Here is a 144,179-nt window from a genome sequence, read left to right as displayed (position 1 = left end):
GACTTCCTGTCTCTGTGACCTTTCCAAGACAATTGAGTGGCCTTGCAGTGGCCACAGTTCAGTTCCTCAGCACCAGTGTGTGCATCCTGTCAGGCTTCATGGGCTTGCAGACCCAGCTTAACTGCTCCCTAACCTGCTTCTCCTTGCTGGGTATGAGTTTTCCTTGCTCAAGATTTTTGTTCTCCAGAGCCTGAAGCTCCTGGATGTTGGTTTTACAAGTAATGATTGAGGCAAGGAAGGCTGTGAATACCTCAGCTTTTTCTATCAACTTGGTCATCATGGTCCCTCTCCAGTTAGTGGAAAAGGCATATTTTCCCTACTCTTACCTCTGTGTGTTTGTAGAAGGTCTTCATGTTGTGCTTCACCAGATTAAATTCTCGTGGGTTTTAACCTTCCTGACCCCACCCCTACACAACCTGAGAGTATCTCTGCACTCCTCCTCACCTCACTTCCACCTCCTGCATACCTTTTTATGTTTGAGTTCAGTCTTGGGCTCCTTACTCATCCATGCAGGCTTCCTGCAGCCTGGCCTTGCTTTCCTGCTTTGCAGGATGGCTCTTTATAAAATTTTAGGGTAGATCCTTGAATGCACACCAGGTGTTATGGATCCGTCTTCTCACCAGTACTGTATCTTTAGGGCTTTTTCCAAACAGATACCTGAAGAAATTAAAGTTTGCCCTCCAGAAGTCCATGTTGCTGGAACCTACTTTTTACTTTGCTCCCTCCTCTTAGAATCCTGGAATGCAACACCTCATTTTCTCTTCAGCCAGGATTGCCCCCAACTTTCACAACAAATTCACAACAAATTCTTCCTTGTTTATAAGAATCAGGTTCAGCAGAACACCATTCTTTGCTGGTTCCTTAAATACCTGTATCAAGAAGTTATTATCAACATGCTCTAGTTTTCTCCTAGATATCCTGAATTTGAGTCTTCCCTCAACAGAGTCAGCCTGGGGGCGTTCATCACTTGCAGCAGAGCTCCTACTGCTCCCAACACCACGCACTGCTTCTGTCTAGAGGAGGCTTAGGCTCATCTGCAAGAAAAGATTATTTGGCATCACTTCTTCATCAGCAAAGAGGACTGTGCTGCAAGCTTCGAGTCGGGCAGGACCTTCCTCTTAAAGAGAGTCATCATCAGCTTCCAGCCTTCATGATCAAAGTTTCCCCTTTTACTTCACAGGCACAGTTTATTCCTGCTACAGCTGGAGGTTCAGACTCTTGAACCTGCAGTGTGTTGGACATGATGTGGCTCATGTCTTTTTTGTCCTTTCTGACAGATGATATGCTGACCTTCTCTGACACTGCTTTCACGGAGCTAGAGTTGAGCACTCAGATGCTCTTGCTAAGCTGAATGAAGTACTGTTGCTGCAAAGAAACAATGTAGACGTCAAATCCCACACTGGTGGGAAGTGTTTATTTTCTATTGATAAAATGCAGAAGTTAACTTCTTCATAGTGACATTTGGAAGGCTGGTTAACCAAAGTGCTGAGCTGCAGTTGGAACTATTCTTACATATACAGAAATTATATCTTCTCTTGTAGCTGTTACTAGGCTTATGAACTACAGGCTCTTGGATTTCTCAAAGTTAGTGATGTATCTTTCTGTAAAGATAAGTCCATCTATTTTTGGCTATTAATGCTATATGACAGAGATATGACACCAGGCTCAGTCAGGCATTTCTTCTTCAGAAAGACTGCAAAATGTGTCTCTGATTCACCTGTCTGGATTGATCCAGCAGGGGCAGATGGAACCCTGGAGCAATGCCAAAATCACAGAACATAGTACCTGCTCACCTAAAAACATACAAGAAGTCAATCCAAGGAAAGAGATTGCAGAATACATGTGAGGCTACTCAAGTGGACATCATGAAAGACATTAAGGGTGTCCAAGGGATTGTGTACAGTGAGGGCTCTGATGTGCTATTCTCAAACCAAGATGAGACTCATTTAAGCTGAAAATTGAGACCGTGATTGAGACCATGCCCTAAACAGAGATACTTGCCTAATTTCTCTAAGCATTTTGAAATAACTATCATCTCTGTTTAGGACTTTGGTTTTTCTGGTAATTTAGAATGGAAATGAGACCATGGTATTTCAACAAAGGGTTTCTTGCTAGAACTGGTTACTTTCTTCAGGTAAGTACTTTCTTTTGTTCTGCAAATCACTTGCAAGAAAACACAGTTTGTATCCTACTATTTTTCCTTGATGTACTATCATCATTACTTCCGGGGTCTTGATTGAATCCATGGGCCTCTGTTACCTACTTCACCTTCCCCATTCAGCAGTAAATTGAGACTATCATGATAATGTAAGTGCATTTCTGATGTGCACCAGTCAAATTAAAATGTGTGTAGCTTAGGCAGATTCAGACCTGTTTTCACTAGTAAATGAGTTGGTATCTCACTACTGATGGGCAACAAGAAATTTAACAAGGCTTAGGGGGGGGGAATAATTTTCTGTACTGCTGGAATTAGTGCCAGAGTTAAACAACAGGGAACCAAGAAAAAAAAAATCCTTTCTGTAAAACTTACCCTCTGTCTTCTCTTACAAATGACTCCTGTTGCCTCATGCAAGTGAATCTTTCCTGCATTGCTTCCTATTTATTCCCTTGATACAGCTGGAAATATTCTTTCATGTTATTATCTTGTTAGTGAATAAGCGAAGTGTTTCTCCCAAGCTCACACAAATTATAGCAAAGCAGGGCATGAAGCCCACGTTTGCAGATGTATGAAGAAGATATAGTATCCTCAGAGGACTTTTTCCACCCACCTTGGTGAAACAACAACCATTTTTAGGAAAGTAGAACATGAAGGAAGAAAAAGACAGAGTGGATAGGCTGACATTTTGCTTTCCTAAAATCCATGAGAGAATTTTCTCTACAATGTAAATTGGACAGGTTCTTATTGACACTGATGACATACTGAATCTAATAATAATTAAATGTTTTGCTCTAACATCCAGTGGAATCAATGGAAGAGCTTTCAGTAATACTGAATCTCCTATTGGTAGAGAATAGCATTCTAACCTACCAGTTTTGGTTCCTCGTCCTCTCTTGTACAGAAAAGGTGTCTGAGATGGGATTTCACTGGCTGCTCAAGGGTAACTGAAAACTCTTATCCTTCTGTTGCAAATCTCAATCTTGTTCATGCCAGAAATCAGATTTAAACAAATACAGTGATTATAGATGGATCATAGATACAGTATAAGAATCCTTTGCATTTCTACAAAACTAAGTGAAGAGGGACTCCTGACACAGTGAAGAGGAATGCAAAACTTACAAGTTAAAAGCAAGTTTGCTCATGATCAGATTTACATTGAACACCCTGAAAGAAGGGGATTCTGTGTGAGTATAACACATAATTTATGCTACTGCAGCACTCACAGCACTTAGTAGAGCAATAGGCATTTCAACTATGAGTTAAAAATACATTTGTTGCCAGTGTCAAATTATATTAATTAATTCTGTTTTTTCATCTGAGTTCACCCAAAGGTTGACTGATATATTTGGTCTCCTTTAAAGATGATTTCTGAGTTTGTACTTTCCTTTTCAAGAAGTAGAAAAATTTTTGTGAAAAATATATAAATAGATATGTAAGCATAGGAATATATGTCATGAATTACAAGTTTGATAGGTGATGTGGGACCCATAAATGTTTCAAAAATCATGTGGTGCATAGGGTCAACTCATAAAACAAGTAGATTAACTCCTACTTCTGTCACTATGAGTGACTTTGAAAAGCTACTTCTGTGGTTTTTTGCCTCCTTGAACTGTTGTGCCCAAGGAGCCTATGCCAGTCCTTGTTCAACTCTTTGCCCCTGCTATACTGTCGTTCTACCATGCTTAGGAAAAAACCATATTCATAGCTTTTGGTGCAGGGATAAGAGGCAACGTCTGCAATGGACCTCTAAAATATTATCATTCTCAAGCACTCATTGAATCCTTCCTCCTTCCTAAGAAGTGCTGCTGGAAGAAGGTAGGTTAGCAGCATGCTGATGGGTCAGAAAAATGCTGCTTGGAAATTAGCATTCTAACCAACAGGTAAAGGCAAAGGCAATGCACCACCATGTCCTGTTTTTAATTTACATTGCACAAAGTTGCTCATGTCTTTTTTGTATCAAAAGCAGGTCTAATATTTCAGTTCCCAAATGATTGGGATGGAGACAGCTTTGAAAATGCAATGGAGGAAGTATTCAGAGCCTTTGCCAGCTTTGTCTCCAAGGTGGAGAATCTCTTCTCCATATGATGAGCTTTATCTGATCATGTTCAGTACATCAGCACATTTAAGTCTGGAAAATGTGGCTGGGTGGCCCAACATGATGTGAGCGCATCCCCCTTCTAGTTTAGCTGGGTCAGTTAAAAAGGTCTGATTGAAACCAAGATCAGCTCCTTCATTGTTAAGAGCTCTGTTGAGGAAAGGTAGAAACAAGAGCATGCCCCTCTTTTGCCTTGGCAAATACTTTTAGTGAAGTTTTACTGCAGTGTGCTGCCTGCCATCCACACTACAACTGCACAGCAGCAACGTGTGCCAGATCTTATACTTTGTCCATCCTGACCTTGACACAGATCCAACAGCTTGGCTTCCTAGCTCAGGCTCAGACCTGTCTCATCATTAACAGAAGTGCTGGTCAATCACTGGATTGTATTTGATCTTCAGCAATGTCTCTGGCCCTGATCCTGACCTGGACCTGCTGCTCTGCATCCTGGCTTCCTGTAGGTGAGGTACCAGCTCATGTCTGCCTAGTGAGGTCTAGTCTCAGCGCACTTTTCTTTAGAAGAGCAGCCTTTTTGTTGCTTTGTGTAACATGAAGTTGCCAATTAATATTAAGTATAAGGATAAAATTGATAATACATTTTCTTTATTTCTATGCATTAAGTGTGACCTTGACTACACAGCACTTATGCACTTGTCCCACAGGCACCCCACACTCACAGGTCCCCCAGACCCCAGCAGGGACTGTCCACTCACCTGATAGCCCAGCTCAGAGCTGTCTCCCCTGCTCATCTGCGGTTGTCAGCCTGAAGATTGCCAGTGGGTGCACACAAATACACAGACACAGACACACACACAGACACAATGTCTCTCTCTATGTCTCTCTCTCCATCCATGCACAGCAGGTTTTGGGGAAGGTACAAACACCCACCACCCCTCCAGCAGCTGGCACCTGTGTGTGACCCGTGCTCCAGCTCCAGCTGACAGTGCTGAGACCTGCACGGGCACTGCTCACCCCAGAAGTTGGTTTTCAGGGTACAGACAGTTCCTGCCGCAGTGTGGGGGTTAAAGACCCCCCTCGCTCCAGCTGCCGGCCCTGAGAGCCCCCTCAGTCACTCTGAAGCCAAGAGCCCGGCCAGAGGCACCACGGCCGCGGCCTGAGCGCGGCAGCCGCTGCCGGGCCTCACACGCTGCTCCCCCGCAGCCGCACCGAGTCCTTGCAGCCCTCACCGCCCGGCACGGGGAATGAGGGGCCCAGGGGAGGAGGATGAGGGCGGCAGGGCACACTGTGGTGATCAGCTGCAGGGCTCCCCAGACAAGCCGCTGAGCAGCTGCAGCTCACAGGCTGCAGGCCCCTTCTGTCCCCTTGTGTGCCCATCCCAGCTCTTTGTTCCTCCCTGCTCCCTCTTCCCTGCACATCTCCTCCATGGCTGGCGTAGTCTCACTGACTCACTGCAGCATCCCGGAACCTCAACTACATCCTTATACTCTGCAAATTTCCAAGTTTTTCTACAGGCTCTTGATTACTCACCAGGTGGTGTGGTTCACCAGGTTTGTTTGTATAAGGACCTCTCTTTATAATTTGTCGATCTGGTTTCTGTCTCTGTATGTTCTTATTTATTGCTCCTTTGACCAGATACCCTAAAGGAGCAGGGATTCTCCTTCTGCATACCCATAGAGTATTTAATTGAATGTCATGGGAATTACCTCAATAAAGTTTATTGAAATAAACCTACAGAGCATAATGTTAACTACTAGGAGGAAAAAAAAAAAGGAAGGGTAAAAAGTTTGTAAAGTAATTGGAGGTGAGTCATGGGACAAGTCTTTTCTACTGGGTTAAAAAACATACTTGTAATTTTGTATGGCAAAGCCAGATGTCTTCACTTCTCCAAGTAGTTCATTTTAATTAGCTTTAAGTTCACAGCTCCCAAAACCTTGCTTTAATATAGACTTTGAGAAACTAAAATTGAGGTGAGAGGTCAGCTTTATAAAACCCTGAGTAGTTGGTAGTGATCAAAGCTTCATATATTTATTCTCTACTGGCTTCATTTTTATAATAAATGGTTCTTTTAGGTTTTCAAGCTTTTTAAAAGAGAAAAAATTCCCAGGATTTTTTCCTTGTTTTGTAAAAGGTGATATTTTAAATATAAAAAATCCTTTTAAGCCCTAGTTATTTGGTTAAAAAAGCTTTCCAGTGGAAGAACTCATACAGAAGGTTTTAAAACATGTAGTGTTAAAAAATAAGCAGGAATTGCCTTTTGTTTTGCCTATCCTCTAGATCAAAAAAAACCCAAACAACAAAAAAACCCCACCACAAATAAAAAACTCCCAAAATCAAACCAAACTAAACCAAATCAAACAGACCAACAAACAATCAATCAAAACTAAACCAAAATTCAAAAAAACCCAAGCCAAAGAACTGACCAGAATATTCTTTCCTTCACATTGTTTTAGTTGATCCATCTAGGCAGCTGTATGATGATCTTTGAATTTTTTTAATCTGCATTCAGATGGAAGAAAATATCACTTTCCTTGTACAATCCTTGAAGTGTATAATTTTAGTGATTTCAGGCGATTTGTCAGAAGGGAGTTAATGGGAGCAGGACCTGTGCAGAGGAAATAGTGTTTCAAGAAAGGGCAATTAAAATGGAATCAGTTTAAGTTTTGAAAGGATTAGAAACAAAGGGAATTTCACTTCTATCACAACCTTTTGTTTGTCAGAAACATTTTGTAAGCATATAGTCTAATTTCTCTTCAGCCTAGGTAGACCAAACTAGGTAGACCAAAGTGTCTCATGCTTCCCACTGCCATGTAAGGAATAGAAATGTACAGAAACACCTCACTTCTCAGTCTTCTCAGTCCTGTTTTGCTGGGAAGAGAGCCTTTGTGAAAGAAACAATATGTAGACCTAACCATTTCTTTCCTCCCAACACCCATTCAGTAATTTTGTCTCAATGCAAGCACTGGAAAAGTTCTGAAATGAGCCATTGTTTCTGGTTACTCTGCTTTTGTGTCAAAGTAATTGGCAATATTTGACCTGATGGCTGCGTGCAGGAGCAGATCTGTGTTATCCTGGTGTATGGGGGGAACAGGTTTCAGTATGATCATTGAACAGGACTCACCTGAGCACCTCTGCAAAACCAGTCCAGTGTCTTGAACAGAATTCAGCAGGAGAGAGAAGCCAGCAAAGTTTAATGACATCCCTGAGAATTATGTATGTAACTCAGCAAAGTCCTAGCAGGTGGGCCAAAGGATGGGAATGGCCGGCTTAGAATAGCTCAATTGTCCTGGTGACTGTGAAACAGCTTCACTTTAAGTATTCTTAGATGTCTGACTGAGGCTCATAAGCTAAGTGAATCCTCAGCAGTTTTCAGATGAAACAAAATCTGGGAGGAGTGATTGAAAAGCAAGTGGTTGTGCGGCCATTCAGAGGGACCTTGACTTCCATAGCTACTGTCACAAGTGTGGCTTGTGCAGGCCCTGTGTGAGTAACACCAACACATCAAAGTAGCAAACTGGGAGTTTTTATATCAAGGCAGTGGGGCAAAGCTCATATTGCCTTCACTTTTTCTCATCAGCACTGAAAAACTCAGAAGTCAATGGAACTCAACTCAGAAAAAGTGCTAGGACCTTATTCTTCTCTTGTGACTGCAGCTCTTAGTTCAGGGCAGAAGATTTCAAGTTTCTCTTGATCAGCTCTGTCAGGATATGTGTGACCTTGGGTCATGTGGCACATAAGAAATTTCCTTTGGCTACACAAAAAAGATTTCTGAAAAAAGCAGAGAAGACAGACAAGGGGGATCTGTGCAGCAGTACATTATTTTGCATCTATGGAGAGGCACTGGCCCTGAAACTGCAGTGAACTTCCAGCATGAGACTACCTTCATGCATGTAGGTGATACATAGCCCATAGAAATGGCACTGCGCATGGTCAAAGCCGAGAGTTGGTCACAGACTCACAACATCAGGGTTAGATGATTTATCCACATTTGCATGACCAGCCGTAGTGGGTTAGCCCCAGTACAACACAGCCAGTCACTCATTCACTCCCCACTAAGTGGAATGTGGAAGGATGTCAAAAGGGTAAATAAGCGGAAACTTGGGGATTGAGATAAAGACACTGTAACAGATAAAACAAAAGCTGTGCTACCAAGTAAAACAAAACAAGGAGTTCTTTCACTGCTTTTCAAAGCCCAGCAGGCGTTCAGCGTCCCACAGAAGATCAGGGATGTTCTCTGTCACAGTTGTGTCAAAATACCAACACTATAATCCTGGGCACCCCACCTTCCTCCTTCTTTCCCACAGATTTTATTGCTCAGCATGGTATATGGAATATTCCTCTGGTCATTTGGGGTCCGCTGTCCTGGCTGTGTCACCTCAACTTCTTGTGCACTCCCACCCTGCTTGCTGTGGTGTAGTATGACAGAGAAGTTCTGACGCTGTGCAAATATTGCTCAGAAATCACTAAAGCACCACTATGTTATCAACAATTTTTTCATCACAAATCCAAAATATTGCACCATACTAACTGCTATAAGAAAAATTAACTTCATCCCACCCAAAGCCAGTGAGTAGTAGTAGCCTGGAATTTGGCCTAGTTACCCAAAATCCAAGAACAGAGATTTCTTAAAGTAGGAACAGGCCTCCTTCCCTTTGACATCACACTCAACACATGTTCCTTTATTTACTGTAACTGAAAGTTTCAGCAGGTTTCTGCATAAGCTTTAATGTATGCCTTGCAGCAAGGTCTACCTAGTTCAACAGGGACAATTTTCCCTGTGACACATAACTGCACTGCTGTTTCTTCCCTATGGGAAGCCCCTACAAGGGCTTTAAACTCCAGGTGTCTGGACATGGGAACTTCTGCCCATTCCACTCCAACCAGTTTGATGTCAGTGTCAGCAGGAGATACCAGAGCTTGGAGCGGGATCACAGGCCAGAAGGAGAACACCTGAAAATCCACAGAGGAATTCCGGACACTCCAGGCAGTAAGTTGGCTTCATTGGAGACCAGATTTGAATGCCTTTGTGCAAACACACAGAACATGGGGAATGAACAAGAGAGTGAGGGATGTGTGCCTGCTTGCAGAGCCATAATCTTATTGGCATGACTGAGATGTGAAAGGGATGCCTCCGAATGGAGAGTTGGAATGGTTCAGAGAGCTGGGACACAGATTCTTCAGGTAGGACAGGGACACAAGGGCATGAAATGACAGGACTAGAGGTAACAGCTTCAAGCTAAAGCAGAGTAGTTTTAGATTAGAGGTTAGGAAGAAATTCTTTACTGTGAGGGTGGTGAGGCACTAAACAGGTTGCCCCAAGAAGCTGTGGATGCCCCATCCCTGGAGAGGCTCAGAGCCAGGTTAGTTGTGGCTCTGCACTAGGCCTGGCCTAGTGCAAGGTGTTCCTGCCCATGGCAGGAGGGTTGAAACTAGATGATTTGTAAGGTCCCCCCAAACAAAACCATTGTATGATTCTATGATGAAAACATAATACATTTTTTTTTGATGTTGCTCCTCCCTGCCTGCTGCAGTTTTGAACCTGATTAAAATGATTCTGCCAACTCAGATGAAGCAGACCTGGATGTGGGAGACTGGAAGTTTCCTGAGAATTACTACAACAGGTAATGTATTTCCATTTTTGTGATATCAAAGAATTCAGAATTTTTTTTCCAACTTCTCCTGCTGCTACTTCCTTCCCCAGTAAGGGTCAGGATCTGATCCAAAGATTGGATTTAACTTTGGATGTAACAATACAGAAGCCTTTCCACCACAGCCCAAGTGTGCTTCATCACATATGGCCTTAGTTGTAACTTCATCTTCAAAATTCTTTGGCCAAATTATTTCCAAACTATGTTCCAGCCTCCCTTTAAAGCCTTCAAATGGGGACAAGAGAACTCTCTGTTTGGAATTTTTATGGTAATTCCTCTTCTATACATTATCTCTTATCTGGTTGAAGGAACGTACAGTGAAAATATCACTTTAAATTCCTTTGAGGAGGAGGTAGCATGATCATGTGCTGCCATCCTCCACCCATTTCTGACAAACTGACAGCAATCTCTGGCCTGCTTGATTTCGGCTGACAGCTGAGGGATGTTATTCACCTATGTTGCCTCATGAACCATAAAAACTGAACTCACACAATCCATCCAGAGCAAATAATCAATGTGCTATTTTATACTCATGAAGAAGGGTAAAGTAAAAAATCCACAATCATGAAAACACACAAGGGAAGGAAGACACAGTCTGCTCACTGCAGGAGTTCAATTCACCAGGCTTCTGGTAGTGATTTTGTTTGAGCATAATTGTCTTTGTGAATCAGCCAATCACATGATGCAATAAGCAAAACAGTAAATCAGTTCAAGCAGTGATGTACCTTATAATTAAGCAATGCAAGTAATCAACCTAAAATAGGACCCACATGAAATTGTAGTGTCATCAAGCAATAACTCAATCACAGGTCTGTTTCCAATGTGCTAATGACGTGGAAAAAGTTGTTTAATTATTAAGCCCCTCAATTTTGAATTTCCTGGTAGAACTCAGGCAATGTTTAAATGCCCTGTCAGAAAACAGAACTACTTTTCAGTTAGTAGTTTCCCTTACTGTTGAACATGTCGAAGACAGTTTTATCTTTCCTGAAGCCCCAAGAGAATTGACTTTCTAAGAGCGGCTGTGCCTTTGCTCTGAAAGCCTTTATTTTAAAAGGAGGAACACTGTGTTCCTATTCTTTTTATTCCTCTCCAAAAGCTCATCTAGTCTCAGAAGCTGACAAAGAGATCCTACCATGGTATTTTGCAATCGGTTCTAGGGAAAAGAATACCAAACTCTTACCTTTTGCTCTGTGGAATCCCTTTCCACAAACAGAGCTGCTTTAGACTTCTTTGCGATCAAAGTAACTCCTTGTAAAATTAAAAGGAAAGCTTTTGTGAAGCATAATTTCTTTTGTGATTGAAAATATTTTTCTTCTAGCAAATGGAAGCAGAAATGAGTAATAACTTTTGAAGTCATTAGGTTTTATCTATAGCATTTTCTGCTGAACATTTTGATTATCAGGTGGTTTTGACAGAAATGTGTGAGATTTACTTTTTTTAGTTTAACATTTCTTGAACTCTGTGAAAACTAAATCAAAAATAATTTGAAGAAAATTGGAAAAAAGCGCAACCAAACTAAAGTAAGGAAGTCCTTTTACAGAAACTGTCATGAAAGATATTATCATCATGTGGGCTTTATTTCAATTCTCTTTTCTAAGGCTGAGGTTTGACACTATTCTCACAAGTTGCATTTATTTCCTTAGGAGTTAAGTTCTCATTAGTGTTTGCTTGGTAGATGCTGCTTCATTTATTTCAGTTTCTGCCTTCTGTGATACTTTGAGCTGCAGCCTCCATGAAGTCAGAAGATCTCTAGTCTCAGCTGCATCACAGGGACTGTCCTTTTTAGACAGCTAAATATATCACCATGACTTGAATTTTCTTCTGGGATTTGTGAATTGAATAGATGGGGTTCTCCATTCCCTCTGCACTGACATACAATTGAGAAAGCTTGACCTTTAGCTGCTGAATACCCATTTCATTCTAGCCTGACAATAATTCAGTCCCAGAACCATAATGAGGTTTCCCAATCTTGTTTGTCTGCTAATTACATAGTTTTATCCTATGCTGGGAGTCAAAAAGGGAACTGGTCACCAATTAACCATGACATTTCTGCTGTTTTTATGTCCCAAAGTGACCTGACATGTCCCACTAATCTTCTCCTTGGGTCTTCAGGAAGCCTACACCATATTATTCTGTACTTTTCCACTAATATATGCTGTAGGAGACAAATGTAATGAAACTCAGTGCAAGACCTTATGGGAGGGTGAGGTACTATTTTTAAACTGTCTCTAAGTAGGTTAAATCTTGGCACTTACACGTTTACATCAAGTCACCAGCACCAAGAGGAGTGTGCCCAGCTGCTCCGACTAAGATCAGTGATGTACAACACAGAGGACAATGGATGCTTGCTCTTGAGTCTCCACTGTGTCTCTTGGGTTTGTCGTGGTAGGTTCTTGGAGTAACTGATTTTCATATGCTTCAGGAAGCCTCAGCTATTTTACATTGACACTTACTCGAACCTTCATGAACCAGATAAGCCAAATGTCCTAGTTTCCTGATTTTTAGAACATTTTAAGTGTGCAGTGTGTTTTCTTGTAGAGATAGGAGGAAAAGAATCAGCATAGGATATACTATAACTGTGTCGCCATCTTTTCTTGAAAGGTGTCAGTGACAGGTCATACATGAGCTGTGACCTTATAAGAGCAGTAATTTTTGGGGTCAATTGAAAAATTACCTGTTTGCCATTGTTTAGCAGTTTGATTGTTGTTTCCTGTGTCTTTGGTTACCAATACAGTCTGTTCATGTAAAACCTCCTCCGCTGTTTCTTGGGTGCATGTGCACATACACAAGTGTACACTTTTTAAATAGTTCATCTTTCAAACCAATTGTTCTCTGTCTGTTAAAAATCTTCTTAGAACTGCCTCAAAAACAGTGCTTCACTGTTGAAGCCAGTAATTTTTTCGGATCTTCAACCTCATTCACCTCCAAAAATACAGGACACTGCCAGGATCTCAGAGTCAAGGGACTTGCTTTATAAGACACTGGTAGCACAGAAAATAATAACTTTTATTCTTTTGACTAGGAAAAGCTAAGCTTTTGTAAGGATGACACTATCTGAGAAGGAAGTAGTTCTGATCTGCAAATCATTTGCACTACCATGTCACCACTCTTCACCTTAACAAATATTCACCCTATCAGCATCCATTTCTGCAATCCCTGGGAAGTGAGATCAGCTCTTTAGGGACAAGTGCTCTTCCCTGGGTATCCAAACACTTCTGATTGACAGAAGAGCTGTTTAGCCATATCAGATGTACTAGCCAATGGATGAACATGGCTAGTACATGATGAAAATGTCTAGGTAACATTTCCCTTGTGTTGCGAGACAAAATCCAATGTCTGGCTCTGGTATGGCCTTACATGGCCAGTGGAATCCCACTTGCTCCTTGAAGTCTCTGACCAGGAAAATATTCCATCCAGGCATGATCAGTATTTTGGTGTCACCTCTGCATAAACAAATTCCTAAGAGGATCATATGGGACTGACATCTTGTCTAGCGCTAGGACATTGAAAATCACATTTGTTATTTGAAAGTGAAAGGAAGAAACCAGTCCAGAGAAAACCTGGTGGTGTGCTGGGAAACCTGGCTTTGATTGTTCCTGCTTCCAACCTCACTTAGTGAGTTGGGATAGATCTTTCTCTGGATACTCTACTGCTCTTCTCATGACTCAAACTTATTTCATGCCCTCCTTTAGTAATGATCTCAACAGATCTACTTGACCTTGCTGATGAACTTCAGGTATCAGTATTTGTGGTATGATGCTGTATTGTTAATATTGGACCTGCTGGTTTGTATTAGGAGCAAGAGTTCACTCTGCACCCATTTCCAGACATTTGTGTTCAAATTCTACTCCTGCAGAAAGGTGATGACTTTCTTGTTTTGCTTACCTTTTCTCTTCATGGTGTAGGACTGTCTTAATGGGTATATCTTTATAGGGTGTGAAAGAAATACATGTCCAATAAATTTTCAGTAAATGAATAGGGCACTTTAAAATTCATGCACATAACAGGCAGCAGACTTTTAGTACCTCCCAGAGTTCAAGTTCTAGTTTTTATTTAATTTTGTAGCAATAGTGAAGTCTCATATGGCATGAAGCAAAAGGCAAATCTCATATCCACCAGTGTATATTCATTTAAAGTTAGCTTATGAAGTAATTTTATAAGAGGTAGCTCCAAGTGGAAAAAAAAAGTGTGGAGAAGATTAATTCAGCTGAGTCTCTCAGCATTTCAAATTGAAGGAGAAAGAAACCCAAACATGCACCAATTTAATATAATGTTAATTCCTTGAAAACTCTCCTGAGTAGATTCTTTATTTCCTAGTAGAGATTCTTACTACAATTAGTCTCTCATGAAGACTTAATAAAATTTAATTCTCCTCTAACAAGCCAACAATTTCCATGAAATTAATCAAAACTAACAATATGAGACTTTTACTCCTGTGTTACTTGAGGTTGAAACTTGCTGATGGATTAGAAAGTCATGGAATGGATAGACAGTACCAAATGAATGTGCAGGTGGGTTATATTTACCCTATTTCCACATTAAATAGCTTTGATTCTCTTATCCCTTTGGGGTCTACATCTGTTTTTCAGGCAGGTTGCTTAAATATGTGCTTAACCACAGAGCCCTAACCCATTATTTGAGTGTTTTTCACTATTCTACTGTAATACCTGAACAGACAACTCTCTGAAGTGAGAGGATTAGTCCAAAGTATAATTGTGATGGAGACTGAGTGGGAGCAAAAGAAATGATGATTTGTAGAAGAAAGCCCAGCAGGGAATTTTCCACCATTCCCAGGCAGCTTGGAAACCTGAGAAACAACAAAAATGGAATGGAAAAACAAAGTTTTCTGTGTGGTTGCTTAAGCTGACTTTGAACACAAAAATGGCCAAGCCTGAAGCAACATCAACCAGGCCTCCCCAGCTCAGCTTGCCCAAACCTGGCTTCCCTTGCCACAGAGTCTCAGCAAGTGGGCAAATGACTTCATTCTTACTCACTGTTACTGGCACATCAAGAGGGAGCTTGGACAGAGGCATTCATGTTTATGTGCAAGAATAATGACCTGCTTTGTTTGTGTGCATCATCTGGCTGATAAATGCTGTCATTTGAAGACTAAATATTACAAAAGGAGATTAGGTGAGAAATGGCATGCAGGCCATTAGCAAAAAGCAATGGGAAATTAAAAGACACATGAGGACGTATGGAACAATGTTGGTATTTCACAGAGATTCACATGTTAGTGATTAAGCATTCAAGTTACTGAATCCTGAAATGTTTTGACTGTCAACACAGGACATTTTCCTCTCTAGATTTGCATTTCCCAAAGATTCTCTAAACACAGTGAATTTTCTCATTTACTTTGTTACTAATTTTCAGCAAAAACTGATTATACAGGAAGGCCCTGTGTAAGAGTTAAATTGACAGATCATCTTTACAATAACATAATTTCTATTCAGGTGAACTCATCATATGAGATGTTCAGGCTTAGAAGAACTAATTTGGATTCAGCACACATGCACTAATGGAAGTGTCGAAGTCCAGTAATTTCAGTATATTAAGATTAACTCTCTAGTGCTTTAGCTTAAATCAAAATCTGTGTTTTGGCCATATTTGTCTAATACTCATCATATTTAGTTGTAAGAACTTTATTAAGGCCACTTATTTCTACTGGCCAGTAGTCAGTCACCCATTTCGTGACTGTTTAATGTGGTGAAGGCTGATGTGTTCCACTGACATTTTACAGATTAGTTAACTCTTCTCCTTTTTGTTAAGGGTTTCAATTGCATGAACTGTACATGGGAAGGATATGAAGATCAAAAGAAGAAAATCACAAACTATTTTTTTAATCAGTTTTAGCTATAAGAATTTTTAGAGGGTTAGACTAAATCCTGGGGTCTGATTAGTTGTCATAGCCCCTGAAGACAGTGGGATAATAACGCAGGTCTAATAGATGAGGTGTAAAAAATTTGCCAGCGGAAGAAGAATCAATAGAAGATGCAACATTTTTTCTCTATTGCATAGATTTGCACACAAAAGAAGAGTACTTGCAGTCAGAGAGAAGAAATGCAGAGCTACAGTATTGTCAGAAAGCTGTGGCAGTTGCTGAAGAGAGGAAGTCTTAAAAAATACCAGAAAGAAAAAAGATTTTATGGGAACTATATGATCAACTGGCAATACAAGGATGAAGCAGAAAAACGCATGGTAGTGTATGTCCGTGGAGCCCCATGGAGAGAAACTGATGAAAGAACAATGTGATGTATTAGGCTGTGGATGCCTGTTAGATGGGTTTCCTCACTGCATTGTATTGGTTGTGCAATGCAAGGGGATTGAATCTCCAACATTGCAACCTGTGTGCAACCTTATTCCTGCAACACTGTGGCGCTGTTGATTCACTGACACTGAATGGATCAATAGAAGAAATGTCACGCCAGTAAAGGCAGGGAACAAGCTGGCTGGATACTTTATGTGACATTACAAGTTACATTTTACAGTTCCACTGAGGTAAAAAAAAACCAACCCAACAAACACATTCTAAGGTGACATCCATGTCTATTTCTTGTGGATTACATAGATTTATTTTCAGGTACTGGTATTCTGCTAATCTCATTCAGCAAATACACTTACCTCGAAAATTACTTCATTGCATGTTTAGCTTTCTTATCAAAGTGAGGCAGTGGAGATCAAGTTCAAAACTGAAATAGGAAGTTATGAGGATTCCTAAGCTTTCAGACTTCATTTAACTACCATGGTCTCTTCAGAAACATCTGGGTGTAAAAAGAATAATACTGTAACAGCCTAATTTGACAGCATCTACATCACCCCTCAGAGTAATTGCTCTACATGTATCTGAAGTATCTAAAAATATGCACTGTAGTGGTTTGACATTGGCCAAAGCCAGGCACTCAAGAAAAAATCTATTTATTCATTCTCCTCTGATGTAGTTGAGCAGAGGAGAATGAGTAAATAGGTTTTTTGTTTGGTGGGTGCTTGGCTTTGGCCAATGTTAAAACTCAACAATTTTGGTGGAGGATGCAGGCAGTCGGTTCCAGGTGTACTGCACACCCCTCTAGGTGAAGGCAAACTGAGGCCTGCATTCTGCTGCCAGAGGAATGGAGAAAAATGCATTGGCAATGTCTATAGTGGCAATAGTGGCATACCACTTCACTTCCTTGGACCCCAGCTTGTACTGGAGTTCCAGCATGTCCGGCACAGCAGCACTCAGTGGTGGAGTCACTTAATTCAAGCCACAATAGTCCACAGTCAGTCTCCATTCTTTGTCAGATTTGTCAGACTTGCGCACATGCCAGATGGGGCTGTTGAAGGGTGAGTGGGTCTTGCTGACCACCCCCTGGCTCTCCAGTTCACGGATCATTTTTTGGATTGGGATCATGGCATCTGGATTCATCTGATGCTGCCGGCGGTTTACTGTCGAGGTGGCAATTGGCACTTGTTGCTCTTCCACCTTCAGGAGTTCTCCTGCAGAAGGATTCTTGGACAGCTAGGAAAGCTAATGGATCTGTGCATCCCTCCATGTGCTTTATGAATTACACGAAAACAGTTTCTTGTTTCATAGTCCTCACCATGGCTTGCAAAACAATCTCAGCTCTGAGGTTTGGAGCACCTCCTCCTACCCCTCTCTCCTTTTCACTGACCTTAATGTTGCCGCGCTGCTCTCCTCACAAATTTTCACCGTTCCCTTTTCTTGGACCTGGGAGAGAATTGGTGTTTGTAGGTTTGCTTGTTCTCAAGTTCCACCAATTGAAAAGTTCTTACAGGGTTTCACAGCGCTGAAAAGTTGATCCCATCCGGGCTGAGGGGAATTGCTCCTCATGCTCCCCGCTGTCGGCCACATGGACCCCCAGCAGCTGCGCGGGTGGTGCCGGGCACCGCGACACCGCCGTGTTCAGCGCCTCTCTTTGTGTGGGGCTGCCAAAAGGAGAAGCTGCTGCCGCCAGCCCTGCCCCTCCGTTCGCAGCACGGCTGGCTGAAGGCAGCTACGCAGGCAAAGCTCACTGCGAGCCGTGCCGAGGTGGCTGCATGCATGGTCCTGGCCGCGTGGCTGGCCCCGCTGGCATGGCTCTGGCGGCACTGGCACGGCCCCCATCAGTCGCCTCCCCACCTTGTGGAAGAAGGAGAAGGAGAGCGTGCGTGCAGTTTTTTTCCTACTTAAATATGTCATCACAGAGGCATTACCAACTTCTGTAATTGTAAAGAACAGCTAGTAATGTGTCCATATTCAGAGCCTTCAGGGACTGGGTTTGCTAGATATACTAGAAACTTCGAGCAGTTGTTTATTGCTTTGGATTTTTTCTCAAATTTTGCCTCTGTGGCTTCTCCCACCACCCAGTAAATATCAGGCTCTCTTAAACTAACACAAGCACACATTCACTTCATGCTTAATGAAAAGTTTAAAATGTTAATCAATGAAATTTGTTGTTATGGCTCAGAGATTGACATTTTGAGATGACAGCATCCCTTCCAAGATGAGGTCAAAACTTGAAACTACTCTTTTAAAACAGGAAAAGAACTACAGGCCATATCAACTGACACCAAGCTATCATTTCAGCCAAGTATGCTGCTTCCCTCTAATAATTTTCTTTTCCAAGACACAGAGTAATGAAAGAAGGTGAAGCATAGAATTACCTGGAAAAATAGAAATTCTGTTGTAAAGTGTGTTTGACATTTTGAATTGCTTGCACTTTAAACTGCAACAAAGAGGAAAAGTGTGACCTCTTTTTCCCTCTCCATGACAAAAGAATACTGAAAAAACCCAATTTACACTGCTATGATTTTGTTTATTTTTCAGACATGCATGTATTGCTTGAAGCAAGGCAAAGTGATTTGGTCATGGGAAACATGCAACACTTTAGATACCTCCAAGTAGAATGTTTCAACAGCATTAAATATAGAACAGTAATTTTTTTTTTTTTTACCTCTTTGCTTCCAAACTCATGTATAAGCTGACACATCACAAAATGCTCTGGTTTGGATGACTTGTTTACTGGTGGAAAAATTCCTGCCAAAAGTACTTGAAATAATAATCTCATGACAAAACTTGATATGCTTTGGATAGAAGCATCTTTATTTAATCACTGCAGTGATAAAGACGGATTCTTGGCTTTATGGACAACTTCTGTCTGCCAAGGAAGCCTTGTAATGTAGAGCTCTAAATCCTGGAGATAAAAGCTGCAGGATATTTACCTGATCATGCCTCTCCACAGGAATCAGAGTCCTGCTGAGAAGGGACTCTCAATCAGTCTGGTAAGGCAAGAACTTGTCCAGAGAACGGGAAACGAAGAAAGGAATAGAGATACAGTGACCAGGGGACTAGAAAAGGTAGCAAACAAACAAGAAGTTGTCAGCTTAGCAGCTAGAGGCTGTAAATGGCAGCCTAACTTGTGGTTTAGTCATAAAATAAGTTGCGGCATCTCTGTTCATTAAAATAAAAAAGAAAAAAAAATAGATAGTTTGCATTCCTGTGTTTACATGCCATTAAGACAGAACAATCAATGCATGTTTGTTTCCGTTTTTCTGATGGTGGGCAGCTAAAATTTGGTCTTGTGATAGCTGAAGCAAATGCTCAACTAGAAAGTTAATCTTCGAGAAATCTCAAGGGACCAGAGCTTCAGAGCTATCAGAAATGGCTGAAAAACCCTTTTATAGTTTTGGCTTAAGGGAAACACACACTTCTTAAAAAGAATATTATGTGTGGTTTTTTTCTTTAATTTGGTTGGAAAATAAAGACTTTACTCAAAGCCTGCTGTAAGTTGAATGGAACAACAAGAAACAAAGCCACACTTCTGAAAAGGCAAAAAATGCTTGAATTCTGAAATGTTTTGACAGTCAGAATTGACAGTTGAAGAGAAAATGAAACATAGTAGATTTGTGTTCAGTGAACTAAACCAGTGAAGGATTAGCAGCTGATATGTACGAACTACCATTAGAAAGCACCTGACTCCTCTCTCTCAGTAGCTGTGTTGACAAAAAGCTAATCATCCTGCTCCTATGCAGGTCTTGCCAGCGGTCTACTGAACAGTGCGGTGGCTCCAATAGTGAGAGCTCATAAAATATAAGGAGGGAAAAAGGAAAAAGAAATAGTATGATCATTTTGGGCAGCTGCTTAAGTATTTTCTATAACCTTTACACTTTGTTTGTGAGCTTTCTTATTAGTATCATTTTCACATGGCATTGGTTTCAGTTTAGTAGTCAAACACCATATGGAAATGAATAATCAAACATTGCGTTTTAAGATGTTGAAATGAAACATCCTGACTAATTTATTTTTTTCTTCTGAAAACAGACCTTTCCTTCCTTTTGGAGATCCATATATATATTTTTCTATGGAAAATGTCACCAAACCCAATTATTGGCTTATTCCATTTCTTACACAGATTCCCTGCTGGTGGCCAAGGAAGAAATCTGAGTTCCATGCAGAAAACTCCATGGAGGAGACCTTTGCTCAGTTTTCTGTACTCTTCATCTGCACCAAGCAAGGTCATAATGTGGATTCCTACTGTTCTGGTTCTGCAAGGAAGAACAAGCCTATTCCCACAATCAGCAGCAGGCATATGTCAGCTACACAGTGCAAACCAGATTACGAACTGGCTTTGGCACTTGGGGAAATTTTGGAGGTGTCAGGGCAGGTTCAGCTGTTCTCTGTCCGTGGTGCTGGGATAGACCCCATTCACAGACACCAGTCTCTATCCCTCACTCTGGTGGGAAAACACTGCTGTTTCTGAGATTTTTTTACTGTCCAGTAAATGTTATAAAATTGCATTACTCCTAGATTCATACTCATAAATTATTATGAACCTAGGATATTGAAATATGCCATTAGAAAGAAGATGCAGGTGGCATTGCTGATATCATTACCAGGGCTGCAGGATCTGTTGTTTCTCCTGTAGCAGACATCATGTATGGCAGGTAAATCACCTAGCAGATCCCCATGAGTCTATCTTTCCAGCTGGGTTTCTTGGAAAATTGAGTAAAGGCTCTGCCTCCGAGGTAAATGCCTTCTCAAGAAGCCTTTCTGAGACTATGAATAGACACAGATCTATAGACTACACCATCTATTTTGACTGTGTCCTTTCCTGCCTTTGTGCCTGATCCTCATGTGGTGAGGAGTGTACTGGAGAGAACTTTCCTGACTGAATAGTCAGGGTATCACCTGGGCAGGAGGTACCCAAATCAGGCTCACAAGTGATTGGATTTTCACCTAGAAGGTACATCCTGTGGGTTTTACATGGAAGCTGGTGCTTGAGGCAGGGTAGAGATGCTGAAGCTAGGCTTCAGAGTATCTCAGTGGAGTTTGTGGTTTCATGATGATGTGCCTTGGTCTCCTGAAGAGGAGGGAACTGTGAGGTAGTCAGTGTTAAGAGCTATGTTTCACTGTCTCACATATCATGATTTTCTGTGTCAGCTGTGTAATCTGGAAAAGGTGGGTGCAGTTTGGAAACAGAACCACAGGGACATGACCCTTGGAGAGTCAGCTGGCTCTGGAAACAGACCAGCAGTTCTAAACAGGTCAACAAGAAGCTCAAGGATCTCTCAGGGACTTCTGGATGTCCCTATTGTTTTGTCTGGCTTTTGAAATCCCTGTGGATGACATCACTCTTCTCTGCACAGAAGGGAGGACATTCGCTATTGCACAGCTTGTAATGAGCCTATAAACAGGAACATTTCTCAGCAACCCCACTTGGCTATGCTGACCCTTGGCTGCTGCAGGGGTTTCTTGATGTAGCACAGTCCAGGATTCCCCAAATAGGAAGAAGAAAGCTGATTTTAGGCAACTGGGTATTCTAACTATTAGCTTACACTTTTCTGATCCTTCTGTTTAAGGGTATTTGTATCATTCCTTCCCAGACTCTGAGATGCAAGAGCAAGGTGTGTGTATGGAGTCTGGTAGTCTGGGGTGCGGACACTGTCCTTCTCTCTAAGAGCAATCATATGATGAAAAAGGAATGTGGGTTGTGACATGACAGACCCAAAATATAAACACTGCTCAAAGTCATATAGCCACCACAGATCTGGAAACACTGTGTTAATAGCACAGAAACCCAGGCACACAGCTCCAGCAGGCTCCCAGGTTCATTTCTTGAGCACAGTAATAATCTATGCTGACCCACTCCTATGTTATGTCTGAAAAAGCATCAAAAATGCTGCATTATGCCTTTTGAATGGTAATTTCTGGGGGCAGATTAAGGTATAAAATAAGAGGGTTTTCCACCCTGTCTTGGCATTATTTTTTCCTCTCTGAAATTTGCTGGAAAAAGTGCAGCACATGCTAACCCAGGTTAGTTCTTAGACTAACATTAGTGTCAGCTGCAAAAGTGGTTTTCTGGGAGGCTACAGAATAGAACCAAACACTTCAGGGGAAGGGATCTAAAAAGACGATCTAGTCCAATTGTCTGATCACTTCAGGATGATAGAAAATTGAAACATGTTATAAAGGGCATTTTCCAAATGCCTTTGAAACACTGACAGGCACGGGGCACCGAGGCATACCCAGGTGGTAGACACTGCCCTCAGTGTAGAAACATGCACTCCCTCATCGGCAACTGAAAGCTTTGCGGACTGCGGAGCCCCGGTGGTCGGCATCGCTGCCCCGGGAGGGACTGACGGGCCTGCCGTGCCTGCAGGAGCCGCATGCCTTTCTGCGCGGGGCCAGGTGCGGCCCCGGCGTCCTTCCTGACCTTCAGACGACGTCGCCCCGGGGCCGTGCCAGCGTCTCCTCGGGAGGCGCCGCTGCTCCCCATCCCCGGGCTGCCACTACTGCCGGCAGCATTCCGCTCTAGCCGCCTCCTTCCTTTTGAACCCACAGAGGTTACTCTGGGGGCTGCTGTCCCACCTCTCCTGCTAGCGACAAAACAGCGGATCAGCAGCAGAGCTCGTCTCCTCCCCATCCAGCTCCAAGCCGGCTGGCGGCATCCCTAAAGGTGGGCGCCGGTGCTCTGGAGTGGATGTTGCTCTGCTTTGCCACGCAGCGCTCGCACCGTACACAGCTCCTTCCTTCTCACCTTCAGATGCCGTCCCGAATCCGGGCTGGACAACGGATCGCTGCACTCGCGTCCTTCAGCGGCAATCGCAGGGAGAGGACTTTCCTCTCATCCCCCATGCCGCCCCCCCTCCCCCCCCGTCCCTCCCCCCGGCCTCGCCCCCCCCAGCCTGGATAGCGAGAGCACAGATTCTTCTCCGGCCACAGTTAATCCGAGGCGAAGCAAGAAGGAGGAGAAAGTCTTCTCCCTCCCTGTCTTCTTCCTTGCCTCTCTAACTCGTTCTCTAACCTAGGGAATGAGAGGGGATCTCCGGGAAGGACTCAGAACAGAGGATGCAGAACGCTCTCCCACACCCTCCCCCTTTTGCAGGAAGCCGTGGTTGCAGAGATTTCCCCTGGCACACACACTGACTCCCGAGGAGAGGCAAGGAACCCATTGCAAAATGCAACAGCGGGCTAGCAGCCACTCCTCCTTCCCACCACGGCAAAGCCCAAGGACACCTGGTTGCTGGAGACAGCCGGGGATGGGGTGGGGGACACGCAGGCGGACACACGCACCCCTCCGCGGGCATCGGAGAGCGCTGCCGGCCTGCTCGGCGGCGAGCACCGAGGGGCGAGGGCGGCGCAGGGAAGGGGCGGGGGAGCCGGAGGCAGGGGGAGGGAGAGAGTCCAGCTCCCGCAACGAGGGGAGGAGGAAGGAGGGACCGTGTCGGTGGGATGGTCCGGAAATGCTGTGATAAAAAGAGGGGCGCGGGGGAAAAGTAGGGAGAAGCTGTGGACTCGTTCCTTCTACCCCGCTCCGCGCCCACAACTTCCCCGGCAACCCTCGGGCACACGGGCGCCGGCCGGAGCCCGCGGGAGACGAAGGAGCCGCAGCAGCCGGCACCTGCCGCAGCCGCCTGCCCCGGCCCGGCCCGGCTCCGCACAGCGCCGGCCGCCCAGCGAGGTATCGGCGCCGGGGCGGGCGGGCCGTGCCGAGCCGGGAAGGGCAGAGAGGAGAGGCGGGGTGCGGGCACACAGAGACGGGCACAGCTCTTGTCCCTCCAGGTGCTGGCACGGCCGTGACCCGGTGCCGAAGTCGGGCGGGGGGTGGGATGCAGCAGCCGGGGCTATGCCGCACCTGGGGCCGGCCGGTCTCAACCTTGAGCCGTCCCGGCTCACCCTGAGGAGGTGCAGCCCTCCGTGGCATTGCGCTGGGGGTTTTCCAAGGGGTTCCGGCGGGGGACTTTCCATCCCGCCACCCGGACTGCATCCGCATCCTGATCGCCCAGCATCCCCCGCTTGTTCTCCGGGCACTTGCAGGGCGCTTCACCTTCAAATGCCCCCTCGGCGGTCCCGGGCGGACCTGCCACCTCGGAGCAAACCCTCTGAAAACCGAGAGGGCGAGAAGCAGGCGGGGAAACGAGAAAGTTCAAAGGTTTAACTCCTTCGTGCCCGTCCGCAGATAACAAGCCATGAAAGGGGACCGCATCGTCCTCCGCACTTGCTGCCGGGCACTTGCCCGGTCTGGGGGAGCCGCCGTGTATCCCCGACTCCTCCCAGCCGCTGCCCGCTCGCCAACATGCAGCTCTGCCCCTCGGGTGCCCTGTCGAGAAAAGCAGGGTCTGAAAGGATGGAGGGCTGGAAACTTGTCTGCACTCAGACAAAGGGAGTAAGGCTGTGGGGAGAGAGCTGAGGAAGATCAGGCATTAGCTTTTTCTTCTCCTAGAGATACTATTCCTGTTTTAATTGTGCCTCTTTGCAGGCTGCCTTCCAAGGATTCCCAGTCTCTGTGCATGTGAGGTGTGAAGGTGGGCAGGACCCCAAGCAACAAATCATGGATTTTGTTATGAAACAAGCTCTAGGAGGTAAGTGTGATTGGCAAACAAGGGGCCACCTACCCCTCCCCTTTGCACCCTGAAAGAGAGGGGATGGTCTACTGTGGTAGGTCTGCACCTGGAGTAGCTTATTGAGGACTTGGAACAGTATACCTGTCACTGATTCGTGATCCCGGAGTGGAGCGTTTGGAGAGTCTGAGCAGGAGAGGGCAGCAACAAGCAGAGACCAAAGCCCCAAGTCAGAGAGAGACCTCCCACAAAGGGTGTCCTGGCCCTAACTGGCATGACCAAGGGCCAGGGCCTGGATGCATATCCTGCTGTGCAGTGTGCAAGTCTTGATTTGCTTCATGCCATGTCACAGAGGCAGGTATTATAAAGGACGAAGACTGGTTTAGGCAGAGTAAGCCCAAAGAGTGACATTTTGTCTACGTATGTAAGCCTTTTTTCATCTTTGCCCCAAAGACTGGCCAAATCCTGAGCAAAAAATGCCCAGTGCAGAAATTTCCGTCTCTGATATTTTGAGAGTTAATTTTAGTAAGAACACTACCACAATAAGGATGGAAATGATAATAAAGTATTCCTACACACTTTACCTGGATTTAAGGCCAATCTTCTATGGGTTTCTGTATATTAGCTTATGTGTGTGAGGAATTGTTTTAACCTAATGGTGTGAAATAGAAAAATTAGGGATGTGTGTAGGAGAAATTGAAAACACTGAACAAATATTTGGGAATTATGTTCCTTTATTCTGCCACAGTTACTTTCTAGGCTGCTTGATCTGGACATTTGGTCTAAGCAATAGTCTAAGCATCACTGAGATGATGTTGGATGCTGCTGGGAACTGAAATATTGGCCTCAGAGGAAGTTGATAATTCTCTCTTGTATTCTATCTCACGTGTGCATTTTTCATTCTTTTTTTCTTTGAAGTAACTGTAGAACCATGAGGCTGTGTAAATGTTTAATGTGTGGTGATATTGATGTCATATACAACTTCAACGTTTACTGCAGGACTCTATCCCATGACACAGAAATAATGTTTTAATCTCTGAAAGTGGTGGGTGTTTTTCACCAGACGAGCAAGATTTTCACAGTTAAGAACAGAGGAAACAACCAAAGTTTTAGTTGGGGTATTTTGAATAGGGAGATCGAACTGGAGAAGAAAGGGACTGATTTGTTTGCACAAAATAGTGAGGTATGAAGACATCTATGTGAGAAGGTAGCGGTTTGTGTGGTAGCAGTGCTGTGTTTCATTTCACTCTTCGGTGCCTGTTTTGAAGGGAATTAGTGTTAAGATGTGAAGGCTTTGCACTGTTTGCTGTAGTGCAGGGTTGCACAGAATTGAACTAATGTACTTGCAAACTGGAGATACAGCCAGTACAGCTGGAGATCCATGAATCCAGTAAAGGGAAATAACTGCTTACAGACTGCAGTTAAAGGTGGGGGCAGGCGGGCTGCAGCAAAGGAATAACATCTATGATGGCTGCTTTCTTCTGCTGCTTGGTGACTTAACATGAGCTGGAAGCACTGTCTCCTGTGTTTAACAGCATTCACCCTGGGCAGACCTTCATTCTAACAAGATGTTGCATGCCAAGATCAGGATTTGTATGATAATAGGACTTTCTGAGAAGGTAAATTCAAAAAGCATCTTTTAGTGAAGTCTGAGCTCCTGATGTCTGTTAAGATGCTGTCCAGGGCACCAAGCTCTTTGCCAGATGACTTAATGTGTCTGGAACTTACCCACTTACTCAATAAAGGAGAAGTCTCTGCAGAGTGGTAAAATCCAGGAAATGATAATTCATTAAGCAGAGTCCTATTTTTAAACTACAAATAGTTTCAGTAAGATAAAACAAGATCTCCCAGTGCAAATATAATACTGAAAATAAAGGTGGTTTTGGACACTGGTTTCTCCCTGGAGTTAAAGCCCAAGCTGATGCAAATCGTCCAAGTTGGCCAGGCTGGCACAGCAAACTTAGGACTAAAGGTTATAGTTTGATTCCTTAGTTTTGAGGCCAGAACCCTTTCTGTTTGCCAGTTCTGATATCCAAAGGGAGATTTACTTAAGGGTTGGACTCAATGATCCTTCTGGGTCCCCTTCCAGCTCAGAATAATCTGTGAATTGTGTCCACAAGGATGGTCAAACTGAGCAGAGCACCAAACCTCTAGTTGATAGGCTTGCTTTGGGTAGGATGTGGTCTGATCTGCTAGTGACCATTTTTGTTATCCTCACTTTCTGGGAGGTCTTTGGGTGGATTTCATAGCTCTTTGATTTTACTTTAATATGGCTTTTCCCAGAACACCTCTGAATTCATTCTTCTGTTTGATAGGATTTTTTGAATGGTGCAAAAGTTCTTATACCATTCTCATAATCTCTTATGGCATTCTGGGAAGAAAGAAAAAAATACTGCAATTTTGTCATTATGTCCCCTCTATACAGAATCAGACCTGCTGTAGATTCTGCTTGCTGAACACCTACAGCTAAGGTAGCTTAACCCTTCAGCTATCTCAGATGGTGAAAATTCACCATCTGAGGGCCAGTTGGATGTCCTTGACAGAGCATAATGGTTATGTAATTTTCATAAGTAATTTTTTTTCTTCCCAGCGTACAGCCCTAAAATGAAGCTTAGGCCAGACCTTTTGATAGCTAAGAGCCTGGAAGTCTATTTGCAGGTGGTTGCTTTTGACCTTTCTCTAGTGTACAAGATTATGCAGATCTCTGAAGCATTGGAGGAGTTTGGAACCAGGTTTTGTCTTTGGGAGTGGTCAAATAGGGTACTGATAGAAAAACATCATTCTCCTACCTCCTCACTCACCTTGTTGAGGAAGATGAGGTCTCATTCTGCTAATTAGCAGTAGCACGAACCTTAGCAGAATGCTTCTGTGGGGGTTTTGCCATTGCCTTTGAAGCAAACGTTGAAGATATTAGTCTTGTCTCTAATGGCATAGAATGATCAGATTTGCTTTTCCTTGGAGTTTTGCCCATAGGGGAGGAAGGCAATGAGTTGTTTTGAAGGGTAGGTGAGCTAAGTTCGCAGCCAAGGAAAGTCAGTTATGTGGTGACAAGTTGCTTTGTTTGAAGGTTTGATGAGGGTATTTAGGTTTTGTGAAATCAGTTTGACAGTTACTGTATTGCTGAGGTAGAATGTGTCCTTTCCTGGTCTAGTTGTTAAAAGAGGGTGTGCAGAAGTCTGCTGTGTCTGTGCAGTGGAAGGTCATCCTCTGCTGTGCCAGCACTGGGATTTTGCTGCTGTGTTGGCAGCAGAGTTTCTGCCTGAAGGTTGACCAGCTTGAAATGTGTCTTTTTAAATCCATGGCCTCTTCATGGCAAAATTCTTGACTCTTTCATTAGCAAGAGAGTGAGCATTAGCAGTCGGGACTGTGGTCCAGGAAAAACAGTACAAAATAGTAGGTTATTTGGCTGGTTTCCTTCTGTTGCTTTTTTTTTTTTTTTTCCTTTTTGTGCTTCTCAGACCTTTCAACACCCTATATGGAAATCACACTATTTATTTATTGTCTGACAGTGACAGAAGCCATGGAGAAGTAATGTTCTTTATTAGTTGTGTAAAACGAGAAGAAAGTAGCAAGAGGTTAAAGGCTTAAAATTGCTGCTTCTTCTGCCACATAAGTAACAGCAAGGGAATATTTTGTACCTCCGACCCTGCTACATCACAGACATCGACAGAGGTGTGGAGCCAGGGTGATTTGTCACTTTGCTGTTCCTGTGACAGTTCTTTAAATGAAGACAATAAGAATCATTTCATGACTGTATTTTACATTAGAAGTGCTCTTTGCCAAGCCAGGTCACAGCTGGGCTAGTGTTATAATGACCAATGTGTATGATTTCCCAGGAGAGAGCAGGAACTGGAGGATCTGGAATGGGTCCTGAAGAAGTTAAGCTATAATACTTTTCACTGTGTATTGCTTATTTCTTGCTAACTTTGAGTGAAAGCAAATTGTGCACAAACACCTGACTCCCAAGCTGTACTACACTGTATCACTTCCTCTGTCACTGCTGGCTTGGACAAGTAGGGAAACTGGTTTGAAATAAAAGACAATGAACTTCATGAAGATATTCTGGGTGTCATTCTGTTACTGGGTGATTTGAGGGCCAGGGTCTGAGATATTTTCTTATGAAAATGAAAAGAGGAAACCTATGGAAAGTGAGGAGAATTTGCTGGAATGTTGGATCATGATGTGTTTGAAGAGAGTTTTCCTACTGAAGAAAGCAACATTCTGCAGACCAGAATATTGTGAAATTGTGGTATACAGAACACAAAGTAGCTTTAAATATGATGTTGCACAGAGTCCTTTTAATGTGCTACTTTCATTGCTATGAATGGGAGAAATGTCAAGAACTGGATGGTAAAAGGTTGGAATATCTGCCTTAAATATTGAATTTTTTTAATGTCAGCCTGTGGCTAAATTATGCAAATCCTTTCACATGTAACTGTGCATATGAATAATACTGTCTAAATTTCTTCTTCATGCTTCCAGCATCCCTTGAATTCATAGTGGAGTGCAACTGCAATAGGAGGAAGGGTGGTACCTCTGAGTTTCTGGATATTCACTATGATAGATAATACAGGCATGATTTGCTGATTTATTGGCAGCAGTTTAGAGTGGGGATTTCTGCTTCCCATCTGCTTCTTCTGTCAAGAATCAGTGGACACTTTTTTTGGTTCAGAAGGATTCTTAAACTACTATAGGCACAAGACAAATGCAACCAGATTGCCATCTGTAACATGCCAGCAGCGGGGCACTGCCTACTTCAGTCCCTTACCAGAGCCTTGTTTCAGCTGGATATATCACAAAACACAGACCAGAGGGAGTCCCCTTGTTCTTGAAGACAGACAGAGATCCAAGCCCTCATGAAGATAATGGGATTTAAGTCACTGTGTGACTTAAGCTCTGAAAGAGCAGCTCCTGTGCTAAGCTTACATTAGGGAAGACGTGAGGGTGTGTGAATGCCAGATAAGCCTGAATGAAAACCACACTAGTGTTCTACATCTTAGCAGTGATCTTCTGTATATTCTACTGCTGCATTTGCCTGACTTCAGTAGCGTGTGAAGTGAGAATTAAGTCCTTAATTTTTCCTGCAGAAGTTAGCAAGATTGAGTGCAGTCAAAGGCAATACAGGCAATACAGTTCAGGGTGGAACACAGGGGTTTCTGTGTTCTCCTTCTCCAACTCACTCTCTTGTTTCTCACATTTCCACTTCTCTGCTGAGCCCCTGTGCTGCACTGGGACCTCATGCATCAACTGGGCTGTGCTCCACTGCTCATGTTAAAGTGTGAAGTTCCGGAGCAGGACAGAAACTGTAATACAAAACTGCAAGTCCTAATGCTAACAAATAGTGCTGGTATTGACTTCTGAGGTCTCTTGTCTGTAATCCTTGAAACATTTAACGCATGAGGTCTTTCATTTTGCAGTCAGATGCATCCAAATTACAAAGACTGGAGAATCTGACCAGAGACATGACATCTCAAGACCACTGTAGCATGTGGTAGGTGTTGGGAGGCCACTTACTTTCATTCTCAGATAACTTCCACCTGTGTTGTGTATAATTCTGGGCCCCACAAATTAAAAATAGTTTTAAAAGCATTGAATACATCCAGAGGAGGGCAAAAACACTGGTGAAAGGGCTGGAATGAATGTCTTCTGAGCAGTGGCTAAGGACCTGGGTTTTCTCTTTTGGAGAAAAGGAGGCAGAGGGGTCACCTCATTGCTCTCTACAGCTTTTTGAAGAGAGGAAGTGGGGAGGGAGGTGCTGATCCCTTCTTCTTGGGATCCAGTGATAGGAGGCAGGAACCTGGGGTAGGCGGCATACATTTTTCACAAGGAATAGTATTTAAAGTGTTTTTTTTCCCTAATGTAAACTGGTGGCAAAGAGATTTTCTTTGAGAAATTTGATTAAGTTGCAAGATGTTTTCCAAGGAAGCAAATGGTTGCTGTTGAGATGATACCAGAGAAACAACTACAGTGATGGTCAGCTGATTTATTGTATCCATGATCCAAACCAGGAGATGAAAAACTGACCTGGTGCATTTTCCCTGTTCTTTTCTGGAGAAAGCTTCCTTTTATATTTGCTTGCCTCTGTTTGGCCTGTTGCTGTTAGAATCACACAAAGCTTTCCCTTGTGTCTGCTGGGATTTTTCTTATGTTTGTCTTACTTGCAAGCAGGCACTGTGAGCAGTGTGCTTACTGAAGTATCCTTGGAGGAAATGTGCAACCTTCAGCTGGTTGTAGAGGTGGGCCACAAAGAGCTTAACTAAGATTTGTGCTGCAGGCTATCTGCTTGTCAAAAGCCCGCTTGGACTGGAGTGACACGGATAACCAGGAAGTTTTCTCTCCCGGAGAGGGAGAAATAACAAAATTTCACATATGTTAAGTAGTCTGTCTAGAATTTATACATGGCAGAAAAAAGGATTCTTCTCCTTTGTTTTTCTGTCCACTTGAAGGAAGGTCTGCATGCTTTTGCTTCTAATATCTGTTGCTGTATACCTGCATCTTTCTGACTCTTCTCTTTCTTTACCTTCCATAATAGAAGCAAAGTGGTGGTTTCTTGCCAGCTGCAGGGTTTTGGCGCAAATAGGATTTGTCAGTGCTGAAATTTTAGCCTGCGTTGCATAGGAAATACTGTCTGCAGCAGTGGATTTGGATCTGGGCAGGAGCCTAATGGATGATGTATTACAGTTACTGAGATCTTCCTGGTGAAATGGGATGCTCCAAATATAAGCTACTGGCTTGCATTTGTGTTGGTTCTTAAGGAGAGGGAAGTTCAGCATGTAGTTCAGCTGTTAGCTGTGGAGACCTACTCACTTGCTCATGTGCTGGCGAAAGCACAGACATAAGAGAATACTGATGTCTATGAAGGCTGATGTACATGGAAGGGCTTTCTTCTCTGACTAGAAGGGTAAGGTTTGAATTCATAAAGCTGTGAAATGAAATCTATGAAGGCTGCCTGGGTGTAGAAGTCTTGCTGAGTGAAGTCAAGACTGTATGGTCTGTATTTGTCAGCACTGCAGTAAGTACAGGGCTCCAAAATCTCTGAGTAACCTCTGCAGACACTCCACTAAGGGAAGACAGGCATCCTGCCATTACAGGAATGAGAGGCAACAACAAAAAAATCCACCCTGAAAACTTTGGGAAGATGCCACAACAGAAAACAAGATGCTATCACAGGAAATTTCATGTAGCAATTGAATGGAGATGAGAAGTCCTCCAGCAGTGTTTGAAATCTGCCAAATTGTTGAGGAAGCCTGGAAGAGGAGTAGCAATAAACAGGGAAGGCTGGCAGAAAGAAAGGGACAGGTCTGTAGTGTTTTGCCACTGGCTTGTCTCGTATCAGAGGGCTACATGCAAAAGGCATGTTCTTCTGTTTCATGGTCAAGGTCCCTTCTCTGAACTTTGTGATAGTGTTCAGACAACAGAGAGAACAGACATTGATGCTGAGAGTCCGACACAAATACGGGCTCTAGTGTTACCTGGGGTGAGAATTCATAGTTTTTCAGGCCATTGGAGAGAGGATATGGTTCATGAAGTGGTAACTGGCTAGCCCATCAAAGCTGCAGAGTTTCTGTGCCCACTTCCAACAGCCATAAAGACCCTCAGCAGCATCCTGAAGGCTCTTCCAAATTCTGTGTCTCTGCTTCTCTTTCAGTGGTGGGGCAGAAAGTACTTTGCCTTAGCATTGGATGGTCTTCTTTGAGGTGAGGCTGCACCTCTGTGCTGCCTTTGTATATTCATTCCATGTGCTGAAATAAATTGCTTGAACACGGCAACACAGCACCTTAAACATTTGCTAACTTACTGCTTTGAGCACTTTTTCTGCTTGCCATCATACTTTCTCACGTACAGTCTGATTGTGAGAGCTTGGAATAGTCAGTTATGTTTCTCTCAGGTTAGTTTTTGGGTCTGGAGTACGTGTCTCAGGATGTAGAACATTGCTGAGAAGGCTGAAAATTTCAACTGATTGCTGAACAGATGCTCATGTGGTTTGCTAAAGGGTAACAGTTACAATTACAGACATGGCCAAGGCTACTAGTGGTCTGTCACTGGTACAAATCACAGTGCATATCAGAAACAAAATACTTCAAACAAATTGGGTCTCTCTGCTGCAGACAAATTGACAACCGCCCTGTGCAATTTGAGGATTGTTTTTTTGTTCCACTCTCTCCTGTATTTTTAAATAAGCTGTTTTTGAGTTGGGTGGATGCTCTCACTGCAGAAGTGCATTAATACAAACAACAAATTTAATCTGCTGACTTAGTGCATCTTTTTGCAATTTGAATTTGTCATTACCTACAAGAATGAATCTGCTTAGTAGCTGCTTACATTTTTGTATCATTATTTGAGTCTCGTGGCTTATTTGCATTGATACTGACCTTGAAGGAATGTCAAACATACAACAACATAAGCATAAATTTGGGATTCAAATGTATGTGAATTACCTTCTGTGGAAAATAAGGGAAGAAACAAACAAACAAAAAAAATACAAGTGGGGAATGATGGAGCTGTTTTGATAACTTCAGTCTCCTGAGAGAATTAGAGCAATGAAGGGGAAGGCAGACAACAATTAAAGGAAAAAGGATGGGAAAGAAATGTGTGTCAATGCCTGTGATGACAAATAGTTGAACTGCCATGTCTCTGTGTCCCTGGCTCTATCTCATTTTTTTTTGTTTTTGCTGGTGAGCTCAGGCAAATTTGACCAGCAGAAAAGACATTTGAACCTTCTGTAGAAGATAACTGAGTGTGAGATGGTTGTCTCAGTTACTGGCGTTGTCTATGGGAGAACCCTGGGTGTGCTTGGGAAGGTCACTTGATCTCTGTGTTAAATGGTGTCTTTCCCAGTCTCCTTGCATAGAAAGCATTACAGGACACCATTATCCCAGGAAAACAACAGACTCAACTAGACATATGCTCAGCTCTGAGAACTGCCCTTGCCTTCATGGGAAATGAACACTATTCTTCTGTCCTTCTATCACTCCTTCTGCTTCTTAGTGCTAGACAGAGCTGAACTTCTGGACTTAATGGATTTGAAAATTTGTCCTTGACTTGATATTGGCAATGAAACTTTCTTGCTGTTTCTACTTCAGTGCCATGGTGTTACTGAGTATAGTGTGAAACTTTCTGCACACTGCGTGAAGGGGCTGGAATTGGATGGGATTGCCTGGCCTCTGTTCCAGTGCCAGTCCTAGGTGTGTCTGTCTCTTTAATTCTTTGAAAATGCATATATTAATCAAAATCTTAATTTGCAAGGGGACTTTGGAAAGGTTTTACTAAGGCTGTGTAGATTTTTGTTTTTAATAAAAATCTTTTAAACACCTAAGTTTGTTTTTTTTTCTCAGCAATCAAGTAAAGAAGGCATCTTGCAAGCATGAAAGACTACCTGAGACTAAGACATCATGTCCAAACCAATGTATTTTTTAATCTCTGGCAGTTATTTACTTTATGTTGAAGTTAAGTTTATGCATGCTACTCTTCCTTGAGTCTGAGTGAAGTGTTTTGCTCTTTGTGAATTAGATTTCTCTTTGTAGTTTCCTTCAGATTTTTTAAATCCAAAATTAAAAAAAATCCCGAACAGAATACAAGTAAAAAAACTGAAGAGAAGGAGAAAGTACTCAGAGATTTTGCCTATATATGTGTATAGTTCCTCCTCTATACAGTTGTAGCTGGAATAAAAGTGATTGGAATGATATTTAGAAAAAATATTAATTTCATTAGAAACAGATGAGTATTTTTAAATTTTGATTTGTGTTTTTGTTTGTTTCTTTGTTTGAATTTAGTGTATTTAAAAACTTTTCTTGACAAGTGCATCTTTCACTTCTGTATTTTCCTTTAAATATCAGACGTTTCTGTTCCATGTCACCCAGGCTGCAAAAAGACAAGAATAAAAGGTGCATGAAAGGAAATTTATAATTACATGGAGATAGATTAAAATGCTGAGGAAAAAGGTTAAGCAGGGACACCGCTACTCCTCTAAATACATGAGAGAGGTGAACACTGCAGTGAAGGAAGAACTACTTAATGTGAGGGACAATATTGGTAAAAGGATAATGTGAATAAATTGGCCATGAGCATCCTTGAGTCAGTAATTAGTGTCGCTTGACTTGTGGGAGAGAAGAGAGATGCTCTCTCTGGGAAATCCTCCTGCTGCAGCAAGCAGGAAGAAATGGAAGCTGAGTCTTGGGTGCATTTGCAATAATTGTACCTGCTCAGAGAGGTAGGGCCAGTGAGGCAGGAAATAATTATTGATCCTGAGTGCCTCAATAGGGAGTTCATGTCTTTGAGTCTTGACTTGTCAGATTGTTCATAATAACAGAATTTGCCTAAAAAGTGGTTTAGTTTTTACACTAAATTTTGGTTTTTTCCAGTCTGTGATGACATCTAATGGTGTTAGAATGCAAACCCAGCTTAGTGGGAACCAGCATTGTGTTCCTCTAGGTGAATTAGTTACAGAGCTGTGGTAAATTTTCCCTTTTCTGAAAACATTTTAGCCCCTTTGTGTTTGTATAACAGAAGAGGTTTGCCAGCTATATTATGTCCATGCTCATGGATGATTTGAAATCAGCTTTTGGATTCAGATTAAAAGTAATTTTGTTTCAAAGGACTTGGTGCATTTACAAATTAATTTCTAGAAAAGATGACTATACTGGATATCTTTCCAACTGTGGTGTTTCAGCCCAGGTAAGAGTTTTGAGTTTCATATTACAAGCATAGCTTGAAATTCCCTTCATGGTGACTTCTACCTGCGATTTACATGGAAACAGCTATTTTCAATGGATTTGGTAATTGATGGTTTTATACTTCTGTTGAGATGAAAGTAATTTAAGAATTAGGTGTTTCTCTAGGACCCCTTCCTGGTTTTTAACAGTTGTCCTAAACTAAGATGTTACATTTTCCTCAGTATCAATATTTACTACTTTCCTGATTTTTAGACTCAGATATGCCCCATAGTTTGTCACCTGCTCTCTGCTATCTCAATATTCCAGATTCAGGCTCACATTACAGTATGGCTTAGGCCATAATTCACTCTTACCTAGGCAGCAATTTCAGAGGGTGCCTTGGGCTCCTTCCCCATGGCTGATAACTTTTCAACCAAGTCTTCTTCAAATTGCCTGACTGTTTCAAGAGTGCCTACCCAACCAAAACCTTCAGCAAGGGCACACAGGTGAGTGGTAGAAAGCCAGATCACTGCCATTGCAAGATATTGGCTTCTGGAAGAGGACAAATGTGCCATCCCTTTCTTTGGATTGTGCATCTTCTTATATTGCCAGTGAACATTGTGCCAGGCAGAGATCCCACATCTCTCTGAGCACCATGTCAAGGTGTTGAACACCTTTTTTGGTCATGTGGCCCGAGATCCCCTGTTGAGGACACAATGACTTGCCTCATGGCTGAGGTGCTTGATTGGCACTTCTGGTTTTGTGTTTTGAATGTCGTCTGGTAGAACTTTACAGGTGTTACTCCTTCTGCCTGGTACTCAGCACCTCTGCTCCAAAACAGTTGCATGTGCTCCTGCTGTGCAAGCAGATGCAATAACAGTTGCTTAAAGTAGTTGGGTAAAAGGCATTCTCTCAACCACAACCACAAACAAGAATGTTCTGTTTCCACACAGGAAAATGAAGTCAAAGTGCAAAGTTTTGACTTTGCTTCACATAGGGAATCCTCTTCCTGGTTTAAATGTAGAGTATGTCAGTTTCAATCCTGTTTTTACTCCAGTTGACTGTTGTGGCCTGGCTGCCCTGAATTAACAGCACACCTTAATTTTTTCTCACTGTTACAAACTTCCTGTCTTATTATTGGCTCTTATGTAGTTATTTGTCTGTTTTTTATTTAGACATCACTTTAGTGTATGTTTTGCTTTGTACTGTAGAAGATCCTTCTATACTGGGTCATTTTTATGTGCTCAAAAATCAGTTCTAACTAAAAGACAGTAGAACTAATCTAGCCCAACAGGGATGATCTCTGGGTGGCCAGGGAAACTCAGTGCTGTATTCTACACAGCATTGTCCCGAGCACTCACAGGCACCTCTTTGATACAGCATAATGTGATTTAGAAATTTCAGCTGGCTTCCTTGACAGAGATCTGTCAATCTACAGCAGCTGAAGACTTGGCATTTTTATTAATTTCTTGCAGATGCAAATGAAATAATCAAAGGGGTTTTCTTCCTCTTAAAAGCTCACAAAATTCCCCTCAAAATCTCTGGCTTGGAATATTTCTTGTTTTAACACAGTCTGAAAAGGCTAAGTCAGATCCATCACCTTCATGTGCATGGAAGAGATATTTATGGCATGTTATTAGGGATGGTCTGGCTAACCTAGGGATGGTATTAGTTACATAAGATCTCAAACATACCTCAAGTGCAGCATGGATGCTGTGGAGTGAAGCAATTATCTATTTTGCTGTCTTCAGAACAGAGTGACCTAGATTCTTTCTTCCTTTTTTTTCCTCTTTTCCTTTTTTTTTTTTTTCCCTCTGTTTTTCCTCACAGGGTGGCCCACTTAGTTGATTAAACTGCAACTCAGTTATAACGGGTTATGTTACAGTTGGGAATAAAGCAGATGTAAAAAGAGTGGAGCTGATAAAGTAATTTATTTTTTGCCTTACTAGTTAACTGTAAATTATGATTAGGATTAAGTGACAAACATTTGGTTTAGTAGGTTTTGGGTGACAGATATTTCACAGTAGCCTTGACTGGTGGTATGGAATGCAAAAGTGATTATATGAAAAGGTGTACATTTAATGGCAAGAAAAAAAAAGGTTATAGTCTAGTTTATGGAAGATTTGAAATAAGCTTTAAATCCAAAAGAGGTCCACCGTCAGTAAATGCAAGGTCAGCATGGTTAATATTTTGTTTGAAGTGAATACATGAAACACATTGGCACTTTTGCATTATTTATAACTTTCATGCAGTGCAAATTTTCTGATAAATCATTAGAGGCATTAGGAGGGTAAATAAGTCATCCAGGTAGGAGGAGCTCCCATACTGCAATCTTTGGTAATAAAATTACCCTTTAAGTTAATGACAGCCATGTAGCATGTGGTTCCATGCTAAAAACACTATAGTTAATGAAAAATGATATTGGCTTAGTGTTGTGTAAATTTCCTCATCTATTCTCTCCCCTCACTTAGGCCCAGGGAACAAACCAAAAGCAAATCTGTTCAGTGCAGGGTAATCTGGAAAGTAAAATTCCTCTTCCCATGAAGTTTAAAGAGGGAAAGGATCCAATAAGAACCCATAAACTCTGAAGACATGTAGAATTACATTTCTAGGCAAATATCTCTGGGGAGGTATCTGCAGCAGGGATGAAGTTGTGGTTAGAACCCAGCATCAGATTTATGCAGGGACTCCAGGTGCCAGGATCTTGGCTTCTCTTTGGGCTGGATGCTGTGTGTGGCTGGTTGCTGTGTTATGGCACCACTGTTGCCTCCTGCACATTCAAGCATGATGACTTAACCAGGTGAAATAAAGCAATGGGAATTCTGCTGTTACTTCTGTCTCTGTCAGTGGGGAAAGCTGATTCTGTAAATACATTTCTTGATGGCAGAATAGGGGAAGCCAACCCCTACCTCTTCTGAAAATCGCATTACCTAATTTAAGCTGCAGTGTCTTGCTGCTCAGTTTTTGAAAGCCATCTCAGAGCTGGAGAGTTTGTTCTCTGCAGTATGAGGTGGCTGCTCTCCTTATCTGCCTGGATTCCCATTTGGCTTCAGCAAAACAGGAAAGAAGTGTCCATCTATGGCAAAATCTTCTTTTCATATCTTGGACGGTAAGAACTTTCTCAGGGATCAGAGATGGACAAGGGCCTTTGGAAATCCTCCTTCTTGCATTTGCGCTGAACTTCCCCATCAGGAAGGAGTGGGCTAGTAAGGAAGCAGTATGCAGATATTCTGGGAGACAGTGTACAAGGCTGAGGACTGAGTTCATTGGTTATGACAAGGGCCAGATCTGCTCCAAGTACAGCTCACTTAGAGCAAAAGAGAAAGATCACATTGCTCCATCTTCAAATATTTTATAAGAGTGAAGTGCTGTTCATTTTTGTAAGGCATTCTTAGTCTTTTGAGAGGGATTAATCAGAGATAGCATAGAATATAGTAGATAGTCATGTAATTTGAAGACCTTGAAAGTTCTAGAAGGCCTTGTCTTGAAGATGGCTGACATCATGGAAAAGGCCACACTTAAATTCAAATGGTTGGAGTGCCAATTGAAATTTGAAAGTATCTGAGACACACACATGATTTCATATTCTTTTCTGTGCCTCTTCTTACCTGTGTTTTTATAGTGACTTCAATGGTTAATTTTCTTTCCTCTCAATAGCTGACAGGCATAGACATGGACCTTGGCTTGTGTTTCAGTCTCCCTTTTTTTTTCCTTATACCAAGAACTCTGATGTCAGAATGCTATCTCTTTGATTTTCTTTTGTGCTAAGATAGCACTGCAACCACTTAACGGGAGAGCTTAGGAACTGTCTCTTGAGATGTATCCACCAGGATCAGACTATCTTTATCTAAAATGTGGTGCCTAACAGGAGGATCTAATTGGCATCACTTGTCTCAGCTACCTCAGGACTGCTGCAGTGTCCTGAGAAGTCACAGAGGGGATTTGTTTGTTTAGTCATGCCCAGGGTCAAGAATGCTTTACATATTCCATATAAGAAAGATGGACAGGACTTGGACCTGATAATGCTTTCTTTCCTGTTTTCCTCACCGCACAGACTCCAATCTAGCTTCTTTCTGAAGGCACCGGGTGATTCATGTCTGTGTTATCACCCTGCACAGAGCCGTAAATCACCCTTGTCTACCTCCATGGCACTGTTGGGCATCCTTTTCTCATGTACTCCTTGGGAGCAGACACCCTTTAATGGTGCAGCTGGTGGGTGGTAACAGCATGAATCTACTGACATTTTGCTAATGGTATTTGTTACAGCTAGAGCTTCTGTCTGTGCTTCATAGAAATTCTGGGGATTATTCTTACCAGTGATTTGGTAAGATGGATCACAGTGATGGAAGGAGGGAAGTGAAACCATAATTCTTGTTTGAGGGCTCAGCTCTCCACTTACCCACCAATAAACCTGTTACCCTTTTTTGAACTGCTGCAACATTTCATTTTTCCTGCAAGGCATGTGTCTAGATTCTGATGCTTGCCAGTATCTAGAGCCAGGTGTTTGCTGAGCCCAGCAGGGGGGACAAAGACAGAGAAATGATAGCCATGAATTTGCACAGCTCACCAGTCTGGATTACAGGGCTAATATGCACATGGTGCTGCTGAAAGAGCTGTTGCAACTGCCAGTGAAGCATATGTGTAGGGGTTAATGTGCCGTGGTTATATCACTGACGATCTCTGAGTAGTTAAATTCAGTTCAGGGCTCAAGCACAGAGACCTAAGGTTCCCTATGTTCTGTAAAATGCTCCCTGTTCATGTTTGCCAACCTTTTAATTAGAGAATGAAATAGAGAAAGTCATAAGTGGTAACTGTCTTGAAATGCAAAATGCTCAGTAGAGCCTTATTTTAACAAGGTTCCTATTCCCAGTCTCTTTAACTACAAAGCCCTTATAAGGGAGTCAGCTCATGAATCAGTCTTCATTAAGATATGTATTAAAACTGGCAGTAATTGCCCTCTAAAAAATAAGAAATTAGTTGTGTTGGGTTGAACAGGATTTGTTCAGATTTTTTTCTTCTCATTTAAATCCGGTTCCATGTCCTCAAAAACAAAACAAGCAGTGCACCTGGATAGTGAGATGAGAGAGGAGTACTGTCACAGTTTGTCAGCTCCTTGGAGAAGCTGGCCTGACCTTGCAGCCTTGTTGCTTAAGGATAGAGAGCAAAATGCTTGTAATCAGCTACTCAGAAACCTGGCTGACTTTAGCTGACTCTGGTCACAAGCATGGGCCAGTATGGTAAATTAGAGAAATTGTCTATCTACAGATTTTTCTCTTATTTTCTGGCCCATAGGATAATTTTTCACAGGTGATATGGGAAGTCCTGTCTGCTTTCCAGAGTATTCTGGGCCTCTGAAGGATATTGAGGAACAGAAGGTGTGAGCCAAAACCTTTCTTTCCTCTGCCCACCATCACCTCAGCCCACTATCAGAAGCAGAGCTACTTCTTTAGCTCTCATTCCTGACATGTTGTTGACCTCTGGTCTTGGATGGCAATCAATCGTTGGACATTTTTTCAAGGCTGCCAGTGTATTGTCAACAGGCCTCTAGGTTATGAGAAGCTCAGTGTGGTTTATACCAGAGGGCAGAATGTGTGCATGAACCCAGCATTAGTTTCTCCTGAGTTTGTGCCTATAGCAACAAATATGTGAGAGGAAACCAGCTGGACTGGCAGCGGTGCTGCCACTGCTTTTTGCGTCAAGGCCTTTAGTGTTCCAGTTCAGTGTCACAGCACAAGCAGGCTGGACCTAGGTGTCATGGTCTATCTGAGAAAATGGTTCCACTGCTGTGTGATCTATGCTGGTAAGCATAAGCACGGATATGTGGCTGTACTATGCACCACTTAAGCCACACAATATCAAAGGATGCAGACCCCTGGATTCATTTTGGTGAAAGGAGGTATTTGTCATGAAAAGCTATTCATTATCTCAGCTTCAGTTTGATTAACTTATCTGTGTAATATTTCAGCTGAAGATCTTGACCAAGCTCATTACAAAACTCAAATGGATAGGTGAGTTTGATATCAGAAAGTAACGTGTATCGTTTTAACTAGAGACTAGTATTTCATTATTGAACATCTGAAAAATGTGCCTTCCCCAAGCAGATCTCTGGGGAACATTTACAGATTCTTCCTATAAGTAAGCATGTGTTCCTTCTCTGATCCAAAAGGTGATAATTAATTGATTAAAGGTGGTAGTTCTTTGCTAGAGAAGGATGAAATACAGTATTGGCATATATTCTGGCCACTAATTAAAAGAGTAGGGTAAAAGTTGTAAGGTCATTCCAGCAGAACACAATGGTTCAGAAGATTGGGAGGATTTTCTGCCTGATATACTCACACTACGTCAGGATGAGTAGTTCTTCCCTTTAAGCTCCTGTATAGCTATTTCCTGGCGCACTGCATTGATCTTCCTCTCATCATGATCTTGTAATAATTGTAGGGTCAGGGCAAAATCTAATCTCATGGATTCCATGCCTTAGCTGTGACAGTAATTTAGATTTCTGTCCTGATCTTTTCAGCAAAACTGCCAGTGAGTTCCTTGCAGGAAGGGTTCAAGTACTTTTGCACTTGAATATTCCTCTTTTAGTAGGAACTGTTGGTTTTGCACTTTGTCTGTTTCATTCCATTATTTGAGAAGACTTATAATGCTGATTTTACTCTGTGTGGCAGCCCTTTTTTGCTTGCTTTCATCGAGATACAGAACTGTGGAAAGGCCATTGTGCTTGAAAGCTGCTCTGTTTTTTCTCTGATAATGCAAAATATTCTGTCTCCTAATGAACCTTGCATCTGTTGCTTTGTTACATCACCTTGTTTGCACTTTACAACGGGATAAGTGTCCATGTTGTCATTCAAACCAGTAATTAAAATGAAGGATAAACCTTGCAGAATATTCTACCAGCAGCACATTCTTCCAACCTGACAGCAAATTAATTGCGCATCAGCTTCCATACTTGACAAAGCATTATAAGTGTTTTGCAGAAGCCTTTTTGTGGTAGCTTCTACAAACATACTGATGGCTACAGCTATTACTGTTAACAGGGAAATTTTGAGGTTCCCTCAAAGAAGCAATATTTACTGACCTTTTAAGGAACCTCTGAGAGGCAATGGCTTCCCTTAAGGTGATAGGAGAGAACATCAGCAGTGTTTCTGTACCATACGTGCTGAGATTGCTCCTGTCAGGAGCTCCAGTCCTCCAGGATTGTTCCTTTCCTCCTGGCAGAAAGTAGAGAGGTCGCAACTACAGACCCAAATTACACTGGTTTGGAATGTTTGCAAGAAGAAGAAGAAGAAGAAGATCTGTTGCTTTCAAGTCTGCTAAACAGCAGTCTATTGGTTTATTGCAATGGTTTACTCTTTTTATTTCTTTGCTTGCTCCTGTGAAAATTTGGTAGGGCAGTGGAATTCTGAGAGGTACTGTGGAGCTAAGTAAGGTTTAGAGTGTTGTGAGGATGTATCCTGACAACAGAGTATGGTGTCTGACAGGTCTCATGTTATTACCTGCCTCAGAGCTCTCGATATCCTTGAATTGAGACATGCCCTTAATCTTCTAGAATTTAGATAGGAATGCTGACAAAGCATTTATGAGTTTTGTGATTGGTGTTACACTCTCACCAATCACCAAGTTGTTATTAGTGTTATGTCTTCTAAAGTATTGGATTCTTTATAAGTGCAAAGAACAGGTTATTGATTATTAGCAGTGTGCTATTACCTCTCTTCATGTACTCTTCAGTTTGCTTTGTGGTTTGATGGATATTGGTGTTTTTTGGAAAAAATGGAAACCTTTTATGATTATGAGAGTCCTCTCAAAGGAGTACTCTGTTCATATCAGAGCAGGGAGCATCTAACCCTTAAATCAGTATGCAAGAGGCAGTTTGCATAGTGGTGTGTATTTCAGGGACATTGGTTTGTATTCTGATTGAAAGGGAGACATAATTAGCATGAGCCATTTTTATGTGTTGTGGCTCCCTTATCAGAATCAACAGGAGGCTGGTCTTAAAAAAGAAGCAATATAGTGAAGATGAGAGATAAGGATATGGGGGAAAATAGCTGAGATTGCCGTGTTCACAAGAAGAGAAGTAGGATTTAGAGGAGCTGAAAAAAAGAGGACAGTGGCATGTGCTGGGAGTAGGTCCCTTGAGCAATTGCCTGAAGCTGCTGTGAATAAAATCCTCTGTCCTTCTTTCTGACTATTCACGACAGTTGTACTTCTCTTGAACAGGAGTAAATGGCATAAACTTACAACTGACACATGAATTTTGGACAAACCTACCTGTCAAAAAACGCTTCAAGCTTTCTGCCTGAGGATGCAGACAATGCTTCTTAATTCTGTCTTCCATTCTGTAAGGAGAAAAATCGAAACTCATGGTGGTCTTCAGGTGTGCTAATTTAAGACCATGTTTGAGATTTCTTCTAACAGCACTGACATTTAATCATCTTTTTGTGCCACCTGTTAGGAGGAGATGTGATTTCCTAGTGATTGTGGCCAGTGTAGTGGCCCCTTGTGTGTAGGTTGCCTGCATGGTGGTGGGGAGAGTTGTTTTTGCACTGGGAAGCAGCGTACTCAAAACAAGATAACCCGGACTGTTCTTTCTGAATTTTACAACTGGAAATTCCTTGGTGGTGTTTGCAAAAGGAAGAAACACAATGGAAGTGACTCGAGGATTAATCAGATTGTCCCATTTGCAATTGAGGCATGATGCTCAACAAAAAAGTTTTCCTCAAGAGCATTCAAATGTTTCTCTATTCTGGTTTTCTCTCTTTTTCATGTTGCTTGAAACTGGGACTTTGCTTTAGTATCTAAGCAAAAACCATGTTTAAAAAAATAGTGCGTAAAAAATAATGCTTAAAAATATATTCTCCATCTCCCTTCATCTCTCGATCTCTCTTTAAGTCACTATCTGTTCACCTTGCCATAAACTTAAAAGGGGTGAAAAAAATCATCAGCTTTTAAATAGTTGCATTGATTCTTGCCTTAACAGTACAAGGCTTCATCCAGTGAAGCCTTAAAACATGACTTTGTCCACTGCTGAAAAATTGGGATGCTTAGCAGATGTAGATGTAGATCAATGGGATTGCTCTGATCCCAGCTAATGATTTGTGTCTTTAATCTTGAAAAGCTATACTTAATGGTTAGTAAAGTAAAAAGCACGAGCTGAAATTAAGCATATGTGTTACTCCTTTACTAGATTGGGGCTCTTGTTTTCTGTACATTGTGAGGAAACTAAAACTTGTAGAGCCTTCATACTTTCTCCTTCTTTGTTGTTTTGGCCTAGACTGCGATCTCTGCATGACAGAAAACTGAAAATGTGTGCAGAGCTATTGACAGCTGGCCAGAACCTCAGTGAGTGCTGTGACATTTTGAGACTTCTAAGGAGATCCAGGCTACAGTCATCAGTTGTCTTATAACTCTCTTTATAAGACAGTCCTTAGGTCTTGTTTCATACAGCCACTGGCATTTATTCTTGGCAGCAGAAAACTTTGTTCACCCCTCATTTTAGACATTTGGTGTTTGGCCCATTTGAAGAGTGTGAAGTCACACATTTTTCCAGCTATGCTTCTAGGTCATGTCCCATCTTTCTTTGCAACAGTTCTCTGTCTCCAGTATTGCTTAAGATGCAGCTGTGATTCTGGGTTCTTTTGCATAGCAGATTTTATATTGTGATAAGCAGCTGCTAGTTGGAATTGAGGCTTAGGGGCTCATTAGCTCACAGAGACAGTTATATTTTCATTTGCATTTTGGGGGAGCTTATGATACCCTGTAATTACAATGTCTGAAGGCTGTCCATCCTCCTGGGACTCAGTAGCCACTATTTTTCTTCTCATTTGATAAGTAGCAGCAAAATGAACCATTTGTTTAGAAAGCAGATAGATTTCTTACACTGTTGTCAGCCATAGAGGTGGTACCCTCCTTATCCCTCCTGCATGCACTGGAATACCTTTTGGTATTAACAATGGATCCTGCTTCTTTAGAACTGCCAGACAGTAAGGTATTTTCCAGAGGGTGGAAAGATATTTATTGTTTTTCACAGAAGAGTGAATTAAAGCTCAAAGGTAAATACCAATCACTGAGATGTGAAGTGGGTGAATTTGCTATCCTGACTAAAGTAACTCTCTTTATTAATAAAATTGTAACAGGTGATATATGACTGTGAGAATATTCAAAGTACTATTGATTCAAAGCAATACACTAACAAGCTCTAATTCCCCCCTTGAGATAATAATTCAGCAGGCACGGAATATTTTTCTTACCCAATAGGTGGTCCTGGGGAGGCAGAAGACAGGTCCAGCGTATTGAGAGATCCCAGAAGTTATGATGAAGTCTTCCCCTCAACATTTCTTGTTGCTCCAACAATTTCTCTATGTTTAACTAATTTTTATACTACTACTTTATGTTTAGGTGGAGCTTGAGTGACTTTAGATACACATTGTACTCAGTGAGCAGAGGCTGTACCTTGGGGGTGGGTACATGAGATAACCTTGGGATGGGGCACTCATTCTAGTATCTATTTTCCTACCCTCTTTTGTGCTTCTTGCTCTTTCACCGTGTCTTGATGTCCTGAGGAAGATAGTTTCAATCTGATTGGGGTCAGGGGGGCTTGAATCAGCAGTATTGGAAATCCTTCATCAAGTTCTTAGAATCACGGAATGTTTTGGATTTGAAAGGAACTTCAAAGATCATCTATTTTCAATGTCTCTGTCCTCTACTAGATCAGGTTGCTGACCCTTCCAACATGACTTTGAACACTTCTAATGATGGAACACCCACAACTTCTCTTAATAATAACCTGCTGTTACTACAAGATTAACCAAAGGGAAGTGCATGCATATGATCACTTTTGCTTTTATACTCGTCCTGTTTATACTGTGTGAGAGGTCTTACCTGTACAGCACTGACCAATCTGATCCCAGGAGTGTGGCTAACCTCCTGGAAAAGGGTCTCTGCACAGGAGAAGTCACGGAAAAGGGTCTCTGCACAGCTGATCCACATAATTGTATTTTTTTTTTTAATTTGAGGGAGGATTGAAGTTTTGAAAGAGCTAATATTTTGTTTGTGGTTTGTTGATGGTTATTTGGTGTTTGTGTTGGAAATTGTGATTGGGGTTGTGTTAGGATTGGTTGTATGGTTGGTTTTTGGTTTTTTTTGTATTCAATTTTAGTTGTAGGGTTATTTTGTATAGGTTGTAGGGTTGTTTTCTGTTTTAGTTGTATGATTTTGTGTGATGGTTGTGTTCGGGAGAGGGGATTTGGTGATAAGATGTCAATAGTTGTGGTTTGGTGTTGTTTTGTTTAGGGATTTTTTGTAGTGTTTTTTTTTAGAGTTTGGGGTCAATCAGGCATCCTCAGTGAGGCAGATGTCATATAGAGAAGCTCCCACAGAGAAACTTGTCTTGAGCAGCTGTTTATGCATGCAGGTGAATACAGGGCATACCTCCCAGATATGAATTTGAGAGAAGGCCCAACTCTCATGTGGAAACTTAAGAGTACTGAAATAAAAAATACATGTGTCAGCAGGCAGCATCCACAATCTAGTTGGAAAGGATTAAAAGTAATTAAGTGGAGGGTATTACAAAAGATACCAATATTTTTACTGGTAACAAATGATCCAGAAGGCTATCCTGGGAAGGATATATACTTGATCAAACACTGATTATTACAGCCTGAAGCAGTCCCAAGTTTTATGCAACAAGGACACACGCCTGAAAACAGGGTTTTTTTCTGAGCATGAGCCACAGTTTTGACTTTCACTGTGCATATAGGTTACCTGTTTCTAATTACCAGGGCATATTCTCCATTGATATGACTTCACAGAGATACAGGCCAGTTCACAAAATGTAAGAACTCATCTTTTACAGATACCTCTCAAAAGCAGAATCTTCTGTGTCCCCGTCACATGTGCTTACTTATTGGTGCTGCCAGCTAACTAATCTATGTGGGAGAAGCATGCTGCAGTATACACATATCTGAAAATAATGAAAGATTGCAAATGGTTGGAATCTGCACTCTAATCTAGGCTAGAAATGTAAAGACAGAATAAATTACACAGGAATAGAATTTCTGCCTTGCAGTGAGTGGGAGCAATTTTTGGTATTTGGCATAGCAGGCCTATAGGAAAGCATTTGTTATAAATAGATGCAGGATGAACAGAGGGGATCCTGATAGGAAGTGAAAAAGTGCTGAGCAAGAAAGATACCACCTTGTGGCACTCAGTGCTGCTGCTCAGTAAGCTGTGGGATTGGGCTGTCTCATTGAAAACAACACAGTTCCAGTCATGTAGGCTGAAATTCTTCACTTCAAATCCAGTTAGAATAAGCACTGGGCAGACAGACCTTAATACAGAAAATTCTGTTTCTGTGCCCTGGCTCCTGTTAGTTCCTAGGAGCTGCTTTGCACCTATGATCCCTGAAATTCCCTCAAAATTTAATTTCTATTGCACACCCTCATGCTTAAGTTTAATCTTTCCTTTTGGATAGTGGGCACAGCAGAACTATGTGCAGTCTGTTTCACCATAGTCAGTTCAAAGGCATCTTAGAAGGCAGGACTCTGTCAGATCAAATCTAAGGACTGCCTAGCCCAGTGTTGCCTCCAACAGTGGATGTGTTGGGAAGGCAGCGAATGTGTGAGTGTAATGGGAACCTACCTCAGAATGCTGTTCAGCCTGCAGTAGCTGTGGATTTCAAATCCTTGCATGTTATCTCTGTACATACCTGATAGTCATAGTGGTTCTTTATTTGAGTGCAAATGTTTATGTAAAAAAAATTATTAGGTATCATGTTTGAAGAAGAACAAAAATTTGATATTCATCAGTTTTCTAAAACTGGATGTCCACCCCCAAACCTGCAGTTTGTGTTGAATCTTATTTATCATTCAAAACAATGTTCTGCCATTTTATAAGCTGTCCAAAGTAAGAGGAGAGCTTAAAAGGCTGTGAAAGTCATTGAGTGCAACAAGCTGTGCCTTCCACTTCTGGAGGTCCCAATCAGATACTTTGAATGGGAAGCCTGGCTGATGTGTGATTTAGGGTGAATAAAGAATTTTGACATATATTCTCTCTTGTGATAATGATGGGTGAGAGCTATTAGCATAAAATTGCGATAAATCATGCTCATTGTAAAGATAAGGGTCTTGATTGCAGTCAGCACTGAAATCTCTAGCTCATTTCCTGTAAATCGCTCACTTCAAAGGTAGAATTAAAAGATCTTGTGCTAGGCAGGCTTTACTGGGGAATTTGCCACTCATTGGCTGTCCATTTGTGTAATTAGGATACATAATATTTAGAAAATCTTACCAAAAAGCTGTTGCCTACTGTCATTTGGATGCTAGCTTTGACTGTCCTTTTCTGCAGAGAGGTAGGCAGATTTCTGCCTACGTCCTGTACCACTGAGGTTAATGTGTAGGTTTTTTAAAGTTCTGAAAAGGCTGAGCAGGGAAACACAGACCTTTATGATCCTAAGTGTGGTGTGGGCAGCTGACACTGTTTGTTTCACCAGAGTCTCACATCATCTGCTCACTGTAGGGCCTTTTTACTGTTCTGGGATCCAATACTCCAGAAAGGTGCGTAGGAGGGCAGGTCTACACTGTATCAAACCGATGGTCTGCTGCATTTCAGCATCCTGTCTCCAGTACCGGCCAAAGGAATGCTTTTTAAGAAAATAGAAGTACAAGGCAAATATTTTCCCATAATATTTTCCCGTCCCTTTCATTCTCTACTTTTAGTCAGTGGCTTTCTGAATATAGGTAGGTTTTCTGTTTTTAGTGATCCTCACTGGAATTATCTGCTGTGAGCTTGCCCAGCCTGTCCTTGAACCTTTGGAACCTTCCATTGTCTGCAGCACTACATGCAGGTGTTCCACCAGCCTGCTGGATGTTGCCTGAAGATCCATTAGTGCATGAGGACTTTGCGTTTTGCTTCTCATCCCTTCACTTGATCTTTCAACTAATTTGCTGGAATTTAAATTGGAATGGGGAAATGCAGTGAGATCTGTTATGACCCCACCCCTAAAGGAATTCTTCTGAGGTGCATGATTCCCAGGGCACATTTCAAATGTTCAAGTAATTGTTATTGAAGGTGGTTGCATAATCAAAATGGGAAATCTCATTCTCAGTGGCGAAATCCACATTGTCTCCTTGTGCTGTAGGAGGACTTGTGAAAGACAAAGGGTACACTGCTGTGCTGTTGAAGCAGACACACAAAGACTCTTGAAAAGCACTTGTAGGAAATGGGACTCTTGAAAGCACTAGCTCTGATCCAGGGTAGTAATTGAATCTGATCCATCAAGAGCGCTGCCTCTGTACAGTTTTCTTGCTATACAATGCTTGCTTAGCCTTCATAAATTAATGGAATTTATTTGTTTACTTACCATAAACCTTTCTGTTTCTGCAAAGCTGTCTCTAAATATTCACTAGATCAGTTAAGGAGCCATAGAAAATGCTCTCTCACCTGAATAAATAGTTATTTTTCTGATGTAAGAAAGAAGAAGCAGGATGAGTTCTGAAAGCTCCATCACTTGTCAGTCATCTGCCTATGATCTGCTGGCAATGTGAAGAATGAACAACAGCAACCCAGATATTAAAGAAGATGGAATGATACTGCTAAATTTGCAGGAAAATAACAATGTATTTGGAATAATTATATTATGGCTCACCTGTTTGTTCTTTCCCAAATTCACTCAGGTATGATTTTGATTTTATACAAGTTGATGTGTGTGGCTTTAGATAAGAAGCCAGGTCACTGCCCCACATATTTGATTAGAAATAAGGTTCTTAAAAAAAAAAAGCAACAATGAAAACAGATTAGCTTTCTCTGTCTTTTTTGCTTTCAGATGAAAGAGACAGCTCTCTCTTGATAATTTCAAAGTATTATTGCTATTATTATTATTATTATTGTTGTGTTTATTTAGTTTTTAAGCTAATCTGAAAAAATAGCATTAATTTAAAATTGGGTAAAAATGCTCTAATGCTGAAAACAGATTGGTAAATGAAATGGTAGAGGCTGAAGTGGGAAATTCTTTATAGAAGAGCAGAAACTGGACAGTTGCACCTTTCCTCTTCACTGGTTTTGTGAGAGCCACCTGTTTGAAATAAATTTGAATTAACAAATCTAAAGGTAGATGCTTAGAAATATGTGAAGCTCAGGTCTTAGCAAAATGGGATGATGTAAAAAAACTGCCCACTTTTTCCAGCATAATTTTTTCCATAGCTCCCTCTGTCATTTGCTAAAACCAGACACATGACTATGTACAAATACTATGTTGGTGGCCATGAGACCTAAGAACTTTCAAGAGACTTTTTAGTTGATTAAATCATGACTTAGGCCATTAAACACTTTCATGGTCTGGGAATTCAGACTTTCTCTATTATTGAACTCAGTATAATAATTTTAGCACAGGATATCTGTAAAATTGTCAGAAAAAATGGTCGGCCTTGGAATAGGTCAAGTCTTGGCACTTTTTTGCCCAAGATGGCAGTAGAAATTCTTCTGAAATTAAATAGAAAATTCTGTGTACAACTATAATGCACAAGTGCTTTTCTTGCTGTGTTTAATTTTTCTTTTGTTTTGTTGTTGGGGTTTTTTTTGGGCAGGGAAGTTGTTTGTTTCTTTCTTTTATTTTTTCTTTTCCCAGGAACCTTGTATGTTGTGCAGGTCATAGAACTGGCTTGCTTCTCTTGCCTTCCTCTAGCAAAAGTAATTTTGCCTTGCAACAATTTTGCCTATACTTGCAGCCAAGGTATATTAGAAAGGGTTTACCAGGATGGTAGTTAACGTGCTAGTGAAAACACAAATATTTCCTTGTCTGCCAGGAAGAAGTTGTACAGCATAACTTAGTTCAAGATGTTAGCATGCTTCTGTGGTGTAAAATTTGATGATTTTTGACTATCAAACAGCCATAGTCTGTAGTCCACAATTGTCTTTGTCAAACTGTTGGAGGGTCTCAGGTAAAATGTGTTGGCTGTGCCTTTCCATTTTTCATTCTCCTCCAAAGAAAATCCCATTAGTGACACATTTTTCTTCAGGCCACAAAATCCAGTAAAAAATGAATTTCTGTGGGGAAAAAATACACATGTAGCTGCTGATTCTTTTGAAGCAGAGAAGTTCCTTAATATTTTGCCTGTGAATATGAGTTTTAGCAGATGAAATTATTGGCAGCATTCTTTTACCTATTGCCCTTGTCTGAGTGGTTTTGGAGGAGAACGGTGAGTTTCTTTTTCTTAATATGGTGCTAAGCATATTTGATAGGATGGCTTGATTGGAGAAAAAGAGTCAGTTTACAGTTCAATCCCCAGAGTGCAAGGGAAAGAAAACACCATTTAAATTTGATGTTCAGCAGGAGTGAGTGGAATCGGGAAGAGGATAAGAGATTTGAGGAAACATAAGTATCCAGCTTTTAATGGCTTCCCTGTGTACCAGTTATTGTCATCTACAGCTTTTCATGTGTCATCCTGAAGAAAATTTTGCACATGCAGAAAATTAAAATCCATTTTTGATATTTAGACACTCAGCCTGCTCATAAATCACTGTGGTGAGAGAAAAATATAATACAGGAAATATTGCTGTTGTTGTGCTTTTTACTTTTTTCATGGTAACTGATCTAAGTCCTAAAGTACACCTGAAACTGGGAAAACAAGTAAAAGAATGGAGGCCTTGGAAGCTTTTGTTGTTGTTCCAGGCACACAGAAAACTGTTATTTCTTATTCAACCAACAGCCCAGAATTTCCTTAGCACTCAGAAAAAGCTTATGGATCTTTGTTTGTCCTTCAGTTGCTCTTGCCTTTTCAGCTGTGAGCACAGCTGTCATCTGGACCATGTGCTGTTTGTTTTGTGCAGTGAGGTGTCACAGCAGTGACAGCAGAGTCCCTTGCTGCACCTAGTGGGCATGGAGATGATGGTTGCATTTTAGAGCTCTGTTTTTGCTCCATACCATCACAATATCTTGTATTGAGGCAAATTCCTGAATGAGCTGTCCATAACACATAAGGACTGATCCATTAACACATAAGGATGACAAAAATTTGTCATGACTGCTAGAGAAAGTGAACTAATGAAATCTTCAAGTATCTTGTTTCCATCCCAGAAAAGCAGGCTGGTCTGCCTTTGACTAAATCCTTACCTAACAGGGGTTTGGATTTCCAATTCTTTTATCACAGAAGCACAGAATATCAGGAACTGAAAGAGACCTCTTGAGATCTTCAACTTCCCTGCTTAAGCAGGGTCAATTAAACTACCCATTACTGTACAGAAACAGGCTTGAAACATCTCCATATTTACTACTGAAGAAATAGATGACTGTTCTCCATGCACGTGATGGCAAAGTTTATACTGGTGTAGGGAGGGGGAGGGGAAAAGTGGACAGAATTCATATAACTGGTAGAGAAAAATCTGTATTCCTTCTTGGGGATGAGGTAGACTTTCTTCCTCTGAAGAAATAACAGTTAAAAAAAGAATACATCAGATAAAATGATGCAGAAACAGCTTTCTAGTCGTGGTAGGAGAATGGAGTATTTGGTTTTTTGGGATTTTTCCAGCCCTATTTCCCATGGTTGTTTTTTCCTGATAAAATTCTTCTGAGTTATTGCTTTAATGAGGAGCAAAGATTTCTCATTTTATGTTGTGATAAATTATTACAGTATTAATTAGAACTTGCATAGCCAATTTCATTTTTTCAGAGGTTTTAAAAAATGTTAATTACTTCATTAGTAATAATTAACTTGTTCTTTGGGAACTGCCAAATTTCATTCTTTCTAGTTGTTTGTTTGTCATTGATTTTTTTCCCTTCAGATACATTTATTTTTCTCACTGTGCAGTTTGGATGATGCATTTTCACCTGGTCTGTTCAAGTTGCACTAAATTTCGTCACCCTGGCCCATTTGTTTCTGATAAGATGTGTGATGGTGCAAAAAGGAGCATGAATCTATGATAAGATCACTGTTAAAATGAGGAATGACTTCCAAATATCTCATTAAGAGCCCTATGAGTGGGAGTTCTTTCACTCTGTAGAGCTAGCCTGAGTTCTGCCATACAATGCATTTGGTATTGCATCTTTTTGCTGTCTTTAAAAATGTTTAAGAAGTGTTTTAGGGCTTTGGAGGATGGGTAGAGGTGTTGTTTGGTTTTTTTCTCTGGTAGACAGCTGTTCTTCTGGAATGGTTGCAGTGTTCTGTGGTTTGATTTGGTGTGTCATCTTTTGACTTTTGAGTGTGCACTATACATGTGCATTTCCAGGGTTAACCAGTGAAGTTTGGTAAGTCATCATGATGTGAAGTCAAGGATCCAGCTTGGTTCCTACCACAGTTGTTTCTGTGGCAGTGAGTGAAGCCAACACCAGGTGCATGGCTAGCTGATTGTGGGTCTGCTGCTGGGTAGATTTCGCTTTGTCTTAGTTCTTGACAGGAAGGTAATAGCTAGCAGAATTCCTTGATGGTCTTAGGAAGTACTTGCTGGTGGAAGTAAAACTGTTCAAAACAAGGTCTCTGTGTGTCACAGTGATACTGCTCAGTGGTGTCAGGGTAAGTTTAGAAGATACTTGTTATGTAAAAGGCAGAAGATAAGGAAGGATTGGTGAACTGAGATGAGCACTCACAAGGTCGGAGGTGATGACCTTTACTAGCCCAAGAGGCTTTGATCCGAAAACGAGTGGGCATTTCTTCAACCACCAATGCTGACCATACAGATAGGCAGTATTAGGAAAGGACAAAGAAAATGAGGAGTGGTAACAAAGAGGATATGAAAAGTAGCTGGGATACTGTTATAAGGCTGCTCCATGTTATCTGTGCACAACTGGAAAGCAGGGCTGAAATTGTCAGTGGGAGAGCAGAAAGAAGAATGGTGTGGCATAGTTTATACCACAGGGTGGTGTCGTATTAATAAGCTTCCAAGGAAGCAAACTAACAGTCAGGGAAGATTCAAACCTAAGCAAATAGATCAAAACACCAAACCAAAAGATGCAGAAGGTAGTACGGATAATATTTTTTTTCTGAAGAGATAGAAATGTCCTATCCAGCCCTGCCAAGAGAGGTCTTTCAGAGAAAGACAATGTCCAACTATTCCAGATATTTTGACTGAATGTAAACTAAGTTTTGGCAACTTCTCAGGATTCCCCTGGAAAATAATGCTTTTGTAGTAAGTAATCACTTAAAGATGTAGAAAAAAAAGCCTGTAGATTAATAAACCATCTGTTTTATGAATATTGTGCTAAGAAACTGATTGAAATATTATTATTTTTGCAGGGACTTCCTGTATTTTGGAAACTAGGATCCTTGCTGCAGGGATGTTCTTTGAACATCTAGATATACAGAAATCTTATTATTAGATTGCAAAGTTTTCCTTACTAGTTTTACTGCTCTCTTTCTCATTTAAAGTGGAAAAAGGGAAAATCTGCTAGTTTGAATTAAGTCAGGTTTTTCGGTAGTGGGAGAGACTGAAATCAAAGTAGGAGGATAATGAGAAAAGTACTTCAAGGGCTCACAGTCTAACCAGGGAATTAACTGATCTTTCTCAAATCTTCAAGCTTGGTCATTAGGTTTACAGAATCACAGCCTTTATGCCACAGAGAAATTTAAGGAGTATGCCAGACTATAATTTCTTTTTTCCAAACTTGGAAGAGAAACAAGGTTTTATCCAAAACTCAGGTTCCCAGCCTGCGTGATCAGGGAAGTAAAGAACAATTTTTACCACTTACAAAACTTGCAGAGTTCATCCTCTCTGTGATTGGTTTATTTTGTCACAAAACCTAAGAGACAACTGACTGGCAAAATAAGCTCCCAAGACAGGACTGGATTTGTCATTGTGCCTAATGCTGTGCTCCTCTCTTCCTGGTCTCTTTGAGAGACGTGGAATTCAGCTCTGGAGGATAACTTCTTCTGCTGCTACAAAACAGGTAGTCCTCCCAAGTCCTCTGAAGACCTGGTCTGAACCTGTCTGTTGGTGGGAAATGGAAGATCTGAGTAATGGGTACTTGTTTGCTGGTGAAGATCAACACAAGCCATTAGAAGGATGGCCACTTGAGCATACTGTTGTGCTCCAGTGTAGGAGGTGCTGGGGAAGAGAAATGCCTCACCGGAGAGGGTCGTGTGACCTCGGTTACATGGAGGCAGATAAAGTGTCACAGATGTTTCCCAGACAATAAGCTAGAGAGAGGACTGGCAGCCACTTGCATGTTAAAACAGGGTTGAAGTCTCTTCTTGTCTGCAGTAATGAACAAATGAGCTTCCACAAAACTACTAGCCTGTTTTCCACTTGTGTATGTGTTTTTCTTTATATATATATAGAGCAGCTATTTCCTTCACAAGCCCCTATCAGTCTCCTGTGCTGGGAAGGCCTGCAGACAGTGCTGATAGCAACCTCCAGGGACAGCGCTGGCTCACCTCTTGGTTTCTGCAATGAGCCATAAGAGCGTAAAGTCAAATAGAGTATGTGTCACACCTGGGTCACTTTATCCTGTTTTGAGCAGTTTTTTGGGGGGTAGAAGTGTACCTGCATTCACTTATGCTCACACTGGTATGGGCACTGCTCTGCTCACCCCCTTGCCCAGTCTAGCTGCGGTCTAGAGTCCAGATGACCTCTGCCAATGCTGAGGGCTGAAATAAGTAATACCTTCCCACCATTTTCTATGCTTTTTGAAAATACAGGGAATCTTCTTCTGATTTTGAAAGGAAGTGTGCTGAGTGAGGACAGAGCCATTATGGATCTGCTTGTTTGGTAGCTGAGGGAGCACCTATGATCTTTGTCAAAACTCTAGTGCAATGCTCAGCTCTTACCATCTTTTCGGTCAGCACATTTCAAAGGCAGGCATTTTCTGAAAAGCTTTTTTTTTCTCTGGATCAAACTTCCCATGTACTTTTGATAAAAAAACAGCTTTATTCCCATTCTGGTCCTGTATCTATCTAGGATTTCAAAGCTAGGATGTAAATGCCAAGTGTTTAGAAGACTAAGTGGTGCAAGAACGGGCAAGGCCATTGTGCTGACTGACGCTCAAGCCTTGTAGAGGCTTGGGTGATCCACTCAGCTTACTTGGTGTACAAGTGTATGAGACATTGACACAGGCCCACCTGGGAGACTGGATGCTGAAACTTGGACCTCAGACATTCTCACCTTTGTTTTAACCTTTGTGTTTGCTCCCTGCTTGTTGTGGGCAGAATGGGATTTTCAGACAAAGTTGGTTAGAGAAGCCCTCCCAGTGAGTCACAAGGTGCAGAAAGGACTGCCTTGCTTTATAAACTCCTTCTCAGGGAGGAGTCTGTGTGTGGCTGGATCCACTCTTAGCTCCAGACTTTGTCAATGGTTTATGACTAAAGGATTCTGTATGTGTAACTGAATCTTTATACAACTTTTTCTTGCATGTTTGAGGATGGCAAACCAGATATATAAATAGAAGTGATGTATTATGATACTGATTAAAAGATGAGATATTAATCAGAATTACTTACTACACAGCATAGGTAGCTATAACGACTACTACTACTGTAGTATAGTGCACTATTTTTGAAACAATATTGATGCAATATTATATTAAAGCAGTTATATTGAAGCAACTATATTAAAGTTAGCAAAATTTTCTGTGCACTCTCCTAGAAGGGGTATGTTAAAAAACTCTGCTGTTAGAAGGTGGGACTGAGATAATTGACTGTCAGTCAGATGTCTCCAGGCCAACTGTGTCATCTCAGCATCTTTACCTAAAGTCATCAATAGTATCACTTCTTTGTTCCTTTATCAGGTCCTTTGCCCTCTCTGCCTCATCTTCATCTCACTGTCAGGATGTTTAGCTTTGGGATTGATGAGTCAATCACTGGCTTCAGCATTATTCCACACCAAGAGCAGCATGACGCCCCCTTCCCCATTCACCTGTGGTGCGGGCTGCTGCGTTATTATTTATGTAGCAAAGTCTGTATAGCATTCTGTCATGACCTTGGAAAGTACAAAATAAAGGAGAAATGAGACTAGCAGAAGGAAAATGTGTGGACATTAATGACTTGAGATAAAAAGCTCTTCTGCTTAGTCAGAACTCTCTTTACTCTGTGAACCCTGATTGCTGGTGACGAAATTCAAGAGGCCTGGGTGCTGTTTTGGCCACATCCTTGTCAGCACACTTTCTGTACTGCGAGACCTGAGATGAACCTTTGCATGGGTTATACCTGGCTGCAAAGCAGTCTTTGCAGAAGACTGAATGCCAAAAGGATGGGATGTGTGGTTGGCTTGATAACTCTTGCCACATCCATTGCAAGGTTTCTGGATGGCTCCTCATACAGAGCCCAAATCCTTAAATTAAGTTTGACTGTGTCTGTGTTGGAAATGGTTTGCTTACCTCTACAGTAGCTGGGCCAGCTTTGCAGCGGAAAGAAGACACACATGAGGGGTGGAGGGCAGGAAAACTGGCCTGCTGCTGCCTCTTTAGGACTTTTAAAGCTTGGTCCTTTCTTAGACTCCCACCTAAGCAGTGGAAGAAATAGCATCAATATGATGGAAGACCTGAAGTGAGTTGTAAGAGTTTCCCTCTTCATGATCACTGTGAAGCAATGTGTGATCTTGTTCAGACATTTTTCCTTGGAAACCAAAGAAGAAAATGTAGTGGTTTTACTCAGCAAAGTTCCAGAGAATGGGACTTTGGTAATGCACAGAATCACTCTTTTGTGGACCGTGACATGATGAGAGCTTTTGGAAAACCACAGGGGACTCAGAATGTATTTTTATAAAGTAAACCTTCAGCAAATTTCAGACAGAGACATATATAAGAGTTGTCTGGGTTTTTTAGGGCTAGTTTTCCAGTTTCTGTTATGATATTTGGTTTTTGAACTCTTGCCTAATAGATCTATGCTATAACAGAAAAAGAACCCTGGAAAACAGTGCCAACCCATGCTGCTATTTACTAAGGATTTCTTCTTTTTATTTAAAGAGAATGTAGTCAAATAAATAAATTTTCTTTATCCTTCCAGGGTACACTGAATCTTAAAATGGGAAGAAAATCTGATCATTCTGCTAATATTTAAACATAAAATTGAAGTCAGGTGGACTTTAGGTTATTGGACTAGAAGTACTTAATGCAAAGATGAAAGAAAAAGGCTGCAAAGAAGCCAGGATCCTAGAGAACTTGTGGGAGGTTCTCTTGTGGGGCTGAGCCATTTTGTCAGTTCCCAAACAAGTCTTACTTCTGAGGCATTAAGTATTTATTGAGCCATGTGATGCAGTTCATTGCGTGCTGCTATTTATCGTGTTTCAGAGATGGCAGAATGTCTATGTCATCATCAAACCATGTCTGACAGAAATAGGAGGGAGAGCTGAAAATAAAGTCTCTTTCCTAGCTCTTCTCTTTGAAGTCCTTAATTTATCTACAAAGCATAAAGGGGAAAAAAGGGACAGAGGCAGGGCTGAGGAGTACATTGGGTGATATCAGTTTCTTGTGTATGACAGACAGGTATCTAGGATAAAAACAAGTAATGTCACTGAATTATAGGGGGGAAATAAGGGTGGGACATGACAGTAGCAACACAGTCCTGCAACAGCAAGGTGAAGACCTTTGGAAATAAACCAAGGTAAAGAGTCGCCCAGTCTGTTGTAATTTCAAAACAGAACTTCACATTGCTTTTCCAAAGGGAGTCAAAGATGTGTAAGTGCCAATGAGCATGATAGAAAGTGGGCAGATAGAAACATCTCAAGGCATTTTTGAAGATCTTGATATGATTTCTATATTTTGGTCAGGGATATTAGGGGTGTGGATGTTGAAGAGTACCAGACATCTGGAAGAGGAAGAGGCTTTGCCCTCCAGTTATTTTGGGTGAGCAAACACCCCCTGCAAGCTTTTATGATTCTTGCATTTTCACATAGACAATCACTTTAAAGGGAGAGGTTGTGGTATTCCTGTGCTTGGAGATTTGCAAAACATGACTGTGCAAGGCTCTAGACAGCCTGATTTAACTTTGTAGCTAGTCTTGCTTAGGGAAGGCTTTGGTTAAAGGTCCCCAGAGATCCCTTCCAGCTTGAAATATTCAGTGGTTAAGCCATTGTTAGAGTTGTAGGAGGGTATTTGGGACTTCATACTATGTGTTGAGCTCTAGATGCCATACTTGGAAGGCCTTGGCTTTCCTGAAGAATATCTTCCTCAATTAATTAAAAAAAAAAAAAAAAAAAAAAGAATGAATGAATCACTGGGACTGCAGAGATTGTGAAATTGCCAAAATGCAGTAGGGGAACACCCAAAGATGTTTTGTCTCACATCACCACTGAACAGAAATATGTAACACAGAGAAAAGAGACAGGGTGCAGGGCAGTTCGCTGTACAAACTGTACCTTTGTCCTTAGTGGAAAGCTGATCTTAGCAGGTAAGACTGGCAGAGAAAAAGAATATAGATTTGGATTTATGTTTTCAGAAACATCCATTTCTCAAAAGACAGCAGAAAGTCAAGGGACTGCAGAGGTTTATCAGTATCAAACCAAAAAATCTTGATGGTCTGATCTATCCGAGGTTGATGCTTGAACGTAGAAACTGGGGGTATCAATCATTAACTGAGCTTTTCAAAAGCCCCAGTGTCATTAAAAAGTTCTGGACATGATGAGATTTTCTGCTAATGTCTTCTGTACTGACTGTGAAATCTCAGACTTTGTCCTTGACATGTATGAAATAAAACAAGTGAGCTGGGACATAGGCAAGAAATAGTGCAATTAAAATCAATTTAATTGCAATTTTGGGAGCTCATCAAGACCTCTTTGCTGCCTGTGTGACTCTGACTATGCATGCAGCATAATCTCCTCTAGAGCTCCTAAATGCTCAGCATGATGGTCTGTACCCACAGCCAAAAGATGCTACACTAATGCCTGAAGTGCTTCTGACCTTATTCTTTCAGCTAGTGATCCAGACCTGAGTTTACCAGCCCATCCTGTTCACTGTGGGGATAAGAATTGAAGGACAGATCAGAAATGAGCAGATGGTGTGCATGGGAGAGCTTTTCCCTCCAAACCCTTGTCACCAAAATCCTGCTTTGGTGCCTGATGTATTTCAGTAGCCAGCTTCCCTATACTTCTACCATTGGAAGAAAAAGGAGGAGAGGAAGAGAAGGAAGATAAAGAGAAGGCTTGATAGATCAAGCCTTGTTCAAAAGGCAAGGTCTGGCACTGCCTCTATTTACATTTGTAGCTGTTTAGGAATGGTATACCCAAATTTATTCCCCCCCTCCCTGAGACTCCAAAACCAGTGCTGCTCACTCAGTTCCCCTCCCCTTCTGGGTGTCTGGCAAGAGGATTTAGAGGCACAAAAGGCAAAGATCATTGGCTGAGACAAGGACAATTTACTGGGAAAAGCAATGAAATAAGAAACTGAACAGAAACATCAGCAACAATACTAGAAATAAAAGCTTACAAAGAGAGGGTGATTTATGTGCAAAATACTCAACAAACCCAGAACAATGAAACAATGGTGGAGAGACCCTATGCCCACCACGCTTGATTTCCTGACCAGAAAGAGATCTCCTTCTTGGAAGAGAGAGAATCCCTTTTCTCTGAACCTGCCAATTATTAAAGACAAACAGCATTTGTTTCTTGGCCTGCACAGCTCCATGTTCCACCCTCTCACAGGTACTGTGAAAAATTAACCCTGTATTTGGCTGAAACCAGGGCAACATTTTATGTCAGCTCTGCAGGCTTTATTTTGACCCGTCCCTGTGATTCTTCTTCATCCAGTGTTAAATCTTGTTCTTCTGTTGGTCACTGTAATGAGATGGCCCTTATCAACTGCTCTAAGGTCACCCAAAAAGCTTCCTGTTGATTTATTTTCAAGGATCTCCCAATAGAACCAGGGTCTGGAAAGGTCCTCATCTTTCCTCTCTTGTGGGCAGGCTTTTAATTTTTGATTCAAATCAGATGAATTTGTGATGAAACATTTCTGTAGAGCAGACTTGATAGAGCCTCATGTTTCCTGGAGATCATAGGCTTACATTCCTAAGACTGGAGACTTACAAGTTCTTTTCCTGCTAGCATCTGCTGTAGTTTAGAATTGTTGCACTTTCTCTTCTGTAAATTTAGACCTGGGTTTGGCAGCTCCACTGATATTTCCAGTACTTCTTAGCATTCAAGTGACTCTGTCTGTAAGCAAACTCTGCAAATTATTAACGAGCAATGCAATCAAACCCGTCTTCTCTTAAGCTATAGTTGAATGTTCCTTTTTCAGGAACAGTTCATCTGGGAATATTTGTGTGTCTGAATGTGCCTGTTCCAAAATCAGTTGGAGTCCAGGGTACCTTAATTCCCTTTCAATGATTTTCCACTTGACACTTTCTATTTCTTTTAATGTGAAGGATGATTTAGGTGAAATATGCCACATGGCAAGTTGCATTATGTGGGACTGTTGACCATACTAGCATACAGTTCTTACCAGTAACTAATGGAAGTTCGTGGCTGCTATCAGAATTAGCTCCTGAAAACACGGTAATAGATTTTGCCACTGTGGGGCTTTTTTTGTGTGCATGTTTTGTTTTCTTTTAATAAAAGCCTTTATTCTTATCAATGGAAATGAGATAATATGTGTGTGTTTTAGAGTGATGCCTAGGCAGACAACTCTCTACATAGTGGTAGAGCTGTAAAAACAGTAATTTAAATCAATTTTTTCTCGGAAAAGCAAAAATACTCTTAGAGTCAGATTCATGTTTCTTGCCTGATCACCATTCACCCATATTTTTTAAATAGTATGTGTGTGCTTTAAGTATTGAGCAAAAACTTCCAATGAAGCAGTATTTTTCTGGCAATAAATTAGTGTGAATGATGTGGATATGTTAGCAAAATGGCACAAGCTAGCACAGAAAGGAAAACGCAATCAGACACAGAGGGAGGCATGAAAAATTACCAAGTGGGCAAATAGTTACACCTAGTTTCTTCAATGACATCTGAGTATTCTGCACAAGAAGGAATACATTCAGTAAATACTTTTAGTAGAACAAATGGTACAGTCACAGTGCTTAAAAGTGGTGAAATATTTCCTTGCTGAGATAAGGAGAGCTTTTGCAAGATCTCAAAATTGCTGCCCAGGGAAATCTGAAAAAGTAAGATTTTGTTTTCATGGTACATTGTTTAAATACTGCAAGAAGAAAACTGTTAATGTTTGAAGGGGAAGAGGATGATCCAGCTTCATCTGTATGTTGGAAAGATCGAGAAAATCACACAAGGAAGGTAAGTGCGTACTACAATGTGTGTGATTTAATCCATGCCAGTCAACATATGTTTTCTTAAAATTGCATCATGTCATACTAAACCAAATCCATTTGGAAAAGGATGCAAGACAGAGTTGCAGTATTGTTGCAACCCAGTTGCCTTAGGTTCTGGAACACAGGAAGGTTGGCACTGCATGGTATTATCCTTATATAAGGATATAAAATATTATTGAATACATTAGGACATGTTCTGAAAGACTAAAGCTGAATCCTTGCTCTGTCTCAGAATGTCATTTTAAATGGAAGGTATGAGTTTTGTGTGCTGTTAGGGAAGGGCTGGGGAGCCTATGCTGAGTAGACAAAAGTAGATGTAAATCACCATGCTGCTGTTTGTTCAGCTGGTCTCATGACCCTCCCAAGTGGCACAAAAAATCTGCATTGTTTGGATGGCACACTGATGCCAAGTGCTAAGTGATGACTTAATGGTTTTCAGAGGGTTAAGGCTGCTTATATACAGATTTGCCAAAACTGCCTATATTATCTGCAATATTCTTTCCATGTGTAGGGTGCCCAGTTGCTTTTTAGCTAGTGCTTTCAATAAGTGAATTAGCCAGGAAAGGTTTTGCAGACACATAATTTGGAAAAGGTGCATAGCAAAGTCTGTAATAGAAGGTTTGGACTCTGTGTTCCATATTGACATGTTCATCTTGCTGTTGAACAGATTACCCAGCCTGTTCCCTGAAGGGAACCTGGACTCTCCCTCCCAATGGCTCCTTGGAGATTTGGAGGAAGCATCAAAATGATCATTCTCTAGTGATGGGATAGGATTCACTATGTACTCTCTAATGACAACTTAATCAGGCCTAGCATTCTTCCCAAGGATAGCCCTCCTGTATTCAAGGGCCTGCCTGTGCTGTTTGGTGAAAACAACTGAATTCTGTATTCAAATTTAAGCTGTAAAAACACAAGCCTCATTTAAAATGAAACCGTACTTCCAGCATAGTCAGAACAGGAGAGCAGATAAGCATTCCCCATCCTCTCTTTATATTCTTATTCACCTCTGTGCAACATTAGAATGAAAATGTGTTCTTGACCAGCATGACAGTAAATATTAGCAGTTTTCTATGCTTTGGGCTAGCAGTAATATGGGAGAGTCCATGCAAATGTGTGAGAAGAGATCTTCTTTCCTTGCTTATCCTTTATTCTACAGGACAATCCACATTAGACTCAGACCAGAGTTTTTCAAGGTATCTGAAGAAGTACTCAAGAAAGGCTAGAAATGCTGATGGAAGCAAGGCTAGAAATACTGATGGAAGCAAGGGGCTCTGTCAAAGAACCTGAGCTTTACATATGGTGTGCTGCAGCCCAGCTGGTAGTAGATCAGGCTGCACCGTTGCAGTTTGTTGACTGATGCCTTGAATGCAGCCTGAAACTCAGAAACAAGATTGTATTTAGAGTTATTATGATAGTTAATTTAGTTATAAATGTCGAGAAGTTCATTGCATGGATTCTTGATCTTAATATGTAAACTGTTGTACCGATATATTGTTTTTTAGCAATAAATTTTTAGCACCATCAGATTAATATTCAGAGTAGATTTCTTTGATGGCTGCATACAAATCTAACATTACCTACACTGCAAATAAAGCTCTTGCCAATTCTCTCTTAGACCTTGTTTATGTTTTGTATTACAGACAAGAAAAATGACAGAGGGAGAAAAAGCAAGCTGACATTGCAGGGAGATCAGCAGAAAGCCTGATGCAGCTTGCCAGCTAAATGTAATATTTCAGAACTGATGATTAGTTAAAAAAACCCCAAAAACAAACTCGGGCAAGTCAGGGAAAATCCCTTCATTTCACAGTTTGGGCGAGAAGGAAGGTTGTGATTTTTCCTGAATTTGTGAAGAACAGCTACATTTCAAGATGTGTCACTAAATGACAAATAGAGTCAGTATGTCAAGCCCAGAAGATGTTCAAGGCTGGTGTGTTTTGCCAGCAGCAAATGTCTTTTCCAACCTAAATGGTACTGTTATTGTAAGAAAAAATATGAACTGGGGAGGGTCCAAAGAAGGATAGCAAAGAGGATCGAAGGACAGAGGAACCCTTTATGTAAGGAGCAGCTGAGGGGGCTGGGTTTGTTCATCCTTGGCAAAAGGAGGTTTAGGGAAGACCTTAACACCATGTTCCAGTATTTAAAGTGGGACTACAAGGAAGATGAAGACTCCCTTTCTACAGTGAATCACATGGAAAAGATGAAGAAGGGTACAGGGTACTCCTAGTGAGATCCTGGTGAATTGACCATGGGAGGAACATTTTTCACAATAGGAAAAATGAGCAATTGCAGTAGTTTCCCCAGGACAGTGGTGAATGCTCCAGAGTTAGTGACTTTTAATAGTTATCTGGATGGGCTTCTGGTCCATCTTTTTTTCCTGTGCTTTTTTCAAGAAAATTTTGGACCAAATAATATTTGGACCAAATAATATTTTAACCTGATGTTCTGTGTTCTCTGAAAAGCAAAAGGCAGAAGAGTACAGGGCATGTATGCTGTGGTAAGCTGGAAACTAATTAAAAGAAACTCTTTATCTAAGTTGTATATATGTTCTAGTTTGAATGTTATCTTGTCTTCTGATGACTGATTTGTGGTCAGCGGAACCTGTGAAAGGATAATTGTTCCCAAGGCAGGAAGCACTGAGGTTTCTGAAGGATTAGAAGAAAAGTTCAATACTGACATCTTTAGTCTATCCCAAAAATTGTGTCAGAAGTTACCACTTTTGTTTCCTCTCGGAATCCTTTTCAGCTGATAAGACATTGTAAGCACTAGGCTTCCTGTTATTAGGAGATCTGTAGTTTTATTAGTGCTCAGAGATGTAATATGTTCCGCTGTGTACTGAAGTCAGTGAGTGTCTCTTCACTGTTTTTGTTGCAACTTTTGCTTCAGCATGAGTCAGACTTTCTCTAGCTGGAATACTCACTCTGGTCTGAATAGGTTAGCAAGTTCACTGCTTCTTCAAAAGATTGTCCCAGTCCTTCACAAGAATCTTGGTCCTTCTGATGTTTCTCCAGTTGTGTTTAAACTGACCCTCTGTGAGAGACTGTCTCTACAAAGCCTAGCATTGTATGGAGAGATTTAAATATTTTGTTTGTGATATTTCCATTTTGGAGCATACTAAATGTTTTATCCTTGGTTAGCCTGGAGGGGATAAGAACAAAGCTAGTTGTGAAAAATCTTGGCTTGATAGTCCTTAATGATCTAGGTGGAGCTAGAAAAGATATACTGCCAGGAATGGTCTGTGGTGCTACTGAGACTGGATGCTCTATTATGGAGCAGTCTTATGGGATAATTTGACATCCTTTTGTGGCTGTTTGTGGGGTCTGGGCCAGCAGGAATTCGTTATAACTAGCAACAGTAACTGCTTTCGAGAGTAGTCACTTAATACTAAGCTGGAGTCTCTTATTGTAGTCTGAACTATACATTGGGTAACTCAGAGTCTATTATTAGGAAACTGTATTTTGTGTAGTCCTAGTACTCTTGTACTAGGCATTGAGGTCTCAAAGAAAAATTACTAGATGAATATGAAAATATACCAGTATAATTACCTAATTATATATTTACATAATTATGCTGATAATATGACTGCACTCAAAGACAGTCAGGCTTTGTATCAAAGTGCCTTATACTCTTTTAACCTGTTTTTTTTCCTGGCCTGGAATTAATTAACAGTGGATTGGAAGCACCTTTATATTAGTGTGTATTTCATAGCAAAATTTCTTGTACAGCTGAATATATTGAAGGGTCAGAAAAGTATCATTCATCTGCTTCGCTGACATTGGGGGCCTCACAAACCAATCAAATTGGCCAGTTTGATTTCATAGTTATCCTGGATCACAGCCATATGTTTGGAATTGAAGACTTTAGGAAGATAATTTCTGGTAGGAAAAAGAAGGGACGGGAATTAATGCCTGAACATAATGAATCCTAGCTATATAGATGTGTTCTGTACACAGCAAAGAGGATTGCTTTTTGAAAAGAGCTATATTGCTGTGGGATTCTTGAGGCTTTTGAAAAATATTCTGGTTTTATGTTCAGCCTCACATGCTGTGAAGCAAATAGTGCAAGGTGTACTTCCATGGATGTTGATGTCCTCAGTACAGCAATTTCTTCTGTCACAGGTTGCCATCCATAGAGTCATAGAATATTTAGGTTTGGAAGGGACCCTAAAAATCCTTGAGTTCCAACCCGCTGCGCTGTGCAGGGACACCATTCACTAAGTCAGGTTGTTTAGGACCCCATTCAACCTGAACTGGAATGCAGCCAGAGGTGGGGCATGCACATCTTCTCACTGGTAACCTGTGCCAGTGCCTCATTACCCTCACAGTAAAGAGTTTCCTCCTAACATCTAATCTAAAGCTGTTCTATGTCAGTTTAAAATTTTCAGTTTATTGCCCCTTGTCTGCCCATATAAAATGTCCCTCTCCCTACTTTTTTATGAGCCCCCTAAAGGTACTGAAAAGCTGTAATGTGGTTTCCTTCACATCAGCCTCTTCTCCAGGCTGAACAACCTCAGCTTTCTTGGTTTGTCTTCATAGGAGATGTGCTCCATCCCTCTGATCATCTTTGTGACCTTTCTCTGGACCCACTCCAATGGGTTCATGTCTTGTGTTGAAGAACTCAGACAGTGCTCCAGGTGGGTCTTCATGAGGGCTAAGCAGAGGGGGAAAATCACCTCCCTTGACCAGCTGGCCACACTACCTTTGATGCATCCCAGGATGCAGTTGGCTTTTTGAGCTACACGGGTGTCTTGTGTCCAGCTTCTCATGCATGAGAACCCTCAAGTCCTTCTCCCCAGGGCTGCACTCAGTGAGTGGGTTAATCTCCCAGTCTGTGTTTATGTCTGGGATTGCTGATCCAGGTGCAGCACCTGGACTTGTTGAATTTCAGGAAGTTCCTAGGTTCAGTTCTCAAGTTTGACTGGATCCATTTGGATGGCATCCCATCCTTTGTTGTGTCAGCTGCACTGCTCAGCTTTGTGTCGTCTCCAAACCTGCTGGGGATGCCCTCAATCCCACTGTCTGTGCCATTGGTGAGGACACTGCAGAGCACCAGTCCCAGCCCTGACGGACGTCACTTGTCACGGCTTCCACCTGGACAGAGAGCACAACGCTCTGGTGGCATCCATCCTGCCAATTCCTTATCCACTGAAGAGTCCATCTGTTAAATCCATGTCTCTCTCACCTGCATATAAGGATGTGATATGGGACTGTACTGATGTTCTTACAGAAGTCTAGGTAGGTGACATTTGTCAGTCTTTGCCATCGCTCTGTCATAGAAGGCCACCAGATTGGTCAGGCACAATTGCCTACAGTAAGCTAAGTCGACTGTCTCAGGTCACTTTTGTGTCTTTTATGTGTCTTGGTAAATGTGCAAGGAGGTGTATGTGCTGCTCTATGGTCTTCCTTGGCACAAAGGTGATGCTCATCCATCTGTAGTTCTCTGAATTTTCCTGTCTCCTCTTTTAAAAAATGGGAGATGTATTCCTTTTCCCAGTAATTGGGGACTTACCCTGACCAACATGGCTTGTTAGATTTGAGGTATAATGGCTTGGCAACAACATCAGCCGATTTCCTCATGTATGCCACCAAGTTCTATGGACTTGTGGCTATGTAGCTTCATGACGTGATCCTGAACCTACTCTTTTCTTATACTGGGAGGGATTTCCCCCCCGCAGAGGATCAGGGATTTGAGAGAAGTGCAAAGCCTGACTACCTGTGAAGAAAAGGGGAAGAACTAATCGATTACCTCAGCCTTCTCCATATCAGTTGTCACCAGTTCACCCTTCTTGTATATCAGTGGCAGTACACTCTCCTTGGCCTTTCTTTTTTCTGACCTGTATACTTACCCCTTACCAAATCCTGTTCCAGTGTTGCCTTGGCTTTCCTGAGCCTATTTCTACTTATTTAAACAGTATTCATTTACTCTCCTTATGTCATCTGTATCTGGTTCCACCATCTTACTCCTCAGTTTAAGGAGAAAACTGAGCTCATCTATGCTCCACCCTGTTTCCACCCTGCCATGCTCAATTTCCTATACACAGGAGTAAAGAGCTCTTGTGCTCTAAGAAAAGTGTTTTTAACGAATTGCCAGCTCTAATCAGCCCCTCTGTCTTTAAGAAGTTTCCCAGGCTATCTCATCCACTAACCCTTTAAACATCTGGAAACTCACTCTTCCAAATTTTAGGGTCTGGAGTTTCTCTTTGCTGCCTCATATTCCTTGAGCTGCTGAACTCAACCAGGCAGTGCCTGCTGCTTCCAGCTGTACCCTCTTCAGTGAGCCCGCTGCACTGGCGAGTGCCTGGCCCAGGAACGTCGCGCCTCGGGCTGGCTTGCCTGATACCTGCACCCGAAGTTGTTCTCTACATACTCCAGGAGTCTCCTGGGTTTCTTGAAGCCAGCTGAGCTGCTTTCCCAGCAGAAGTCCAGGTGGTTGAAATTTTCCATCAGGATGAGAGCTTGCAAGCATGATGCTTCCTGTATCTGAAGCAAGAAGGCATTGTTGGTACCTCCCCCTGATCAGGTGGCCTGTAGTGGATCCCAGTCTTCAGGAGAGCCCTGGAATGATTTACACAGGAACATTTGGGAGTACAATGCAAGGATGGAGTAAGGGGAATGAATTGGGAATTCATAATTTTTTGTGACAGAGGGAAAAATATCAACTAGTGTGTACAATTTGATTAATAACTGCAGAAATTACTAGCCTGGCAGGAGAGTCTTTACCTGCTTCTAGAAAAAAGCAAAGAAGATTTTGGGCACCAGACTCCTTCATGGCAAGTTTTTCTGCAACCATATGTCTCAGCTACACTGTGGAGCAGCATTTAGCACAACAGTATGATCACAGGCAAACATCAAACACATGCACAAAGTTAGAACCTGGAATGTAAGGAAATGCCAAAATAAAGTACAGAATAGAAAAATCCTGAAGATATATATTTCCCTTCTTCCTTCTTCAGGGAACAATCCACTAACTGTAAATGCCTCTTTGAGGAGAGTTTGTATTAGATAAATAGCTCCCCAAAATTTGCAATTCCATCCAGAAGTACTTGTGTCAGTGTTTGACAAAGCATGACCAGTGGGGTGCCCTGTAATTCTGTCACTGAGCAGATGGGGAGATGAAGGATTGTTGCATGTTGTATTCCATACAGACAGCACACTGTACATCACAGAGGAACCCTCCCAGCTGAAGTTTGACTACTGCTGATGGAAAAATACTGATGAAGTAGAATGCAGCCTGTTGAAATGGTAGGCTTATATAATGGGATTTATTTTTAAAGAATTGAACTATTTTCAAACTTCTGGACTTTGCAGGATTAAAGAACATACATCTGTGTTCTTGCAAAAGAATGAAGTTGTATGAAAAAGAAGCAACTTACCTTTTTTCTGTTAAATCATAAAATCTTTTTATGGATAAATAAAATGTTTTATGATAGGCCTGGAATTATCTCCTTGTCCTGCTACAAATTATGATGGTGCTCTTAACTTCATGGTAATTTCTGTTGTGACCTTCAGTTTTACATTGAAGTATGTTAGTCGACATATTGAATTCCAAAAACCTTGGATTTCAATATGTAGACTTAACACTGTACTTCAAAATTCAGAAGTATTCTTGGATATCTTGTTTATCTAGTTATTTCAAAATTCCTTGTTTGGTAGAAGCACATTCCACATGTAACAGAGAAAGTGTTAACTTTCAAGGCAAAACAAAATTATGACAAAAATGGCTCTATTTGGTTTTGGGGATGCTATCTTCCAGATGCTTTTTCTGAGTGACTAGTTTGCTTGTGCACTTAAATTACTAGCAGAAATAAATATCCAGATGCTTAATTTGAATGTCTGTAACCAAAGAGCTGATTACCTTGAACAGTATGCTTATCTTCTTAAACTCATAAGCCAGTAGGCAACATGCTCCACATGCTAAAGGATAAAATATACTCTTCAGTCTAGCTCGATTTTTCACCTTCACTAAGAATTACTTGACTGTTACATGGTTTAGACCTCATTTATCTACTTAGTCATCCACAAATGCAGTTCTTATATGTGAGGTAGAAATAAGAATGCTAGAAGATTATCTTTAGTTGCCCTGAAGAGGTCCATTTTAGCTATGTAATGTCAGGCTGTCATTATATCTTCCTTGCATTTTACGTCCTTCGTGCTGGATACAGCTTCTTCCTGAACAAGAAGGAGAAAATAATCCCATTAGAAGTGAGTGTATTTGAGGGACAGAAAGGACTGGTTCAGTTTTTAGCAAGAGACTTCTGTTGCGGCACTCGGTTCATCTGTGAAAGTGATGTCAGCATGATCTTTCCCTTGACGAGAGTCCATTCCTGTGGCCTGAAGGAATGTTTCACCATCTGGGGGAGAAATGGTAGCAAGCATTTTACTTACTGAAGGATCTTTCTGGTAGAACAGATTTGGTATGTCCAAGTGTTCTGATGGTAACAACCCTTCTGAAACTTCCAAACTCCAAAAAAAAATCCATGTCAAATAGAAACATTGTAAAATACTCACACAAATACCCACTGACTGTTTTCACTTTGGGAAATAAATGGCAACAAAAAAAGTCATGTCTTGCTAGGATATTGGGAAATTCCCTTCCTCCCTTGCCTCTTCTTTCCTTCTTTCCTTCCCTCCTTCCTTCCCGCCTTCCTTGCCTCCTTCCTCACAAAGGCTTTAATTCCCACCCATTCTTCCACTCCCAGCCCAGTCCTGAAACCTAATAACCCATGGATATAATTCTCAATTTTACATTAATTCTATTATAGGCTTGACATCATGCATGTCTGGAACAGCAGTCCAGGAGGATCAAAGCTCTGGTCATTTGAACTCCACATGTTATTTCTCCTGTGGGTACTCACAGTGAAGGCTATATGAATAGAGGAAGCTTAGAATGCCGTTTCCCAAGATATTTTTCCAGTTTCCAGCCATTCTGGTTCAGGAACTTCTTTGTCAGAAAGCCATTTCTTTATATTTAGCAGCCCTCTTTTTCTCATCCAGAGCTTCTCTGTTCTCCTCTCCATGCCATGACAGTGCCTTGGATTTGCAGCATCTTGTGGCAAGGAGCTTCACAGGCCAGTTACTTGCTTGAAGAACAACCACATTCTTCTGTTTCTTCAGAGTTTTTCTCAGACTGTTTGAAACTCTTTGAAACTTGCTTTCTCCTTAGGTTCTGTGTAGGTCTTTTATTTAAAAAGACAGTGAGAAGCCATTCCTTCTCCTAGTCACTCCCAATTCTGAGGAGCTCCAGCAAGATGGAGCTGTTTCCCTGACTGGAAAGTTCCATTAATAGTTTTTTGTTAGCCAGGCTGTCCCATTCCCATCATTCTTGATGACCTACTTTCATGGCATCTCAATTACCCCAACAAACTGCACAGACATTTCATATAGTGCAAAAGGAGTCTAAATCCCATATAAACATGAATGTGTACCTATTCATGACAGGTGCTATCTGCTTACACACCGCACAAAATCCACTATTCTTCTCTTAGGTTACTCCTTCAGACTACTATTGCTGTAGGTGAATTCATAAACTTTATTCCACTGCTAGAAGATCTTTCCAAAGATCTTTGACTAGGATGCATTTTTTGATTCTATTTAAAATATGTTCACTACCTATAGCTGAGGATATATAAACTTTAAATATTTTTTTTATTCATTTTTTCCCCTAAGCATAGAGTGAATGGCAAGCTCTTGGCTTTTCACAGGAAAAAATGGCTTTTCAGTATTGCAGCCCATCTGTCTGCAAAAATGAGGTTGAATTCAATTGCAGTTGTAATCACAGACGGATTGAAAATAACAGTCCCTCCTCCTGATCCTTCTGGGAGAGCATTTACTAAATATCTCAATGCTGAAACTGTCCTTTTGATATCCCTCCTTATGGTTGCAGTTCTTGGTTGTAAGTGAGGATCCTCGAAATATTTAATTGGCTATTGGAGTGACCAGTACTTGTTTCTGTATGCAAAGCTTGTAATTGTGCTTTTCCCTCCTTTCCTCTGCATGTGCCTGTGTGTATGACTACAGCATTACATGTCAGCTAGTACAGCAGGCTACATGTTGGATTATGTTTCAAACAGCAAACAAGCTATAGCTGTGAAAGGATTTTGATTGTGCTGTCATGTCAGCTTTGCTCCAGTGACCTTTGATTCCAGAGCAAGTACTAAGGGTACAAAAAAAATTAAACCTGAACAAGTCTCTTCGTAGCAAATGATGCTTTCTGTTTGTCATCGCTGAGTTTCACTGAGGAAGCATGGGTTTACTGCATTGCTGACAGTGGAGTTCATACCAGTCTCTTCCAGTTGAAGCATGAAAGCCTGGGTTCTCTGTTTGGTAATGAAAGCTTTATATTTGGTCCTTGTGGTCCCTTGGGTCTCAAGGCTAGTGGAAATGGAATGAGGGAGGTTCATGACATGGTAATTCCACATCCTGCCATACTAAGTAGGTATTAAAAATCCAGGGCTTTTTTCCTCTTGCCCTGGGCTGGGGAAGGACATCACTAGTATTGTACAGTGAACACTCTGGTTCTGGATCTGATGACTCTGTAGATAATCACAAATGTGTTGAAATGCTCCCTGCTGTCTCTTGGAAGTCTTGGGAACGCAGTGGGCTCCAAGGTGGCTGGGAATGCCTGGATTGAGCAGCACTGCTAGTGAGAGCTTGGAAAGGAATGTGTTAGAGTACCTGCCTTGAATATGTCTCATCTGGGTTAATTCAACTACATTAGCTACTACTGTGAGCATGCATCTAGAGCAGGTACAGGAGAAGCTCTGCAGCTGCCAGAAATACTGTCCTGACATTTGACCACAGTTTTCTCTCCTCCTACCAACTGCTAATACTGCAGTGCTCAGATTCACAGCAAGGAGAGGTCAGTGCAAGCAATGCACCTGTGTGTGGATAATTCCTGAGTCTAGAGGACAGGTGACAGAAACATCAAACAGGACCAAATTCAGAGCTGCAGAATTTTCTATTCAAGGTAAGCTATTGCCAGAGTCTCATGTTATCTTCCAGTTAGTCCATTCTTAAGTCTGAATGATGCTATTTCTGGTTCCATTTTGGCAGTAATGACATATTAAGTCATATTTACATTCAATATAATCCACAGAGGATATACTGTGAAAAAAAAGAAAAAAAGGAAAAAGATAATTTGATACTCGTCTTTCTCTAGGTTAGAGACCCTGGTGTGATGTCTCTGTAACAAAATTAAGCTACCTGACAAACCACCCAAACTGCACATTTGTAAAACAATTGGTTTGGTAGTAATTCAGATGTGAATCTATGAATACAAAGGACCAATGTGCCTGAATATCTATTTGCCACAAGACAAAAACTGCTTTTTAACATGTTATGGGAAACAATCATTTTATACACCAAAAGAATATGGTTGTCCTTTCTTCATGGCTCTGAGAGATTCTGCTGCCCCTACCTTAAAATGCTTAGAGAGAGCAGGATATAGTCCCTCTTGATTGTGTGGGATTTGATGTTTGGGTATTTAGAACTATATATGTTACTTCCTGCCCTGCCTATACCACAGTGTAGTATCAAGTTTTGGGCTGCCCCCTCAGAGGCTCTTTCAAACTCTGACTTTTCTATTGCTCAGATAAGGCAACAGGTGTGGCTGTGGCTTGTAAAGAGAGCCTTGTGGAAGGCTGTTTTTTACACTTCTGCTGTACCTTCCATTCAGGAAAGAAGAGGGATAGAGTGTGTCTCGAGAACAGGCTTAGTAGACTTAAAAACCAATTGACAAGATTGCCCAAAGGAAAAAGAAGAGCTTGCTTGAGCTATAGCTGTTTGAGCAGCCCTGACCATCATCTGGAATATTTCCTCTGGAGCAAGGGAGAAGGTGATACTCATACAAGTAATGAATGCAGGGTGAATGCAGCTGTGTTGCTTACATAGTAAGCTTTCTCCATGTAAATCAGGATGAATTCAAAGAGTCAGAGGAACAGTCAGAACAACTCTTCCCTTGTCCTTTTCACTAGATAGGCATACATAAAAATATTTTTTTGCTTTAGTACTGTATTGTTACCTTTTCATTTATGTAATATTTCTCTGAGTTGAGGTTAATACAGAGTTGCGAACTCTTGAAATCTTGTTTCTGTCATCTTTTGTCCTTAAATGAGGATGCGAAATCTCAAATTAGGCAACAGTTTAAAGTCTTTCATAGAAAAGTTTTCAAAAACCATTTTATTGTGGTTCAAAACTGTTTCATGCCCTTCAATTTTCTTTTCACTCTCCTGAAGTAAAAAGTACAGAAATTACATCAATTATTTTTCTTGCTCAATTATCTCCTGTTCCCTTGAGCTTTTCTGAGTGATTCTATAGACTGAGGTAACTCCATACTATGCTGAAAAATGTGTGGATCAATAGCAGGCATGGCCTATATATTAAAAAGGGTGAAAGAAGGAGCTGCTGATGGAAGACTGAAAATAGAACAAGCACATCTTCTTCAGTCAAGGCTACAAGGTGACTTACAGGAGCTCTTTGCTTCTGGAGTGTTCATCAGCCCTGTGGGGCTTTTCTCTCCTGAAGGAAATTACTGTGAAATTCTGCAAGAAAATTTACCTAACTTCCTTTAGGAACATTTGTATTGACATCTGCATATTCAAAATGGATTGTGCAGTTCCCACAGATGGAAACTGAACAAAACACGAGGACATGAAAGAGGCACCAAGAGAAAAGCTGAAGTACAGGCTTCAGTAGATATGAAGTTAGATAGCTGGAGTGGCCTTAGGCTTGTCAATAAATGATGAAGCCTACTGGGGGAACTGTCTCACAAATCTGTTTCTGCCCAAGTAAAAAGAGCAGCCTTTGTTTTGAGAGTGGGACCCATAGGGGTCTTCAGGACCCAGAAGCACAAATGGAGTAGGAGAGAAGGCTTACCTATAAGGTAGGAACCAGTTCAACAGAAAGATACATGCCTCAGTTTGGAAATAGATGTTTCTCTTTCAGATATTTTAAGGAAATGGACTTTCTTAGTCTGAGAGATGGTTTTTCTGGTTGTTAGATTAGATTCACTGCTCACAGTCTATTGAGGCCATTTTTCTGTTGAGGTGTTCAAAGGCCTGCGTTGCAAACTGTGTATTGAGACCCTTGAAAAACATTTGCAGTCAGTGAAAAGAGTGTGAAGTCACCTTCACAGAGGGGAAGATAATGATGTGGAGTTCAGAGTTGTGTTAATCAACACTAAAGGCTAAACCAGAGTGTGGTGGGCATGAAAAGAGACAATAGCCACAGGGCAAATATGGGAGCTGTATTTCCCGAGTCCAGAGAGATAGGGGTTTACATTCTGACATTCTTTAGCTCCATGCTTATGAAGGCAACTTATTTATGGAAGTTTATGCAGAGCAAAGGTTTCATACTGAATCTGCATCTTGCCAGGACAAAGATTTTCAGGTTTGTAGGTGAGAAACAGCCACCACATAGTGACTAAACAATGACAGTTTTGAAAAGAACCTCACACATCTTACCTAATTATCATACTTGAAGTATGAACAACAGTTCAGTAGACCTTTCCTTTAAGTTATTTTTCTTGTTTTATTTTTATCCTCTATTTAAAAAAACACGTTTTCAACTTTGTCTGTTAGAATATAAAACAATGTAATACATTAATTACTGCTTTGCCATTGATTTTTCTTATTAGTATGTTTCAAATAAATCCCTAAATCTTAGACTGAAAGTGACTTCAGTTATTTTCTTCTCATGTCAGTTTTGGCATTTTATATCTCTTGAAAGCTTTGAACTTAAAAGGGACCAAGTACTCTAGCAGTACTTCTTCTCCTATTTTTGGGTACTTCTATTCATTTTTGCAGATTTCTAAAAATAATCCACTAAATGGTATTAAAAAAACATCCTCAATGATGTTAGGTGATGTCAAATCTGTTAATAAGCCTGTGGTGGTTACAATGCAAGTGATTTGATAAGTCACATCTCTGAAAGGATTTTTTTTTTAATTAAGGGAAAGTATGATGTTTTGGATAGTTTTTGTTCCTGAAGTCCTGGAGGCACACTTAGACATTTAGTCTTTAATTTTTTCTTCTGGATAGATTGGTCTGTTCCATCAGTGCTGCATCGTAGATGGAACTCCCACATAGAACTGAAATAACCCAAGCTGCAGGGAGAGGAGAGAGAGCTACTCTGGCTAGCAGATACAATGCTTGTGTGTGTGTGAGTGTGTATGTTGTGTTTCTGTCTGTGGGTGTATGAAGAAACCACTGAGAGCAACCTAAATTTAAAGAGTTCTTCCTGGTCACAATGTGTCTGCAATCACTGGTGTTGCTTCACTATGGAAGTTCCACAGCTTCTCATGAAAAGCCTGTCTCCTCCACTCACAGCCTGCCTACTGGCCCTCAGGCTTGAGAAAACATGACAGATCACTGACAGAAATTATGTTAACATTTTTTCAAAGAAAACTTTATTCTATTCAGTAAGATGGGACTTACAAGCTCCTGACCTGAGTAAAGGTGCATAACAAAGAATGTTTTTCTCTGGTATAGTGTCATCCCACTGAAATCAGTGTAGCTACCAAGAAGCACCACAGCACCAGTGTATTGCTACACTGCTGTTACCAAGAAGTATATTAAGAAAATAAGTGAAGGTGAAGTAATTATTTCTAAGGAGTTTCCTATCTTTCCTGTTATGTAAGTATTTTTACCAGCTAAGCTCATTAGAGCTATTTAAACTTCACTTGCTGCTATGTAGAAATTCCCAATGACATCTCACCATAAGAACTCAACTGCATGGTAAAAGCTCATAAAGATTCTTGGAAATTTGACTTCCTGGGTGAAGATATTGTGTTTCAGTGATGGTTTAGCTTATGGCTCATCCCAGTGCCCTTATGCAGTGTCATTTCTTTTGGTCAATATTTCAAGGAGACAAGCTGTCTTAGAAAATCTTCAGGAGCCCAGGAGAACGGTTTGCAATCTCCCAGCCAAGTCCCTGAGGAAGCAAATGAGGCAGCCATAATATCTTGCTAAGGTGTCTGGTCTTCCAGTTTATTTAATATTGTTTAGCTTGTTTGTTTGATTTTGTGGGTTTTGTTTTTTAATTAAAAAAAAAGGTTTTTTGCTCTTAGTACTACTTTAAAAATTCATCTGGCTCTGGTGCTAACATATTATTTTAAGGCATCTGGTAAGAAATCATGGAATAGTTTTTTGGAAGGTACCTTTAAAAGGTCATCTAGTTCACATCCTCCTCTACCCCTGCCCCAGGTATAACATGACTAATCTGGAACTTGGAAGTCCATATAGGAGCAGCATTTGCCCCTCCATGGCAACAGAGATAGGTGATTTGCTTCCTACCAGAAAGAGGTGTCATGTTCGTCTGAATTCCTAGGTCTCAGAGCTGTTTTCAGATAGGTTTGTGCTGGCTGCCAATTGAGAAACATTCTATGTAATGTACTAAACGTGTCACCAAATCTACTGTTATGGCATTGCTTCAATCTCTCTTAGCCTTTCTTTAAAGCAACAGGAAGTTTCCAGTCAGCAGGATTACTTTACAGACTGATGTTTCTGAATAGACTCATCATCCTTGTCAGTCAGAAACTGCGGAGAAGACCATCATTTTCCAAGGCAACAGAGAAGGTCTGGAATCTGTCACCAGGATGAATTTAGGAAATCTGTTAGAGCAGCAGAGATTTACACAGTTAGCATTTTTTTTTATTCAGCTGTTCTTTCTGTGCCAAAGTGAATAATTTCTCTGAAGCAGGGAAGCAGGACCAAAACAATCATAAATCACAAGCAAATACATACTGTGGTAAGCAGATCTGCTTTCAAGTTCTTTTTTTTTTTTTTTTTCCTGCTGGAATTTCAAGCTGCATGTGACTAATGCCAGAATGCTGCAGTGCAGGTGGGCTCCTGTGAACAAGATGCCTACATTCATTTCTCCATCAGTAGATATCAGGCAAGCAAGTCCAGAGGAGAATTCTCCTACTGAGGTGGGTGCTTCCACTTGGCTTGAAGAATCTCATCCCAAGATCCGTGACTAGCTGGAGTAGACCTCCATGAAGCAGAAGGGGAACCTGTTCAGAGATTATTTACTGCTACATCCTAGCTGGGTCATAGCAGTCAGGAGGACTAGCCAAGCATTTGCCAGGGATTATTGATCAAAACTGGAGCAGAAGGCACTGCATTTATGTTATACAGGGAGCTGTTCCTGCTTTATGGTGGTAGGGTTGCATGGAATGCTCTGAAAAAGCAATTGCACCCTTTCAGGTGTAGATCTGGCTCAAAATTGCCTGCATCCAGCAGCTTTACAATGCAAACAATGAAGATGAACACAATTCCTGAGAAGGAGAAATGGGAGAACCTCCCAAAGTTGCACGCAGCAGCTCTGGAGCAGAGGCAGTAACAGAAACTTATGTTATCTTAATTGCTGTAAATCTTCTTAATCTTAAGATGTTTCTTAGTCCCTTACCAAATAATAAAAGACACCACTCTGTCTTTTAGGGAAAAGATTTGTGTTGTAGTCCAAAAGAACAGTGCATGGATTGCTATTTTTGTGTAGGGCATCTGGAAATGTACTTATACAATGTGCCTGAAAGCAAGGCAGAGTGTGTTTTAGCTAGGGTTGCACACACTTTGCAGCAGAAGACTGTGGGCCTCCAGGTATCTTGGTGTAGTAATGATCCCTCCAAAAGCAGAGTCACATTTGCACTCTTCAGCTGGCTGCTCAGTCTGCTGCTCCAGAATCCCTCCCCATTATGTCTGCATCATTTTCATTTCTCTTCCTGTGCAAGCAGCCTGTACGCAGTGGGGGCACAGTGGTTGAATATTCTTTTAGTGCTGGATGCTGAAGACTGATGATTGCTTTTGTTTCCAGCTTTTTGCTTTTCTCTCTTGCCGCCTTGTAGCAGGATTTGACTGGCAGGAGGTGGTAAAAGGAGTCTCAGGAACCTGCCTGCTGTGTGCGTTGGTCTCAGGAACAGAGATGCCTCCTCCAGGCCCTCTTTGCACAGCTGCAGGATTTTGAAGACTCACAACCTAGTGCTCTTCTGCAGTGGGCACAGGCAACAGTGTGGAATGGGGGAGAGTGCTCCATCACAGTGCCTGTTTAGTGAAGTATCTGTGTGAAGTATGTGTGAGAGAAAGCCTGAGTTCTGTCTGTGGAGGGATCTGAGACAGCAGCGTGGTGAGCTGCATTTTTCTGATGATGTGTCCCTAGCCCAAGGCATTTTTCTGGGTCAGGCTGACCCAGACGCATTGACACTGCTAACACTGACCTTTGCGTGTGCGTCATCAGGTGTTTCCTTGTATGACAAGTTTGTAGTTACGGGTGTGCTACTTAAACACATATCCACACCAAAGTAACACCTTGTATAACAAAACTGGAATATAAATGATGTATTAAAATTCTATTCTTTGATCCAGTTGTCTGTTTTCATCTTCAACAGGACTTGCTTATGTGAACTCATGACATTTCCAATCTGTTTCCAATCAATGCAATTATTGCTTTTATGAGTGACTGAAGCATAGCTTATCCTAACAGCCTGTGTGTCTTCAAAGGCAGTGGCAGAAGTGCTTCACCATGGTTTCAGTTGCAGAATGATGCAGTCAGATGAAAATAAAACCCATGCAGAATGTGAAATGGGTTTACAAATGAAACTAAGTTTCTTTCTTCTGCAAAGCCTCACCCTACCCAAGGTTATCAGAAGTAGCTGATAACCTTCCCGCAGCTTCTGTCTTTGCACATTTGTGTTGTATGTTTGTGTCAATCACCTCATAATGTACCACCATCTTGTAGTTATCAGCATGAAATGGCGTCATCTTACCATATTTATGGATATTTGGCATACACTCGTGTATCAGAAAATAATTGTTCATGCTGGCTGGTAGGCTTCATGAAAGGTCACAGAGCAGAAGGAGAATGAAAGAGTCCATCACAGAATACCAGAAGAATGTATTTCAGCTAGGAAGTGTGTGGTTTTTTGTTGTTTTTTCTTTTTTTTCCTGTTTGTTTTGTTTGTTTTGTTTTTCTTTTTTACATCAGAGGAGTTTCGCAAGCTAATGAATGAACTGAAGTGAATATCTTATTCCTCAGAGATATAAACTATACTGAATCAAAAGTGCATGGCACAGTATGAGATAAGAAGAATGCTTACTCTGATGCATACAAATCAGATAGAAATGACAGGCCATCAAGAGTGTTTGACATCTTTCAGAAACTGATTATAAAATGCAGTACCTGCTTCAGCCTGGAAAAACACCTATAGGATCATTTTCAATTACAGATATGTATTAGCCCAGTGCTGGCTTCTTGTTTGTCATGAAATGGAAATTGTGATTGGTAAATAAAAACCTCAACAACAAATGACAAGCAAAGTGCTAGATCCTGCTGTTCAGTCACAACAGCCCCATGCAGTCCTACAGGTTGGGGCAGAGTGTCTGGAAAGCTGCCCAGCAGGGAAGGACCTGGGGCTGCTCATTGATGGCAGCTGGACATGAGCCAGCAGTGTGCCCTGGGGGCCAAGAAGGCCAAGGGCTCCTGGCCTGTGTCAGGAACAGTGTGGCCAGCAGGGGAGGGAGGTCATTCTGCCCCTGTACTTGGCACCGGTGAGGGCACACCCTGAGTGCTGTGTCCAGCCCTGGGCCCCTCACTACAGGAATGACATTGAGGTCCAGGGAATGGCAAGAGAGGTGGTGAAGGGTCTGGAGCTCAAGTCCTGTGAGAAGAAGCTGAGGAAGATGAGAGTGTTCAGCCTGGAGAAAAGGAGACTGACTTATCACTTAAAACCTGAAAGGAGGTTTTAGCCACCTGGGTGTTGGTCTCTTCTCCCATGTAGCAAGGGACAGGACAAGAGGAAATGGCCTCAAGTTGTTCCAGTGGAGGTTTTGCTTGGATATGTGGAAAAATTTTCCCAGCAGAAGGGTTCGCAAACTTTGGAACAGACTGTAACAATAGTAGAGTCAGCATCTCTGGAGGCATTTAAAATACATGGATTTAAAATACATGGAATACATTTTGCCACGTGGATGTGGCATTTACAGACATGGTTGGTGGTGGAATTCACAGTCTTAGGTTAGAAGTTGGAGTTGATGATCTTAAAGATCTTTTCCAACCTACATGATCCTATGATTCCATGAAAAATAAGAGAGCTCCAAAGGTCCAGGATATTGGACTAGAGGTCTAATATCAGATGAAATGAATGTCACCTGACAATTATGTCTCCATATAAGTTTAATGGGGAACTTTATTGTTTTATTGTTTTAGTTAAAGTTGTGTTAAAAGAACATGATGCCATTGCAAAGAAACAAATAATATACTAAGTGAAGAATTCACTTACAAATATGAATTGCTATTTGTAAGCTAGAAGGAGACAATAGGAAAGGAATTTATCCATTTGTTGCACAAATGTGCAGGTACCAGGAGATTGATGTTGATCTGTGTGCAAGTACTGTACTGTCCTATGTAGCTAGAGAGGAGCTGTCACTGTGCAGAGATGGAGATTGCAGAAATAAAAATGTAGTGACTAAGATTTTAGCTAAAAAATTATTTTAATGAAGCTGACAGGGTCTTGCTTTAAAAACGTACTTTCCATTATCTACCAAAGAAGACTGTTCAGCAGCTTGTAAGATAAGAAAAACCGTTTTCTGTTGAAGTGGCTATCTACCTCATTCACTTTTTGTCTTCAATACTCATCTACCGAGTGAATTATATGTTATAACCTATATATAATAATATAGGCCTCAGAGAATGTGGAAAAAAAATTCTAGAAAATTCAAAGTGTCTCCATTTGGCTTTGTGCCAAGCTGGCAAAAGGCCCTTCAACATCAGCTTTTAAAGTCTGCCTCGATGTCTGCAAGGGAAATGACACATTACCATAGTGATGATGTTTCAAAATAGTTGGTGTTCTAAATACCTCCAAATATCCTTAAATATCTCATGTACCTTTAGAGTTTTTTCAGTTTACCAGTTTGTTTCCCTGTAAGAAAAACTGTTTTGTTTTGCAATACATTTTGTCTAGGGAGTAGAGGGAGAAAGACTGAAGTGAAATACCAGAGGCACAGAAAGTTGAGTCTGGGGAAGGGGAATGGGAATGGCTGAAGTAAAAGTCCCTAGTAGGCATCTATTTTTCAGTAGTGTTAATTATAAACAAAGTGAACTGAAGCCTTGAGTGCTCCTTTTCCACTCCTTCCTCTTACCCATTTGTGTTTCTGCCACTACCTAACTTGCACAGGACATGTGACCCATGGCTCATCACTTGACATGTCTAAATGAACCTCTTGTAATCCTCCTAGTGTCTTTCCCATGATATCAAAGGAAAGGTAATGCTGAAGAAAATAGGCTTCTCACTGACTTAGAAATAAGCATCAACTCATAGCTTGTCCCAGGAAGCACAAATGCACACAAATGCATCCTATCTCAGTTGTTAAGATTTGTGATGAGTGGATCAGGAAAAGTAAGGAGAGAGAGATATCTCTGTCTACTCTGAACTTTGAATTTCATAGAGAATTTCTTAATTTAATAAAATGTTAATGGTCCTTATCAGAGATCCCCACATTACCAAAAAGACCAGAAAATAGCATTCTCCAAGATACTATGATTTCTCAAATGAGCTCCTCAACTGAACTTGGCTTTAGTTCTTTGTTTACATAAGGAATCACTAATCCATTTTGTTAGGTGTATTAGTTTTAGTTAATTGAGAAATTATGATGGTTTCTTTAGAGCTATTCAGTAAATATTTAAACATGGGGTTTTTTGGTTCATGAAAGTACCACTTTTGAATGTTACACAATACTTCCTGGAGGGCTGTTTCACTTTTATTGAAACTGTAGCATGAGGAAGTCAGATGTTTTGGTTGTTTTTTCCAGACATAAGCTTTATATCATAGCCTTGATGATCTTCCCTGATATCAATAAAATGTGCTTAGTTCTGATTCTGAAGTGATTCTGCAAAACTGAGTGACCCATTCCTGCTCCAGAACAGTGCTCTGTGATTAACTCCTTATGTTTGGATGATGTCATAAAGAGACGTGCTGTGATTTAGAGACTCTGAGGAATCTGTTGTCCTGTCTGTTCAATCTAAATATGGCTCAGCCACAAATAGTACTTCCAAAATAAAAAAAAAAAAAAACCAACCCTGTAAAATTCTCTCAGGGCATGCCTATTTCAGGTAAATCTCTTGCTGTTTCCTGTGAAACCTGTGTTTAAGAGGTAGAACTTTTGCACCATTCTCTGATCTAAGCATACACACATGTGTAGACTTTGAAGCACAGGTTTGGGTACTACTGGTCTACAATATGAAGTGAGATTTTTGCAGAGGAAAAGCTTTTGATTTCACGTAATTATCTGAAACAATGCTGTGTGCAAATTTCCATCATTCTTTAATTAATTAAGGAGGCCTAAGATGTTCCTATTTCTCTGGAAGTCATCCTTAGTAATCCTAATCATGTTGTTTTCCCAACACACAACTTTGCCTGCCATATTTAGGACAGTTATTTTTTTAATCAAGTGGCAAATTCAACTTCACTATTGCAAGTTGATTTGTGGGTTTACATTTTCTTCATGAAAGCTGGATTGATATCAGTCAGCTGTTGACATGGGTTAGCTCATGGTTGGTGGTGCTTCTGTAACAAGTCTGGCAGTTAAGAATTTACTTTTCTTCAGATACAGGATATGTTTGGGCATGTACTCTTCACATGTTTGGGCATGTACGCCTTCACCATTTAGGGCATGTGTCTTCTCTTTATCCATGTAACCAGGTGTCCTGGTTTAGGACAAATTAGGGGAAATCTCCAAAAGGGAGCCCCCCAAAAAACAAACCTCCAACCACCCCTCCCCCAATACCAGGTTCGGGAAGGAATTTCTCAGAGGAGCAAAGTGGAAAACAAAACCTATTTATTGACAAGTAACAAAAGAACACTCCCCAACACAAGAAAAGAAAAGACACCAGGCAGTGTTGTGGAGGGCGCTGAGCTTCTCTCGCAGACTCCGGGGGTGGTCCTGGACGTCTTAGATCAGGTCCGGAGCCGGTCCAGTATCTTCAGGGGAGGGTAAGAAAGAGGGAACAAAAGAAAAGATAAAAACAGCGCAGAAAGCAAAAGCAGCAAAAAACTATCAGCTAGGGGCTGAGGCAGGAGCAAGCAAGCAGCGGCTAGCCAAGCCAAGCCGCCAGAAGCCAAAAGCAAAAAAGCCTGGTCACACACTCACTCCTCCCTCCCCGCCCCGCCGTGGCACGATGGCCGGGGCGGAGGGTGGGGGAAGAGAGAAAAGGCACAGCTGCCAGACACAACACACGATATTGGGATAAAGGCTGTCACCCCACGACACCAGGCTTGATCCTGCTGCTGCCCTCCAGATGTAATTCAAAACACTTACTTACGAGGTCTCACAGAGCCACACACTGAAGCTGTTGCTCCATCTGCAAGGGTTGTCTAGTCCAACCTTTTTCTTGTACAGGGTTACCTACAGCAGGTTGCTTAAGGCTGTGGCTCATGAATTTTTAAATATCTCCACAGATGGAGACTCCACAGTGACTTTCTGCAACTAAATTTGTTTTTTTAATGTTTAAATTGTATTTTCTGTACTTAAGTTTGTACACATTATCTTTTCTCCTGTCACTGGGTACCTGTCTGTCTCCTTCATATTAATTCTGTTGTTTACACATACCCTTGCAACCCCTTGAACCTTCTCTTCTCCAGGCTAAGCAGTCCCTGCTCTCTCAGGCTCTTCTTGTATCAAAGGTCCTTGAGCATCCTAAATGTCTTCATGGCTGTCTCATTTCTTTGCTTTCTCATTCCAGTGGCTCCATCTCTCTTTTGTATCTTGAAGCCCAGAACTGCGCGTATAACTCCAAATTTGGTCACAACAAGGCTGAGTAGATGGGAAGAATCCTTCCACCTCTTGTCAACAGTGCTCCTAATGCAGCCCAGAGGACCGTTAACCTTCTCTGCTGCAAGGACACATTGTGAGCTTGTGTTGTCCACCATAACCCCAAAGCTTTCACTGTAAAACTGCTTTCCAGACAGATGGTTTGCTTTTCTGCTGTTTTGCTGGGGAATGTCTCCCACAGGCACCTGAACAACCATATTAATATTTTTCAGATGCATAATGATGATTTAACGCAGCAAAACTCACACAAATGCGTACATCATGTTTTAACCCGAACCAGCAACCAAGTGCCATGCAACTGCTCACTCACCTCTCCACCAGCTAGAAACTTGTAGGTTTGAGATAAAGGCAACAGGGAAAGCAAATGCCATGCATGCAAGCAATGCAAAACAAGGAATTAATTCACTGGTTCCTATGAGCAGGCAGGTGTTTTGCATCTCCAGGACAGCAAGGCCCCCTCATGCCTCACAGTGACTTGGGAAGACAAATAACATCACTCAAATGTTCCCTCCTCCCTCCTTCTTGCACCCAACTTTAAATACTGTTCTGGAATATCCCTTTGATCAGTTTGGGTGACCTGTCCCCTCACAGTTTTTCATTCACCCCCAGCTTCCTCACCAGTATGGCAGTACAAAAAGCAGAAGAGGCCTTGTCTCTGTGTAAGCCCTGCTGGACGATAACAAAAATGTGTCTATCATCACTGTATCCAGCAGAAATCCAAAATGCAACCTGTAAGTAGTTCTCTATGAAGAAAATTAACTCCATCTTGGCCAAAACCAGCACATCATATCTGAGTGCACCTGTAGTATTTGGTTTACCACCTGTTTGTTTAGCTACTTGGCCTATATGGACTAAGGGAATTACTATTACTTTGAAAGAACTGCCATGCTGCTTCTTTTCACACGCTTCTGGGATTTTTTCCATATAGAAGTTTTTTGTTCTTTGAGGGCAGGTCCCTGTTTGTAGCCAGAAAGTTGACAGTTGGCAAACGTTGTCCTGCAGCTTTAGCCGTTTCTGTTTCCTTTCTGTAGTCTTATCAAAAGATGTTAGAAATAGTGTTGATTGAAACACCATACTGATTGATGAATAGTGTGGCAGTGTCTCTTTGACACAACTTCTCTTTGTGTCAAGGTATATGTCATGAGTGGGGTGGGAAAGACAAAAAGAAAAAATAAAGACAAAACCTCCCAGGTTTATCATAGGAACAGATTCAGTAAGTGTGTCCATCCTCTGTTTCCTTGGAAGCTTCAAAAGCGGACAGAACAATTGCTCCTTCCTTTTGCTTGTGCCCATAACTGGTGCATCTCAGTTGCACGTAGATGAATTGTCTGGAATCTTTGCTGCTGAACTGCTAAAAACATAAGCTGTTATCCAGGGAATGTTAACAACAAAGTCTACAGTTTAGGATGAAGAACAAAAGAGATGGAAAAAAAGCTTTTCTAAAAGTAACACAAGAGTCCTTAGTTAAAATGAAGTGTAAAATTTTGGTTCTCATAATACATTGCCTTCTAATTAGTTAACAGTGTAGCATTTTGAACACTTAGAAGGTGACTTTGAAATCAGAGATGAATTAAAAGCATCTATGAGGATCCTAATCCATTCTTGTTCTTCTAAGTGTCTTGTACGCTGAATGGCTGCAGAGCAAAATGCCTTATGTATTTAAAAGCTTGGTCTTGCCTAAGAAATAAAAAATAGTTATGCAATTTTACTTCTTATGTGATGAGCTGAGCTGACATTACAGCTTAATGATAGTCTAGAAGTAGTGCTTAGAATGGAAAAAAAAGAATCTCTTTTGCTGAATTCTGTTTCCTAAGTAACTGGAGTTTTATGCTGTCTGAGTAGCTCTAAGTGGAGGGAAGCTAAAAAGGGATAAACTCGATAGATTATTGAACCCAAATCAGTTTGAAGATCAGTGGAGAAATCATTTGAAGGGAACCCAGAAGTTAAAGGTGTCAGTGAGATTTGTGATCATTGGTGTTTGCACAAAAAGGCTGCTTAGAGAGATTCCTGTAGTAGGCATATGTGACACAACTAGGCCATATTTCCTTTTTGCTTGCTGTGAAGTTTTAGCTTACTTGCAATTTCAGTTAGCCTTCCTTGCACTACAGAAAAGAAATTGCCAGATGGTCTGGGTAAATTTTCCATCAATATGCAAGAGTTTCTGTATTACTCTGATCCTGCAATGAAGGATGCAAAATGGTGGTAGAGGAAGGCTGACAGTAGACAGGGACCATGAATATTCCAGGTGGGGTTTGTCTGGGGTCCCTAGGTGCCTTTTTGTTTTAATCCACAGATTTCCTAGCAATGGAAGCATCAAGAGGTGTGTGGTTAGGCAGCTGAATACAGACATTCATGTTTACTGTTGTTATTTCCCACCTGGCAAAACCCCCCAACCCTGTGTATTACAACCAGATCTTGTAGGGCTTAAAATTACCAGTTTCCCCATGCTTCTCTGAAGGAGATGTAAAGGGGACATTTCTCTGTGACATTTTGGGGGATTGGAGGATTATTTTTGATTCAGGGTTGCTTTCAGCTTAGGGTTCTGGGAAAACATTTAACTTGGAAACAAAGTGTGGAGAAAAAAGGCATCTGCTTACCTCTTTACAACTTCCTTAGTGGTTATTAGAAGCAATAGTTGGTATGGCAAGTGCCATCACTACGGCAATTCAGGAGGAATCATTGTGACAGGCTGCAGACGTTTTTTCCCTTCAGGATCAAGGTTTCACAATCACTGTCCCAAGAACTGATGTGGAAAGCAAGAGCAATCACAGTCCTTCAGCAGTGTTGACAAACCAAGAGTAATTTATAAGGGTAATGTATAAAGGATTGTGAGAACCTCTTTCCTTCACTAAGCCTTTCATGAAACCACCAATTACTTGGCAGGTCTTCGATAGTGTCTCCTTCCAGCCCAAGCCTTTGTGAAGGCCAGAAATCTTTGCTTTATGGAAGACAAGAGATGCTGAATGTGTGTAATTGTGACTATGTGTAAGAACAAGGCTATCTCAGATTAAATCAGTTAAATCTCAGCCAGCAATGAGCCAATATAGAGGTGTTGTGACTCAGCATCTAAGGACCTGCAGCGTTTTTCTAGGAAGAAGGAATCTCTTTTAGTAAAAGATGCAGAGTGTTTTCCTGCTGCAGGGAAGGTCCAACACTTCTTCCAAAGGATATGTGTCTTCTCTTCATCCATGAAACCAGGCTTGATCCTGCTGCTGCCCTCCAGTGCCCTGATGATGCTGCATCACATGCTCTTCCCCTTTCCTCAGCCGCTGTTTTTCTTCCTAGCTGGATTATTGACAGCCATTGCTAATAAAAATGTCACTGAAATACAGGATAAATGGATTTATGCAGCACTTTGGGGATAAAAGGGCATGCAGGAAACCTCCACCTCATTTGCATAGTTGTGCAAGGGCTTTGCACAACACCAAAAACTGCCTCAGGAGCACACAGGGAATGAAAATTTGGGAACAATGTGTATTCAGCAATGGAACAAGACAAAACCATGATCTCACTAAGCCTTAGAGGTGGTGGTGTCCAAGAACACTTAAGAGACACGCAGAGATGATGCTTCTTTCTGATCCATGGTAGGAGCCTAGAATTCATCAACTCAAACTGTTTGCTAATGCCATGTGGTCCTACCTGTCATGGTATTGTAATTTCTGACAGCAGTTAAGAGTGTGATTACTCATCCCTGCAATCAAGATTTCAAACTCCTTTCCCAGCCCTGGTGTCATTTTGTTCTGCATTACTTGCCTATTACATTAAAGACCCTTCAAAATCAATCTTCAGTCACTTGGCTGAGCTGATGAAGTGAAAATATAGTGTGGATGGCAGCTTGTCCTTTTCAGGACTGCAAACAAACTGTGCTGACATCATGCAGATCTACAAATTTGGTCTCTTCCTTTTGCTGCTGTGCTTCTCCTGCCAGTTCCAGGTAACTTATCTGATCAGGTTAAGTGCTTTGCCCACCTCCTGCTTGGGAAGAGTGTGCTGCCTCCCCAGGGAAAGGAGAAACCTTTCACTGATGCAGATGCAGAGGGAATGACAGATGGCCCTGAGCCTGGGGAAGGGGAGAGCTGTCATCCTGGGGGTCTCACCACATTCTTACAGGGCTGATTTTCTCTTTTGCTTTCTCTAGGGGCTACCAAAGACATGGGAAAGATGCTGGGTGGGGATGAGGAGAAAGACCCAGATGCTGCTAAGAAAGAAGAGGAACGACAGGAAGCCCTTCGGCAACAAGAGGAAGAAAGGAAAGCCAAATATGCCAAGATGGAGGCTGAAAGAGAAGTTATGAGACAAGGAATTCGAGACAAGGTAGGTAACTGGCTTTCAACACACACTGGTCAGCTTGTAATGCCCAGTAAAGAACACCTGTTTTCAGCTGATTTGTGACTAGTTCCCTTCCCTAGGCACCCGGATAGAACCAGGTATTTACTCTGCCACACAGAACTTTGTCATTTTGTGCACTCTTTCTCAAGTCCTGTTCCTGTTTAAACACACCTGCCACAGAGCAAAGCCCTGCAAACCTGAGATAGAGAGAGAAGGTGAGGGAAGGAACCCATCTATTTTTTTTATCATCTATTAAGCACTCACATTAACTTAATTATTAGAGGCTTCCTTGTCCCTTTGAGGATGCTTTCCAAGCTTGCTTTTGTGGTTTGTGAGAAAAGTCATAATTCAGTGAGTTTCTGAGAGTGATTTTCTGTTGCAGTTATCGTATGTATTGATTCCAAAGCTTTATTGTGTTGACCAGGTGATATGGGACAAATCTATTCTATTGTTAGTATTTAGGTTTCTACCACTCACATGGGATTCATCTGAAAGAAAATTTTTATACATTAACTATTAGCGATTGATGAGTGTTTGTGTTTTGATGCCTCACCCTCAAAGCCAGGTCAAAACTGTCTCTTTAGAATAAGTTATGTTTGTAAGAAGGTCTGCTGGTGTTCAGGTATCTTGGAAAGAAATGTGGGCAATGGTTGGACAAGGGGTTTCTAATGATGAAGGCCTGTCAGGTGACTCACAGGATGTGCCAAAGAAAATAGCTGTAGATAAAACAAGGAAGTCTTGTTTACTATAAGAGGTGTTCCCTTTTGCAGTTCCTACCTCTGTGCTCTAAGAACATGTCTTGGAACAGACATCAACAAAACTATATCTGCATTAGACCAAACTTCTGACCCAGTTCTTATAATTCATGATGGAAGCATGAATGAGGGTAAATTTCTCTGGAGACACAGTGCAGCTTACAAAGAGTTACTGCAAATTGTTCTGCAAATAAAGAAATTTGGGATTATGCTTCTAAGAAAAGAAAAGACTTAGAGGGAATTGTCTACCTTTGACACTGCCAAAAAAAGCTATCTATATGATAATTTTAAAAAGGCTACTGACAGGATGACAGAAATGCAGAACCTCTACCTGGTCAAAATTGTTTTTTAATAATGGAATCATAGAATTGTCAAATGGTTTTGGTTGGAAGGACCTTAAAGATCATCTAGTTCTAACCCCTCTACCATGGGTAAAGACATTTTTATCTAATCAGGCTGCTCAGAGCCCATCCCACTTGGCCTTTAACACTTCCAGGGATGGGATAGCCACAGCTTGTCTGGGCAACCTGTTCCAGAGCTTCACCACATCTGAAAAAATAATTTCTTCCTAATATCTAGTCTAAACCAATCGTCTTCTAGTTTAAAAACATTTCCCTCGTCCTGTCACTACGTTCCTCTCCCTCCTTTTTATAAGCCCCCTCAAGGTGTGGAAGTTTGCAATGGAGTCTCCCTGGAGCCTTCTCTTTTCCAGGCTGAACATCCCCAGCAATAATGTATTTAATGAATATATATCTAGAGAATCTAGTATATTAATATAAGCATACCAGTGTGTGCATAATATATTAAAGGTGTGTTTACAGTCAAACTGTTTTTAAGCACTGGCAAAGGTCATGAGGGGGGAAAAAAAGAGTAGGAAATTTCTCAGTTGCAGGCAAATGAGCTAATGCCCAGTTTTCACTAGTGACTGTCTCTTCTGGACCACTGAATTGCTCCCAGATGTAGATAGGGTCTGCCCTTTTCTTGCTGTTGGGAAAACTGCTGTAAAACCATTAAAAAAGTCTGAGATGTCCCGTGTTGTAATTTCAAGGTGATCTCATTCATGAGTAGGATGCACACAGCCTGAGCTACAGCCAGAGGGGATTTCCCTATGATACTGGCAACTACCTGGACTTTGCTGAGCTGGCTGAGCACTGGGGGACAAAATCTCTTAAAAATGCACGGAATCCTTGAAAATTTGTCAAGGAGTTGGGTCTGAAGAAAAGAGAACAAGAATACTTGAAGGAACATTATTTGACCTCAGTCAAGGCTCTGGACTGGTGTGGTGGAGTACCTTTGAGATTAGCATCAGGAAGTCCTGATGCTAATCATCTGGATTGTGAGCTCAGTTTCCTGCAGTTTTCTTTTTCCTAGGAATAATCCTAAGTAGCATGCATTTGAAAGATGAAGGTGTTTTCTGCAGAATCAGAAAAGATGGATAAAGCTGTAGTAAGGAGCTGTATCTCTTGCTCTTTTCTTCTCACCTTGTCCTGACAAAGAGATGGTTTTGATTATATACAAGACTGTCTTCTAGTAGTGATGATTGGTGGTTGGAAATATGAAGCAAATGTTGAAAAAATTAAAAAGGAGATGGATTACTTCCTTCATTACTTGATTATTTAGCAGTTGCCTTCATTTCTTCTATAACTCCACTAAAAACAGAAATGCAGAAAAGAAGAAAACTGAAACACATGTTCTGTCTGGTATGTATACAAGCACAAGTTGCTTTTGGCAGGTATGAACAAAATCAAAGACATTTTAAGTTAAAATACTCCACTATAATATTTGCTCATTTCTGATGTGAGAGAGTGGAAAATGAGCAATTAGTTTGAGTGACTGAATAGGAACTGATTATTTATGCAGTGTAAAAGTTTGAAAGTGTGTGTCATAGGTTATGAACCCACAGTTACAATTATTCCTTAGTGCAGCTGCAGGATGTTCGGGGAGCAATCCAGGGAATCACAGCTTCACCAGTGAGCTCATATGGCTCTGGGTGAGGCTGACAGAAAGGATGGACTCATCATGTTTGTTGCTTTTGACTTTTTGCCTTGGCTTTCCAGCAAGTGTTATGAATGCACTCTCTTGTTTAGGGCTTCAGGAAATATGGGAGCTATGGCAGGGCTTAAAAGGAATGGTGACAAATACCGCAGATACATTCCAGCCTGTGTTAACTTTCAAATCCAATCAATTAAATTGAGAAATTGAGACATGTATGCCCTCAACCCAGCATGGCAGCTGGGTGTGGAAATTACTTATGCAGAGGTAGTACAAATTACACAGAAATGAGTTGTTTGGGTTTCCTTCCCTGCCCCCCCCCCCCCCCCCCTTAAAAATATGATGCATTTTCATTTGGAAGTGAAATTTTAGGAATAAAATTTGGACATGACATTTTGAAATAACTGGACCACCTCAGCTACTACCCAATATCTACCCAATGCTGCTAGTCTGAGCTGCTACCCAATATCAAAGTCCAGCATCTGGTAGTGATAACTGGGGTATACTCCAGCTTCCTCCTACCTCAGGAGGGGTGCATGCAGCTAGCATTCTGATCTGATCTGGTTTTGGTCTTGACACTAATCCCTCACAGATCTTCTGGGCCCTATCCCAGCTGCCTCTGTGGAGAGTTACCATGCCTGACCAGCTCAGGCATGACTACTGAGAGGCCTCCAGTGCCCCTTTGTCTGGCAGGTGAGGCTATGGATAGACAATATCCCTGCTACCTTGCTAATAGCAAGTACTAGCAGCTTGCCATGCTGCAGCAGCTTTCTTTCCAGTGCTCTTGGGTGGAATACTGCCTTCTATAAATGAATTGTTTGTGTATGTGCACACCTCAGCAGTGAAAGTGAATTACTTTCTTTTTGTCATTATTAGTTATTTACATAATTAATTGTTTCTACCACTGTGGTAGAGTCCAGTCCTGAGGAGCCCCTAGTCCATGCTCGGTAGTTAACACTCTACTTGTCTTAGTGAGACAATGTCCACAGTTTGGCTTCCTGAAAATCTCAGACATGTTTTAGACAGTCAGCATTGCAAATCCTGTTGAAAGGTAGCAGAAGCTCAGAGATATCTTTACAATAGTGGAGTTAAACCAAAAGGGATGGAAGCGTGGTCCAAACGGCTTGACTGCAGGACAGATATTAAGATATTAGGTTTAGGTCCATACTGGAGTTAGAGCATGAGCTGCTTCAGTAGTTTTTTACGTACTAGGTCTCTGAGTGGGAGAGAGAAGTGTCTCTGGCCCAGCTTGTCTTTAACCAGCCTTATATGCCGGTTAGCCATGTATATGCTATACAGCCATGGTTTATAGCACATTAATAAGGATTCCTGTGCTTACATTATTAAGGATTCATGTCCTACAGAGCACATAGTTTATGTCCAATAAGCAGAAGTTTAATTATATTAATAAGGATTTCTGCCCTTTCAATGGAGTGTGAAATCTGCATGAAAAGTATGGAAAAGTGTCAAATAGAATTGTAATGTGGAAGATTTAAAGTTGTCTCTACAATTGTAATTGTCCTTGTTGAACGCTGTGTAAAGGTGTGACAAAGTGCATGATTGTTTTTTTATACTTCTAGGAACCTCAACTTTCCCACCACATAAGACAAAGGTAATTGTTTTCTTAATAAACAGATGTTCAGTTTTTCTTCTCTGATGTGTCTTACAACGTATGTTCTCAAGATCATTTACTATGCAATATCAAAATTCTGATGGCAGTATAACGAATTTCCTCATCTGAGGGTTAAATTCTCTATTGCTGTTATTACTATGCTCTTTGTGACTCTCCTCTGGACTCTCTTCAGCAGGTCCATGTCCTTCTCATGTTGGAGGTCCCAGAGCTGGACACAGCACTCTGTGTCCTAAGAAAACCATGAAAACTATTCTGTTCTTTGTGGATTTAACTCATGTAATTTCCTGGTCTTTCATGGCTCAAGGTAGATGATATTGGAATTTACTTTTTTTTTAGGAATGTAGGAACTTTTTCCTCTCTTTTTTTTTTTTAATCTGATTGCTGAACTTACTTTTAGCACTAAATCACTCAGACAACAGGGCAATCAGGATTTGCAGCTGCAGTCCTAGATTTTTATGTCAGATAATCAAGATGCAATATAATATAATTATTTAATTTTAATATTTCATTAGCATATTTCCTTATGTAACTGGTGCATAGCTCCTAAAATCCCATTTTAGGGGAGGAAAAATAGCAGAATGTGAATTGGGTCTGTTCTTCAGCAACAACAGAGCTCTGAAACTAAACTCCCAGTTCAGGAGCACAAACTTGAATTTGATAGAATTTTGTTGATATAAAATAGCTTCACACTGTTAGCTAAACTCTTAGATGTTATTTGGTGTTTCATTCTTGTATAATTTCAGATGCAGATATTGCCAAGGGCTTTAAAAATCCCTGTACAAAGGAGTGAAATTTCACTGCCAGAAAATTTAATTTTGATAGTGCATTTTTGCCTTGTGAGCAAGAAGTATAATAGTCTATCTGTCATTGGAGACGTTTGGCAGCTAAAAAAAGTGTAGAAGTTATGTTATTTGCATGCCATAAAATTAAAGATCTCGAAGAAAATATTTTCCTCAGCAATGAATCACTTTCTTTAATTCCAAAGATAAAAATCTTACTATGAACATGAAGATTCTGTCTGATCTCTTCCCTTTTAAATCATTGATATTAAACCAATGATGTAAATTTTTATCCAGCCCTTCTGATCTAATGAAGATGAGTCTACTGTTCAGTATTGGGGCCTTAAAATAGAATTTCAGAGATCTGTATGTATTGTGAAGAGGGAGAGGTATCATTAACCAGACTCCTGTGCTTCTGCAGTGGATGAGTAAAAATTATCCTGCTTAGTTTAGTTCAGTGCAGATTCTCTTTGTGGTAGAGACGTAAGTGTTTACAACTGGGTCACAGGTCCTCTGGCTATGATGAAGCAAAAGACTTGGCTGTGACACTCGCGGTGGGATACTTTGCAAGGCAGGATTATGCTGTGCCTTCCATGAAGTGAAGTGGCTGAGTGGGATGACTGGGAACAGTCACAACAGCACTAACGGTGAAAACTGATAACAATTGCACTCTTTGCAGCATTAAGTCACAGGCTGTCCTGGAAGAAGAACATTGCAAGGACAGCATCCTTTGGTGTTCTGCCCACATTTGATACGCTGGGTATTGAGGACAGGCTGTAGGAAGCCCAGGCAGATTTGGAAGAAAGAAACACTTTTGCATTGTGATTCAAGAGCATTATAACCCTGCAGATCATTTTCATATTGGTGTTCAGAGGCTTCCAAGGGGATACAGTGATTTGACCTGGACAAGACTTCTGCCCTTCTGCTAGGACTTTTAACCCCAACCAGTTGTATGCAAGGATGTCCTGACTGGCCTACATTGCCTCTGAGTCAGATTCTGGAGTTTCTGTTATCAGTTTTTTACATGGACTTAAGTACAGATTTTTACTATCAAACTTGTTTCCAAACTGCCTCCCTTTGCAATTTTACTAAATCACCCACTTCTTTAGAACGTATTACCTTTGGAAATACCAGACAAAATGTAATTTTCTGGTTTGTATCTCCAAAAATATGCCCTTGTCTGTAAGGCAGTGACTGTTTTTTGTGAAAGGATGAACCAACTCGCCTACTCCAGTAAGAGGAAATACAATAACAAATTGAAAAAAAATTGATAAAGTTATCTGGGTATGCCTAAGTTTAGCAGTCTCTCTTGCAAATTGAGAGGGAAGTGGTGCCTTCCCAGATACACTTTTCAACACAGAACAGGGATTGATGTTCCTGCCAAGGACCTCCAAGTCCATTATTGGACAAAGCTATCTTCAAGGGCATTTTAGAGAATCTGTTCTTACCTGACGTGAGAAGTTGCATCTTTATATTTCCTTAGAATCCCAGGATATGCACCATGTCTTAGTCTTGGTGAATCCAACCAGGTAGATCTATAGAATTCCATAGGTGGTCTGAATGAAAATCTGTGTTCCAGGCCTTATCTCCTGGCATTTAACTAACAGAACTTTCCTTATGGGAAAACCTGCATGCATTCCTTCCTGTGCTGTAGCTGTAGGCCATTTTACTTTTTAAAATTCATAGTGGGAAGGCAACTTTAGCAAACCATTGGAGCTCAGAAGAAAATTGGCATAATTTTCATCTGCTTCCATAATAGTCAGGGGTTCAATTATCCAGCAGAACCAGGTGCTGACTACCTCACTAGTACATTTGGGGCTCATTAGTCTGCTTCTTTGTGCAGCTCTGCCTTGCTCTAACTTGATTTCTGTGTTTTGCGCTAGTCCAAATCTGCACCAGTAGATGTCACTTTGGATACTTGCTAACAAAATCCCACTGGGTGATGCTTCTGAAGTTACTGAAATGTCTCTTGAAATGCAGCCTGTTGTAGTGTTGGTCACTGGCTAGGGTGTCCTTTACAGTGATGCAGCTGAAATCCTCACTTAAACAGCCTTTGTCTTGTTGGCTGAAAGAACCTGTGCACATTGCTGACATGGCACTGAGAAGTTCAGTCACTCAGGACTGGGTGCAAAACAAACCCAAACATATGACATACAGTTAGAAGGGCTGGGATTCAACTAGGAGGGGTATCTGAATGGTGTCTCAAACCTTCCTGGGTGTGACTCGTTGAAACTCCAAGCATTTGGCTCATGTACTTGGAAAGACACAGAATATATGCCTCAACAAATGGTCATTTGCAAGCTCTTTTCCAGTACTAGTACAACTCTACATTCACCTCTGGAATACCATTCAGCTCGGTTTCTGGCTTTTTGATGCATCTTTGTGATTGTAAATGTGGCTGAATCTTACTCATATCAGCCAGTAAGACCCAGCAGCACAGAGGAAGGGGTTATTCCCAAGAGATCTCCAAAATCTAATTTTTAAGTGATTATTAGTTAGTTAAATTATTTCTATTCTATATATGCAAATTATATAATGTATAATATAATACATACCATATAAAGTATCATTTGTTAATTTAATTAATAATGTGATTAATATTAATTTTTTGCATGTGTGATTTACAGGTGGAGAAATTGGGCAGTCTGCCCAAAATCATGCAGTAGTTGAGTAGGAAATCACATTTCTGTGTTGAAGGACTGAGGATATAGTCTAACCCATATGCAGATAGGGTTTCTTCTCCTCCTGAAAACATGGACATTTCCACAGGGAGTAGAAGAACTTAAAAATGAAATCCCAGAGTCTGTGTGACACATGTTCCCATCGCCACTGGTCTCCAGAATTGGTTGCCATGCCCACTCCTGTCCACTTGGAATTCCTTTAGCCAGTAGAGCTACATGGAATCTTTTCTTGGTTAAAACCCAAGCAGCTTATTTGCTGCTCTGCTGCTTTGGGGAATAAAACTCTGTTTCCTTGGTGGAAAAAAAACCTCAGTCAGGGTGGTATAAAATTTGACTAAGTGGCTGCAGGAGCTCTGAGTTTTTTCAAACACAGCCACTTTAAATCTTTCATTCCTCTTAACTTTAAAGGTAGACAGCTCTGCCCTTTGGACCCTTCTGGATCATACTGCCATACTACCTGTGTCAGCCTCAAAAAATGCAGACAAGTACAAGAGAGTAATTTGATCAGTACCATTGCCTCTATTAAGTACAGCTGCACCATTGTTTTTCACGTAACTTTTCTTTTCCTAGCTTACAAATCAGGTGTAAGGGGAAGGGCTTGTACATTTTATTGATTTTCTTTTATGACAAACAAATACATGGACTGTGAAGGTCACCAAACAAGATTAAAAGGTCTGTTCCATTTTTGCTGCAGCCAAAGAGCTCCCATTAGTGCTTCAAATCAGGCAATAGCCACATTATGTCTCTTCTTTTGGCATTTTGTTATCTGAGTCCTGAATGATCAGATAACTCACCAAGAATTAATGAGACCAGTGGAGTTATGCCTGCTTGAGACTGCAGCCTGGCACCTTCATGGCTCAGCTAATGGATGCATAATTCTTTTCTGATGAAAGTCATCAGAGCCAGGCTGAGCTTTTGAAATGCTGGTGCTTCCTTAGAGCAAGATGTGACTTTGTCCTGGCATCAGCATGAAGTTCTGCATCTGTTCTGGCAGTGCTCTCAGTTACATCAGCTTGGGATTTAAGACTGTCAGAGGGAATTAGTCCGCCCATGCCTGAAAGAAGAAGGGCTAATCCAAGGCAAGGTCTGAGTTCATGCATGGGACAGGGTGATAAAGTTTTAACCATGCTTTCCTTGTCATAGTTGTGTAGCCTTGCCTGCTCTGTGTCTTCATTTCCCCGTAGACTCTTATTGATTATGGTTAAGCTGGGAAAGAAAAGGAGAGTTTGCATGCGCTGTTCACAGTGATTGGCAATTCATGTGGCCTTCCTGAGGGTCTCAGGAGTTCTCTCCCTCACTGGCCAGTTTTTAGGCAGTCATAAAGAGGGCCAACCTAATCTTACCAGACTCCAGTGCAAAGTGCCCTCCCTGGGTTTCCAGGCCAGGATAATTGTCTCGCTGATGCAGAAGAAAGGCTGTGACTTCCTCGGAGAGTTTGGAGAAGACAGGCTGGCTGCTGCTGGGAGGGAAATAGGGAATTTTTTGGGAAATGTTTGCTTTTTCATAATTTCTGTTGTCTGCGGTTTTCTAGGGTTCTGTCCATTCCCCTTTGGTACAGCCTTGAATCTTTCTATGTCTGCTTCTGCTCAGAAGCACAGACTCAGTTATTCATTTGAAGGCTTCATGGAGGCATGTGTATTTTGCTTGGTTAGGATGGAGGGAGGAAGAATGCAGCCTTTCAACTCCAGGCCACCACGTTCAATTTTCCCATAATTTCCTGAAACTGTTGACATGTCTTCACAAGAATATCAGTCTAAACCAAGTACTGTGGAGTATGTACACTGCTTTTATGCTGTGGGTCCCAAGCCAGACCTCCCAGCAGCCCCTTAGGGTCATAACAGGACTGAGCTTACTTTTGAAACTGACACCACATACTTTTGTAGGATTTCACTATTAATTTTATAGCTGTTGGATTATTTCTGTCATGCTCAGTTATAGGGATGTAATTTCTGTCTTCTTGTTTAACAGGCTGACTGTAATTTAGAGGAAGGATTCTTCAGCCAGAGATAGAAATAGTCCAAGGCCTGATGTGAGAAAAGCAGCTGAAAAATTGCTCCTTGGATAATGCAGAAAGCACAGCGGGGTTTCTAGGTGTTTTTTAATCAGGACTTGCATGCCTGATTGAAAGTTTATTCCAGCTGCTGCCAGGTTGTTTTGGGGATAGAGACATCCCAGTGTACCTTTCTTGAAAATCCCTCAACTGTTCTCCTATATTCGGAGCTTTCAGATGAATCCCTGGATGTTGACTAGTGGGTGGTGCTGAAAGCATTTCTTTCTTTTATTTAATGAGTCACTAAGATGTTTTGGGCAGAACCTACCAATTGAAATTATAAACCTGGCCTGCAAAGGTGGAAGTGGAAAAACAATGTTGCAGAGAAACAGAGGATCAGCTTCATCATGTCCATGTGCTTGATACAGCTGTATACCTGGCCAGAAAATTCTTGCTTCCTACATTCTGGTGTTGTAATCACGGTTTTCCATACACTGTAATTTGCAGGGATGATTAGATTTGTTTAGAAGGGAAGGATCTAGTAAGCTGCCTTCAATGAAGTAAGGGCAGCACCACCAATTTCTGCAGACAATCTCTGTTTGAGTGACAAGGGAGACATTTCTGTCCCTGTCCACTTTGAGTTATTTTCCAATAACATGAGGGTTTAGATCAAGTTGGGAATTCAAATTTGTGGCTTAAATTTAGCTGATTTTTAATCCAGAAGTAAGGCTACAAGTTCTAGAAGACTAGATCTTGTAAGACAGTCTCTATCCATATCTCATTGCTAATGCTACAGCTCTTCTCTGCAGTGCTTGTTCTTCTGATCAGCTCTGATATAAGAGATGAATGGAAAGTTATAAAGAACAAACAGAGAGAGATATTTTTGAGGCATGCTTGCATCTCAGCAAAGCCTTGTACATGACACAGAGCCTTCTGGAAATATGAATCAACAGTTAGTTCCCTGAATTCTCACAGGATCAGTCTGATGCTGTTTAACAAAAGCATTTTAGTTAACTCCTGAAAATTTGATGGTGCTTTGTAAAATAGCTTTCAATAAAAAAGTCAATAAGCTGTATGTGGTTCTGAAAGAGTCTCAGTCTAGATGTGTGTTTTTGCTTGTCATCTGCCTTTCTCCCTTGCCCTGTGAAAGAAGACGGATTCCAGAGGAGGAATTGAGAACCACAGATTGAGCTGCAAAGGGGCATTATGTTAAGGTCTTGCCTGAGGAGTGTGATTTGGACAGTGGGAATGCTGTACATCTCTCTACAGATGTTTGTAAAGTGATCATACTATCCCAAAACACTAGTTTCAAATACAGGTTTAGTGTAAGAATATATGTTATGTTTTTTACAGGTTGTTGCAAAGGTAAGCAATGTGCTGTTGTCAAATTTCTGTGCATGGTGAAAGTATTCTTTCCACTTCTAAGATGTTTGCTAGGGAAGTGTGATGTGCAAACAGAAACAAATGGAAAAGCACTGATCCATCTTTGGATGAATGTCCCCTCTTTGTCATTCAGGCTGAATGTCTGGCAAGTGGTTTAAGGCAGCTTTGTGGTGTAGATTTGGAGGTGGAGAGAGGTAGGGTCTTCCCTTTGAAGCTAGGGTGAGAATGTCAAATAAGAAGCTGGCAAGCTATGCCTGTTTCTGCAGGGCATCTGAGGGAAGGAATAGGAATCTGACTGGTTCAGGACTACTCTGAAGGCTCTTTCCCCTGACAAGTGTGTGCAGTCCCTTGTTTAAGCTTCAGTTTTCTCAGAGATGTAGCACTCGACCTTGTTTGACAGGCTCAGTGAGTGTCAAGGAGAAAGGCCTGTCACACTACTCATAATCTGCCTCTCATTCTGACATGTCACACTGGAGCCTGTGTAAAAGGCATTTTGTATCCTCTGGGCCCTTCCAGAAACTGGAGTCACAGGTCTGATCAGCAATAGTTTTTACAAGAATTTGTGAGTGAATTTCGTTGGCAGAAGCCATCACAGTGATAGGGAAAAAGAAATCACAGATTATGAGAGAACTCAGGAGACCAACATTTGTATTGATTTTTCTCTTCTGCCTTCTGGCTGTTCACTTGTGTGGTTCAAATAAAACGGTCAGTTCATGTTTCCAGCTCTGCTTCTGATCTCTTCTTGGCTCACTAATGCAAAATCAGATTTCAAAACAAACAAGATTGTGTTCCTTTCCTTCTCCTGGCTGGTTCTGGGTTTCCAACAGGCAGCTTCTCTCTGCAAAATACAGCTACTTCTCAAGGGTAATCCTGGGACTTTGAAATACTGACAGCACTTACAGGGGCATCAGGAAAGGGACAGAAGCCAGGCCTCAGATTCTGCCACACTGAGTCACTGGGAACTGGCCTGTCTAAACTCTTTGTCCCTTTTGTTCAGTTTAATGATCCATGCATGCATGTTAGAGGTTCCACATAACTGGTAACGAGAGCAAATACCTGACAGTAACACAGATTTTGAACTCACTAATATAAATTAAATCTGCTTAAGACAATTATGAAACCATACCTTTGATAAAACTTCTTCATAAAAGGTTTTGAGCTCAGTGATATTATGTTTTTGAAGAAGTCTTACCACTTTGACAGTTTTGAGACAATTTGTTTTCCAGTCCTGGTGCTTTGGGCACTTCTTGTGTTTTTTCCTATATTATTGAGGCAGACAAAACCAGTATTTGAAGTCCTGGTAGGAGATGATAGTGTGAAGCTCCTCCTTGTCTAATTCTACAATGTGTATCTTGGCAAGTGTCTTAACCACAGATCAGTGTAAATAAGAGCATAACTGGCATAACCACAATAGCTCTATGAAAAGCTGTTTGATTTGTCATCTGCTTTTAGTAAGGATGTCCAGAAAAGAAAAAAGAAAAAAGTTTAGTGAAGTTATTTGTTTGGCTGACACGGACTGTTTACCTCTAGTTGTGGAAAGTAGTTCAGAAATGAATTTAAATCTTTGGTAAATGTAAAATGTAAAAATTACTCAATTCCACCCAAACCTGATGTAATATGGAGTTGAGAAATCAGCTATTGATTTACAGAGGATGGAGGTAGTTGAGATGCAAAGAAACCACTGCAGGTGTTTGTCTGTCCTGTTAGCACTAAAAAGCAGGAAATCCATTCCTGCTTTTTAGTGCTAACAGGACAGACAAAAGGTTACCTCATCCGTACACCCTTCTAGTTTCAGCAACAAATGTAATTCTACTGGTTTTAGAGGAATTTCTTGACATTTGCTCAGTGATGACTCAGAAGCAATGTGGTAAGCTCTGCATTGCCGTGCACATATAACTTAGTACACAGTTCTGACAAAGAAATCCAAAATAACAAGTTCAAAGCTTAACTCTAGGTAACTACAGCTTTGGAGGAGTTTGGTAAAAGCCCCATAGGACAAAACTGCGGCTCTTTCTAGTACATTATCCTTCAACAGCATTGCACAGTGCTTGTTTGCCAAGTCTTCTGTAATCAGAGCATCATGATTGTGCAGTAGGGAAGTTGCTTAAAAGATACTAAAAATATCACAGCTCCTCTAATTAAAATCAAATCTGAAAGCTCTGAAGTGTTGGCTAAGTGGAATAAAAGTTATTAAAGCACCTGGGTCTCACTAGGAGACGCCAGGTCTCCCTGGCTTTACTGTTCTCAAGGACACAGTGAACATCACAATATGAATGAAAAATCAAACTGCACAACATGATGCCTGTGAAATAGACTAATTTTTAAGTTGGTGCATAACAAAAGGCTATGTTGGACTGTTTTATCATGGTTTTGATAACAGAACACGAAACTGTTATCACAAGTCTAATTAAAAGGGTAATCTATGCACTTTCTAGCAATTATGCTATTTAATGCGGCTCAGCTCCTTTAAAAACCTCCAGTCTTGCACGCAATATGATCCTAGTCACAGTGGCTAAAACTTTCTGATTTACAAAAGGAGAAATTTTAAGGAAAGAACCTCATTTGTAGTTATGGGTAATGCTTGTGAAATTTCAGGAACTGCAGCAGCTTTGTAATCTGGGAATTGCAGTAAATTCTACCCCAGTAAGCAGCCTCAGGCTTTCCAAAATAGAAGTTATGATGACTGTGACAGGGTGAAAGTTGAAGTAACATTTTTGTCACGTTCACCTCCAGCATGGCTTGGAGAAGAGAATTCCTGGAAGTGTTAAACAAACGTGTGGATGTGGCAGCTGAGGATGTGGTTTAGACGTGAGCACAGTGGCGCCAGGTAAATGATTGGATTGTTGATCTGGAAGGTCTTCTTCTTAATGACTCCATGATTCTGTCATCTCAGACTAGCTTCTGTTTCCATCTCTTGTCTGAGATAAGCTGTGAGATGGTTGAGGTGGTCTCCCCAGTCCTTCAGGGGAAGGGCAGCATGTGCTTTATGTATGCCCACAAGGTTCCCACTGTCTTGTGGGCATTCCTAGAGAGCTGGAAAGAGTGTCAGGAAAGCAGATGCAGAGACAGGGTGTGCTGTGGTCTGGCCACATGACAGGGCTTTTGCTAGTCATCAGTGATGTCTTCCATCCTACTTGAGCCACTGGTTTATGGTGCTGCACGTCCTTCTCTGGCTCGTTTATTCAGCTGGTTGCCTTGAGCTGGGAGGCAGAACATTTTAGGAAGATAATACCTCAGCTAAGAGAATATTACCATGATAGAGAAGAGTTATTAATCATTCCACCATAGAGTGTTATCCTAATAATGACAGCAGAACTTAAATCTGTCATGCTTCCTATCCCTTGTGCTACACCATTCATGTAAGAAGACACCCCACTGTGGAGACCATCACAGAGCATAGCAAGAACAGGTACAAGCTTCTTTTGAGTCTATGACTCTTATCACCTTTGGATTCCACACCACCCCCGGCGCAGGAAAAAAAAATAAAGAATGCCAGTTAATTCAGAGTCACAGTAGGTTGCTGATTTGAAGCTTAAACAGGATAATAAATGCATGGATATTTTTCCACTTAGAAAAAACAGCCCAAAATGTTATCTACAATTCAAAGAAACTGACAGTTTTATTTATAATTTTATTTAGAAACTAGAGAAATATCCTACATTATTTAACTTGTTCAAAAGCAAATTTATAGATCAATACATGAATATTTTTATTGTTATGCTAATCCAAATATTTTTTGTGTTTTCCACTTAAAAGATTTTTTTTCCTGTCTGTTGAATAAGAACTGCCTATGTTCTGATTCTTTGTTCTGAACCAGCATATTCTTTGGGAAAAAGGGCAGGATTGTTTTGCTATGTACAATGCATGCTCTGTGAAGGAGGAAGCTTTGCAATGCTTTCTGTGTGGAGAGTTAAACATGTTTTGTTGGTGTATGTGCTCATGGGATAGCTTTTTTTGGTTTATCTGACACAAGGTATCAGTCTTTCTGCTCCATGATTGTTTTTCACACAGTCTGTAGGTGATTTCACATTTTTGAAATGTGAAATTTCACATTTTTGAAACAATAAATGTCAACTGATAATAAAATGTCATAACTTGATATTATATGTAATATCCTCTTACGTGATTGGAGATGTTGTCTACGTATTAAGATGAGTTGCCAGTATTTTTCCTGTCCTTCGGCTCTTTAAGTCCTGATGAATTTTGCTTTACTTGTGTCAGTAACTCATGCAAGAAACTTCAATGTGTGTGCAAATGGTAGTAGATCTCTGCCACTTGTTACAGAAGCCAATTGGCCAGTTCCAGGGAAATTCTGTCTTAATGCCTCATCTTGACAGAAAGTAGGAATCCATCTCAATACTTGAGGGTGGATTAGTCTCATATTCAAGTGATTATGGCCTGAATGTGTTTGCAAGGCTAAGTTTAAATATTCTGGTGGGTGGCTTTAGAAAGTTCAAAACAATAATGGGCTAAATGAGCTAGAACATCATATTTAACTAGGAGAACATAATTAATAATTTGAAACTGTTGAAGAAATCTTTTCATGTGCATGCCCACATTATACAAAAATCCTGGCAGTCTTGGAGGGGAAAAAAAATCAGTATTAAAAATAGAAAATACACTGGAATGAAGAAAGTGTGAAAGAATAGTACCATCAAGATTGTTATTAAAATGTACCAGAATTTGTAATGGAAGAACAAGAGAAGAAGCAGAACTCTAGAACTGGCAGAATTAAAGACAATAGGATGTTTATTTCAGAAAAACTCTAGTCCCCCCAAAAGAATAGTTCCAATAATATTAATTAACTCTTAAATAAATTTTGCACAACTGTTAATAATGCTGGAAGTTTTTTTCCAGGTACAGAAGATGCAAACAACGTGTGTGAGATGAAATTTTTAAACGTTATTCACAGTCAAAGATGATGCAAGCTAACAGCACTGAAGTGAAAAGAGGAAACTTGGATGACTAAGATTGTAGGTACTAGATATGAGGCTGGCAGGGTAGGTACATCAGGAGCAGAAATAAAAATACATAGAGCCAGTAAGACCACATTTGATGATATGAGGTTGGAAAAATTGATTCTTGTGTGAGGTTAGAAGTTTGGTTTGCCCTATAATAGGACATTCATAGACTTGGTGTTTTATCTCTTCCAAATTGTTAGCCTGAAATACTTACTAGAGAAATAAAGATTTTCCCAACAGAATCCTTGTCAAATAGGTAGCTTTTAAGTCTTATGGATAATTAGTCCTTGGCTCTAGACCTAATGAATGCTTTTATTAAGGAGAGAGGCAGTTTTGTATAGAAAGAAGAGAAAATCTGTTTTCTCTTCTGCAGGACAGATTAAGTGCAGGACAGATTAAGAGCTATTATGTCCCATGAAAAATTCATCTGAATCATCATGTGACATAACAATGGCTGTGGGTCTCATTTCAGCAATCAAGCCTGTGGTTCAGTGGTGGAAATAAAGGCAGATCCAATTCTTTCAAAAGTTGCAGATTTACTGAGAGCCATTATTGATTCTCTTTAAAATTATGTATTATTTTTAAAAGAAAGAAAAAGGAGAAAAAGGCATTGAATGATAAAACTGCTTCCTACAGTTGGAAATTGCTTTGCATTCTTTCAGAAAAATAAAGGAAAGAATGAAACACTTAATTAGGTTTTGGATGATGCTAGGATAGGAGACCAGCTCTGCTTACTGATGACATCGCTTCACTTAGCTACCCCCAAGCCATTGATGCTTTCAGCCACAACTGAATCACCTTTCTGAAATATGAATGGGTTTCAGGTTGCTTTTCTCCCTTCCTGGTAGGAATACTTGCAGCTTCATTGGCTCAAATTCTCTGCCTGTCCCAGAGGAACAGAGAGGTGCAGGATGAATTTCAGGCAAATTTGAGCTGACTGCTGAAAGCGTATCTCCACTCCGGTCAAAGGAGCATTAGAGACCTAAAGCAAAACCACTGTTCAGCAAAAAGAATGTATGCAGTGGGTAGCTCTGAAAGTTCCATCAAACCCCTTGTCAGAGCAGAAAATGTTGCTGAAAACACTGATGTTGAAGATCCTTGAAGAAAATAAATCAGTTTGAAAGAGATTTGATCTAGCAAGAGAAGAACCAAATGCTTGTGGCCTGATGATGCATCCCCGTCTCAGGAAACAGTTGTTTTATGTAACACTGGAGTAGCTCTTCAAAAAAGGACGTGTTGACAGTGAGTGAAAGGATCAGTGTAAGTGGAATGTCTTGATTTTACTAAAACAGATCAATTCAGGCTCTGAGGAAGGAAAAAATCAAACATGGAGAGCTGTTTTTCAAAACTGCAAAAGTTTGAGGATTTTTTTAAAGCCTAAAGTAAAGCAAAAATACCATTGACTTCAGTGGTGTTAGGGAATGTTGAAAAATGCTTATAAGGAGCTCAGAATAGCTGAGAAAAGACAAAAAACATGGAGGCAAAATGAGTTAAGTGATATCATCAGGATGACCTAGCAGTTTAGTGGCAAAGGTGGAAAAACTGCATGTTCCTTGCACACCTATGCCTACTTAACTGTATGGCTTTACAGCATGAGTCTGTAATCCCACTGATTTCCAATAGTGTAAGAAGAGAAGGAGTCTGATTGAGACACTATTGATGTGGTGTGGAGAAAGGCAAAGCACTCATGTACATCAGATCTTGGCAGACGAGGCAAAACAGACTGCCTAGTGCAAGTGCTCTGAAGAAATCAGCAGAGTAATATTTGTAAAAATTATTCAGCTGAGCAGAGATGAGAAGAAGAAATAGGAGAGTCCCAAGACTGATCCCTGCATGGAGAAATCACTGAGAGACTTTAATTAATGTTAATTGGAATTAATTGATCTTTTTTGAACACTAAGTTAGCTTGAAACCACAGTTGAAAATGCAATCTTATATTAAGAAATATATTAGGAAATGAAAGTTTGTATGAAGATCAGAGGACCCAAAGTAATAAATAAAATATGGTCCCAGTGTCTTTAATATTTATAAAATGTAAATTGGTAAAGGATATGGATAGGGTTACCTCAGGAAAGAGTAAGCATAGCAATTAGAAATTAGTACATCTGGAAAATTAGAAAGCAGTTTCTGACCTGTGTCTGTGTCTTCAGACCAGTCTTACGATAACACTTAATTATAAAGAACAGTGTGGTAAATCTATAGGATAGATTTTATGATTATTTGATATGTATTTAGTGAAATGTTGAAAGCTTTTTTTTCTTATATTATTTAATTATACACTCCTGAAACATAGAAAAGAGGTGATGTGTTTCTGAGCTTTTTTTAATCAATTGTAAATTACCAGTATTTGTGACAAACTATTTCAGTTCTGCCTAGAAAAGAGACAGAGAAGACAAATGAGGAATTGGAAAGAACTGATTTCACTAAATATTTAAGTTTAATTTGACTTTTTAAAAAGCTTTAAAAACTAAAAACACACAGAATGGGAGGATTGTGCACCAAAGCGTTTCTCTAAGCATATATGTCCCAACTCTGCACTAAAGCTTTGAGCAGGAGAAACCAGTTATAAGGCATGTTCTCCAGGACTCAGTCTTTGCTAGAACTCAGATTTCCATGTGGCTGTAGAGTTAGCCCTATGCATATATCTTTGAATAAATATAATGAACTATTAACGTTTGGTTGAAGAATAACCTTTTTATTGACCGAGTACTCATTCAGATCAAAGAGTCCTCACACCCACCCTCAACACTCAGTCTCTTTCCTGCTCTCTGAAATTTAATCTTAATGCAGTAGTTCAGTCTCTAGCTGTTGTTTAAAGAGCATCTGATGGATGATGCTGCAAAATTAAAGCTCAGAAGAATGTATGACAATTGCACCCATCTCAGCCAATTCTCAGAGATGCCCAGTAAGAGTGGGATTTGGCAAGTCACCCTAGCAGCTCATCAGGGGAGGAGGGATGTAAGGCTTTGCAGATCTTATGAAATCCTTGTCACAGTTTCAGGTGTGTTGCAGTGGTAGTGTGTGCAGGCTGCAGTTGCAGCCTGCACACAGTTTCCAAGCATTTCAATAATTTCTGCAGTCTTTAAATAGAATTGAAAATGAGAAATATAACAACAAGATTAAAAAAAAAATTCCATCCATTCATGGAGAAGAGATAAATGACAACCCAAATGCAAGCTTGGTTTCATGATGAGCCTAAACTGCTGATGGTTGAAAGTAGTTGCTGCCAGAGCAGAATCATTTAATATTACCCTAAATCTTGCAATCCTCCTCCGAGCAGCAACTTCTTTTTGTAACATAGTCTTTATGATTTCCCTGTGCCACTGTATTCCTGCTACACATTTTCAGCTGTGGTGGGTTTTTTCTCCTTTCTTTTCCTTCTAAGTCCAGAGAGTGATTTATCCCTACTGCATATAAAGAAACAAGTAAGTCTGGGCTGTTAACACTGGTGACTGTGTCTCCTCTCCCCTCCCCTTTTGGTGGGCACAGAAATCACTCTTATCACAAATCCATATTTTCTACTTCAATTTTCCTCTTTATTCATCCTGAACCTATGGAATGTATCTGAGTACTGTAATGTAGAAAGGAAGGAACCTGAATGGGGTCCTTTTTTCAAACCACAGCACAGCTGCTCTGCTTGAAGCCCAGAAGAAGACCTTGCTATGATTTTTATCTTCTGCTGTGAAGGAAACGGTTGCTAGGGGAGTGCCAGGACTGGAAAGAACTTGGGATGCTGAAACAAGGCTATAAAATTTTAATGTAATGGCTGGAAGACAAAGTCACTGTAGTCTTCTAGATAGTACTTACCAGAAAAATACTGAGGAGGTAATATTTTTACACAGCATTATGCTCTATCTTTCTGCACTTGACTCTGAAAACTATGGACCTTCACACACTCTGCCCAAGATTCCTTTCCCTTTCAGTCTTATCCCGCCTCTGCTGCAAGAAACATACATGGTCTTCAGTTTCACAGATTGTCCCAACACACAGCTACTGGCATAATTTCTTCAGATTGTCGTAAAGGGGCATCTGATGAAACCTTATTCTTGGAGCAATATCTTAATTCTCAGCAGAAACAGAAAATTTTCTCCAAAAGCCTGACTAGCCAATGAGATTTAGATTTAAATACCCTGCAGCCATGCAAAGCTTAAGACCCACTCGCTCCTTTGAAGGAGACAATCTTCGAGGGCCTCAGATTGTTGGAGAGCAGTGGTGGCAGGCCAGAACCCAAAGAGAAGAGCTGCTGGAAGATGGCTCTTACTGTAGCTCAGGATGTGCAGAAAAAACCATTCCAGGCTCATTCCTTGACCTTTTCCTGGAAGTAATTATCCAGCTTAGCCACGTCACTGAAAAAGGTCCACAGATTACAGGGGGAAACAGGGTTAGTGAGGTGGGGCATCAAGCTTTGACATTGCTAGAGCTCATCTGTTCCTACTGTACATCCCCCTGCTGAAATTATAATTTTGGGCAGGTAGTGAATATTATCATCCTGACTGGAAACCCATTAACTCTGTGGAAGGTCTTTGGTATTAGTCATCACGGATAGTGACGCTTATCTTTGGTCTGCTCAAAATGATAGGCACTACATTTAAAAAGAGCTAAGTGTCTGGTAAGCAACAAAAACGGCCTTGTAGGGAAACGAGAATTGCAGGAAGCTGCTATTACCAGCTTTCATTAGCTGAACCCAAATTTATGGTTGTTTCCATTTCTTCGAATGGAAACAACCATAAATTTGGTCGAAGGAAGGGATTATGCCTAAGATGAGGTGGGGTGGGGGGAAAGAAAGAGAGAGAAAGAGGGAGGGAGAAAATGGAAGAAGAATCTCAATTCTTCTAGTTTTAGTGAATCGGTCAGACTGAGAATGAGTAATTACGTACCTGTTTTTCAAAAAATTGAAGGACTTCACAATGGGCACTTGCAGAGATCAGAGTTGTGAGATTAATTCAGGTGATGAGAAATTTGAGAATATTTGGGATCATTATAGGGATAACCAGGTTCACCAATGAGTTTGCCTTACCAACCTTTAGCAATCAAGCTGTTCATTGTCTCCACCTGAGCTGGCAGTCATTTCTTCCTTGGTACTCGGTAGGGAGAAGTGCATACCTGAGGGCATGATGTTCCAGATGCACACCTTGGAATGGAGTGTACTGCTGCCCACAGTGTATGCCTCTCCCCACTGACCAGAAGGGCTTTGAACAGATGATTAACTTGTAGCTGTCAAACATTTGAGCAAGTGCTCACTCATTGTCTTCTATTGCCAAGTGCCTTGCAAAGCCCTTGTGTAGAGGAGTGCCCAGAATGGGAGAACAGCATGCTAAAGAGGCAGTTTAGGTAATCTTCAACCAGTTTGCTGTCTGTTTCTCTCTCTGGAGCTGGAGGTGGCTGTGTCTGGCAAAGGGCAGCCTCTGAATTCTTGTCACAGAGGCCACTCCTGTAAGACCCCTGCTGTCAGCACCTGGACATATGAACCCAGTGCTGTGTAGCTTCCCAGCTTTTGTCTCTTTTGCTGTAGAAATGGCCTGCATTTCTAAGGTGAGGTTCAGAGGTTAATTGTTCTAGTGTCTGGAGTTTTGCTTTGTATTTTAAATATTCTTTTCAGATTGTATCAAAGCAGGAAGAGCCACAGGGCAAAGTGGAAAAATATTGTTAATGTCTCCTAATTAAATTCATTGAAGCAAATCATCTTTCTTCTTCCTATGCTCTCCATTGTCTGCAGTGTTTCTGTCCCTCCTCCAGCATAAGCTGGCTCCTTCTTCTCCTGGGAGCCACATACTTGCTCTGATAAAGGCTGACAAAGTTAGTGCCCCAGAAAAGTTATTTTCCAAACACAAGGCCAAACAACCAAACAAATAATATTTTCGCACAGCATTACTGAATGATAGCACAGAGTCCTCAGGCTTGCAGTGGCTGCACTGGGAAGCAGGTGAGAGATGGAATATTGAGGGGCAGTCTAGAGAGCAAGGAGGTGCTTTTAGAGCCAGCTATGATCATGCTGTGTCTTTGAGTTCTGCCTGTTTTCAGACAGTCGGAGGCTGTGTCTGTCTGAGACAGGTTTTTTTCCTCCTGGGGCTAGTTTCTGTCTGTGGTGAGAAGGAAGTCAAACAAGAGCAGGAACTGGGGCTGAGGAACCTGCCACACCGAGAAAGTGACAGGCAAGCTGTTACCAGTAAGGATGCTGAGAATGCATGAATATATAAATAAAAAGGAGATTTTCTATCAACAAAGAGATGCACACCATGTTTCCCACTCTTCCTGAAAATACTCCAGAATTAGAAGTTTGTGCCCAACTTAAAAATCTGCGCACTATTTTTTTTGCCAATGTGCAAACTTCCTACCCTCCCACATTCTACAAATCTCTCTGACAAAAATCCTGCAGATTTCCACCCATGAAGCACATAAGGTCAAGAACAATAAGTACCTGAACCAGTCACACCAACATCTGCTAAGCAAGATCTGAAAGGTAATCACAGGGTATATACTTGCTTGACCTGTTGTCATGATGCCAGGACCTGTCCATCAGTGGGCATGAAACAACACCTCTTTCCACTCCTGCAGCCCAGACAGCTCAGACACAGGGAAGTATTTCTAATTTTTCTTTGTTCTGCCCAGGCTCTAGTGTGGGTTGAGCTTATTGGCGGCTTCATTCTTCTGCATACATAGAGCCCTTTTTTTCAGGTGCATCTCAAAGTCATAGTGTTCCTTCTCTCAGTATCAGAGTTCCTAGATTTGTCAATGAGTTGGTGCTAACTTCTGCGTGTACTTTCATGGCAGTAATTTTTAAAGAACTCTACTGTTAGTCAAAGGCATGCTTCCACTAACACAGGACTTCTCTTATGGCAGCAAAGACTGAGATTTGAAATGGCTTTTCTCCAGTTTTTCAACAAAACCTGTTACGTGAAAAGATTCCAGGTTTTAGCAGGAATTTGGATAACTGGGGCCGTTACCAAAAAGGCTGAGGCTTTGGCCAAAAACCCCAAGCAGCTGATGCAAAAAAGCTCAGGTGATCCCAAAAAAAGCTAGTCAAGTGTATTCTTTCTTGACCTTTTTAATTACTCCCTTTTTTTTGCATTTGAAGAATACTTGTTCATGAATGGCCTGAAACACTATAATTTTCTTAAGTAATAGGATTCCTAGTGGCTCATGATGTTGCTAGGCATGTACAGATATTTAATGATGGGAAGGTGATAAATCATGTTTGGGATACAAGGCAGCCTAATCAGCTGAGCATGTTGGGGATGTGCATGGTCACATTTATGTGCAGGCTCAGTTACCAGTGTGCTCCCTTCCAGCACTCCTTGCCTCCTGAGGTCACCCAAGGTGTGATTTAGGGTCTCTCTGCCCTCTTACTCTGCTTCCTACACCCCACACCCAGGTACTGGAAGTTTCATTAATGACATTAAAGTGCTCAGGCAATATGAAAATAAAATAGACAGCCAACTTCCCTGTGCATAGCTTGCAGAGAATAAGATGAGCACGGCTGGGTATCAGTTACCCCATAAGTAAGTTCTTTGAACTGCTGCATTTTGACATGGGCATGAAAAAAATCGAACATGCTGCATGAATTCCGTCCACTTCTGTGACAGAAAATCCCCACCCAGTTAGATCAAGAAAGAGAAAGAAAATGGGCTTGTTACTGTTTCTTGACTCACTGTCTGGAAGATGAATGCTTCCATGTATTGAGAGGTTAACACTTCAGCAGCTGTGCCATACTCTTCTGTCTGAATTGCTGTGAGGTCCTGCATATATGGAGAGGGCAAAAAAAAAAACTGGAGACCCCAGCCAAGACCTTGAGAAATTTTGAAATTTCTTGAAATTATTAAAGGGCCTTTGAATAGGCTCATTTTGGTACTTTAGTGAATGGATGCCTGTAGGAGATGAAATGCCTTTGTCTTGTTGCCGTAGGACAAAGGTATGCCTGGGAGAAATGCACAGTAGAGTCAGCAAGCTCCTCAGCATAAGGTTTGTCTCCCCCTTCTGCTGTACAGCTCTTGATGTGGTCTGTGAGCTCCATGGGCTCTGCCCCTGCTCACAAATCCCTGACAATACAAAACATTTGTCCTCTGACCATGTCCAGCCAAGAGAGAGGATGAGCAAAGCTCAACAGCTGATTCCACACAGAGGAAATAAACATGCATCTCATCTAGAATGGATTTTGAGTTATCAGCCCAGCTAGTTGCTTGCTGTTGCAATGGTCTGAGATTTTTTTTTTATGCCATGGTTATTTACAGTTGAAGATAATTCTTGAGGTTTGTCATAGCAACCCAACTATAGCAACACTCTACAGACTGAGTGGGTCTCCCACTTCAACACCATTATTGCTGTTTGGCTGGGTTTTTAAGATGAACCAGGTATTTTCCCTTGCCAGATTTCACTACAAACATGCCTTCTCTAGTCTCTTGGGAAGCAAGAAAACTACCTCGAATTATGTAAGGAAGAGGCTGCCGTGCCTGTTCAAAAAGGGCTAGAGAAAAAGAAGTGACTTACCCTTCATTTTTTCATGTCCTTCTGAAAAGTTTCAGCATATGAATTAACACTCATAATTTCCTATTTGTTCTTTTGGATGTCAGAAGTTTTCTTCCTATTTTTAAAGCATTTTGATGTCAGAGTTCTCACTTCTGTTGCCAGTTAATGGGATTGAGAAATACTCTTTGTACTTCAGAGGCAAGAGTGTGTCAAAGGTTTGAAACTAATTGATTAACTACCTTTGATTTTACTGAGTCTTGGCTCAGAGTTTGTGACAATGCCTTGGTCTCCACAAAGGTACTGGCAGAGTGGCTGTGCTAATTAGATCCAGTGGCAGGATTTATTCCACACAGAAAAATCCCCAAGGAATTGATGACAACAATTAAATAGTCTCAAAGCAAGGACTAAAGATAATCACCTAACTAATATTTCCTGATCTCTTACTATTGCTGAATTACATTACCTTGTGCTGTCAACAAAGTCAGCATTTACAACTTTGGTGTAGATTACTTAAAAAAAAGTTCTCCTTGAAAAGTTTGAGGCAGTTTATTGTCCTGTCAAATTTATCCTATCAACCCAGGGAAGTTACTGAGGACAGTATAACATATGAAAATGGCAGAGAAACAACTTCTAATATTTCAGTGTGGGATCATTGTAAGCAATAACTATGTTTCAGAGCTCACAGTGTAGTCCCTTTAGAAGGGTAAATCTTACTTAAATTGTCTGTTCACCAAGAAGAAATTAATTGTCGCCCATGTGGTCACACAGAAAGCAGAGAAAAATTGCAGATGCATACCTAAATGTTGGTCTAAGGGCCTCTTTTCCTCCCAGGTTAGTTCCCAGAATACTTAGCAGTAGTGATATGAGTGCTACTTTTATACCTGGGCCTGTTAGTTTGCTTTCTTCTCTTTTTTTTTTTTTTTTTTTTTTTTTTTTGGTGTAATAATCTATGATCTGTTGAATATTTTTAGATAGAAAATTATCCTTTTAATTTCCCTCAAAACTACTGTCTAATAGAAGACTACAGTCAAATGCAACTCCCTCACTGTAGTGCTAAACTACACTAGGGAGCACAAATTTACCTGGAGCACATTTTCAGTCATGTACGAGGGTACCACTTCCAGAATCCTTTCTAGGTTCCTCCTTGCCCTGCTGTACTACAGAACACCAAGGATTACCTGAGGTTTCATTATGTTTCATTTCACTGATGTGTGCACAGAGAAATTTTCTAGCCCTATGCTAGAAACAAAACTGATAGTAAGAAAATATTTTCTTAAAAATCTTGCTTTCATGGCTTCCCAAGTATTTGCAGACATGAGACACAGAGAGCTCACACAGTTGACCTGCTGAAAGCTGAACTTAAAACGAATCAGCCACTTAGGGCTCAACCTCTGAATTTTCAGCTGGCTTCAAGCTCCCATCTGTGAAAGTGCTTGTGATCAATAAGGCAATGAAATGCTGAACCCCACCAAGAACAAATGTAGCAAGGTGGGATAACAATTAATTTTTAAGCCTTGTGTGCTAACAATGAATTCCCTATTGCCTGGGAGAGTACAAACTATATTTCTTTTGGCAGTTATCTGGAACTTCATCATGCTTTGCACTCCAAAAAAAAGTATTACTCCTTATCCTGTGGTGAACCGCTCCTTATCCTCTGGAGCACTTGTATTATTAGGTTCTTTTAAAAAATGTACTGACTGGACTAGAGCTTTCAAAATAAGATTTAGTAATGCAAAAATAAAAACAAACCCAGAAAACCTAAACCAAACAAGAAACAAAACAAAAAAGAGCTGTCACACGTGGTAAACGCAGGCTATAGAAAAGAAATAGTTGTGTCTAATCTAAATTGCTTCAGTATCCTGGGGAAATAATTATACCAGCCTTGTACTAAAATAAAGGCTTTCATTTGGCAAAGGAAATACATGCAGGAGGCATGAAGAAGGATGAGCAGCTTATGCTCTATGTTCTGATCTTACATAGCACACACATAAAGAAAGATTTATCCTATGGATTTATTTATGCTATCAGATATGTAGCTATAACGTAAATTCTTCTAAACTCATACAAGCAACTGCATTTATCCATTGCCAGGTCCTGCCATTGTCTTCTGGGAAGATTTTCTTGTGGAAAGATAAATGTAGACTTTGAAACACAAGAAATCAAAACCTGCTTTGGCTAGGAGCACACCTGCTCTGCATCTCTGGAAAATGCCTCTGTTCTCGTGGGAACCTTCTGCAGCTTGACCCCATCTTGGTGATCATGGAGCCAATCTAAACTTTCCTATGAGTAACCCATGAGCAATTAAACTGCAGTTGTTACTGTGGAATATGTAAATTTTCTTTCTTCTTATCCTGCTTAACTGCTTTGAAGAATAAAATTGACCCAGATTTTCTTAACTGAAGCTGCAAGTTGGATTCTGGGGGAGAAATTTTTCCACTGGACCCAACAGGTTTAGGATTTTGGTATGTACTGTATCTTGGGCCCTGTGGTCATGAGTAAGTGCACTGATTTCAGTCCACCCTCCAGGTACCTAAAATCAGTATTTTGGAGCCTCTGATCCTATGCTCTTCTTCATGAGTCAGATACTCCCTGCTTACTCTGGAGATTTCTTCTCTGATTACAAAATGGGAGAACTTTGCTAGTCATCAGTAATTTAATTATGTCCATTCCTGAGGCTTTCAAGACCTCATTCCCTCTCACTGAGGCTGACCATATTGCAGAAAGGCATTGTTTTAATATGGATGCTGTACACACAAACAGAACAAAATAAACATATTTACAAACACAGAGAAAATGAAAATGCTTTCTGCTGAGTATTCAGAAAAATTTATGGTATATGATACCTATGTCTGTTGTTTCTCAGAGTCTTGGTTTCCAAAGAGTAGTAAATTTGTTCACAAATTGTAGTTCACACTGCCTGTGTGTAGTAATGGGAAAAAAAGGCATTTGTGTGGGAAAACTTAGCTCAGTCCTGTGACTTGAGCAGTGAGCAGAATGGCCAGTTTGCTTTGGCAGAGTCAGCACGCATAGTAGATTAAGCCAAAATGTGTTTCCCATCTGCCTCTATGCAGACACAGCATGGGGGCAAAACAGGAGGAGCTAGACACACGTGTGTGCCTGCAGGGCCAGGGCCTTATTGCCACCACAGGGGTGAGGTGGATGGCTCCTGTGGGTGTCAGGAGAGCAGACCCTAGGCTCTTCAGAGATCTGCTTGGCTGAATACCATGGGATAAAGTTTGAAGTGAACAGGAGTCCAAAATGCTGTTCAATATACATAGATCTCCACCTCCAAACTCAGGGGCAATGAATCCCAACAAAGAAGCCCAGCAAGATGATGGAGCACATCCTCCAAGCAGGAGAGACAAGGATTTGATGGTTGGACCACTTGCTTGTTAAGGAATTGGTTGGATTGACACGAAGAGCTGTGGTGTAACATCCCATCCTTACAAGGGAGGGAACACGCAAAATTCAAAAACCTTTGTGGTCAAAAGTAACAACAAAAGTCAGAGGGTCCACAAAAACTCACAACATTTTATTAGTAAATTACACACTTGGCATGGAAATTGGTATTAGCTAGTCCCCCGACCTACCATATAAGCACATGGAGTGGATTTTGGGCAAAGGGTTAAGATGAAAAGAAAGAGAGAAGGGAAGAGATGAATTAGAGAGGAAGTAAGAGAGGGAAGGAAGTGGCAGAAGGAAGGCAAGGAGGGCAGGGCAAGGGGCAGGGCAAGGGGGAGGGGAGGGGAGGGGAGGGGAGGGGAGGGGAGGGGAGGGGAGGGGAGGGGAGGGGAGGGGAGGGGAGGGGAGGGGAGGGAAGGGAAGGGAAGGGAAGGGAAGGGAAGGGAAGGGAAGGGAAGGGAAGGGAAGGGAAGGGAAGGGAAGGGAAGGGAAGGGAAGGGAAGGGAAGGGAAGGGAAGGGAAGGGAAGGGAAGGGAAGGGAAGGGAAGGGAAGGAAAGGAAAGGAAAGGAAAGGAAAGGAAAGGAAAGGAAAGGAAAGGAAAGGAAAGGAAAGGAAAGGAAAGGAAAGGAAAGGAAAGGAAAGGAAAGGAAAGGAAAGGAAAGGAAAGGAAAGGAAAGGAAAGGAAAGGAAAGGAAAGGAAAGGAAAGGAAAGGAAAGGAAAGGAAAGGAAAGGAAAGGAAAGGAAAGGAAAGGGGTAATGAAGGACAAGTTCTGTTGTCAGGGGTCGTGGCTGTTCTTGTTTCCCCCTTTACAGTCCATGCCCACTTCTTTACCTCATTTGTGTTGTGCTGTGTTGGGCTTATCTACAGGAGCCAGAACAAGTATTTTTGTCCCGGAAAAGTTCAGCACTTACCTCTACATGGCCCCCATCTCCAGCCATGTCTTGTTCTTTCCCACGGCATGTTACTACCAACAATTCTTGGCTGTAATTACCAGCATGGTTGGCTCCACAGCTATTGGACTATCAGTGTTTGAGTTATATACATTTAGCATCGTCTTCTAGGATTGTACATGTGGTTAAAGGCTCAGTGTCCAAGTGGACAGAGATGAGTGGTGTCCTCAGGGTTCGGAGTTCAACTGGCACTATTTAACATCTTTGTCAGTGACACAGCCAGTGGGCTCGAGGGCACCCTCAGCAGGTTTGCCACAGACACCATGCTGCGTGGGGCAGCCACGTGCTGCAGAGAAGGGATGCCATCCAGAAGTGCCCTCATAGGCAGGAGAGGTGGGGCTGTGCAAACCCCATGAAGGTCAGACAGGCCAAGTGCAAGGTCCTGTACCTGGATCAGAGCAGTCCCAAGCACAGATACAGACTGGGGAGAGAACAGAATGAGAGCAGCCCTGAGGAGAAGGACTTGAGGTGGGTGAGAACTTTGGCTTTGAGAACTGGATGAGACATGGCTTGACAATGTGCACTTGCAGTCCAGAAAATCACTGTGCATTAAAAGCAGCTTGCATTAAAAGCAGTTTGGCCAGCAGATCTGGTGAAGTGATTCTATCCTTCTGTGTGCTTTCATGAGACCTGTCTGGATCTGGGTTCCTCAGCATAAGAAGGATAGGGACCTGTTGGAGCAAGTCCAGAGGAGGGTCACAAAGATGATTAGAGGCCTGGTGCACCTCTCCTCTCTCCCATGGCTGGATGGGACTCTAAGCAAACTATTCTAGTGGGAGGTGTCCCTGCATGTAGGGAATTTGGGATGATTTGGAGATATTTGTAAGGTCCCTTCCAGCCCAAGACATTCTATAATCCTATGATCCCTTTCTTTTCACTAGGTTTGTCTGGGCTGGTCTCTATGGAAACCAGAGAAACAATTCCCCTTGACATGAGTTTGCAGAAAATTCAGAGATGGCTTCTGCAATCAGGAACCTGATGTAGTTCTGGTTTTCACTTAAACAGCAATAGTGGACAGATATGATGTTGTTTTCAATCAAAGTAAACAAACAAGGCTTGTTGAGTACAGATCTGATCTCCAGAGAGCAGTGCTTTATCTTGCTCTCCATCTCTTGTGGGGCAGCAGAAAAGCAAATTTCACATCTATTGTTTAGAGTAGCATTACTCTTGGATGCTTAGGGCACTGGATATTCCCATAGGACTGTTCTGTAGTTCCACAGCTAATTGAAGCAGAAGCCAGGGGCATGGTTCTCAGGCAGCAATATTGCCATGGGGGAGAAGGAAAGACTGCTAGATTCACCCAGTGTCGGCAGAAGAAGATGCTGATGGGAGGCCAATGAAGATCAGATGAACCCTTTGAAATCTGTATTGGCATCTGATTTATGTTTATGGTCCAAGAGAAAACCTGCAGGCCTCTGTGTTTGCTGTGAGAGCCCCCTGAGAGAAACAGGGGGATGAGACTGAAGAACATACTGAAAGACCTAAAACAAGACAAGTCATGCAAGAAGAATTGCTGTGATTTTGACAGAGCTGAAAGCCTGAGCTAGCACAGAGTAGCAAGGCATTTGTAGCCACAGGGGAAGTAGAACCTTGGATGAGGTAAAGGATTCAAAGGACATGAGTGAGGTTTACAAATAATCACTGCTGGAAAACTGCCTGGAAAAGTCTGACAGCCCCCAAGGAGATGGTTTTGGAGCATCTTTTCCAGGTGAGAGGAGGCTCTGGCTTTGCATCTCAAGTGTCCTCTACCTGAAGTTTAATTGTCTTCCTTTCTTTCTCTCTGCCACCTCTCTCCTGAGCTGTGCACCAGTTTGGCTCACACACAATTGAACAATGTAGTTTGGGACTGTGGTTGCCAGACTTTGCCTTGTTCTTTTCCATTATTAATCAGCTGTCTTCTGCTAACACATTGACAGGGTCAGCAGAGCTGTGCAGCAGCATTTAGAGACACGAAAGTGCCCACACCTACACTCATTCCACACAGAGCCCCCACGCACCCTGCTGGTGTGTCATGGACTGAGACACCCTGCGTTCTCTCTCATACCTTTTATTCCTTGCCACAGCTTGAAATTGGCATGACTGCCCACGTGGCAGGGTGTGATTCTTTGTTCATTACTCCTCAGAAAGCAAAGAGATTATCTAGGGTCAGCGTGTCTGAGTTGCCTGAAACAGTCAGTGTAATTCTAACACTGCATGGCAGACCTTGCACTTAAATGGGTTACTTGAGAGACCAAGAGAGTGTCCTCCTTTAATATGTGTTAAAAGGCTCCCCCACAAGTTTTCTGGGGACTAATCCTCACTATCAAGCTCAGGATGAATGAACTGATTAGAAAGACAAGTAGACCAACAAAAACAAACAAGCAAAAAGAGCCAAATTTAGCTCAAAATGAAATCAGCAGATTTGAGGTGAAAGAAAAGCCAGGGCACATTTTTGGGCAGATCTACATCAAAGTAGGCTCTGTGCTTTAAACAGTGGCAAGAACAGTGTGCTTGGGACTCTGGGTTTCAGCACCCTCACCTCCTCTATTTGACAGCCTGTTCACTCAGAGAGAGACCAAAGGAAGACTTCTAAGTTTGTGGAAATCAAATAAAAAGGGAGTCTTTTTCTGTACCCTAGGCTCTCACAGTTGTGGAACTCAAGGTCAGTGCTGAACTCTACCCATTGCTCTTGGTTTGTTTCAGTCCTACATTTATTCCTGGTAGAAAATTCCATGCATTAGTGTTGGAAATATCTAAATTGGGCTGGTGTTCTCTTTGCTAATGGAAGAGAAAAATAAGAACTTTGCACAATTGATAAATAAGGTCCGAAAAGACAGGTGAAAGATAAGTCTTTTTGCAGGAGCTGCATATTTTTCAGATTTTTTTAAAGTCATTTCATGACAAATCACATTTGACATGAGGAGAAATACTTTATTTGCAAAGGGTAGTTAAGTTCCAGAATAGGTGAGAGGTTTTCAGTAGTTGGAGTCTAAGAAAAAGAGTTATTCAGGTCAGGTTAACTCTTGAGATAAAATGATGTGCATGTTGCCCTTCCAGTGTCTTTTCTAACCATATGCTTTGAAGTCTGGCTGATTTTTTTTTTTCTTTTTTTGTATTGAGGTTCAGAATATGAATGAAACTTAACAGACAGAGCTGTTAGTATAGACTGACTTTTATATCCCATAACATTTATAGGACGCAAGATAAGGAATAAGCATTTAAATCTCTCAGTAGCTTTCCAAACCTTAGCTAGTAAATAAAATAGTAATTCCAAAGATGGCTGTATCTGCCACAGCTGTTTGGACATAGTTTCAGCAGCGCTGCTCTACCTGCAGCTGTGCAAAACAACTGCAAAGTTCAATTCCCTGAAGAGAGATGTAACCACTACAATTCAAATGCCAACCTTTTCCCGGAAGACAAAGCTCAGTGTTATGTGATACCTAGTATTATTTCACACAATATTATTTCCTATGCAGTAATATTTGGACTGAGGTCCAGTTTCAAGCTCTCAGAGCACTTGGAGGGAAGAGTTGTTTCCTGACTTCTCTTGTCTCACCATATAGTCTTCAAGTAGTCTTTGTATCCCCCATAAACCTTGTTTTTTAGTTCTTTAGCTTTTTCAGATAAATTACTTGTTTCTAAGTAGGCAGTTCCAAATCTCATCCAAGGAAAATCACTCCCTTGCACGTTGATTGCTGCTGTCTTCCTGCAGAGTCAGTTCCACTCCTGACCCAAAGATGTGCTATTACCTCTGCAAGTCTCTTAACTAGGATATTACAGTTTATTCATTCCATGGCCTAGATATTTGCTAGATAAACATGTTCATTTTCAGTAGAAATTGTTGGCTCATCTTAAGAAATTGTAACTGTATTTATGATAGGTGCAGATTTTTGCCTGCAGATCTCATTGGCTCAAAAGCCCTCCACTCCCTTACAATCTTACTGTCATTAGATCAAATTTCCAGAATGTTCCCAGTTCATGCACCTACTTTGCCTTGTGAAAAACTGGAGGAATAAGAAAGAAAAGAGACAGGGAGGAGGCTGATGTTGTATGTTCGTATGTTAGTCTGTCTTTTCCTGACATCCCATCAGTGAGGGCCTGGGTATTTTTTCCCTTCTCTTCCCAGCTGATGACTGAGGACTCCAGGCTGACAGTATTTCTCTAACATAACCCAGTGACAACTATCCAATCCCCATGTGGCCACAGAGCAATAACTTTACGAGTGGCAGGAGGGTAGACTTACTAAAAACGTTTCAGTATCTTCCTGGGTTAGGTCCATAGTTCTGCTTATAGTAGAAGACATGAATATGTGACTAAGGCCAAGCAGGTAATGATACAGCTTTTGGTATTAATTTTTGTGGGGTTGAACCCTGAATAAAAATGAAACTATTCTCATCCCTCAATTTTTTTTGTAAGTTATGAAATATTTCCTATCCTCAGGGAAACCAGAGCACCAGAAAGATTATTTTTAGTCATGTTTTTAAAAATAATTTGTTGACTTCACACAAATGATTTCATGGAAGAAATAATTTTCTTCCAAATGAAGACACTTCTTTAAATTTTTTCTTATATTAAGACTTTAATTTCTGTAATTTTATTTCCTCTGAAACAATTTCAAACCTAAAGTGTGTCATTTACCTATGAATCTTCACAGCTTACATTTTTGTTAATGCAAAGCATTACATAATATTATGAAATTTAAATGATAATACTAGATTCTCATAACTGGTTGGTTTTGTTCCACTCACTCCTTCCTGTGAGCTGAATATTTGTTCCTGAGCTAGAGGATCAGTGCATCTTGAGCTGATACTTGTTTTGAGATGGAGGATTTGACAGCATGCAGGGTACCTGTGTGTTACTGTGATTTATGGTGTCTCCACTAGTGTTCCCCTCTAGCTGGGTAGGAAGGCAGAATCTGCATATAAATTACACTGGGAATCACCTAGAAACATCTACCTGTGGCCTGAGAGGGAGAATGGGGCAGTCTGGCTGCAATCTAGCACTGGATGTCATTCCATCTGCGTGGTAGCTCGTCCTGTGTTAAATCTCCTTTGTGGAGCACAGCCCTGTAACTACAAGTTAGTCATCTCACATGAGAATGGATTTATCATTTGTCTTTAATATCTTTCCAGTGAAATCAGGTGTGACCAGCACCCAGTAGGTATAAAAATTGTAAGACAAATGTCCTTAATGAACATTTTGGCATGGGAGAATTGATTTAGAGAGCTAGAGTGTGTCAAAGCCACTGCTTTCAACTTTGCAGGCTGTCATCTTAAATACAAATTATGATGGAGAAAGGAATAAAAAATAATGCCTTTGCTCAGAAATATTTAGGATGAAAAGTCACACCCAATAGCCCTCGGAAATCAGAAAGTCATGAATGCAGAAGTGCACTTTCGGTTTGACTGGTTAACAATTTGTACTAATTTTAGAAGTAGAAAAAAATGAAAAGAAAAAATAATGAAAATAGCATCTAATTAATGTCTATTCAACAGTAAGGTTTTATTGGTACTTGAAAATACTGAGTGCGTGGTACCAAGTTAATTCTTTGATGTTTTTGAAATCATATATAATTTTCTTTTCAACGTTGTTTTCAAGTTTATTCATGCAACATGGATTGTAAGCAGTTGAGCAGGTGTGTGTGAGGTGACTGGTGGTGGCTCAGGAGCTGATCGTGAGCAGCCATTAAGGTAGCTTTTCAAAAGGTAAAAGTGATAAGCAGAAGAACACTGCTGCCAGACAGGGAGCTGTGAGCTTGGGGACTGCAAGCATCCTTGAAATGTACAGCTGGCTTCTTTGAAGCTCAGCTGGGCACTGAGAAATGGGACACTCCCTGCGTTTGCGTCACGATCACGGTGCCAAGAAAGTTTAGCCTCCAGTTCTTATCAGAAAAAGTGGAAGCAGTCTGGGAAATTTGAATTGATCTGAATAAAAAAAGCAGGTCTCTGAACAACCTGACCTAGCTGAAAATGTTCCTACTCACTGCTTGGCCTGAAATTCGCCACTGGATGGCCTTGAAATTCGCCTCCGAGCCCAACCCATTCTATGATTCGATAGTAAGAGGATAGCTTGCAGGTAGACATTTTGCTCTAGATTTGCATGTGGCAGTTTGAGTTGATTTTTTTTTCCTTGTCTATAACCTTAATCTCTGAAGCAGTGTGAAAAACACTTACGGAAAGAGCAGCATATGTATATGTTTAGTCCTGTATTAAATGTAGCCTCTTGAATCTAATACCATAAAATAGGATTCTGGTTACTTATCTAATGTCTTAGTGGTGTGCTGTTAATTCTTAGTGGAAGTAGCAAATTTCAAGTACCCATTCTACTCACAGGGTTCAGAGTGTTTCTCTTCAAATAGTCGGCTGATTTTCCCATGATCGTTTATTTTCACAGAGGTCTTTCTGTCCCACTTATAAAAAGAGAACATGAATGAATGTTATAGGATATGTCCCACATGAGAATATCTAAATATTGTTTTCTTCACTGCTGTCTTGTCTGTCCTGACCTGTTTGCTTTCTTTTGTGGGTAACTAATTTTTCCCTGAAGTTTTGCCACATCTATAAACCATAAAATGCTGCAGATGGACTTTCGAAGTCGTTGCAGATGATGGACCTAAGCATCAGACTTGTGAACAGAAAAGAGGAGGATCAACATCAGTAGAAGGCCTCCCTAACACTTCACTAACCCAGAGCTTATATTCTCTTTACCCATTAGCTGCATAGTCCCAGTTTTTCCCCTGTGCTTGCTTCTGAGGGATCTCAGCATCTTTTCTTGTGAACGCTGTTCATCCACTGGGCTATACTTAGTGGAGGGTTGTTAGTATGGATATTTTTAGTATCTGTGCAAAAGAGCAAAATGAGAATATGTGATGTTCTTACTGCAGAATATGAGGCACCACATGCAATGGCTGGCTTCCTGTTCAGCAGATGTGTTATTTCTCGTATTATGATTCAGACAATGTGTTATCTTTCCTCTGCAGTATGGGATAAAGAAGAAGGAAGAAAAGGAAGCAGAGGCCCAGGCTGCTCTGGAAGCTAATGCTGAAGGGAGTCTGACACGCCCGAAGAAGGCGATCCCTCCTGGCTGTGGGGATGAGGAGGAGGAAGAAGAAGAGAGCATCCTAGACACAGTCATCAAATACTTACCAGGGCCCCTGCAGGACATGTTCAAGAAGTAATAGCTGCAGACTGTTAGATGGGCATAAACAGTACTGCAAAGGATTTCTCTTTTGCCCAATGGGGATTTAAATCTTGCCATTCATCCCGCAGTCCTCCCCTCCTCTGCCCTCCCTCTACTGCTCACTAGAAGTCCCTTCGCTTCCCATACCCTTCCAGCTGCCTCTTTCCTCTGCCCCAAGACTCATCCATTCCTTAATTTTGTACATAGTCACATCCAGTAGATGCCTCTGAATGGATGTAAAGATTAAAAAGCTGCAGACTACACAACTTTTATTATAAGCCATAGTACTGTGTATGTTAAATACAGCACTGCACATCAAGCATAGAAAAGGAACAATCTCATTTCCATCAAATGCAAGAATGAGTGTTCACTAAGTATGAACAGTGGCCTCTTTAATTTTTTTAAATGATCTTATTTTTATTATTAATAATAATTAGTCATTATTATAATGTTCCTATTGATTGGGTCACATTAGCTTTTTTTTTTTTTTTTTTGAGCACATCTGCTCTCAGAAGGGATATCTCAGTTCTCCCATGGAAGCAGAGTTTTTATGTTTTAATTCCATCTGTGACATAAATAAAAGATCCTTTGGAAAGTAAATCATGCATGACTTACACAGCTGACATCACTCAGAATTGTGGAAAAAGTGAATCATCTGCCCTCAGATGCTGTAGAAGTTAAATGCCTCAGAATCTAAGCAAGAGTCATGTTACTTTGGGAATTAGCCATACATTTACCTTGAATGAGCAAATTGGTCAGGCACTTGCCGTACAGAGAGCTGAAACCAGAGAAGAGGGCACCGTGCTCTGGTAGAGGACCTCCCCAACCCCTCTGAAGCCAATGACAAGTGTATTTGCTGCTCTGTTTAACCAATCTTCCTCTTTCTGCCATATTCAACCATCCTGTTTCCAGCAGTGCTTGCAGGTTGGACATTTGGGTCCCAGCACATTGTCGTGGCTGTGTCCTGCCCACCCTTTCCTGCAGTGTGTGGGAGTGTGTGGTGGTCTGAATGTGAGTCATGGCAGACCCATAAATATCCATTACGTTTATTGTGCTAAATTATTGCATTGCCTTTGGGAGGTCACTTATTTTCTGCCCCACTGAGATTCTTCACCTGTAAAATGTAGGTTTCAGTCTCTACCTACTATAAAAGCGTATAGTGAGGATGCTTCTTAGGGCTCTGCAGGAGCTAATTAATGTTACAGAAGTATGTGGTATCCCTTGATGCTAGCAGGGTGGGAGAAGATTTTTTTTTCTCACCATTATCTTTGTGGCCTTGTGCAGACACAGGTACAGAGGTCTCCTCCATGAAACACTGTAGATGTCACATAATTGCATAAGAAAATCTAAATTCTGTGGGAGATGTTGACTTAATAATATCTACATAGATTCAATACATAGATAGACCTATTTTGAACACAGGTCCACAGGTATCTGGCTTATCATCTGAAGAGCTAATCCTGAAATTTTGCATCTAGCTAGGTCTCTGTAGTTGATGCTGGAGACTCACCATCTCAGTCTCACAATCTTGTCAGGAGAATCAGGGTTTGGCTAGCAGAACTAACATTGCTTGTCCCTGTCCTGGGAACGACAAAAATTTCCTAAGTACATGGATGAGATTTGAAAGCAAATACACTCTTTCTGCTGGCAACAAAAAGGAGAATAATATCAGACACTTCATTATGTACCTAAATTAAACATTTTACTTCAATGGAAATTCTTTCCACTCATTCAGTGCAACTGAGTTTAGGCAAACATCTCAATATTATCCTGAATAAGATCTTTTAGAAGACATGTATCACCTTTCCAGGTAAGCAGAAGAAATCTGTACCATGGTTAAGGAATTGAGCATGAGAGCTCTGTACCTTACAGAGCTCTGTACCTTACAGTAGCATCCTATTTGCAATAGGAAAAGAGTATTTTGAAAGAGAATAATATAATATGCCCTCCTCATACAATTTTTATTCAGGTGTTACAGTCCTTGCTTCTTCTCAAATAATTTCAAACATAACTTTCTATGGAATCCAAGGCAGAGGCTGAAGAGGTTTGACTGATATACAAGTCAGAACAAGTTGATAAAGATGCAGCTTGTTTCTGGCTGGATCTATGAAAAAGACTTGTTTGTTCAAGTACAAGCTGCCAAGGGCTATCCAGAAGGCAAGTTTTACTCATTTGGATAATGTCAGCAGGACTTTTTTCCGCCTAAATTTAATTTAAAGCAAGATGACTGCTTCCCTCCTGAGACTTTCAGTAAACCCAGAACACTTTATGAATCTGTGCTTGGGTACAGCATAGTAGTGTTGAACAATTTACCATTTTCTAGGAAGAGTATCCTACTCACCCCATGCAAATTCTGCAACTAGTAATTTGAGGCTGTTTAAGTAAATCTCACAAAATTGGAAACTCTATTTCTGTCACAAGGGCAGCAGCTCATTTTAATGCTCTGCTACAGAGTATCCAACATCCCCAAAAGCTAAAAAGCACAGCCTGGCTCTTCGTTTCAGCCACTCACTGGTCACTAGATCTCCTAACAGATCACTGACATACAGACATCAATACTTTTGAAATGCCTTGATTAATCTCTGTGGCACGCATCCTCTAACACATAAGTAAAACCAGCAGAAATGTGCCTGTGCTAAAATGAACACGTCTATTCATATATTCCCCTGGCCTTGTGCTGGAGAACTCTGCAAACAAACAAACAAATGAGAAGATAAGCTTATTCCACTTTACTTTGGCTTTTCTCTACCGCTTGCTCGCTGACCTTTCCCTAGCCCCCATTACTGATTCCCTTCCTCATCCAACCAAATACTGTTCTGATGTCAGATCAGAATTTTCTGCCTAGCATTCCCCTTGCAGAATGTTAGTGCTGATTGCTTTCACAGTCTCTCTGGCAGTTTGATTGTGCATGTTTGTGCACACATCTGTGGAAGGTGGGGAAATGGGAGAAAATGGGGGGAAGAGAGAGAGAAAGGAAGAATGTTTGGTATCATTTTAGGTAATTGTGCCTCAGCAGATGTGGCATTGAATGACTGGTCTAAGTCAGGATCTTGTGTAGACTGTAGTAAAATTTCTTAAGCAGGTAATGCTATTCCTGGGCTCAGAACAGTAAAAATACTGCTCTTGTGAGCTGAGCTCCTGAGCTCTGTGAACATCTGGATTGAACACCTGAAGAGGGCCATAGAATCACTGTACTGAGTCATATAGGCTTCATTCCAGGTTCACAGAGTAGGAGGCAAAGGGAAGGTGGTTTATTAAGTAGTGTTTACTGAGTCTTTTTCATTGTGGGGGCTTCCCAGCTCAGCCATTTCATCACTTCTGCATCTCAACTAGGCACACCTGCACCAGCCCTTCCTCCATCGACAGGAGAGAGTTCATCCAGGTGTGAGCTGCTCGTTCCCATTTTCCTTTTCCTTTTCTTGCCATAAGAAACATGACAGAAGATCTGTCACGGGTACTGGATAGGTTTTGCTTGGTTTTGCCTCATACAACTTTGGCACACTGCATGAGAGTGGACCTCTCCTCAAGTCATTCCACAGTCCTGAAGTGCCTAAGCCATGCTGAACAGACTCGAGAGCAAGGCACTCTCCCTTCTCTTCTGCCCATCTATTTCCCTTCCCACTCAGAACTGGTAACAAGGGACACAGACACCTTTGGCTCATGTGTGGAAGTCAGAAACATTGTCTCTCACACTTTTCCCCTTGGCATTCAAGCAGGTGATGAAGCACTTAAACAAGAGACCAAAGAGAAGCATGGTTCATTGTTTGGATTCTGAATATTTTTTTGTCTTTCATGGCATTGTTTTATTTGCTTCACTGGTCTGTTCAATCTCAGGTAAATGAGGTATTTTAGTTTTATAACTAGTTTTTATTTACACAGAAAGGTTGTTGGCTAGACACTGCAGTCATTTTCCCTCACAACTCCAAGACCTTACAGGTTAGTAAAAAAATAGTCAAAGGGCCTTCTCATTTGGAGGGTAAATGATTTAGTTTGCCATTGACCTTGAGAACTCACATTTATATGTAGAGAAAGCCATATGAAATCAGACTGCAATATTAATTATCAATGCTACTCTTGTGTTTAAAATGAATAAAACAAAATACAAGATCATGTGCTTAATCACTTTGGAGTTCCTCTGTCTATGTTTCTAGTATCATACATTGGCTCAGATCTCTCCCAGCCTCTCTCCTTCATCAAGAAAGACCATACCAGTGCTGCTGAATACATCTTTTTGCCAAGCTTTTTGTGCTAGAACAAGCATTGTTAGAGACTAGCTGTTGTGATCTAAATGTAACGTCTTCTGTATCTGAAAGTTGTCTGTATTTGTTCTGAATATATGTTATCAAGATAACTGTTTCTTCATGCACTGAGTTAGTAAAATGTTTCAGTACTGTCATTAAAAAATTGCCTGTTTCTCTCTTTCATACACACAGAGAAAAATTTAACTTAATCATGCATTTTCTAGTAGAAATGCTCCCCAGCTTTCTTTCAGATGCATGCAGTACTTGAAGATTATTTAAAGTAGAGACATTGTGAATGTGATTTTAATTTGTTATTTTACTGGTATTTTTTCCTGCATGATGTGGGTAAGTGGTATGATGTTCTTTTAAAATGGAATCACAGCCAATAAAAAACCCCAGTGATTTCATAAATTGTTTGCAATGCTTTCCTGTGAAATTCCTATCAGGCTACATTTGGAAATCGAAGCATGGAGGCTCATATACAAATAGAATGGTAACAGAATTGAGAAGCAACATGGATGTTATTTGAATAAATATGCTCATTGTTTCATTTGTCAGAAACACTGATGACTTTTAATTTGTACGGGTGATGATCAAATTTTAAAAAAATTTTGCTACTAGGAATTAGTTTTCCTTAAGAAGAGCAGAACAACACTCCTTTGAAAGAAACATGGACATTTAGCTATGGTGTAGTGAGAATATGTTTGGATTTTAAGACAAAAAATGTGAAACACTGATTTGCAATGACATGAAATATATCTCAGGATCCAGAATTTGTGACATATACAACAAAACTCTTTGAATGGCAAGTTCCACACAGCTAAGCCTCATTTTACTTGCTTAGGCACAAATCATGAGCAGTTGTATTCAGCATGAGTGTTGCATCACGTTAGAAAGAGATATTACCATACATCTCATAGGAAAACCCAATACCCTTTTACCTACCCTTCCTTAGGACAATTGCTTGGTCATTCTGGTTTTTTGGGGTGTTTTACTAACAGAAGCAGCCACAGGACTATCATGGAGAATCAGCCCATATTATTTACGTGCCAGAACACCTACTCAAATTTTGAGCCCAACACTGCCAAAACTGACACATGCTGATGCTGCTGCAGCCTATGGGTTCAATGGCAGCCTCTCCATGTGCTTCAGGTTCCAGGAGAGGTCTGTGTTTGACAAAGATAGCAGGGCAAGAAAATACCATTCACTGGTTTCCTCAAGAAACAGACAGTTTAAGGGAATCAGAGCTATCATATCAGACAAGTGTTGGGGACAAGATCCAAATACTGGGGAATGAAAGCAAGGGATTTTGAAAGGCTTCATTTTGCAATGGAGGTAAATGATTCTTTTTAAACAGCTTCTGCTTTCTTATTAGGAAAAAAAAAAAGAAAAAAGGAGAAGGATAAATTCCAGGGGTTAGACTGGTGCAATCTACCTTTTCCCATTTTAAAAGTACATTTTTTCAGGTAAAATTCTCTCCAGAGGAAAACAAAAAAAGAAATCATGATTAGGGTCTTTGGAGTTAAAAATTTCTCCAGTTATGAAGATGCATTAGTGATTTATTTCTCAGACACTGATCCTGGGATGAAAGGGTGAAATGATTAGCCCTTCTGCAAGATCCTTCTCTTCACACTGACAGCAGGGGTGGCATGGACTACATATTTGGGGCAAATATTTAACTTCTAAATGAAAGTCTGGATGGAAAGATACTCATCATGGTCCTGATTAAGTCCATTTTAAAGTGTTAATTTCATTTTCTTCCTGAAGTGCCACGGATGAACGAGGGTCCATAAAACTCTCTCTGAAAATGTGTTTTAAATGAAGGCTACTGAACAATGCTGGCTCGATGCTGTTCTGTGTATTGGGATCCCCAGTGGTTTGTGGCAACCGTAAACATCCCCAGTTTAAAAATCTCAACTGAGATTTTTATTTCTTCTGTAACTGACCCTCCCCTCTTCAATAAAAAAAACCCAAAAAACCCATCACCACCACCAAAAAAACCTCACATCAAGAATGTAACTGTATTGGGGTATTCCTTGTTGAAGATAACTCTGCTACAGCCTGTCACCTGTGATTTTACAGTTTAGTTTGAGATAGGTGGTAAAAGTATTTCTGAAAAAGACAAATGGCTGGAACGTGTGATGTCAAACACCCATGCTTTCCTGACCCCTTGGTATTGAGAAGCTGAATTCTGCTAGTGCTATGAGATGGAAACAATTTTTTCATTTGAGATTTGCTTTTCTCAGAAAAAACTATTTTTGTATGACAGGGTCAGAAATAACAATGTGTTTGGGAACCTCAAGCTGCAGCAGCTGAGCATATTTGGAATTAGAAAAGGACTTATTTAAAACCTGTGTGGTGAACATTTCAGCTGGGCTATGAGAGATTTAGACCATCACAAACAACACTCTGTGACTGAAAGTATAGTTCATTTCTATTAAATTTTTAATTAAAAAAAATCTTTAAATTTACAAATAATAGAACATATCTTTCCAATTTTTTCAGCTGCTGGTCAAAAAAGTCAAACTCAAGAAAAGCCGGTCTGCACAAAAAGGGAGAATGTTTACTGAAATGAAATTAAGGTGTTCATACTTCATAATCTGTTTAAATTTTCACTTTACTTTTGCTGAAAATAGCTAAAGTATGTGTATGATCATTTCTAATTTTTTTATGTGTGTTATCAACCTGAAGGCAGTGTATTGCTGATATGAAACTATCAGTTTCATAGCAGGATAAGCTGTGAGTTTTCTGCATATAGAAACCCAATATCTAACAGCTTGCTTTTAAATTATTGAAATTGAGACACATTTTCAGGTTTCTATATTTTATCACGACCTGAGCAGACGCTCATCAGACATTCACCCCTCAGCCACAAAGAAACCTCTTTTTCAAGAAGTCTGAGCATGGCAAATCATAGAATCATGGAAGGAAAAGACTTTTAAGATCCTCAAGCCCCACCATTGATGTAGCTCCACCCTATGCTTACCATTAAACCATGTCCTTGAGGGCCACATTCAAGCGTTTTTAGAATACTTTCAGGAATGGTGACTCTACCCACTACTTCCCCATTCCAGTCTGTTTCAATGTTCTACAATTCTTCCTTGGGAAAAAAAATTAAAAAGAATATCCTAATATCCAGTCTAGACCTTACTGGGGGAATTAGAGACTATTTCCACTCACCCTTCACTTGCTACCTGGGGATGAGACCCACCCCTACCTGGGTACACCCTCCTTTCAGGCAGCTGTAGAGGGCCATAAGGTCTCCCCTGAGTCTCCTTTTCTCCAGGCTGAGCAACCCCAGCTCCCTCAGCCGCTCCTCACAGGCCTTGAGCTCCAGACCCTTCACCAGCTCCACTGCCCTTCTCTGGACATGCTTATCCAGGTACCAGTGAAGAGGACCAGCCCCAAAACTGAGCCCTGAGGAACCCCACTTGCGAGTGGTCCCAGCTGGATGTAACGCCATTCACCATCACTCTCTGGGCCTGGCCATCCTGACAGTTTTTTACCAAGTAAACAGTGCACCATAGAAACACCATTTCACCAGGAGAATGCTGTGGGAATCTCAGACTGAGTCTGAACATTTTAAAGTGAATGCACTTAGAAATAAATAGATTAATAGAGATTGATTCTCTGAAAAAATATCTTGCTGCTGAAACTCATCTGGGACACTTGGGGACAAAACCCATTATTATCTCTTTCGAAGTAATATTTGAAGAAATTCCAACATGTATTGCCAACTGACAATCAAGTTACAGATTGAAAGCCCTTCTTATTTAGACAATTAAAAAAATAATTTGGTTTCACCATGCTAAATGGAAATGAGATGCCAGGCATTTGGAAATTTTTCACATTTTATTATAGATTAAAAAAATAATTTGGTTTCAGGTTTCACTGTGCTAAATGGAAATGAGATGTAAGGCATTTGGAAATTTTTCACATTTTGTTATAGTATAGTGTTAGGAAACACCTAATGATCTCATATTATTACCTAAAAAATAAAATAATTTATTTTCTTGTGGTATTGCATTTTTTTTTAGTATGGACATGAGCCAGAATAGCTTAATAGGCTATGACAACAAGAGGGGGGGAAATGCCCACAACGCATTCAAAATAATGGTCAAGCAGATGGTAAGTGCTCATGAGTTTGGGGTTGGTTTTTTTTTTTGGTTTTTTTTTTTTTTGGTTAACTCAACAGAGCTCTGCACTACATTTGGAGGAGAAAAATGAGAGTAGAATATTTTAGTGGAAATTTCCTAGGCAGACAATACAAGTTATCTTATTTACTGTGGCTATGAAGGATAGCTCAGCATGAACACTTAAAGTCGTGCACAAAAGCAGGTTGTGGAGATCCACCCTCATGCAAGGCAAAGAGAGAGAACAGTGCCCATTGTCAGTTCACTTGCCTGAGTAGGGGAAGCTAGAGCTAATGATTTTCACCCACGAGTGAAGTGAGAGTAATGGTACTGAACCATCTTTGAGCTGTTTCAGCAAGATACCTTGTCCTTTACATAAGCAGCCTTCTCTGAGGACTCTTGAAACAGATATCAACAACATCGAAGGAATCTATGTCAGAAAGACTCCTGGGACTGAAGAGATGAAACAGATTAAAATTATATCACTTACTAAACGTTTCTGCAGGTTTTAACACCAAGAATATTAACTAGCTGATAGTCAGATATTTAAATACATATATTTTTAGGTGGAAATTTATTTACCTGCTTTAAATTCTACACCATACTTAAGCAGCAGAACGCATGGAGTGCTCCCTTAGAGAAGCTTAGCAAACAGGTCAATACAGAATAGTCAGTTCAATACAATTAAATGTTCATTGATGGTAAATCTTATCTGTTGGTGACCTTTTTCCCCTCCGCATGAGCTGATCTAAGCCTCTTTAAAGGTGACCAGAGAATGACCATCTTTCACTTAGAAGTTTTTTATTTCTCAGGGACTACAAGTGTTTTCCACTCAAAAATTTTTTTCAAGTCCTCAGTTCCTCTTTTGAGTGCTGAGAGAAGACAGTCCTGCATCAGTCAAGTAATTCAGCAGATGTTGTTGGTTGTTAAATGGTTGTTAAAGAAAGTCTTAGCAGAAGCAGAATGTCAAGTACCTCTACGTGAGTTCTTCCAAGTCACGGCCTAGGATCTTACAGGAAGAGCAAGAAGACAAAAATCTTGGCTTTTTAAAAAAACTGTTTTTAAAAAGCAGACAAGCAGATAAAGCAGATAAAGAATAAAACTCCAAAGGCTTTACATATTACTAATAACATAAGAGATAACAAAGAGCAAAACTTTTGCAAGACCCCTTCCTGCCTCTTTCCCATTAGCAGCTCTGAGTGAGTGTCCAAGAGAGGCTGTAGTCAGCATGGGAAGCAAAGCTTAGTACAGAACAAAAGCCACGTTAATTGTGAGTGATGTTCCACGTTCCCATGCCTGGCCATGGTCGCTGTCAGACAGGTGACAGGAGGTCTCCAGTGTAGAACAGTTCCCCATGGAAGCAAGCTGGGCTGCATCCAAGGTTTCAGATATCAGGTACCAGCTGTAGTTGGGATAGAGGCACAGGCCTGTTGGGAGCCCACTGCCCAGCAGATCTCCTGTGCCAGAGGAGATTGTCTGGTCAAGAAAGCAGAAATGCGTGTGAGAGAGAGAGCATTGCATTGAGAAAGTGACTTACTGTGCTAAGTACACATCATGTTTCTCCACTGATGACCTATTAAGCCCTGACTGCCCCAGCTTGTAAATTCCTGGCTTGCTTCTTTCCAAAGTGCACAGATTTTATGACTAAATGAAAGCAAAAGGTGTGAGGAAGGGCACAAACACCTACTAATAGCGATGTGGCATGTTATGGAACAAGAAAAGGCTGCTGAGCAAGGCTGAAATGTTGACCATTTCAACATCTCCTTGAAATGTTCTGGAGAGACAAGGCTAGGGTACATACCTCTCCTTTCTGCAGTTTGTGAGTCTCTGCAGTTACTCTTGGCAGTACTCCTGCTTGCTGACAGTGAAGGACTTGCAGTTGCTAGGGGAAAGGTTTCATAAACCTGAGAAGCTCGGGGCTTGGCTGTGGAAATATTGGAAGAGCTTCATAGGGCTGCTGCATTGTCTGCTGATCTCTCATGTCAACTAATCTGCCAGAAAACACATTTGCCTTCCTTGCCTAGCAAGGAAAGCTGTTTCCTGCTCTGCCCTGTGATTACAGAGAAACACATGCCCTACTCCAAATCCCAGACATACACATCATGTAATTGTTCTTCCAAACCTCTCTCTTTTTTGCCTGGAAAGAGAAAGGATGAGACATTTCCAGGTGAAAACATTTTTGGCCAGCTCCACCCTTGCATTAAATGACTCAAATCTCTATTGCCACGTTTGCAGGATTCATTATTTCTGTCTGTTGACATGAAGCTGGGACCTCTGCCCTCACTACCACCAATTTACAAGATTAGTAACTTCTTTGTACCCTTGTCAGTTATGCCAGCCATGTCAGGCATCTAGAAGCTTTTCCCAGGCAGGAAAGAAGCTGGTGAGAATTAATTTTCAGGCAGTGGAACAGGCTGTACAGCCTGGTCTTCAAGGGCAGCTTGGCAAGCTGATGTCCACATTTGTTCTGGGAGACCACCCCAGAAACTGCACACTGAGCCAGCAGGTTGCCCAGCTGTCACTGGAACACAGAAGGTCAGTGACAACATGCAGTATCTTCATACTTTGCTTTCTGCTTCCACGCTTCTTTCCTTCTGCCTAATGGCATCCTGTTTATTTGGTTACCAATATGTTTATGGAGAACCTGGGGCCTTCTCAAACTTCTGGGTATTAGTGGGCCAAAGAGGGAAATTTGAAACAGATCGTTTCCCTTAAATAGGACACCTGAGCTCTCACCGAGATTCCTTGCTTTTGGGGTAAAAATGCCAGGACCTTCCTTTTGCCTAGGAGCCTAGGATTTGTTTATTGTGAGTGGTAGGCTTAAGAAACATATTTCTCTGCCAGGCTTACTCCATTTCTTTCCCAAGAGTGAGAGCTTCACCCAGGTTTTTGCAACATTTTGAGTGCAGTAACCTCAGAATGTTTAAATAAGAAAAACAACAGACAGCCACATCTGTAAGCTTGTATTTGGAGCTAATGCACATCCACTTTTCCCCAGTGTGTTACTGTTTGGCAGAGAATGTCTGGCTCTGGTCCATCCTAGGTCTCTGCTGGCATTTAACAGTGCTCTGGTTCATTAATTGGTGGAGACTTAAGCTTACATCTTTCACAGATTGCCTTGCTATTGCCAATAGACTTTGTCAGTTGACAGTGAAGAAACTCTATTTGTGCTTCTCCAAGGGAGACCTTCATGTTTTAGGTAAGGAAAAAAAAGCAACAACTCTCATCTTCAAGAGGATTAACTATACTAAGCTTCCCATGCTCTTGGGATGGTATTAATGTGATGAAAAATGACAGATTAACAAGAAATTTACCCATATTAATGAGCACAAAGATGACTTGGCTGTGGGGAAATTGATTTTAATTGATTCATCAAACAATGCACATTCCTGCCTTTTCCCAGTGGGAATCAGAGATACTTATCTGGCAAAAGCCTCCAATACCTAAAACTTTGAATTGTCTTAACAAAAAATGCACTCCATCCAAAGCCAGGTCTTTATGTTCAAAGCAATTCTGAGTGACACTGAGGTCACATAAGTGGGCATCATCTCAACATGACTATGTCACTCTGTAACCCTCTGTGATGAGACTTTACAGAGAAACACATTCCTGCAGGACCATGGGTGCCATGTGCCTGTAGCATACCCTATTTGTGCCAAATAGAAGCTGTAATATTTTGGCCACTACTGCAAGGCAGCAGTGTGGGCAGAATGTGGTACAAATAACACTGAGATTAATGGAAGAGAGAACCCCTGGGAAACTACCAGCTTTTGCAGTCTAACTGCTAAAGACAAATTGCTTTCCAGGGACACATTGCTAGTGAACATATTTCAACTGTGTCATGAGCTCTTGTGAAAAGTTAAGGCAGAAGATGCATGGCTATGGTACACCACCGAGACTTGACTCCACAGAGTAGGAGTTCCCTCCACAGCTCCCTCCTTCTAATCTTCCTTTGTGGTCAGGTATGCTGTGGAAATGTCTTTTTAAGAAGATAATACACTGTTATATCTCTGAGAGTCACCAGTAACAGCTTGGTTCTTCTTTGGCAAGAAGACATTGAGAAAAAAGAGCAACCAAATATCCTTATGTGAAGTAGCAGATGTCTTCCAAAAGAATATGAAATGGCATGGAGGACAGGACAAGGAAATTCATAATAACAAGGTTACACCTTCCTTGGAGTCCTGCACATCTTCTGTGAACTCATGCTCAAAAGCTAAGAATGACAAATTGAAACACCAGTTAGCAATGTTTCCCCCTCTCATTTCCACAAAACCACATCTATCAATTTACTTGGCAATTACTCACCAATTTTCTCTTAAATTCAAGATCAGATATAAAGCATAGGATGATTTTTTATAACATTGCATGTAAAATGGTAAAATTAAATTAATAGATTTTTCTTTTTAGCCTCTGTCTTAGACCTCTTCCACATACAAAACATGCCATAACAGGAATGGTTGTTCACAGTGAGATTGTTAGGTAAAACACAATGACCAAACCATGTCCACTCCACATGAAAATAACTTCCAAATGCAGTGAACACTACCAAGCACCGGTATTTTAGTAGCCATCACTGCAGAAAAGAATCCAGTGGGGCCACAACATTCAAGCTGTGCATTACTTTGAATTTTAGCATTACAGATTACCAATGCTTCAAAAGAATCCCGGTTACTTTTGCAGCTGTACAAAAGTTAAACTGTTCAAGACAAAGGGGGGAAAAAAGGCAGGACAGAACAACAAATGAGGTATGGATTTCATTGCAGTCACAGTTTTGAGGATGAAAACCTGTAAGCAAGTGTAGATTTGTCACTGTCAAGGAATTGCTTGAAAATAACAATTACAACTGATGGGAGAAGTGGAGGAACTAATCCCACAGCAATAAACATAGCCTTGAAAACCTCCCTCCCATACTAAGGACAAGAACTGAATAAACACTGTGGAGCTAATAGGAAGCTGCAGATGAAAGCACTTGTCAGAGCTGGCTGTGAGTGAGTCTGACCTATTCAAATTACCCACAAAGTCCACATGAGAGAAAAGGCTGTTATAGAACATGCAATCAGTCAAACACACTCAGATACACACATATGGCGGACACTAGAAAACCTGCTAAAGTTATGTCACAAACACTGAGCTCTTGCTAGCAAAATTCTCCTTTCTCATTGACAAACATGACATGAGTGCTTACTTTTCCTTGAACCTTTTTCTTGGTTTTGAGACCTAGCTAGTAAAAGGTATCACTAAAATAAAATGAAGATTCAGCATTTGGTATCTCATCCTGCTCTTAGAATACTCTGTGACTGAGACGAAACCAGACTGAATGAGTACAGGGTGGCAGAGCAACAATGCTCTTCTTCATGCCCTGGGGAAAATCTGGCTTGTTCCAGTGAAGGTGAATTGCATTCCAGAGGAAGAATGTTGCAGCATCACTAGCATGGAGAAAAAAAAAAGGACTAGGAGCTAGGTCACCAGACCAGGCTTTTGTGGCTTTTCTCTGCCTCTTCCTTTTATTTACTTTCACCTCAAATCTAGAAATATTGCACCGATGATTTTTCAGGTGCTGTGTGCCAGTGTGGCTTCAGGTGTCTGGGACTATGAGACACTCCTAGAATATAAATCATGATATAGATATTTATTTACATTGAAGAAGAAAACTGCCAAGACAGAGCTGAACCTGCTTTCAAAATAAAACAATCCATAGAAACTGGGTGTTTATATCCTATGGTATGGATTAATTATTAGATTCCTCTTGCAAGGGCAAAAAAATATTTGAGACTCCAAGGAGATTTCCTTCTGCAGAAACTTCCAGAAAGAGGCTGTTTCAGACTGAAATCTGCATGAATTATAAATGCAAAATAAATGAAGGTATCAATTTTTTAAAGCTATCATAATGATAAAGGGGATGCTTCCACATATAGAAAAACATTCTCTCATCTTTATGTTACATGCTGGAGGATAGGACTTCTACATAAGAATAAGCATAACATTTAGATCCATAGTCAATAACCATCAAGACTTTTTAGAAAAAGAGAGATCCACAGACAGTAAAAACTTTTTCTGACAAAACTTGGGCAACACTGGATTTTAACCACATGCTTATTGTGCATTTCAATGTGCTGCAGTTAAGAAATGACAGTGCTATTTTAAATTGATGAGAAGACCAGAATAGAGTCATGCAGCTTAACTGCAGCAGAGCAATGAGAGGATCTTTAGTTAATGAGCTAAAGAATATAGGATGAGAAAATGGAAACAGAAAACCTCTTGCATTTGTAATGATGCAGAGAGATAGTAACTTCCTGAAATTTTCCTGTTACTAATCAATTTGTATTTAATTTTGTATTTTAATTGGTATTTAATTTAATGTGTCAAATATTATTTTTGGGAGGGTGATATAATTTATAAACTTATGCATATGATAGAAAGGTAAGTGACATAAAACTGAAACCATCTCCAAACTTTGTCAATCTTAGATAAATTTCCTTCGACAGCTTTTCTAAATGTGGCTTATGATGTTGACAGATTCCATGGAGTTTAGTAGAAGACTAGTTTTCCATGTTTTTGGGCATTAACTGAATTAAAAACGTAGACAAGTTTACAGGGCTTAAGAATAATATTAATCCCTGTTGCTGCTAAATGCTTGGTCTAATCTTCCAATCAATTAATTGTTCATTGCTTTTCAGACCTGCCTCTCTGCAGAACAAAATTGGCGGAGGATTGATACTGTCTTACATCCCTTACCTTGTCTGTACAGCTCTGAACTGCTGCTTCAAAAGCTGCTGTCTTCAGGTCTGCTAGGTGCTCTTTCTGAATCCCTTTTCAGTTCTTCTTCCTCATGGATAAAGCCCGATGTCTTACTAAGAATCCAGTTTCTGTCATTTTCTTCTCTCCCTCCTCAGTCCTGGTTTGTAGTGGATTTAACATTGCTTTGTGTTCATGCTAGGCTGAGTAGTGGATACTAATGCCAATTCTGTCTTAAACAGGATCTGTGCTCAGCCCTCATCCCATAACAGAAGGAGGAAGAGAAAGTCTTTGTAAAGCAAACTAGGATGGCCTGCTGTCAAATTTGGATCAGCATCATTCCCAAGCTAATCTCACCTACCTAAAACAACTTTCTGAGGATACAATGAATCCCTACGCTCCTAACATGTGAAAAGTAATTCTAGCTAAGCATTTATTTTCTAGAATGAATGGGTTTCAGCAGTGGCAGTCCTGCAAAGATGCAGGTACACTAAGAACAATAGTTGAAATTGGAGTTTAAAAGGTATTGTTTCAGCAGATTAGAACATTTTTTACAGGTTCTCAGCTATCTTTGGAGGACCCTTTTTTCTAATTGTACTTCTCAAGAAAATGGTTAGCAGAAGCTGACATCATTTAATTGGATGAAAGTTACTTCATATCATTTAGGAAAGACATTGCTTTAATCTGCCTTTTTTTCTTTCTTAATTAAATTTGTCACAGTGATATATTTGCACTATTAAATCTTCTTGAATTTGCAAGAAGATTTAAAAAACAATGTATTTTTAGAATGACTCATTTTCAATCAATCTTCTGAATGGGCCTGCCAGGAGAAAGCAGGCTATGGAAGGCACAGCAGGAACAGTGTTCTCCCAAAAGAGAATATATATAGTTTTATGAAATATGCACCGTGTTAATCTCCCAATTCAGCTATAGTAAGGCAAAAGGTAATGCTGAAAAGTAACTTAAAGTGTCTTAAGACCATCAAAAGGAAGGATATTTTCATATTCATCATGTCCGATAAAGGGTTTTTTAAAGAAAATCTATCTAATTCTTTGTTTTCTAAACCTTTCCTCCAAAATGTGAAAGATAATAATGTGTGGGTTTTCTAAGTAGTTCAGTAGTCAATACTGAGTGGATTGTCCAACAACTCTGCAAAAACTGTTCCCTGTCATTAGTCACTTTTCTTGTGGAAATTGGAGACCAGTGCATACTGTTTTTCTGTTAGCTTGTTTTCCATGGACTTCATATAAAAAACTGATCTGGATATCACTTTGAGAAAAAGACTTTTTAACCTTGGATTTCCTTGTTCTAATTTCTTCCCTTAACCAGATGAAGTTAGTATTTGTTCTCTCACACTTTCACTGACACCTTACTTCTTGCTTACAGATGTAGAGAAAGAGTGAAAATTCACCATTTTACAGTAGTGTTTAGCTTAATTTCTGTCTTGTTTCACACTTTTTCTATGAGTGGTAGCACTCATAGATTTTGAATGAAAGCTTAACAGATTTTTCAGATGGAGTAATCAAGAAAAAAATTCATCATTTCTTAGATAGCTTTAAAAACTACAGCTTTGAAATGCTATTCAGAATGTTCTTTACTGCCTCCAGGTATTTTTTATAGATGGTAACATGAAGTTGCCATTTCACATTAGTGCTTTCTTTATAATTTGCATTCGTCTGTGGCCTATATAGGTAAAATGAAACAATGAATAATGTGCTTCCATCAAAATGAATGCATTTTCCTTGAAGACAGAAAGCACTGGTTCAAAGGACCAGTGAGGAGACAGGAAAGTTCAGCTGTGAGCCTTCTGTTGTTCTGCCGAATTAAAGCCTCAATTGTAGAATTCCTTGGTTCTTTCCCTTTTTGAGTCCTTTTCAATAGTTCCTTTTGTGATGGCAATCATGATAACCACAGTACATTTCTATGTTGTCTGTGAATTGCTTTTCTTCCTGCTAATGTTGATGCTTGCATTCCTGTAAGATTGAGAGTTTCTTAGGAGAGGCAGATGATTTTGACCCCTCAGCTACAAACTACAAACAGAGAGGCTGTATGAAGGTGGTAACCAAAAGTTGGCTGTATTGCACAGCAGCTGAAGGTAAGCTCTCTTTCTAGGTTGCTGCTCATAGCAGCCCCAGAGACCAGAGTAAAAAAAAGACACCCACACACACTCAGCCCTAGGCCGGCACTCTGGGAAGAATAATACCTATGTGGATTGTAGATGCCCTTTTACTGGAATCTGGGAGGTAGCCCATCCAGATGCCTTGGATGTTTCAGGTTTGTAAGGTCCAATGGTATCCCATGCAGGAATCAGTGGATAATTGCCCACTGCTTCTTCGTGCTTGCATGAAAATGAGGACCTAGAGTAATGTCACTCAACATGGACTCACCAAGACCATATTCTTCCACTGTGGAACCAGAAAATGAAAACAGTCTACCCAGGAATGAAAGATTTCTTTTTTTTCTCCAAATCACCTCTCCCTGCCTGCAGATCTGCTTTAAGCACAAACTACTGTTGGCAATAAGCATGAACTGAAGCAATGTAAAGGGAGATGTATCAGAACCTTGAATTGTGGAGCAGATGTCCCACTTGCACTGCAATGGTTCTGTTGAGCACAGCAGCCTCCCTAAGATAATTTATTATCCAGTACAACTGGGATTTACAAGGATAAATATCTGATGGAGTCTTTTAATGTGAGCTAATGTGATTAATTCATTTGGTTCACCATACAGCTTGGCACAGGTGCTCTGAGACCAACATCTTTGAGAACTCTGTGAAATTCTGTCATGGTAAGTCATGAGGGAACCTAGCAGGAATAGGTAGCAGCAGCGGATTCTTCAGCTATGCTCCCAAAATATTTTTTTTTTTTGTGTAATATTACTTTGATGTAGCATGTTGGGGTTTTGTATATTAATTTTAAGAAATATATGGATTTTGATGAGTACTCTTAAAAGTCTCCTACCTGAGCTGTTCCAGTTCAGGAGCTGAAACTGAAGAAAGTACTTGGATTTAAAGAATAAAAAACCCTTTAGATTACTGTCACAACCTTAGTGGGTGGCGAAAGACTGACGTGTACAAACCCATGGAAACAACAGTATTGCAAACAGAAAAGGGTCAGATTTCCCCAGCTGACTCGAAAATTATTAAGGTCCTAAAGCCCGTTAAAGCTTAGTTTATCAGGGACTTCACTTAAGCTTTCCAGGGACCAAAGGAATTAGTATTTGCTCAAGGAAGGGATCAGCCTTCTGCTGCAGCTGTGCTTCCCTGTACTGAAAG

The 144,179-nt window shown here is 41.0% G+C and overlaps 1 protein-coding gene across 1 annotated transcript; it reads left to right on the top strand.

Annotated features, from left to right (window-relative positions):
* Positions 1-23,539: 23,539 nt before the first annotated feature.
* On the top strand, positions 23,540-126,302 carry CPLX1 (complexin 1). The gene is made up of 4 exons (XM_063179739.1): positions 23,540-23,796; positions 24,595-24,697; positions 89,456-89,631; positions 125,597-126,302. Exons 2-4 carry the CDS (start codon positions 24,667-24,669, stop codon positions 125,792-125,794), a joined length of 405 nt encoding a protein of 134 aa, XP_063035809.1. The 5' UTR covers positions 23,540-23,796; positions 24,595-24,666; the 3' UTR covers positions 125,795-126,302.
* Positions 126,303-144,179: the final 17,877 nt, after the last annotated feature.

This window comes from Melospiza melodia, chromosome Z (genome assembly GCF_035770615.1).
Source record: "Melospiza melodia melodia isolate bMelMel2 chromosome Z, bMelMel2.pri, whole genome shotgun sequence".
NCBI lineage: Eukaryota > Metazoa > Chordata > Aves > Passeriformes > Passerellidae > Melospiza > Melospiza melodia.
The sequence above is the reverse complement of the archived record's forward strand: the minus strand, read 5'-3'. Positions and strand labels throughout refer to the sequence as shown.

Excerpts from the sequence above, each read along its gene's own strand:
- CPLX1 (XM_063179739.1), top strand. The coding sequence starts at position 24,667 with ATGGATTTTGTTATGAAACAAGCTCTAGGAG. Across the intron at positions 24,698-89,455 it reads TATGAAACAAGCTCTAGGAG|GGGCTACCAAAGACATGGGA; the intron begins GTAAGTGTGATT and ends TGCTTTCTCTAG. Across the intron at positions 89,632-125,596 it reads GACAAGGAATTCGAGACAAG|TATGGGATAAAGAAGAAGGA; the intron begins GTAGGTAACTGG and ends TTTCCTCTGCAG.